At 39.4% G+C, this 144,179-nt stretch overlaps 1 protein-coding gene across 1 annotated transcript; it reads right to left on the reverse strand.

Annotated features, from left to right (window-relative positions):
- Positions 1-10,676: 10,676 nt before the first annotated feature.
- valopa (vertebrate ancient long opsin a) lies at positions 10,677-94,303 on the reverse strand. The gene is made up of 5 exons (XM_020941995.2): positions 93,927-94,303; positions 71,627-71,837; positions 43,577-43,694; positions 38,312-38,545; positions 10,677-10,901 (listed from the first exon to the last, which is right to left on the reverse strand). Exons 1-5 carry the CDS (start codon positions 94,288-94,290, stop codon positions 10,677-10,679), a joined length of 1,152 nt encoding a protein of 383 aa, XP_020797654.1. The 5' UTR covers positions 94,291-94,303.
- Between the last annotated feature and the right edge of the window lie 49,876 nt (positions 94,304-144,179).

Below are 144,179 nucleotides of genomic sequence, written 5' to 3' on the forward strand. Positions count from 1 at the left end.
TGTGTTTAAATGAATAATGGGAAAAAACGGATAACAGCTGTTTCCTGTTTCCGTGACTTAAACTGTGATGTTGGACTTTTGCACCGGACTGAACCAGGACTGAACCAGGACTGAACCAGGACTGAGTGTCAGGACAGGCCAGGAGGAGCGTCCACGTAGACTGTTGGGTGATCAGGACTGAGACCAGGACCAGACCGGGACTCAGATCGAGACCAGTACCAAACCAGGACTAAATCAGGTCTAAACCGGTCTTAGTCCTGGTCTGGTCCCAATCTGGTCCCTGTCTCAATCCTGGTCTGGTCCTGGTCTCAGTTCTGGTCTGGTTCCAGCCTCAGTCCTGATTTCAGTTCCGGTCTGGTCCTGGTCTAGTCCTGGTCCCAGTCCCGGCCTCAGTTCTGGTCTCAATCCCGGTCTCAATCCTAGTCTGGTCCTGGTCTGGTCCCGGTCTCAGTTCTAAACCAGAACTAAAGCAGGACTGAACCAGGAGTGTCGGGACGGGCCCGGAGATGTGCCCGCGTAGACTGTCGGGTGATCAGGACTGAGAACGGGACTCAGACTCGGACCAGACTGTGACTCAGACCAGGACTGAGACCTGTTTTATTTCGAGTTCAGTCCTGTTTTAGTCCTTTTTTAGACCTGGTTCAGTCCGACATCACAGTTTAAGTCACGTAAACGGGAAACGGCCTTCATCCGTTTTTTCCATTATTCATTTGAACACAAAATCGAAAACTGAAAAAAACTAATTGTTATCCATTTTTTTCATTTTGGTTTTGGAGACAAATAAAGAAGAAAATAGTTGTTTTGTCGTTTTCTTATTTTGGGTTTTTGTTAGAGAATTCTATTATATAAATGTATTTCTTTGATTAAAGTCTCATTAAAGTGTTACTCATTTATATATGTAATTCTTTCACTAAAGTATTAATCATTTAAAGGGTGAATCATTTAAATATTAATCATGGTGTAATCAACATTGCTTTGGGTCTGTTTTGGTTCAGGAAGTACAGGACATGATACCAGCAGCAGATATGAATGAATGACATGTCAACTGACAGATTAAGCTAATCTACTATGGGCGCCAACAATTCTGGGTTTGTCCCATCTTATGTTAAAACTGAAGGCCTTGGGGAACTACTAAATTGTCTATCTTTGGGATATGTAATCAAATGTGAAATGGGAGGGTGGTTCAGTTGACGATTGTTAGTTATAAGATAACATGTGAAATGTATTGTGATGTCATCAAGTATGTTTATCTGTGACATGATTTTCAATAAAAGTGTGACTTGGAGAGTTGTTGAGCAGAGTCGGTCAGGGAGCTGACAGACAGTGTGCACGACTCTCCTTGCGCAAGTATAAATTTTAACCGTCTCTTTCTGGTGTGTCTTTATTTAATGTAATCTGATGTCTTAGGGTAGAATTCCCTGACAGTTTTATATTGAAAAATGAATGAACGAATGACACATGGATTGGTATGTGAGCATAGGGTTAGGGAGTTTGTTTGGTGAACTTTGATTATTTTGTTTGACCTTTGATAAGAGCGCACAGAACTTCAGGCCCCTCTACATAAAGAAAACTTGAGTAATACCAAGGTTCTACTCTGGACCTGTTCATCCAGTTCATCGCGCATCCATCACTCCCCCTTCAGGCGCACACGGGCACTGCAGCGTCAAACCACGAGCCACACAGCCACGTCAAAAATATCCTTTTAATGCAGACAGCAGCATGCATTTACAAACGCTTATAAATAAGACAGTACCCAGGACACATGCCATTGGAGAACACTTAATGGTAAAGTGGAAATAATAAACCTCCACATTATTAAAAACACTTGAATTCATAATATTTTAAAATGTACCATGTCACTCTTTTTTGGTGAAGGATTTGCCATTTGCTTGTCTCTATGGAGATCATATTGCTGTCCTGAAAATGTTCCACAGTTTAGCATTAAACTTGTATCTCTGCAGAAACAGGTAGCTCCACTTTAGGTCATGTTACAGATCAGATCAGTGGAGAGGTGTACCCGCTCACTGTATATATATTTTTCAATGTACTTTTGAGTCATAAAATCACCTGTACTTAAGTAAATGCAAATTAGTTTACTGTATTTTTCGGACTATAAGTTGTACTTTTTTCATGGTTTTGGTGTTTCCTGTGACTTATATTCCAGTGCGACTTATATATTAAAATTTTCACACTGACAGCCACGAGAGGGCGCTCTAGTCTTGTGTGTCAGTATCTGCTGCTCCTGTTAATCCTGTACCACTGTCACTTCGCTCTACTGCGCATGTCTCCTGCAGAAAGCCTCTGTCTTGTCTGTATCATGTCAGTCGATCGCACTATTACTTCTGTACCAATGAAAATTTAAATAAACTTATAAAGACGACTGAGAAGACTGAACACAGATGCCCCCAAAAAGAAAATCATATTTTGCAGATTACAAGCTGCAAGTAGAAAAATATGCAGCTGAAAACTGTAATCGAGCAGCAGAAAGAAAGTTTGGAGTGAGCGAGAAACTTGTGACACTGGGAGGACGCAACATGAACATTTCCTGAAGTCATTAGATGGATCGACAAAGCCTGGACTTCAGTGACACTGAAACCATCCTGTTGGAATTCAGAAAGGTGAATAATTCTAACTGGAACTGATGCTGAGTCTGACGACAGCGACACAGAAGAGGAAGTGGCGCTCTGTTTACCTCCAGGAGGTCGTGGAGTTGCTCAGAAGTGACACCGAGGATGAAGAATTGAATGGATTTAGTGATTTGGAGTGAGATGGAGAGTTTGTTAAACTTGTTCTGTTCTGTTGTTTATGTTATAATTATCTGAAGAACTGTTCATATGTGACGTTAACAGTCTGTTGTTCTCTCTTCTATTGTTTTTACTAGAACTTGACTTTAAAGATGAAATGTTGGTTCCTGGTCTCTGATTTTATAAAATTAATTTCCCCAAAAAAGTGCTTATATAAGTTTTCTCCTCTTCATTACGCACTTTTCGCTGGTGCGACATATAGTCCGAAAAATACAGTAATGCCATACTGTGGAACATTCCAGGCAAAAGCATTAACATCTCCATGGAGACAAGCCGGCGGTGACCCCATCTACACAAAGGCTTCATACTGCAGCTTTAACCGAATTTGAGTCATTTAATATTGTGAATTCAAGATGTTTTAATAAAATGTTTGCGTAGAAAAATGTGTGGGTACATTAAGAACACAGACCATTCTTTGTGGACGTTATTACATAAGGTCCTAAACTTTGACAACTTGTATCTATGGGTGTAAACTTTGTAAATTGGCAAGTTAAAGGTCTACTTTTCATCCAAGCAATATTTGTACAATACATTTTTATAAACCAAGAGTGACCGCCCAACGTAGAAGATCAACTTCAGATCCATTTTCCCTAATTGACCAATCAGATATTAGCTAACGTATGTACATCCTGTGATTTAGTTTGATCATCTGAAGTTACAAAAGTTTCTGTTTGATCAAATTTTACATTTAATTTCCAAAAGCATTCATGGAAAGATTAGGTGCAACGACATTTACTCCGAGTCATTTCATATTTTTAGGTGGTCACTCTTGATTAGAAAATACAGTACATGATTTTATGCACCAAAACAGGACACCAAATCCCGACTTAGTTTGTATCCCCTAAAACATTTTTCATAGCGTAACAGTGGTTTAAAAAGTCCCAATACCACTGTTTTGTGTGTGTTTGTGTGTGAGAGATTTAAGGCTGGTTTGGAAATATCAAATTAGGACAAAGTGGTCAGTACAACTCTTCAATAATGTGAAAATGTAAACAAGAGAATAAACCAGGCCAGACTCAGACCATTATAGAGACATTAACATAAACTTATAGTGAAATACTCCAATCATATTTAACATTTTGGTAGCTGTGTACATTTTCCAAGGATTCCAAGCAACTTTACTGAAGCCATATTATCGTTTTTTTTTTTATATTTTGTGATTACATTTTTAGAAAACTACTCGCTGTTATCAGGAGTTTTGAAAATATAACTAATGCAAAAATAATGAGCATAGTCTCTCAGTTTTTTTTTTTTTTACATTTTTTCTTTTTCTTCAAGCACCAGTTTTAACTATGGATACAATAGTGGTCTTTCAGTGTCTTATAAGAAAAAATATTGTCTGGTTAGTAAAGATGCTATAGAACACAAATGATTATAATGTAATATTGTCAAAAAATGTACTCTGACCAACGTACCATTTCATTTGAATGAAATCCTCCTTGAATAAAATTTCTCAATAATTGACAGTGCGTCTTAAAATCCAGTGTGCCTCATGTATTAATTCTGGTTGTGCTTACTGACCTCGAACCCACATAAATGTGGTACACAACACTTAAAAATCTGTCAAAAAGTTTTAGTACGACTTTGGTAAGCTACAAAGCCACACCAGTTGATGTAGTGTCGGAGCATTACAGCTACCATAGTCAGGAGTTTTGTGAAGTAAGTGAGTCGTGTCCTTTCGACAGAAGTTGAACGCATCAGCGCACAAGGACTTCGCAGTTTTTTCAGCGTTTATAGTTTACGCAAATGAGCCACGTGGTTTTAAGATTTGTTTCTGTAAAACATAAATAAATGAGCACAAAGCTGCATTAAACACATTTTTACTCAGTGTATATTTGAGTCCTCTTTGTAGGAAATAAAAAAAACAAATGTAAATTATCCACCCACATTCATAAAAGACGAAGACAATACCAGGCAAATTACAACATGATCTGCCAATGGATCGTGGATGCCTGGGCTAAGGGATCAAGTGTCGTTCATTTGTTTTGCTTAATGTGCCTTATAATCCGGTGCACCTTATTGTACGGAAAATATGGTAATCATTTTGGTCCATGTAAACAGCTTTCGAGGTTTATGTTAATATCTATTATAGCTACAAAGTTGTGACATTTTATGACTTTTTCACAAAGACAGATGCAGAAAATTCATCGTCTAATAACATTGTGTAGTTATGCATTTAAAGTTACCATCTGTAAGGCAAAGGGAAAGTTCAATTTGTCAACTGGACAAAGTTTATTTTGGTCGAATATGTTTCACAGCTCATCCAAGCTGCTTCTTCAATTCTGGTCAGACGCTGGTGGACACTTCTTATATCTGCCTGAAGGGAGGAGCTAACTACGATGAAACTACTCTGAAACTAACACATCTACTTGTTTACAGTTCCTGTTATTTAGCTGGGTCTACTGATCTTCCACTGAGTGTGGGGTCATATTAACATAATCATTCAGGGCCATAATGGAGCTTTTATACTTCTGGACCTGACCTGACTATCCCTATTGTTATTGTTTTGATTTAGGTTTGAGGATGGAGTTGTAAATAGGAGACAACTCCATCCTCAAACCTAAATCTGAGGGATTTTACACACCTCTGTAACATAACTTGCCCTCCCATCCCTCTTGTATTCTTACATATCACCACTAGATGGTATCTACGTTACTGCAGTCTGATAGTTTGCACTGGCGAAAAAAAACAAACAAACAAAATAAAACAACTTGCAGATAGTAGTTTTAAATGTGCACTGTCACTTTTCTGACGTATCTCGTAACCTCAGAAAAAGTTGCGTAGTGCACTTTTAAGTAAACGTCCGTTGGTTTATTCTCTTGTCGTGACTCTCTGGCCTTGTTATGAGCCTAGATGTGCAGAGGTGAATGAAGCTGACCTGAACATGACTTAAACTGTACAGCACAGAGACAGCACTGCCACTGTAACGATGCCACCACTGTGTTAGACCGACACCCCACGACACACATGCACCACGCACAACACATGTACAGGCTAACGGCTAGTCAGATTTAGCTTCAATATTGCTGTCGACCTGTGCTTACGGTAACGGAGACTCATTGCTTTTGTACATGGCTACTGGGCTAAGCCACTTGTGCTGGGTTAAAGGAGCTGTTGGTGCGTTGACTTCACAGTGCCTAAAGGAGAGCGACACAGAGCGAGGTGCGCAGTGTTGTACTCAAGACCACCATCTGGAAAGTAGAATATTGTAAAAACCTTTAAAAAGATACGGCTTGTTCCATTAGTTTTGCATTAGAAATAGTCATTAGTAGCATTTTTATAATACATTAGATTACATTCAAGGCGCATTTTCAAATTTGGTGCATGCTGCTTTTTTTGGCAGTGGTAGATTTGCTTCCCAAATACGACAAACTGCATGTCTCGAGATCAACCGATACGCATTTTTTCATGGCCCATTGTTTATAATCCAGAGAGACCCATGATCTATGACCTTTGCTGATATTTTTTGGCCGATATGTAGAGCCAGTTTAGGTATTTCTTCCAAATTATCAAATTAAACTTCAGTACAAACTCAGTGTCCAGTATCGTCACATTTTTGCAGTACCCTCGTTGGACTAAAGTGTTCAAATAAAGCTTTATGCGTATATTTTCAACCATATTAAAGCAGCTGGTTGGGCTTCCTCTGCAGGAGATTTATGGTCGATAACCAATGCTCTAAAATACTGCTTCTCAAAGACTGGATTTTAACCCTCAGGTGAGTCGCAAGAGATTTTTTTGGGTCACCTTGTCACGATCTAGCCTGATTCATCAACCGGTTTCACTTCGTAGAAACCGTCTGACCTCACAGCGAATGAATGAATGACAGTTCGCGGGTACTTTTTTAATTTAATCAATCGCTGCTATTTGGTTGTGTCATATGTAAAGCACCGCTAACGGGGCTAACTGGTACACTGAGCTTTTCCCAAACCCCGTAGGAAGAAGGGCAATAACGTCTTTCCCCTTGATAAAATTCACCAAACATTCTCTTTTTTCCAGCTTTAAATCCTTGATCTCGGGAAACGTTGTCAACACAAAATGTATGACTCTTCGCTGATTGGCTGGTGCCCGAACTTGCACTCCCGGGGTTTTTGCAAACCGTCTATTGTAATTTGATTCCTGACCTAGTCACTGGAGAGAAATTAAATTGAGCGGAAGCACAAGGTGACGCCAGACATGTAGTCATGATCTACATGTAGGCTGAAATGTTAAAAGATGCTTTGTATAATTTCTAATCTTTTTGTAACTATTTTATTGTGTTGTTCCAATATTGCTGGTTCAATTAAATGTTGAAAAGAAAAATGGGCTACATTTAATGCTACATGTCCAAATAACCGACTTATGGATCCTTTTATTGTTGGTTCAATTACTGTTTTTCATTGTTTAAAACTAACACTAATTGTTCAGAGAAACACAGTCACTCAGTCAACAATAAAATATCCTCAGTAATGTTCAATAATGGTCAAATCCATCTTTATTTTGTGATTTACGAATATTGACTTGGATCGTGAAGGTTTGTGTCTTTTAAAATATGGTTCCCCAGAAGAAAACTGTTCGAAAAAGTGTAACTATTGGCCCAATATATCGGCCAAGTCATATATTGACATATTTCTAGTCCTGTCCAATAAAGCAGCATGCGGCCCGCGATCTGATCCGGTCCATCTCCCAAAAATCCAAAATTATTTCTTTCTCTTGTTTATTAGTGTTGTCCTGGTTTAGACTTTGGCTTAATACTGGGTTTAGTCCTGGTTTAGACCTGGTTGTTGACCCAGTATTGGTTTGGCAACTTGGCAGAGCGATGTTGGTAAAGCTTATCAAATATAGCAGTCGTAATATTATCAAAACAGATCTACTCCACATTGTGTTAAAAGTGATGGTACGTTTTGCAACCATGGCTATTTGAAAACGAAGTTGAATAGCCCTGCAATAAAGCCTTTGGACTATAGAAAACAGAATAAAAAAGAATATAAAAAATATTCTAAAAAGGATATGGTTAAGGCTTTTTCTACATTAAACAGCCACTAGAAAAGTTTTGCAATACAACTTCTAATCTTAATTTTTTTTTCTTAATTTGCCCTGAGATTTTATAATAATTTTAAAGCATTTTCAAGCCATTTGCATCAAATCTCAATTGTAAACCGTGACATTTAAACCTCAGTTTGAAGCAGAAATGTGTTTTTTTTTTGCATCTTAAACTATGGCAGGTCATAGAAATACAGTGAAGTGTAATATAGAGGTTACAATGGTCGTTCTGTGGTCTTGAGTACAGCACTGCTCCACCAGACAGTATATGAAAGTATGTTTTGTGTGTTTGTGTTATGGACCCCTGCTGACTCCTTATAAATATATTGTCCTTCTCTTTCCCAGCGGAGGAACCGGGATCTTCACATCTCCGAGTCCCTGTGACGGTCCGTGCCCCAAATCAAAGCATCGCACAGGGCTCAGAAAGTCAATATTTCCCATACTGAGATCTCGTCTCCGCTGGACCAATGAGTAAAACAGCATAGAAAAACACCGGCCTTCTTCTAGATCCATGGACTTTCAAAGGAGAACGGGTGAAAGCTTAGACACATTGTAGATTTGAAGAAAAAAAACTCACGACTAGTCCAAGTGTAACGCATGGCAAGGCTATGGGAGTCCTGTCTCTTTACGGTTTCCACATGAACGCACAGGGCGGGCAGGTGCGGTCCTGTCGAGCGGCAGGTGCACAAAACAAACGCCCCGCTCTGGTGATATTTACACTTGTAACCAAAGGGCAAAGTTCAGATCCTCCTTTCTCCTTCGGTTTATATCAAGGTGCAGATGCATGCGCTTGCACTAAAGTTTTGAATGTGTTTAGAGACCATTGTTCAAATGTGTGTCGTCTGTCATGCCCTTGAACGCGAACCATCTCCAAACAGACATGTCCATGAAGCTCCTTCCACAGACAATGAAAATGGATGGCTATTTTCTGCTTTATTTTATCTAAAACTACCATTATTTTTCCCATAGACTTTTCAAAATAAGTCAGAAGTATAATCAGGACTTTGAGGAATTTTTTGTTTCAGATTTTGATTCAAGGTGCACTGTGGAACTTGTCTGGTAGAGCGTCTGTCTCCAGTTAGATGTTATCTCTTTGCCTGGAATGCTTCATAGTTTTGGCAGCACCACCAAGTTACTGGTCAGATCTATGGAGAAGTGACTCCACGGGCAGTAAGTATTGAATAAATGCAAAATAGATCAGTTCAGTGCCATAATGTGGAACATTTCAGGCAAAGCAATAACATTCCCACAGTGGCGTACAACAAATCAGATAAGATACAAAGTGTGATTTTAAAGGGACAGTTCGGAATTTTGGACATAGGACCTCATTTCCTAGTGAGCCAGAGTGTTGGAGACGTGTGTAAATATTCCATCCAGTCCTTGTATTTGCAGAGGTCGCTGGTGCTAGACTAGTGCATGTCAATGGCCATAGTTATCCTGCCACTAAAAACAGTCTTACCCACTCCACAAAACACCCTAAGCAAATCTATTATTACACCAGACTGTCCATATAAATGTCTGTGTTGATAATTGTATCAACACAGACATTTATATGGACAATGTTTGAAATAAAACTAACCTCGCATCGCATGAATCGCCGCATGTTGAGGGACTATTTTCTCAGCAGCATTTTACTTTGCCTGTAAGATACGTGCTAGGTGATATCAGTTCGCCGCTGCCGAGCTTTCTATCATAGGGTGACCATATTTCCGTTTGTCAAAACCAGGACACCTTAGCAAGGGCGGGGGCGGTGGTCATGAAATAAATGATACTCAAAGTTACTTACTGAATGGAAGAAATAATGTCTGGTCTGTATTAGAAAAATAAATAAATGATAAATAATGAAAAAATACCTCGCCTATATTAACAATAACCCTTTAACAATAACTCTCAACTCTCAATAACAATATAAACTACTCAGAGTTAGTTAAGCAATGTACTGCTGCGGTCCAGCATCTCCAGCAACCAGCATTTATTTATTTGTGATCCATGCCCAATGAAAGGTAATGAAAACCTGGACATTTCCATCAATTTATAAAAAAAAAAAGAAAACCCGGACGGCCACTACAGGACGTGAAAAATGTACATGTCTGGGGAAAACGGACGTTTGGTCGCCCTATTCTGTCAGGAAGTACAACTCGCTGCTGCTGCTCAGACATAAATCCTTCAAACACAAGATTGGTTTTACTTCTAAAATGATTCTATCAACACAGACATTTACATCGACAGTCTGGTGTAATAATAGTTTTGCTTCGGGTGTTTTGTGGAGTGGGTAAGACTGTTTTTAGTGGCAGGATAACTATGGCCATTGACATGCACTAGCCTAGCACCAGCGACCTCTGCAAATACAAGTCTCCAACATTCTGGCTAACTAGAAAATGAGCTCCTATGTCCAAAATTCCGGACTGTCCCTTTAAAGTCACAATAGCTGATCATACCCAATCAAGTGTTCAAGAGTTTTTCCAAAAGGTCTGTGGGAAAAATGTATACATACTTTTTACATCCAAAACTAAGAGCCCAATGCCCCCGCTGAGCTCCAGTCAGAATAAACAAGACGGTGACACTTTATTAACTGCACTTATTCATGCCTCAGTCACATAAACAAAACCTCAATTCACAAAACAGTTTATTAAAAATGATTCAGACTTATTAACTACTTAATTACAACTTTGATCCTCACATCTAACCCCTTAAGTAAGAACTACACACGAATCATTATTAATAAACTATTCATGAATTAAGTCTTTGTTTGTGTTTTATTAAGGCTATTTAAGGTGTAGTTATTATAAAGTGTTACCGACAACATGAACACGGGGACCACACTGGAGCAGACGGATCAGAAGAGCTTGGCCGTTACATGGGGCACACTTTGTTTTCGGGGATGGGCAGCTGAGCGAATGAGCCGCACTCAGTCGGGGAGTCGTCAGATTTCTGGGAGTTGGTTCCCACTGGGATGCGAGCAGCGATGGCGGACATTTCTCCCGTCTGGCTCTCCGCGGTGATGCCCGGCCGCTCCGAGGTTTGTCCGAAGTTGTCCGAAATGTTGCCGGTGAAGAGCTGAATGAGGCACTTCCTGAACTGAAGACAAGAGAGAAAAGATGGATGAAGATTAGAGACAAAATAATGATTATCTATAGGCTGGGTTCACACTTGCCCTGGTGGCCTGTAGATAACGAATGCTGGAATTCAGACAACATCGCACATATCCATAGGCCAATCTTATTTAATTGACATCATGCTGGGGCTGCTCTACATGTATGCCTATGGCTAGAATACGTCCAGCATCATGACGCAATGCAGACATTAGAAAACACAGTTCTCAGACACAGTGTGAGAACTCAAAAATACAAAAATACCAAATGGATTTAAGCAACACATTCTCAGGAGCCTGCGATCAATACGAGTTTTCCTGGTTCTGTTTATGTGTTTTTCATTTTTCATCATTTTCAACAAAAAGGTGAGAATGTCTCACTGAAACACTATTTCTAATGTTGGATTGTGACTGTAATATTATTGAGAGGGACTTGTTTAACAGCACTAATCAACTTGCCTCTATGGTCTCTATGGTCAGATTGTGTTAAAATAAAGCTCAGATTAGTCTGATTTAGTAACAGAGCTTCAGGCAGAGCAGCGCCTATACTTAGAATCACACCACGAGGGAATGTTGATCACATCAGATGCAAAGTATCAATGCAGATGGGGGAATCGAAATTAAGTATTTCTGTTGTTGTAATACAGTGAGTTCTTGGGTCTAGTTCCTAATAGAACTCATCAGGTTCTACTAGGGGTATAACAGTACGGTACGGGACGTTCAGTTCGGTACAGGGCTGTGCTTGAGTGAATTTGCACAATTGTGTTTGTGTGTGTTTACATTCGGCCCCTACATGTGCAGCTACACAGAAGGCTCGGCTCTTTAATATTCACGAAGGAACTAGTCCGCGTTTGAGGTGGCAGTGTTTCCCGCAGTGCTTTATAGTTAGGGCGGACACCTTGACAACAATTGCCCCCCGCCTTGACTATGTCCCTCCAAACCACGTGATTCCCCCCATACCCTCCACCTCTGTTTCTAGAGAAAGGGTATTTTCAGTCACTGGGGACATTGTAACTGCAGCAGATCTGCACTTACTGCAGTCAATGTGGACAAGTTGTTTTTTCTGGGCAAAAATATGAAGGGTGTGTGTGTATGTGAATATTTTATTTAACTTATTAGTATTACCAAGCAGCACTTTGCATTTATTTTATTTTCTCGTTTGTATAATGTTAAAACATATACCAGTATAATAAACACACAAATAAACAACATCAAATGGTTTTGCATTTTGTTCCCATACTGAAAATGAACCAAACCATGACCTCAAAACCGAGGAACCGAACCGTGATTTTTGTGTAAACCCATAAGTTCAACATATAAGAATTTACCTTTTGGATATTTTCACGGCAAAGTACATTGTAATGAAAAGGAAAATCTTTTAGCCTCCATCAGAGAGTAAGACACAATCACAGTTTAGAATCTGAAAAGTATTAATGGAAAAATGACTGGCCAACCTGTCCTTGTAGTATTCTCACATATCAACACTAGATGCTGTCTACGTTACTGCAGTCGGAGAGAGTATCAGCTTTGGCCTGACAGAAGAAGACGAGAGACACAGGTGAGCACATCTGACATCTACTGGTGAAAAGAAAATCAAATAAACTTGCAGATGGTCGCTTTAAAATGCTGTATATTCTTAATGGCAGCTATATAAACACCTTAATGTTATTGTCTGCACTGACCTCCGCCGCTAAAGCAAAGGAGGCGTGAATGGGCCTATTTTTCCTGGAAAGTTATTTTAGCGTCTTTTAACAACAACAACAACAACACAATCATTGTTTTTCACATTAAAGCCTCTAATTAACCTCTTTTTGGCTCGGTAGCGCCTTGTCTTTTAAACCCCGAGGACAGATCCTGCATAGCTCTTGACCTTTACTGACCTGTGCAGACCGTTAACTCACGCCGCTAATGCTCTGTAAGTGTGCCAATAGCCAATAACGTCATAACAAATCCGCTCACAGTAAATAGCGACGTCTGTAATGGTTGTAGTAGCACTTGTGTAACACCTACCGTAAGAAACGAAATAAACAAAAACGAAAACAAAGCTGTGGAGCAGAGAAATAGTTTACAAAATGTCAATGTTAATGACATCGAGAGCAGCGTTTTAGCCTCAGATGTGTTTTTGTAAAAGAGCGAGACTGGATCGTACTGTTTCATGATTCGGTCACAGAGATGTTGTAGCATGAGATACTGGGTAGAGTAATTAAACAAGAAAAGGACAGTGTAAAAATAGACCGCAGTGAAATTCATTTTGACTCGTTTTGGTAAATTAAAGGGACTGGTTTATCCAAATCCAAATCATTTTATAAACAAAGCAGTTTCCAAAGTGCTGCACAGAGATCAGAAAATTGCTAAAAATTTCATCATCATACCAGTCCTAAAACAATAAAATCAGTAAAATCAACTAAAAGCAAAGCCATAAAAATCATAAAATAGCAGTAAATAAGTAAATAAATAAAAGACGCAGAGGACCACACAACTGATGAGGTGTTAAAAGCCAGAGAATTAAAGTGGGTTTTAAGACGAGACTCTGCGGGGGCTGTTTGGATTTGGGGGGGACAGAGTGTTCCAGAGTTTGGGTCCGACCACAGAGAAGGTCTTGCCCTCCTGGTTTTAAGTCTTGTTTTAGGCACCACGAGCTGGAGCTGGACCTCAGACCTCAGAACGCGTGCGAGGGAGTAAATTTGGATGAGGTCCGAGACGTAACATGGGGCCAGTCCATTCAGAGCTTTAAAAACAAACAATAAAATCTCAAAATCAACTCGAAAACAAACTGGAAGGAAGTGCAACAACGCTAAAATCGGGGCAATGTGCTCACGTTTTTTGGCTCCAAGTTAAAAGACGTGCGTTTATCACTTTGAACTGTTGAAAATTAGGTTAATAATAACACTTTTAACCAGTTACAGATTGCAAACGGGCAACTGTGGAGTTTTTAAAGATGGACCGTGTCACCTGATTTCTTTGCTTACAGTTCCACAGTATGACATTACATTTTACATATCTCAGTCAACTACGTTTACAGTAAAAATAAAGGTTTTTCAAGCGTTTCAGTTGTATAAATGCATGCTCAGTTATATCATTTGAGGTTTTTTATTTTCTTACTGGATATTTACATGCAAATTGTTCAGCAAAAACATCAGATCACAGGTTATTATTACTATTTATTATCAGGTTATTGTTTTGAAATGCTTTACCTGATTCTTACTGTCTAAAAATGTGAAAACGAGTTCATTTTACAGGGTTCCCACTCTTTTTCACTGACAACATTTCTAAAGTTTTCCATGACTTTTTCATGACCTAAAGTGAATTTTCCATGACTTTACGGCACCTACATGTGTAGAATTGATCAGACTTTTAGGGCTAAATATGAAATGTTAACCCTTTCCACTCACCTTATGGTTTGGGATTATAGTTTTTTAACATTCAAAATTCTGTCAGTGCATTTATTGTCGTCTCTTTTAAAAAAAAAAAAGGCGCAGACGTTCTGAAATAATCATAAAAGCCTAATAAGAACTTAAAGGTTGTATGGAGGATTTTTTTTTTTGTTTAAAATTGTCATTGAAAGTTTAAAATACCATTACAGAGATGCAGCAGCCTTTTAATTATGATGACTGAAAAAAAAAGAAAGAATGAAAATCTATCCGTTGTGGACGTAGTGAGGCCAGATAAACATCAGCCAATAGAAAATGAGGCTCCCTCTTTTTCTATTGGCTGTTAGGTTGTCAGTCAAACTTAGTACATTTTTAGTGTAACTGACTCGTCGGCGCTCGGGGATTGTGTGGTTTATGCAGCAGTTCTTAGAGGCTTTTTCAAACTGTCGCTTCCTCGCAATTCGCACAAAGTTTGTTGCGATGGCGGACGAGAATCCAAGACCAGTTCGCCGCAAAAGAAAGTCCGAAGGGTCTAAAAACTGACGCGTCGGTCGCTAAAATATTTCTAGGCAGGTCACTTCAACGGTAATTCTGAACATGCACTGGATGTAAACAAATGTGATTTCTAGAGTAAAGAGGCGGGAGGAGGAGATGTTTCTACTGAGGAAGGTGGTGTCACACATGCACAACATTTGTAAAAGGACTGTCGCTGTATTTCACTTCCCTTAAAAAATCCTCTATACAACCTTTAACAGAACACTGGAAAGAAAGAAATACTTAAATTCCATGACTTTTCCAAAACTTTCATTGAATTTACAAGTTTCCATGACTTTTCCAGGATTTCCATGATCGTGGGAACACTGATTTTAAATGGTTTGCAATGGTTTAAAGTTATTCCTCTTTCCTAATGCATTTAGAGCATCCTAATTATTCACCATGATGAGTTTATAAGCGGTTTTCTCAGTTTTCATAAACCAGAGAAGTTTTTCTGTAAAGCCGAAAAACAACTAGTATGCAACTGTGTATTTCCTGACTCTCAAACAATAAAGACACTGAATTGAACTGATTGAAACACTGCAAAATGATTATACAGTATGACAAATTTTGCTCAAAGATATTCCAGCCAAAGCAATAATATCTCCATGGAAACAGGAGCAAGATCCCCCTCCAGGAAAGTCACACAGTGCACCTTTAACTGGGCAGGCTGTTTGAACTAAAGACAATCATATATATTGTGAGATAAGGGGCCTAAATATCGACCATTTTCCAGGTCATTTACCCTTGACACAGAAAAAAGGTCTAATATGTGTCAAGATGTAATACTAAAAATGCGAGATAGGGTCAAAAGCCATGGTGGAGGGTTGGACTCTTGATACTTTTTGATTCTTACAGGAAATGTGAGGCTGAATACAGTTGAACATTAAGCACCATCAGAGGAGCGTTACACCAGGAGCAGAGAGACGTCCAGAGACTCTGACCTCCGCTCCCGATGCAGAGGCTCCTACAGAGGAAACACTGGAAATCCTAAAAAAATATGCTAAAATAAATAAATATACTAAAATGTGTAGAATAGAAACAAGTGGAATTTTCAAAAGCTAACTAAAAAAGTGGGTCTGAGCCTGCTCTTAAAACATGAACGTTCTCTGCAGCCCTGAGTCCTCCGGCAGGCAGTTCCATAGACGGGGCCATTACTGAAAAGACGCCTTCCGTGAGTGTGTGTCCTGACTTTGGGAATGAGCAGGAGCCTGCTGCCGGAGAGCGCAGGGTCCGCGAGGGTTCGTAGGGTAAAAGCAGTTCTGAAAGATAAGAAGGCCCAAGACCATTAAGACATTTAAAAACCAGTAAAAGAACTTTAAAATCGATCCTGAAACTCACAGGGAGCCAATGCAGATTTTAAAAATGTGGTCCCGCCCTCTGGTCCTTCAGACACGTGCTGCTGAATTTTGTTAATTGCAAACCCGAATACTCTTTGGGAGACCAGAAGCAGGGCATTACAGTAGTCTATTCGACTAGTGATAAAAGCATGATCAGCGTTCTGTGGCCAGAGAGAAATGGCGGACTCTGGCTATGTTTTTTGGTGATAGAAACAATTTTTGTAATGTTCTTAATGTGTGCAATAAAAGTCAGCTCAGAGTCAAAAATGACGCCCAGGTTTTTCACTTGAGGTGAAGGGTTAAAAACTGTGCTTGTAGTTTGGGTAAAAGCTTCTCTCTCTGGCCTCAGGACCAATGACTAAAACCTCAGTTTTGTCCTGGTTAAGCTGGAGAAAGTTTTCTGCCCCAGGTTGATTTCTAGAATGCAGTTAAAAAGAGCATCCATTGGTCTGGTGTCATCAGGAGACATGGAGATGTAAAGCTGCGTATCATCTGCGTAGCTGTGGAAGTTAATTCCATGTCTCCTGATGACACCACCAAGGGAGCATGTACAAATAAAAAGCACAGGGCCTAAAATGGAGCCCTGGGGCACACCACATTGATTTATGGACCCTGGAGGAGCATGTGTCTACACTCACCAAATGTTCTGTCTGTGAGGTAGGATTGAACCATTTGTGAACAGCACCGGAGAGGCCGAGGTCTTTTAGGCGAGTTAAAAGAAAGTGTGGTCTACTGTGTCAAAGGCAGCGCTCAGATCCAGTAGAACCAAACACGGTCACCTTCTGTGAATCAATTTATTCTAAAATCATTTAAAATCTTGCCAAGCGGTCTCGGTGCTGTGGTTCACCCTAAAACCAGACTGAAATTTTTCCAACATGTTATGATCATCTAAAAAATTATTTACTGGATAAAAACAAGTTTTTCTAAAATTTGCTTAAAAATGGTTAGAACTGGTCGGTAGTTGTTAATCATTAAAATCTAAATTGCTCTTCTTCAGGGGCCTCAACTGCAGTTTTGAAGGCAGCGGGAAAGACTGAGCAATTCATCATGGTTAAAAGCTCATCCCTAAAAATCCATAAATGACTTAAAAAATGGGGTAGGAATTGGATCTAAAAGACATGTGGTGGGCCTCACTGAGGAGAAAACTTTGTCAAGCATCTCAGCATTAACCAGGACAAAACTGTCCAGTGTTTCCTCTGGTCCAGACAAACACTCAGATGTACTAAAAACAGAGCTTTGACAAGATAAAATATCACATCTGATAGTGTTTATCTTACCCGTGAAGTGGTCTGCAAACTGCTCACAGAGAGAGTCAGTGGGTGTTAAGTAAAACGTGCTAAAATGAGGGTTTAAAATGTTGTCATGGTTGAGAAGAGGACCTTAGGATTATTTTTGTGATTGGTAATTATTGTAGAAAAGTAATGGTTTCTTGCATTTCTTATTGCTTCGTTGTATATCCGTTGTTGATTTCTGAATAATTGGTGGTTTATTGTAATTTTGTTTTTCCTCCATCGTCGTTCTGCCCTCCTGCACTCTCTTTTGGATTCTTTTAGCTCTTCAGTTCTCCATGGAGGTTTTAGTTTAGTTTTGATGTTTTTGGTTTTGAGTGGAGCAACCAGGTCTAGAGCTGACTGTAGTTTACTGTTAAAATTGTCAGTAATAAAATCACAAGGGGCAGGTAAAACCATGGGGATTTTATCTAAAACTTCGATAAAATTTGCAGCCACTTCAGGGGTCAGACGGCGGTTCTCAAAAGCCATTGAGTGGATAGGTGGACCTTGGACTCTTGATACTTGACACATTACAATGGTCACTGAACACGCTGGAGGGTCCTTACTCCATACTCCAAACAGCATTCTACTTGGAGTCAGGCCAAACCCATATCGACAAGAACCATCTGTATTTGTTTCAAAACACTAGAAATTGGTTAGAGTTACGTTAAGAAGTACAAATCTCGAAAACGCAACGGCATAACGAATCCGTTCATTCGTTTTTCAGTATAAAACCAAAAATAAGAAAATGAAACAACAAAAGTTCTCTTCATTATTTGTCTCCAAAACCAAATTGGAAAAAAACAGATAATGATTCGTTTTTTTTTCAGTTTTTGATTTTGTGTTTAAATGAAGAATGGAAAAAACCAATAAAGGCTGTTTCCCATTTACGTGACTTCCGTGACTGCGATGTTGGACATTTGCACCGCATACAGACTGAACCAGGACTGAGACCGGGACTGAGACCGGGACCAGACCAGGACCAGAGCGGGACCAGACCGGCACTGAGACCGGGACCAGACCAGGACCAGACCAGGACTGAGACCGGGACCAGACCAGGACCAGAGCGGGACTGAGACCGGGACCAGACTGGGACCAGACCGGGACTGAGACCGGGACTGAGACTGAGACCAAACTGGGACCAGACCGGAGGCTCAGAGCCCACGGCAGGGCCGAAGCTCGAAGCTGTGGCTCGGACCCTGCGGAGGCTCGGAGTCAAACCTCGGAGTCCGCTCTGGTCCCGCTCTGGTCCCGGTCTCAGTCCCGGTTTGGTTCCAGTCTGGTCATGGTCTGGGCCCCGTCTCAGTCCCGGTCTGGCCCAAGTCTGGTTTCGGTCTGGTCCTGGTCTCAGACCTGGTCTCAGTCTCGGTCTGGTCCCGGTCTGGTACCGGACCTGGATCAGTCCTGGTTCAGTTCGTACGCGGGGCAAAAGTCCGACATCGCAGTCCCGGAAGTCACGTAAACGGGAAACGGCCGTTATCCGTTTCTTCCATTTTTCATTTAAACACAAAATCGTAAACTGAAAAAACAAATCTTTATCTGTTTTTTCATTTTGGTTTTGGAAAAAAATAATGAAAAAAACTTTAGTTATTTCGTTTTCTTACTTTTGGTTTTATTTTGAAAAACGAATGAACGAATGATACACGGATTCATAAGACGAGTGTTAAATTACATATTTCTTAAGGACGAAAGCGGTGACCGTTCCAAGATGACAAATTGTGCTTTGACAAGAGCAAATGCTAGATTATTGATTACCTGTACCCTGGAAATAAACAAGCTTCAGGCTAAGAAAGCTACATGCTATTAGCTACAGTTATTGATTTCTTGAGATATTATTACAGAGTGTATATTTTGGCGACACACGAGATGCTTCTTTAAAACCTCACATCACTACAAGTAAAATCACTCCTAAGATAATACTTCTGGAGTAATTTTAAAAGCTTGGATGTCAGTGCCTGTTTATGTGCTCACCAGAAATCTGATCGTTATCTGATTTCTGGAGTTATCAGATTATTGAAATGTCATGCAATCAGTGAAATCTGATGTGAGTAATCTGATTTCTTTCTGATTGTTCACACGTGTGCAGGTTTTGACAAGGACGATTATGCAAAAAGGGCAAACTAATGTGGCGGAGGAAATGAAAGGGAAAATGTTTAAGACTGGAAGTTGAATTTGTTGTACTTTTTCTTCCAAACAGGCCGCGGTTTGCTCGAGATCTCCTCAAAAGTTTACGAAAATTTGCATCTGGTCACAAGTGAATCCCCCGTTTTCAAATGGGCATGATTGACAGGTGGATTAGCCAATCAGGGACAAGCATAACCCATCCATATCAGATAAAAAAAAATATCACAGGGGACTGAAAAATATTGTGGATTTCTGCAGAATCAGTGATTGAAGCACTAAACTCTGTTAATCTGAGGTGAGAGAAATTATATTTAATCTGTGATCTTGATCTGAGTACAGCTGTAGTGAAGTACAAGGCCTATAATATAATAATATACTAGTCTGCTCCCTCCTTGTATACAGGAGTTATTGGAGCAAAGAGTCAGTATAACCTCAGGACAATTAAGACTCGAACAAAAAAAAAGCTACTGTATTTCTAACCCCTCTAGGGTTAGTATATGAAACAATGATAGATGATAAATGACAGATGATAGATGAATGATAGATTTAAAAGAAAGACAAAGAGGTATAAAGCATTATTTTTTGAAAGCTACAGAGCTCTGGAATGATCCATTCTGATTTATTGGTTTTGTCTTAATTTTTTCTCTTATATATAGTAAATCTTGCTGTGAAACTGTAAAAGCAAACTTGATGTGCTCCTTTTCTTTCTTCGAATAGTTTTTATTAATTTATTAATCTTTACATTTATATACAAGATGTCCAAAGTGCTTTACAGGACCTTATTCGTTCACTCAACACTCAGTGGCTGTAAGCTACTACTGTAGCCACAGCTGCCCTGGGACAGACTGACAGAAGCGACACGGCCAATCTGCGTCATCAGCCCCTCCGACCATCACCATCACTCATGAACACACCACTTTCATACTAGGCAATGTGGGTGAAGTGTCTTGCCTAAGGACACAATGTCTCTGTGGTGCTCCACTGTGGCACCTGGAATTCCCAGTGGTCTCTCATCCGAGAACTAACCGGCTCCGGTCTTGCTTATCTTCTGAGATCTGACAAGATCAGACTTTGACAAGCCTGTATGGTCACAGTTCTGTCAGTGTTTAACAGGGTTTAACATTATCAGTACTTTTACTTCAACCTGAACCTTTTTGGTCATGTCATGATCCAAATGGGGTTGTTGTCTATATCCTGTGCTGCAAAAAGCTGCTAAAATTACTTATACTGAAAAAAAAGATGATGAGCTCCTTCGTTTCACACGCATCACTGAAAAAAAAAAAAACGAATCTGATTTGCACAATCACGTTTGGCTGGACTTGAGTTGCAGAGGAGGACGTGGTAACCAGACTGACATCAGTCTGTATAAAAATACACAGAGAGATTGTTCTGGATTTGGTCTGGGCTGTGGGTGCACGTGCACTCAAAATCCAATTATTATCAGAATTTTGCTTTATTATAAATCTGTCAAAATGTTAACAGCAAAATATTACATTTCTTTCTGATCATGGTCCTTCTGATTATTCACATCATAATTTGCAGTTTACATGTCATTTAAATAAAATTCTCTTGAGCTGTAAACACATTATCTGATTATTCTAGTTATCAGATTTTTTTTCTGGGCATGTAAATGTAACACTGTAGTCAAATACATTACACCATACAAATGCAAATTACACTTAGCACACACACAAATGTACCTGGGAGGCTTTAAAACTACAAGGTTATAGCTGTTGGCATAGTTGCTGTTAGCGTGACCCACTTGCCAACATAGATTAAGTATGTTGCATAAAGAAAGCATTTGCATGCTATTACACTATATACAACTTGTCTTTATGAATAGAAAACACCAGTGGTACTTTGGCCACACAGGCATTTGTCATTTTAAATCAGGTCAAGGTACTTATACTAAGTTACACAGGATTCATGTAAGACATGAAGTCATTCCATTTCTGGCTCAGGTAAAAAATATAACTTCTATGATAAAGAGGATACAAGTCTGGTAATGGAACAGCAATTAGATTATAATATAGACACATTTTTCAGACTATAAGTCGCTCCGGAGTATAAATCGCACTTTTTGGGGGAAATTTATTTTTATAAAATCAGAGAACAGGAACCAACATGTCATCTTGAAAGTCAAGTTATAGTAATAAAAATAGAACAGAGAAGAACAGACTGTTAACGTCACATATGAACAGTTCTTCAGATAATTATAACATAAACAACAGAACAAGTTTACCAAACTCTCCATCTCACTCCAAATCACTAAATCAATTGAATTCTTCATCCTCTGTGTCACTTCTGAGCAACTCCACGACCTCTGGAGGTAAACAGGGCGCCGCTTCCTCTTCTGTGTAGCTGTCGTCAGACTCAGCATAAGTTCCAGTTAGAAATATTCCGGCCTTTCTGAATCCCGACAGGAAGTCTGAAGTCCAGGCTTTGTCCATCCATCCAGTGACTTCCAGAAAAGTTGCACGGTGCATCCTCCCAGTTGACACAAATTTCTTGCTCACTCCAAACTTTCTATTTCTGCTGCTTAATGACTGTTTTCGGCTGCATATTTCACTACTTGCAGCAGGAGGAGGCTTTTTCTGCAGGAGACATGCGCAGTAGAACCAAGTGACAGTGGTACAGGAATAACAGGAGTAGCAGATACTGACACACAAGCGTAGAGCGCCCTCTGGCGGCCGTCAGTGTGAAAACGTAATAAATAAGTCGCACCGGAGTATAAGTCGCAGGATCACCCAAACCATGAAAAAAAAAATAAAATCTGTTTTGTAGTCCAAAAAATATGATAATAGATTTGATGAGGGCAAGGGCCTATATAACTCTATGGAAGATTCACTGTTTTTAGAAGATATATTCAAACTTATGATCTACATATACATACATAAACACATATACACATATACACATTATAGTGACTGGGTTTACAAAGTCGCCATATTCATTTTACAGTTTAATTTTCGCTTTGACAGCAATCACGTCTTTGGGGCTGAATAATGGCACCTTCCGAAGTTTTAGTGAAAAAATAATACACTTTTGTTTATTTATAGTGACAGAAAATACAAACTTTGTGCCATTTTTCTTTCTTGTGAACAGGTCAAGTAATTACAGAGTTATTAACTTCAAAACCAGCTCAACAAATCTGCCATGTGACAGTTAAATAGCAAATTCTACTAAGGGATTCTGACCTGTCTGCACTGATTCTTGAATGTTGTGAGGTCTTGTTAATGCAGCCTCTTCACGACCTTAACTTTGTATGTAAAAGTTGAGAGTCAGTGAGGTCATGTCTTTCAATTCTGATCAACAGCGCCCCCTGTCCTCTCGCTCCGGTGGGAACAGCACTTATCACAGTGTTCAGTAAAGCTTGTAGACTTCATTTCATTACGGTTTATTTTTAGCCGACGCACTCACCTCTTCACCATTGATTTCTTCGGTGTGACTTTGACATGAAAGAAGTCCTGCTCTTGTCCAAATGAGATTTAAAAGATACAAGTCTGATGTGTTTCTCTTCCTTTCGCTCTGTGGTTTAGAGATGTTTTTGTAAAGAAGAGGAAAACGGGAGAAAGGGTCACCCACCTGCTTGTCTCCGAGGAGATGTTATTGCTTTGCCTTGAATGTTACATAGTTTAGCATCTATCTCCATGGAAGCAGGTGGAGCCACAAGGCCAAGTTACAGATCAGTGCAGAGGCGTGTTGTATTTTGTATGTATTTTTTTTCTTTTCCCATAAAAAAAAAGAAACACTTGTATCTGAATAAAGGCAGTGAGATAAGTTCAATGTCATTCTGTGGAACAATAAGTCGGAAAAGACAAATATGGCGTTTACTGTTTAATTCATCACATCAAGTCCCCTTAATACCTGAATTTATATAGATGTATATAAAAAAAAGTTTTGTGTGTCTTTTTCCCTTCAAGTAGATGGCAAATTAAGTTAAGATTATTAATTTGACTATAGAAAAAATATATATAGAGAGAAATTTGGGTATATTGCAAATTTGCGACAACTAAACAAGTGCTTGCCAAAGGTTCCTCTCGTATTTTTGTGACAGTTGATGTTATAAGCGGTTATAGGTCCTATATTATGAAACATTTAAGCCATGTTATAATGTTTCCTCGTCACAAACATACCTGGAGTTGTGTTTTGTTTCATTCACACATGTTTGAATGCAGGTTTAAGTTTCCGTTTATTTCATCTCCTCAGACTGGCGCCACCTAGTGCCTCCACTCAATTTCATTTCTCTCCAGCGACTAGGTCAGGAATCAAAATACACTAGACCTTTTGCAAGAACCCCTGAAGTTGTAGACCGCACATCGGCCAATCAGTGAAGAGCTGTGAAGTCATGACATCAAACTCAAGCGCCTGTCTGGGTCCCTTTTGTGGTACAACACAACAGTAAACAAAGAGGTTGAGATGGAAGTAGATGAAGACATACGTTCTGTGTTGGCAACAATTCCTGAGATCGAGGATTTAAAGCTGGAACAAAGAAAATGTTCGGTGAATTTTATCAAGGGGAAAGACGTTATTGCCCTTCTTCCTACGGGATTTGGTGCATTGCATATGTCACGACCAAATAGCAGCGATTGGTTAAATTAAAAAGTACCCGCCTACCGTCGAGCGAACAAATCCTAATGCTGTGAGGTCAGATGGTTTCCACAAATTGAATCAGGCTAGAGGTCAGTACCATTAACATACAGACATGACATAACAAAAAACTAAAGAAAAACATGAGTAACCTTTATTATCAGTCTGTCTACATCCTCAAAGCTCAAAATGCTCTGCTCCACCTTGTCATGTCATGTAGTGGTAGTTTTCAAGTTAACAGCTCCTTTTACCTTTAGTTTAGTTTACCTGGAGTTCAGTGGGTCATTTCTGGGCTGAAATTCTCCAAATGATTCTAGTGAAGGTGTATGGAGCTTAAAAACAAAGTGGAGCACTTCCTGTTTCCACCACATGACATCAGAAGGTGGAACTGAATGTTTTCTGTTTGAGAGAAGAACTCAGCCTCAATACGCAGGGTTTGTGTGTTAAAGATGATGATGATGTGTAAATGTTAAGGCTGCAAGATTAATTGAAATCAAATCGAAATAGAAATTTGAATGGACACAATTGGCAAATGGTACCAAAATTTCCTCCCCAAACAATAAAATTTCCTTTCTAATTATGCATAAAATCAGCTACACCCTGTACAAACACAATCTGAAATAAACACGATTTTTGTAATTGTTAAAGAGTTCATTTTTCTTTTTGTGTATTCTCCTGGACACGTCAAAAATGTAAACTATGAACAAAATTCTATTATTAAAACAAATCACAAATCTAGATACTATACTTGTTTAAAAAAAAAAAAAGCACTATTAGATATTTTCCACAAATCATTCATGCATAGTACGGAATAAAATAAACAAAAACCAGTGTATAAAAATGACAAATAGTGTTTCCTGTCTCTCCCTTGACCTTTTAAATCCAGAGGCTGTTTTCATTTGAATTACAAACAGCAGTAGCCAGCTGGAAATCCCCCGGAGAGCCTCTACTATTCTATTATGCAACATGGATCAAATGCGTGTACAGTGCTCTTAGTAAACCCGCTGCTTATGGACGTCAGCTGACCAAGTCCCTAATTACTTCCCACCCACATCCCAGTCTATTGACACTGGCTTGACCCGCTTTAACATGTCAAGGAGAGGAGAGGAAAGAGAGTGAGAGAGATGGAAATGGCCACCCGCTGTGCAAACATGGACTAAAACAACAGGGGCAAAAGGGAAGACTGATGTTATTTCAATGAAGATGTCATATTCTGGGTGAAATATACAGTAAAATTCAAATTGTGGTGTAAAAAGCAATCCCATATACATTTGTGCAACTGATAAATAAAACCTAGGACTTAAAAAAATACAAGGACAAAAAAGTAAAGGGTTACAATATATAATATATATTATAATAGCTACACTAGAAAAACTGAATTAATAATGAACAAATATTTCCTTAAAGTGAGAGTATTATGCTTTTTTTTTTTTTTGCTTTCTACCATGTTATAATGTTGTTCCCTCATCAAAAACAGGCCTGAAGAGGTTTTAAATATAATTTGTGTACATTTGCCCTATTCAAACTCTCCTTATGGTTAGTGTTAAAGGGACAGGTCAGAATTTTGGACATTGGCTCACTAGGAAATGAGGCCCTGAGTGTTGAAGACGTGTGGAGACACTTTTTAAAATTTTCCATCCAGTCCTTGTATTTGCAGAGGTTGTCGGTGCTAGACTAGTGCATGTCAATGGCCATAGTTATCCTGCCACTAAAAACAGTCTTACTCACTCCACAAAACACCAGAAGCAAAACAATTATTACACCAGACTATCGATGTGAATGTCTGTGTTGATAGAATAATTTTAGAAGTAAAACCAACCTTGCATTTGAAGGATTTATGTCTGAGCAGCAGCAGCAAAAGTTTGGCAGCGGCGGACTGATATACGAGAAAATAGTCCCTCAACATGTGACGATCCATGCAATGCAAGGTTAGTTTTATTTCACACATTATTCTATCAACACAGACATTTACATCAACAGTCTGGTGTAATAATAAATTTGCTTTGGGTGTTTTGTGGAGTGGGTAAGACTGTTTTTAGTGGCAGGATAACTATGGCCATTGACATGCACTAGCCTAGCACCAGCGACCTCTGCAAATACAAGGACTGGATGGAATATTTTTAAAAAGTGTCTCCACACGTCTCCAACACTCTGGTGAACTAGGAAATGAGGTCCTATTTACAAAATTCCGATCTGTCCCTCTAATATTCCAATGCTTCCCTCAATAGTGCTGGAGACAGTGTGGTGATTGAAGTGCCAATCATTCTCATGTGTTTTTGAAAGGTATTAAAATTAAATCCTTTTGGGAAAATATTGTAATTGTAATGGAAGAGGTATTTGGCTATAAAATACCCAATGACCCACAGGTTATGTACTTGGGCTTGTTGCATGAAAACAATATTCGAACTGAGGACTTCTGTTAGTTTAAAGTGATGCTCTTGGCTACCAAGAAAGTAATAACAAGGAACTGACTGAAGGACGACCCTTTGAAATTGCAACAATGACAGATATAATGGAGGAAATTTATGTGATGGAAAAAATAAGTTATTATTTGAGACTGAAAGCTGCTAAACTGTAGCTTGATTCATCAGACGGATTCATGGAAACCGTCTGACCTCGCAGTATTAGGATTCGTTCGCTCGACGGTATGCGGGTACTTTTTTTAATTGATTTTTTTATTGATTTAACCAATCGTTGCTATTTGGTTGAGACGTATGTAATGCGCCAGAAAGCTCAGTGGTGTCCAAGTAATTGCAGCTTTACAGCTCTTCGCTGATTGGCCGGTGCACGGTCTACAACTTCTGTGATTCTTGCAAACCGTTTAGTGTATTCTGATTCCTGACCTAGTCGCTGGAGAATTTAATGAAATTGAGCAGAGGCACTAGGTGGCACCAGCCTGGCTAGGTAAATTTGAGAAGCGATGGTAAAATTTTCGATTTACAAAACTCACTCCAATGTATAGGGTATTTTATTTTTTCAATTTTTTTTTTAATTATTATTATTTTTTGTAGAACCCCACAGACTGTTTGTGTTCCTTTGTGTACATTTGTTAAAACTTTGAAAAAGCACAAATAAAAGGTAAATGATGTCACCGTTGCTCCAACAGATCAAGTCTCCATAAATATACAAAACCAGGACACAAAAGTGTACAGGAAAAACCTGATGCGATATGTAGTAGTTAATTAATCATTGTATTTATATAGCACCTTTCAAGACACTCAAAGCACTTTACATTGCATCATTCACTACTCACTCAGTGGTGATAAACCACAATTGGAGTCACGACCGACGAAAGCGAGGCTGCCGATCTGCTCAATCAGCACCTCCGACCACCACCACCATCATTCACGCACACACCAATTTCTTACTAGGCAATGCGGGTGAAGTGTCTTGCCTAAAGACACAATGCCCCACTGTGGCACTTATTCCCAGTGTCTCCCATTCAAGTATTAATCAGACCTGGTCCTGCTGAGCTTCTGAGATCTGACGAAATCAGACTTTTACAACTGGTTTGGCCATAAGTTAAACTTATAAAACCTGTTAATATGTTCTTTTTAGATGAATATGGCATCAAAACAATAATGATCTAAATCTAAATATGCTATGTGTTAGCAGTTAATACCCCCTCTTTCATAGTTTATTAAGAATGATTTAGGCTTAGTAACTAAACTCATTTAGGGGTTAGGGCTTAGGAGGTGGAATTAATGTATGACCTAAGCCTGACTCAGTCTAAGTATAAAGGAAAAGGCTAATTTTGATATAACAACATATTTAAAATGATTATGATGAATGATTAACCATTTATGACACATGACCAACAAATGTACGAATAAATAGTTAAAATACAAAGAGGCACTGAAATAAAATTGATCCAAAAGTAGGTCATTACTTATAGAAAATATCAGTACAAGATGTGAGATGCGTAATAAAACTAATTTACTGTTGAATGTAATACAAATGGCAATGTTCAAAAAATTACTGATGTAAATATCAAAGTACCTGTACCTCATTTCTGCCCACTTCTGCAGCACTTGAAAATCCACGGGCCTATGCATATGCGTGGGTGGACTTACAGGGCTGTCTGCGGCAATAGGCCATGGCAGAATGAGTGTCTTATAGGAGAGGAACATGGTGTTTTAGTTCAAAGCAGGGACAGAGAGTGGGCACATAATGCACAGAAAACACAAGAAAGGCTTTTAAAGGACAATGGAGAGGAAATCAGGCCAGGACGCAGTCAAGAAGACACGCATCTTTAAACTATGCTTCTATTGTAGGTAGAGCTGAGCCATTAATCACATTTTAATAGAGATTAAAATTCAGTCAACTGTAACCTAAGCATTATTTCAATTATTATTAAGGTGCTATACCTGATTTGGCACGTAAAACCTAGATAATTTACACTCTGTGCATTCAGAGAAACCTCATTATTCACAATGGTGGGTTTACAATCTCTTTCCATCTAACACTATCATACTAACAAAGTATTTCCTGACAACAAAATGCAAATAAACAGAAGGGGATTTTAAGTTTTAACTTCTTGGGTTCTTTTTAAAGACAATACAGTAAAATGTATTTACCGCGTCGCTCAGACTGACCACACCTCGAGTCGCGACGGGAGGCGTGGTCAGTCTGAGCGACCTGCCAGGTCCATCAGGCTGACTACGAGTACAGGAAGTAACAACAGCTGATATACGACACGTCACCACCAACACCGGTGACAGTTCTGAAGATGCAGCAGCAGCCCAAAGATGTCAACAAGGTAAATACAGTTTGGTGGTAATACAGTATTACGGTATCCCGTGGTATCAAAAAGTAGCAAGGGTATCAGTTTCATCACCGTCATTAAAAAATCTGCAGAGCATAAGGACGTAATATAATACTGTAATTTACTGATACCTAAATTAGTTTGCTCAGCACAAATTAATGTGTGGTTGTATTTTCAATTTAATGCTATCACAATTTAAAACTAATAGTATTTATAATGTTTCTTTAACTGCGTGGGGAGATGACGTTCAAATAGTTTCGTTCCGTTGTCACGTGACGCTCATAAGGGAGACCAAGACAAGATGGAAAGTCCGACCGCAAGCGAGTTGGTACCCCCCATAAAATGTTAGTACTTCTGCCATTTGCAGCATTTTAGTGCACATTTGTTTATATTTTACAGAAACTAAACTTAAAACCATATGGCTCATTTGCATAAACTATTAGCGCTCTTTGTGTCGCTGATGCAGTTCATCTTCTGTCAGACTAAAGGACAAGACTCAGTGGATTATATGCGTTCTTTCTGCGACAGAGGGTGTGCAGCTGATGGTGAGTCTGTTCTGTGAGTGTATCGCGTTGGAGATGGTTCGTGTGAAACTTTTCAGAGATTATGTCTCTTATACGTTTGCAGGTTGTAGCATAGACTGTATAACGGTGTGGCTTCGTAGCTTACCAAAGTCATACTAAAACATTTTGGTAATACAGTAATACTGTATATCAAGGTAAAATCTTGAAAAGGTTTAACGGTATCAAAATCTGGATACGGCCCAACCCTAACCCTACTGTGTTGTCTTTAAAACGAACCCAAGAAGTTAAAGCACATGAGAAGACAAAATGAAAATCTTTGGGATTTTAAGCTTCTTTGTTTCAGAAATTATGACTCTGAGTGTGGATCAAATCGAGCTGAAAGATTACCAGTGGCATTGTGTTTGAGTCTATTGTTCAGAAGCAGATTTGTGTGTTAACAAGTCTACAAAGAATTCATTATTGGTCTACGTGGCAGCAAAGTACGCAGCTGAATATGTATGAACAAATGGCCAGACAAAACAAAACAAAACACTACAGTAGTAAAGGCACATGTGGCAGGACAGTGCCACAGAACATGGTGTTAAATTAAATATGTGTGACTATCAACTGGAGAAGTGCTGAGAGCTGCACTTGTTTTAAGTGGAGCTGCTGAACCTGTTAACCCCAAACCATTATCAGCGCAGTCCCTCCGAGCACAGGCCCAGCATGCTTCAGTTTGAAGGCCTTGAACTCGATTTGAGCTAAATGTGTCTTGGACCAGTACAGACATACATATTGTATAAGAAGCTCTTGAGGAGAGTAAGTCAGCAATGTGCCGTCTGCATCTGATTAGAAAATATCTTGGTGTCCGATAATCAGGAAGTGTGTGTTAGCATGCTTGTTGTTTTTGTTTTTGTGAAAAGAGCTTCTGAACATATAAATTGCAGTGAATAATTGGCATAAGAGTAATTTCACCTCAATTCACCCAAAAAATGCAGTTTGAACCCTCATATTGTCGAATTGCAAAGAAAATTGGTGTAGGCAAGAAAGCCCAAATCTCAAATTTTACCATGATTGGACCAACGTTTTCCAAGATATTGCAATTTAATTTTTTCACTTTTTCTGCGTGGTCACCGAATTTCAGATTGCATTTACTCAGCAACTACTGGTCCGATTACCTTGATTCATCAGTCGGTTTCACATCGTACAAACGATAGGCAGGTACTTTTTTATCATTTAACCAAACGCTGCTATTTGGTAGTCAGGTATGTAATGCGCCGCTAACAGGGCTAACTGGTATATTAAGCTTTTCCCAGATCCCGTAGGAAGAAGGGCAATAATGTCTTCCCCTTTATAAAATTCATCAAACATTCTCTTTAGTCTGGATTTAAATCCTCGATCTTGGGAATCGTTGCCAAAACTGAATGTTTGGCTCTTCGCTGATTGGCTGGTGACCGAACTTGCACTTCCGGGTTTTTTGCGAACCGTCTAGTGTATTTTGATTCCTGACCTAGTCGCTAGAGAGAAATGAAATTGAGCAGAGGCACTAGGTGGTCCCAGCCTGGCTATGGTCTGATATAAAAAGCCAAGGTATCTCTGGAAAAGAAAAATCAGTGAAAAAAGGGAAGGGAAAATTATTTTTGCATTTGAGTACTTTTGAGATGAATTACCTTTTGACCTATATTTTGACCTTGAAATTGACAATAAGGGACATGCCTGACCTCAATGACACAAATAGAAAAATTGTAGCCCTATACGTCTACTACAACATATAAAAAATCTGGAGAGGTTTTCCTTTTTATTTTCACTCAAATTTACCTAGAAGTTGACTTACCCTCATCTTAAGACATGTCAAATATCCATTCAGTGTATACGGCTGACACTCAAAGGAACATTATACACTCTGTGATAAACACTCCTTTCTTGGAATCATCTTTGACAAGAAACTACAGCATTTTGCATCATGACATGTCCAGAATTTCTAACCAATGTTTGAACTGGCCTGCAGATAAGGAGTAAATATCCTGATTTCATAAAACAAAAACAGTTGTGAAATTTTCAGTGACTTTTGGTACTGTGTGATTGACAAGTTTTCTTAGAGTATATCAACTTGGACTCTGTGTGTATAAATGTATAGCTGTAAACACTGAATGGATATTTGGCACGTCTTAAGATGGGAGTAAGTCAACTTCCAAGTTTCATCAAAATTTGACAAAGTAGGGTTTAACTCATTGGGTGAACTAAGGTCTGACTCATTAAAGGTTGTATAGAGGAGTTTTTAAGGGAAGAGAAATACAGCGACCGTCTTTGTGCATGCATGACACCACCTTCCTCCACAGCTCCCTCAGTAGAAACACCTTCTTCCGCCTCCTTACTCTAGAAATCGCGCTTGTTTACAGCCAGTGCATGTTCAGAATTACTGTTGAAGTGACCTGTCTAGAAGTAATTTAGCGACCGACACATCAGTTTTTAGACCCTTCGTCTGCTTCAGTCGCTCCATCGCTGGAAGGAATCTCCAAGAATCACCTCAGTTTGGCTTCGCTCCTTTTCCCCGACCTCAAAAACTGACTTTCTTTGGCGGTGAAATGGTCGTGGATTCTTGTCCGCCATCGCAACAAACTTTGTGCGAAATGCGAGGAAGCTACAGTTTAAAAAAGCCTCTAAGAACCGCTGCATAAACCAAGTAATCCCTGCACGCCGGCGAGTCAGTTACACTAGGGAGTTTGATTGACAACCTAACAACCAACAGAAAATGAAGGAGCCTCATAGTCCAATGAGATTCATTTGGTCTTCCAATACTTTATGTCGCCATCTACAGTCCGACTTCCTCAGGACTGTATCCCAGGTGTGAGAGTGCAAAAGCCCCTTCTTCCCGGTTTATAGTCCTGTGGGCACTTTTTCGTATTTCGATTGCTTCTTTAATCCAGCGGCAATGTTTGTTTTCCTCTGTCTGACTGCAGATGCCGCTGTCGTCCTGCCTCCACAGGAAGACAGCGCCAAAAACCAGTTTAAATCAGTTGACCAGACACGTCACAGCAACATCACGTGACCACTGTGAGGAAGACCACTAGTGAGCAGTCGAAACTGTCAGGTATGAAACAAAACTCTAGGTCTGCAAAAAGAACCTAATAACATGAGGGAGCATCGTTATCTATTGGCTGATGTTTATCTGGCCTCACTATGTCCACAGTTGATAGATTTTCATTCTTTTTTTTTTTGGTCATCATAATTACAAGGCTGCTGCGCCTCTGTAATGGTATTTTAAACTTTCAATGACAATTTGAAACTAAAAAAAGTCTTCTATACAACCTTTAAGTAAATGAGGAACAAATTTGGACCACTACAAACCGTTTAAAATTATCTCTTTTTCACATTTTTTAAGAAGTGTACCTGTTTTAAAAATCCAGTACATCACCTTTACATAATCCTGTATTACTTTTACTTAGCCACCAATACATGATTTCTTGTATTTTGTATCTTTGAACAGAAATGTTAAACAAACAATACTATCGAAAACTACTTTACGCCACTGATAGAATAAACCTAAAGCCGAAGAATTCTAGTAAACTCAAGAAAAAATAACAAAAAGATTCCTAGTAGAAAGGAACAGATGATAAACTACGAGCCAAAAATTCAATAAAGTAATTATTGTGACACGCCTGGTTTGCGCAGTCTGAACATGTATCAAGTTTGTGGTTTTTTTTGCATTGGCTCTAGTCCCTCATTCAAAACAAAGTGAACAGGCTCACATGAGTTTGTGCACATCTGCTTTCGATTCAATTATATTTTAACGAGGACCCAGGAATACTTATTTACACCAGCGTTTTTGCCTTGTTAGGGCCATATGTGATCTGGTTCCCCAACAGCATGCACTTTAACTTTCAGGTTGTTAAAAAAAAATCTACACCCTTAAGTTTAAACTATATTATTTGAACAAGTATCATTGCTATTTTTCCTCGCCATATTTGTATAGGTACGGATAGACTATGGGTGTCCTTGATTGGATAATCCACCTGTCAATTACAGCCATTTGAACTTTAGAAAATAAAACTACGTCCAAACTCACATATTTGTAAAGTACTGGAGTTTGTATTCTTGGCTGGCTTGAAATAGGGCTAATCCAGATCTATTTATATATTTATTTTGGGCAAGTTTTATAACATTAGTCAAATCATAACGTAAATTAAAACAAAAAAATTGCCCAAAAAGGAGTGAAAAGAAGAAAATGTATTTAATCCCACCCCCACTCTTCTAATCTAACACAATGAGCTTTCTATCACATTTTTCAGATATTTTATATTCAACAATATGAACTACTGTATTTTTCTGACAATAACTGGCACTTTTTTTCATGGTTTGGGTGTTTCCTGCGACTTATACTCAAGTGAGATTTATATATAGTCTCACCGGGAGGATACACTTAGAGGACGCTCTAGTCTTGTGTGTCACTATCTGCTGCTCCTATTACTCTTGTACCACTGTCACTTGGTTCTACTGCGCATGTCTCCTGCAGAAAGAGCCTCTGTCCTGTCTGTGTCATGTCGGTCGATCGCACCATTACTTCTGCACCACTGGATATTTTAAATTTAAACAAACTTATAAGGACGACTGAGAAGACTGAACACAAATGCCCCCCAAAAAGAAAATCATATTTTTCAGATTACACGATGCAGCTGAAAATGGTAATCAAGCAGCAGAAAGAAAGTTTGGAGTGAGTGAGAAACTTATGACAAACGGGAGGATGCACCATGCAATTTTGCTGGAAGTCATTAGATGGAAACCGAACCGAAACCGAAACCATCCTGTCGGAATAATTCTAACTGGAACTGATGCTGAGTCTGACGACAGCTACGCAGAAGAGGAAGCGGCGCTCTGTTTACCTCCGGAGGTCGCGGAGTTGCTCAGACGTGACACAGAGGATGAAGAATTGAATGGATTTAGTGATTTGGAGTGAGATGGAGAGTTTGGTAAACTTGTTCTGTTGTTTATGTTATAGTTTATCTGAAGAACTGTTCATATGTGACATTAACAGTCTGTTGTTCTCTGTTCTATTGTTATTACTACAACTTGACTTTCAAGATAAAATGTCGGTCCCTGTTCTCTGATTATATAAAATAAATTTCCCCCAAAAAGTGCGACTTATAGTCCGGTGTGACTTATATATGTTTTTTTTCATCTACATTACACATTTTTTAGCTGGACGACTGATACTCCGGAGCGACTTATAATCTGAAAAATATGGTAAGTACTAAAATTTCCCAGGCCTCACATGCCAACTGAGGCAGCCTATGTACCACAGTTTGAGAAACACTAGTATAAAGTAAAAATATATTCCTTTAGTATTGATATTACATGTGAACTTTAACTGCTTCCATTTTGTATTATAACCGTAGTGCAGTCTCCTCGGGTAGAAGAAAAGGTTCAAATATGCGTTACTGAAGTTAAAATAACACACATGACGACTGGACAACCCAAAGTAAATACCAAGTCATTCCCAGTTTCCCACACAAAGTTACACAAGTGGAGACAGGAGACACGACCTGGATGTAAGATTAAACAAAGTCAATCTCATGTCTGAATGTCATGTGGCTGTACGCGTCTATACCGTCCTCCTGATGTATTTTTTAACAGACAATTGTGCATAGCCGATCCACATTTCATTTATTTATACCACATGCATTATTGAGGCACATGCTAACATCCAACAACAACACTGAACAATGTGCTGGAGTCTCACACCAGTTCAAACGGAGGACAATATTGTTTCCCCCAAGAAGCTCCAAGGTAATTTCATAATTCTTAAGATTGTAAAAATGAGATACTTATCGATACTGAAATTATTAATGAGAATAGATACTCATTTGAGCAAGTATTGATACAAAAATATAGTCACAGGACAGAAATGAACCTTTCCTGAGCTTTAAAATGATCTTGAGCGATAAAGATACACAAATATAAGACCATTCAGACTAGTACTCCGATGGAAAACTATGGAACCTACCAGAACGACTGAGGGGTTACACAGATATAAGGCCACAAGATAATTTAAAAGAAAGTACTACAGTTTAATGATGAAAATGGCCTTCTATTATCTAAATAAAGAGTCAAAACCTGTATTAAGGCTATTTCTTAGTATTAAAATTGAGTTTTAGTGTAATGACAACGCTAACTTCTTGTCAATTTTAAGTACGGAAGCTGTTTGTATCAAGCAAAAACTAAAACTAACTACAGGGTATCCCCAGGTTTGACTACTCTAAATGTAAGACTTTCTAAAGACCTTTTTGAGACCACTTAAATGAAAATTAAGACCAACATCGCACCCATTATACAGACAAAAAACACCAGATCCAATACACGCATCAAGAATGTCGGACCTCCGGTCATTGCGCAATGCATACCAAGAAGTATTCTCAGAAAAAGTGATCATCAAATCGCCATGTTTGATTTCCCAGTGGGATGCGTTTATTGACAAAGCTGATCTTTTCAAGTCTTTTGAACCATATCGCTTTTGTTTCTGGTTCTGACATTGTCATATTTTGGTTTTGGGATTCGGACATTGTAATTGTGTCGTTGCTGGATCCTAACAGTGGAAAACGTCCTGAGAAATTTGTTTGCGAACTCCATAGATGCAAAAGGGAATCAGATGTGTGTGACTGCAAACCTCTGTTCAAACTGTTTCCCTTCCCAACGAAATTGAAAAATAGTGAAAGACGAAGGCGATGAGCAGGATGACCATCCAACCATCCATAATGACCAACCAACCACAAGTACTATATCTAGAATCTAAGAGCCACTGTAAACCTACAATTCCCCATGATCCATCCAAGATCTTCCTCCACTCTACTGACTGTTTACTCACTGCAGCTGGTTCCAGAAACCAAAGTATTGTCTGCGTGTACTCCAGAATATGTGAGATGTGTGAAGAATCCAAATTAGACATTCAGTCACGTTACATGATTTCACGTTTTTTTTTTCCCCCCTCCCTCCATTTAACATTGCACTCTAACCCGATTGATTATACAAAGAAATTTAAGCCCTTTGTGAAAAAATAAGACTTGGACAACATAATTTAAGACTTTTTAAGGCCTTAATTTAGGAACATAAAATGTAAGACCTTTTTAAGACGTTTAAGACCCCGTGGCTCCCCTGTAACTTAGTAACTAACTAAAGCTAAAAAGTTTAAGCTTTCAAGCCAGAATAACCAACTTTACTTCTTTAAATGAGTAGATTTTGTGTTTTCCCCCAGAGTATGTTGTAAATCCAAGACTATGTGACAAAATAATTAAAGTATTTTATCTTTCGTAAATCTGGAAGAAAGAGCCAAAAGCAACACTTTGATTGACTGCACCGAGGTAGAGGTTAACCCAAGTTTCACTTCTGAAAAAAGCTGTTCCAAAGCCACACAAAAGTCAAATTATTGTTTTTTTTTTGCTGCTAAACTGTGTATATTGTTCTTCTTCTTCTGTCATTTTTTAGCATTGTGAATTAGGTAAATTTGCAGCTTTCTGGTCAAAAAAAGTCAACAACTGAGCTGTGTACTGCCTTTAGTGGCTGCTGCAATTTCAAGTACTACGTGACATCACATATGACTGCCCTGATTACAGCCAGATGTTTCCAAACACAAACATCTGGCTGCAGGGGCGGAGTTAAGTGTGGATACCTGTTAGACCAATCACACTTTTCCTCATATGTCCAGACCTCTTTTCTCTAGTAAAAACTGCTAAACTCTCTCATTAAAATCAGAATCTTCTTATTAAAAAATAAATCGCAAATCTAATTGAAAGGCTTCTCAGAAAAATGGCGTTTAGGCTACGTTCAGACTGAAGCCCGAAGTGACCCAAATCTGATTTTTTCGCCTCTGTGCAACCTGTATCTGATCTTTTAATGACAGCCTGAACGACACAGATCCAATTTTTTTTCAAATGTGACCCAGGGCACTTGGATATGTGCTCCTAAAACCGATACATATCTGATCTTTTGAAATGCGACTTCAGTCTGAACGGCCAGGTCACATTCATCCCACCTACGCGTCAGGCTCGGAGTCTAGTCAATGGAGAGAAAGCGAGGTTAGTGAGTTAATTAATATTTAGGGGGATCACTGTATTCAAGTCAAATTGGAGGAGTCTTATTGGAATCGGGCAGTTTTTGAAATGATTGCCAAAGAAATGGCCGAGCACGACTACAGGCGGTTCTGGCTCCATTGTCAACGAAAAATAAAGAGCCTGCGAGCCAAATACATGGAGGCTAAAGACTCAAACAAACAAAGCGGACATGGACGTGTAACCTGTCCATTTTACGAAGAACTGGACCGTATTTTGGGAGACAAGCCCAGCATTTAGACTTGACGTCGTTGTGTCCTCCAGTGCACATGCGGGACACTTTTGAGGTGTCTGAAGTTCACACTGGAGAGCACATACAAGTCACATTTAATTGGAAAAGTGAACAACCTTGCAAAAAAACTCGGATTTCACAAAAAATCCCAACTGAGCCCTGCAGTCTGAACGTAGCCTTAGATATACTTCCCGAATCATTCAGCCCTATCTGCCGCCCAAAAAGTATTGACTGAGAAACAGATTTTTCGTTAATTTGATATATGTACACAACCAATTTGATATACACTTTTTTTTCTAGATGTTTGATACTTTCTACATTTTATATACATTCAGAAGACATCAAATATATTAAGAAAGATATATGGAATTATGTAGCAAAGAGAAAAAAGTAAAATAACTCGACAAAGCAAAGGGTTCCATACATCTTACTTCATATATTTGATGTTTTCTGTATATATATCAAATATAAAAAGCAGTATACATATAGAAAAAACATTTGACGGGTTGTGTAGTAATTATTGGGACAGTTCTGAAAGCGTAAATGTATTCTGCTGCATGACTCTGACCTGTTTGTTCATGAAGACGTAGATGATGGGGTTGTAGACAGCTGCGGTTTTGGAGAAGAACGCTGGGATGGAGGCGAGGCGTGGGTCCAGCTCGATGGTGGGGTGGATGGTGACCAGGATGGAGAAGACCGCATACGGAGTCCATCCCACCATGAACGCCACGATCATCACAATCACCATCCGGGTCACCTGACGCTCGGGCTTCCTCGCTGTGGCCAGACGCCCGTGGGACACCTGGGGCAGAGGAGAGGGTTAGGAATCCAACGTGTGGACAGAAAGTCGTAAATATCATAAACTATTAACAGGAGAGGGAGAGGGAGATACTGACAAATGAAACTGGATGGCAGCTGTAACACTTTTGCAAACCATCAGAAATGTGCTGAAAAGTAAAAGAAATAAATGACGTTGAGATTAAAACTGGACATATGTGATAACAAAAAATATTATGCTGTAGTTTACCGTATTTTCCGGGCTACTAGACGCGCTCTTAAGCCTCCAACCCCATCAAAAAATGTTTGCGTGCCCTGCAATCCAGAGTGCCCTGTACATGACATGGGGTGTCCCAGTACGACTTCAGTAAACTATAAAGCCGCAACCACCCGCAGCGCACGCAAACACGTGAGCAGACAGCAACTGCGCAGCGAAACACACCCACAGCCACACTAATCACTCCACGCCGACGAGGAACGGAACGGAGGAACGAATTGAAAAAGCGAGTGCAATGTGCCACTTCTAGACACGACTGAACAACTGAGTCACTGCGAACACGCCGACAATCCAGCGGTCCCAGACAGCACCCTCCCTACACACCACAACTGAACAAAGCCCAGAGTCACCGTGAACGAACAAACAAAGTCCCACTAACCCATCCAACTGTTGTGTTTCGTTTAAAGTCCGGTGAAGTTTATTAGTGAAAAAAGTTAGAAAATAGACCATTTAATGACAGTGCGCCTTATAATCCAGAGCGCCTAATAGCCCAGAAAATACGGTAATATTCAGAAATTTATTTGGGATTTTTAAAAATATACTAATACTATATAACAGCCTGATTGATTAGCTGGTTTTGCTTTGTTTCACTTCGTACAAACGGTCTGACCTCGAAGCCTTAGATTTTGTTCGCTCAGTGGTAGGCGGGTACATTTTATCATTTAACCAATCGCTGCTATTTGGTCCTTGTCGCCAATGGGGCTAACTAGTATAATAAGCTTTTCCCAAATCCTGCAGGAAGAAGGGCAATAACATCTTTCCCCTTAATAAAACTCACCAAACATTCTCTTTATTCTGGCTTTAAATCATCAATCTTGGCAATTGTTGACAACACAGAATGTATGGATCTTTGCTGATTGGCTGGTATCTAGATTCTTATTTCCAGGGATTTTGCGAACCATCTAGTGTATTCAGATTCCTGACCTGGAGAGAAATTAAATTGAGCGGAGGCACTAGGTGGTGTCAGCTTGGTTATTACAGTGGTGCTTCCTCTGCTATAAGTAAACTGTGTGATGTGCTGTCATTAGTGCGCACGTGTTTGATATTTTCTGACATCAATAGGTCATTTTTGGTTTATCTAACACGACACATTACGTTGTAGTTGTGGTTATGAACAGATGGCAGTTTTTTGTGGCTCTGGGAAGGAGAATAACTTGACTGACACTGATTGCTGTGCATTTGATGATTTTAGGCCAAATAAGGCTTATCTTGAACCCAAACAAGCAGCAGACTGTATTTTGGCTGAGAGGTTTTCAGTTATTTTGTCTGGAAGCTTAACTTTGCTAATTTGACACTTGATGAAAACCAAGAGGTGCAGATTGAAGCACATATCAATTGTGTCAAATCGGTACAATATGTGACTTTACGGTAGTTTATAACCTCTGTAGGCTCGTCTCCCTTTTCTCCTCACGTTTGGGCTCCATCTTCCTCGTGTTCGCTCGTCTGTGTGTGAACGAACGCGTGTTACTTCCCTGGATTTGGTCCAAAAGTTCGCATTCACACTGCACTGGACCAGACCTAGATCCGGAATGAGATCGGTACTTTTTCACGGACCAAAGGGCAAGCTGTTTGGCCAACAAAGCAAGAAAGTCCAGACCAAAAGGGATAAGTGTGAAAGCAGATTTACAGTGAAGGAAACAAAAATAGTACAGTAAAGGTAAGGTAACTCTAAATTGCATGTCAAATCATTCCTTTCAGTTTTATCAGTAAAATGTGCATAAATCTAAAATATAAATTATGTTTTGTTTTCAAATCTGTTGAATGGCATTACACTGCATCACAGATTGTCTCCCACATAAACAGAAGCGCAGACTTGTTCCTTGGACGTGCAGCTTCCAGTCTTGGACACAATGATCTGAATCATTTCTACTGAGACTGTTTTATTAGGAACTTGGATTTTACCACCACTATTCTCCTCATTTCATTTTATAAGTTAACTTTTTATAGATTTAATACTGTTTTCTCAACAAAAAATCATCATAAATACAGTATATTTAATTATTTCATGTTATTATTTTCCATGTTTTGAATAGATTTGGTATTTTATGTAAATGTGTTCTGCTTTTTGTCAGTTCTTGTCATTTCTTCACTATAAATCAAACTGTTAACTCAGTCTTTTGTGAACACTTCCACATGTACACTATTGCTTTGTTAAAATCGTCCAATCACATTAGTCGTTTCACCATTGACAGGTTTGATTGACAGCTCTGAGCCTGCAGCAGCATATTCCAGTGTTTATTTAAAGTGCCGTAGAGAAGTGCTGTCTGATTACAGGTCTCTGCTGTGATTGAGGACTGGTTATTTTTACACTAAAGGTTCATGAACTATAAACTCGCCTCTCCCCCACTCTAACCTTTGTTAAATATCACTGAAGTCTTAAAGGACACCTATTATGCAAAATCCACTTTTCGACGTTTTTCTTTTCTCATTTACCTTCCTGGCAGTCGTATTTGGAGTGATTCATACATGTCTGAGTAATCTTTAATTGCTTATTTTCAAGACGCCATATGGGCTCTGTTCACGCTTATGTCACAAAACCAGAAGACGTTTGGAAACATGCTGATGACGACTTCTGGCGGGCGCTGTTGGCGGTAGTCAATCTGGGAAAACCATAGGGAAAACAGAGAGAAAATGGCCTGATTTTTTTCATCTAGACATCACTGTATGCTTTCTTTTTTCCTTTTATAAACTGCCTATTAATTTGTGTATTATAATTTGTCTAACTTAATAAAAAAAACAAAAAAAAGATGTCATCATAGCTTTCCGTTATGTTTGGCAGATCAGCAGTGACAATAAATGCAATTAGAGTCACATCCCTCATGAAAAGCTTTGGCAGGTTGTGAAGACATTGCTGTTTAATCCATGGTTTTATCACATGCCCAGTGTTGGTAACTACACCAGAAGTTGTCATCCACATGTTTCCAAACGTCTTCTGGTTAAGCGTGAATAGAATCGATTGCTGATCATGCCCTGTGTTCACCGCCACCGTCATACGCACACTGCTCCCTACTAACTTCGTTCTACAATTTTATTTTCTCAATCAGTGATAGGTGCAGCATTCAGCAGCATAGCACAATCATTTTGATACAAAAAAAAAATAAAAAATCACTGCTTGCTAGTGTGATGTGCATCTATAGGAGTTGCTGGTGTTAAGGATCTGTTGGTGCTGATGTGTCAACATGGGGCAATGTAGGAGTGACCCAGCTTTAATAAACCTAATATTTCATTTTAAATGTGGTATCCATGTTGAGTGTGTATTGTTTTATTAAATCATCCCAGTCATATCTATGAAGCAAAGCGGTCTATCTGCACAGATGCCCTTGTGTCTGTCTGCGCAGATGCCAGTGCGTGTGTCTGCGCAGATGCCTGTGCGTGTGTCTGCGCAGATGCCTGTGCATGTGCCTGTGCATGTGCCTGCAAAGTTTAAACTGGATGGGTTTCCCTGGTGTGCACAGTATAAGCCATTTACACATCGGCTCAAACAAATCTATAACACTGACTCGACTTCGTGATGATGTTTGCGACGACTTCACTTCCCATTGGCCCTGCACTTTTCTAAAGCAGTAATGTGTGGACGATTTCTTTAATTAACTGGTTGTAAACTATTGTGATTTAAAATGTGTAAATAATAACATAATGATCCACACAGTCGTACATTTTAACTGCATAACAAGCTCAAGGGGGAGTAAATAAGAAAAAATTCAACTGTAAAATATAATGGTCATTTTCCAAAGTAACAAAAGCACAAATAGTAAGGGCTTGTTGTGTCTTAGATTTAGAAAACCTATCTGTGTCCTGAGATTTGAGAAGTGTACGGAAACAATTGCATAACACTATCCCAGACTGTTGTTTCCGTGTCATGGTGCAATATTACAGCAGCAGGAAGGTTTAAGTGGGCAAAGCTAAAAGTTCAAACTGAAACATGTTCCTAACTTAACTTGAAATCAGGTAGAGGCTCTTTAAAAATCAAAATACATAATAATTCAAGCAGCCACCTCTGGCATGAGACTGTACACAACTGATCCCATAAACCATAAAATGTATTATTTACCAATGCAATAACATCATGTAATCAAAACTAATCAAAAACTTCAAAGGATCCAGGTGACTTTTTGCAGAGTAGTTAGGTTCCAACTTATATCACGTCTTTTGTTAAGAGATTAAAAGATTATAAAAATAAATATATGAAGAGTAGCAAATCCAAATTGTCAGCAAATGTTGAATCTTATCATTATTTGTCAGGGACTGGGTCAAAAAATTGCCATATTAATCTTAACAGTTTAAGTAATTTCAACTGAGAGCAATCACATCTTCCAGTTTGAATAAGGGTACCAATTCTTGTAGTAATTAAACTTTATGGCAGTTTTTGTTTCATGCGGATAGGCCCAGTAATTACAATAAATCAGGTCAACAAATCTGCAATCTGACCATTAAAGAGCATTTTCTTCCATAGGATTCTGACAACTAATCAAGGGTTTTTGGCAAATGATTCCTCTGTGATTTGAAGGATTTTTTGAGGATCTTTCTGCATTCAAAAGCTAAATAATATTTTAAAATGTGAACTGTTTAATGGTAGAACAGTGGATGATTTTTACCGTGTTACATCATTGAAATCAGGAAGGAATCATGATGCCTGAAAACCATAAACAGAGATTCAAGGATGTGTCAATTTTGCATTTTCATTCATAAAATACAGAGTTTCATATATGTGAGAAGTGTCTTAGGGGTGTAGTCTGTGGAGCTCGTACAAATGTGTTGTGAATGAAAATTGGCGCTGACCTTACGCAGTTTGCGCAGCAGTTTGCCGTAGCAGAAGAAGATGACTCCGAGGGGCAGGATGAAGCAGGTGGCGAAGAACGTGATGATGTAGCTGTGGTCTTTGTTTGTCGTGGAGTACCTGTAAATATAAAATAATCAGTCATTAGTAAGGTTATTATTCAGGATTCAAGGAGTGTTTAAGATTTAAAGGGACAGATAATCCTGTATGTGTCGCCAGATACAAGGAAGACATGCTCAAGTAGAGCTTTTATGATAATAAATGCAACGCTGATTTAATCTTAATTACACAAACATTGGACATGATGGCTAAGTTGTTTATGTTATAGTTTGGTATTTTGGTTCATTCATTATCAGGATGGATCAGAATTAGAGGGGTGCAAAAATATCAAGTACATCGTATCGTAGTTTTTTATACTATATACTACATTTTACTCAGTTATTTTGTTACAGCGCTACAGTTTTGTCGCTTGTTTAGTGGAAGGAAACTCATTTATGCAACACATTTGACATTTTCACCATTTTGAGGATAAAAATGTTTGTTTCATATTAACTTTGCACAAGAAATGGTTTAACAAAGACTTTTAGTATCACAGCCATGATTTAGCCTTTATTTTTTATTGAATCGTATCAAATCGAATCCAGCTGAAACTGTATCGGGATATGCATCGTATCATGGCCAATGTATCGAGGTATGTATTGTATTGGCAACTTCTTAATGATACCCAGCCTTAAACAGAATGAGCCTCATATGAGTCTCTCATTTGAGTTGCCAGTTTCAGTGCTGAAATCCAGTTGGTTTAAACCTAAAATGCCTCTATCTGATCTGAATGGTCACTACCTAAACCCCAGCACATGCAGCTAATCATTATCAGTGCTCAGTGAGTGAATTCTGGAGGTTCTTTTGTAATACTTTTTGTTTTTTTACAGCAAAAGCTACATACACTACCGGTCAAAAGTATACGAACACCACACTTTTTCCGTTTTATTTTTTCTTCAGTTTACTCTTGACCAAAACGTATTCTAAACTTTTGATTCATGAAAGTGTCCACCTTTGGCAGATATAACAGCTGAACACACTCGTGGTTCGTTCTTTTTACGATAGAAATCAAATATTCTTCAAAAAAGTTCTTCCCAAGTCTGTTGCAGAAGTTCCCATAAATGTGTGGCACTTGTAGGTTGTTTGACTTTCACTCTTCTGTCCAGTTCATCTCAAACCAGCTCGATGGGGTTTAAGTCTGGACACTCTATGTTTTCAAGCTTCACCGTCTTGTTCTTTTTTCCTGAGGTAGTTTTGGCAGAGCTTGGACTTGTGTTTTGTATTTTTTATCTTTTTTTTAACCTCTGGCTGTTCAGTTCTTACCTTTGTACCATTTCAAGCTCTTCATTGGACTTGCACGACTTGAATTGCAATAAATAACAGGAAAAATTAGGGTGTTTTAAAACTTTTGACCCGTAATGTATACCATACCTTTAACCTGATACAGAGGCAATGGACTTATTTGCCTTGCTTTTTATGCTACTTAAGTTACATTACAAAACTCTGAAGTCTTCCTGGCTCTACTCTGATACATGATTCAACCAAACAACCCGACCTGCAGCCTGGATCTAAAACTGAAGTAGCGATTAAAAGTAATGAACAGGTTACTGCGAGTATGCCCTCTAAATGTCATGTTGACTCTGCGGTGGAGTGTTGGACGGTCTGGGTCAGGTTCACAAACTCTGATAAAGCGCCGCAGCTGAGGCTCTGACACAGGGCTGCACCCCGGGACCCTGGTCTGCCCGTGATGTCACTCCCATCAGACCAACAGACCACCCAAAAGTGAAGAGAGAGGGGAGGGCAGGGGCTGAACAAAACTCCTTTAGTTTGCAAACTCCTGCCTTGACTTCTACTTGTATCTCTGTTTGTGTTCTAAATTTAAATGGCTTGATATTACATTTTAACAATACGAAAGTTGAAATATGCTGACTGAAGGCTTCTGGATACAGTATACTTATGAATAAAGTGAAAGTATGAAATTGTTTACACTTTCTTTGGACATTTTGGTTTAATAATGTCACCAGATTTATTGACAAAATGCTGCAGCCCTGTAGCTTTCTCCCTTTTGCACATTTTCATTCCCGTATCTTGTTTGAATTAAAGTTTTACAACACACAAATACAGCCTAGTCGTGGTCTGGATGTTGCATGTTTCTAGTGTAAGTGTAAGGTTTATGTCGAGAAAAGTCAGAGTCTGAGAAAAGTAGAATCGAAGAAAGCTCCTTATTGAGTTGAGACCAAAAAACCCACAAAATACAGCAACATAAAGACTCAAACAATATATAATGACTAAGTTAATATCACACAAACAGGTCTGATGGATATAAGGTATGATTATGTACTATTATTGTATATTGCAATAGTGATTAGCAGAGTTTGCATAACACTGGTCTTGATATTTGACCAACACTGCTCGGTGGAAGAAGATTGTCGGCCAAAGGCATTATTCATTACACTGATTAATGCTGCTTTGCATGTTACAGATTTAAACCTAGAGGCTAAGGCATAAAGGCTGGATTAGTCAGAGAGCTCACGTCACTGATCTCATGCGTCACACTAATCATTAAATATGATATTGAGTGCGTTTACATGCATCAGTATTCCGGTTATTTGCCATATCCCGGTTATGGCAGTGTTTGGGATATGCTGTTTACATGCGAGCTGAGAAACTGTGATACTCATATCCCTGTGTACATGATCAGATGTAGTATCCCGGTTTCTTCAAATACTCTTACAAATGTGCAAAAATACAAACAACTATAAGCTCCTTTAGCGTAGGAAGCTTCCTAACCAGCGGTAAGGAACTATAAAGTATCCCACAATCCACTGTGCAGATCAAACTGAAAATTTCCAAACACTACTGTAAAAGTTATACACTGCGGCAAATTATTAATCAAAATCTTCTACATAAATAAACTCAACTTTACAACATATAAACCATAACTCCTATAGAGCCACATCAGCCCCTTTGATAATACTAGAAAAGCACTCAGAGAGCGCAGATAAATTGCAATAAAATCAGACTTCTGGATCAGATCCAGATCAGCCTTTGGAATATGAAAGAGGATCCCATTGTCCATCCCTGAGTCAAATTTCATGGGGTTTGGTCAATAATTAACCAAGATATTGAGAAACAAAATTTTTGGCCCCATTTACCACAATGTTAACTAAAATTTCAAAGTGATCCAGAATCCAGGATTTCTTCCGGATCCCCCCCAAAATGAAATCAGTTCTTCCTTTTCACATTTCCAACAAATCCTGAAAATTTCATCAAAATCGGTCCATAACTTTTTGAGTTATGTTGCTAACAGACAAACAAACAAACAAACAAACAAACAGACAGACAAACGCCGGCAAAAACATAACCTCCTTGGCGAAGGTAATAATGGTTTTAATTCAACTTTGTGCACATTTGTTTACGTTTTGGCTCATTTGCACAAACTGTAAGCGCTGAAAAAAACCAGCTCATTCCTTGTGCCCTGATGTGGTTCAGCTTCTGTTGGACGAAAGGACAGGACTCAGTAGAATATGTGTGTTCTTTCTGAGACAGAGGGGTGTCCTGCTGATGGTCTGTTCTGTGCATTTATCGCTTTGGAGATAGTTCATGTTTAACCATTCATAGATTGTATCTGTGCAGGTCATACAAGTGCAGATTGTACATGTACTGCTCTTTAGTTAACAGCAGTCATTTCACTCATGTACATTCACTTTATTTATGTCAGCTACTGCTGTGATGAAAAGACAGAAATCTGTAAATAATTCTCATAAGATTCAACACTGTCATGGAGGATGGTGCGCTTGTTGTAGTCCGTTTTCTGGGAGTTGTAGTTTTGACTGTAATTCCCGCCACTGATTTAGAGGATCTGGTTCCACCTAAAGCAACGACAGCTCCTTCTCAACTGCTCCTTCTTCCTCCTTGGTGCTTATATTTGACCTCATGACGCAGCTCTCAAAGGTCAGCGATAAGAAGGAAGGAGAAGGAAAGAGTTTTTTCTGCCCATTTTCGGATAGAGCCCGAGCTTCTCTTCAAACTTGCTGCAGCCAAGTGTGTTTGTGTTATGAACGCATGTACACTAAATTTTATGTTGCGTTAACTATGTCCAGCTTGCATTTGTTCATTTACAGCTTTTTATTGTATTTTTCTCTCTCTCTTTTTTTTTTTTAAACCAATTCTGATTGAAGTCACCACTCCATAGATTTGATCTGTAACATGGCCATGTTGCACCACTTGAAGAGTTATGGTGTATGACATAAAAATTTGTGGTTTTCCCACATGGAGGAAAAGGGTCAGAGTTCCTTATTGATCACATTGAACTTTGTCATCACAGTCAAGTGCTTTGAAATGTTGCTGTTCTATCGTTGTAGACAGCAGTTTTGGTATAAAAATTTGGGCTGAACTGTCATTTTTTGATTTTGAATGACAAACATAAAATAAAAGTAAAGCTGAAGTTTTAATCTTGATGTATTTTGCACTAAGTATCACCAGACCATCTGCATTAATTAATACTGGCTTACAGAACGCTGTGATGTCCTCAAACACCATATTGCTTGCATGATGAAAGTATTATCCATATTAAAGAATACCTAAAAGATAAAATGAGAGAATTTAGACTTTTCTGACAGCTGGAAAGGGCAATATAAAGTTAATCCAATGCAATAACCAAGTTTAAAGTAGAAAAAACTTGGGTTTTTTTATACGTGATGTAAAAATGAACACCCGCCCATTGCATGTCTCTACCCCATGTGTGCTCCTCCCTCACCCTCTAACGGACAGACTTGCCCCGGGGCAGGATGTGGTTGTGATTTTCTCTCTCATTGCACCCTTCTGGACGCCTGAACACCCTTGGGTCCTCCTCATGTCAGCAGCCGCAGTGCCACATGCGCCCCGTGAGATTCGGTGAATCTGCTCAGATAAATAGATACCGTCTATTCACTGTAAAGGAGAGTCATGGGACATAGAGACGTGGATATCGAGCTAAAGAGGCTAATGAGGCTCTGTACGGACAGCACCAGGACTTAGATCTATAAAGGACGGACAAGAGGAAGAGGAGATTGTCACGATCAAAGACAGCAGCAGAGATCAATGCTACAGGTCTATGAAACTTAACTACACTGAACTCTTATCATCTTAAAATGTTCAACAACATTTACTTTGATGTGTAAGTACAATAATACAGAGCGAAGAATCTTTTGATAGCGCTGCTCTTGCGTTTTATCTCTATTGATTTATGGATACTTTGCAGCTGATGACATCAACAAAACATGGGGTGTGAAGCTGACTGAAAGCACTACTTTGTTCTTTTACTCAAATTAGACTTAATCTTAGCTTTCTCTGACAAGAAAAAGTAGACCTGGTTGGAACTACAACAGGTGAGGCGATGCCATTGCAAGGTATCAATAATAACAGAACTAGATTTGAACAATTATCCATATTGGGGGAAAAGACTAAATAGGACAGAATGAAAGTAAGTAAGTCTTTATTTACATAGCGTTTTTCACAGACATTTTTGGCACAAAGACGCTTCACAGAGCATTATTCAGCATTATTCATTCACTCTATACCTGGTGATGGTAAACTACTATTGTAGCCACAGCTGCCCTGGGGCAGACTGACAGAAGCGTGGCTGCCATGCCAATCGGCGCCATCGGTCCCTCCGACCACCACCAACACTCATGCACACACCACTTTCATACTAGGCAATGTGGGTGAAGTGTCTTGCCTAAGGACACAATGACAGTTATTCCCACTGGCGTCCAGCTGTGGCACCTGATTTTCCCAGTGGTCTCCCATCCAAGTACTAACCAAGCCCGACTTTGCTCCTGAGATCTGACGGGATCAAGCTAGTATGACCATATACTGTGGAACATTTTAGACTCATGCAATAAGGTCTCCATGGAAATAAAACCAGTGGCACACCCCTACACCAGTGCTTCTCAATTATTCAATTATTTTTCTGCTCCCATGACCTCATCGTCTTTAAAGATGATGTCCGTGTTATAGTTCGAGGCACTTGCGGCATCCAGCGTGACAGAAACCATGTCTAATGCTGCAGCAGGATCAGCTCCTCTGCCATTTGGTTCTCCACCTTATGTGATGCTCGCTGGCTTACTGAAGTAACATTCATAAAGTGGAATGACTGTTGGCAATATTCAGCACGTTTTCTCTGAAAAAACTCAAGCGGCTTATCAAAGTGTTTGGGGTGTAGCCTAATGTCTTTAAGCGATGCCATAATTTATTTGGCTTCATGCTGTCCGCTGCCAACATTTTTAGACCCAGTAAACACAGCGGTCTTTAGATGTGTTAGAGATGCGCGGATGGGCTATTTTTTCATCCGCAACCGCGGCACAAAACTCATCATCCGCCCGCTGTCCATTTTGCACCGAAGGTTTTCAAAACCGCACCCGCCCGCGATCCGCCGATTGATTTTAGATTTTAGAACAATCATACAGCAAACAAACTAAGGAGCCTCGATAAAAATGCAAACTCTATAGCTCATTCATTCCAAAATTCGCTCAGCGTGTATGTTCGCATTCTTAATTGTCCGTAACAACCCCAGACTTACCTGGTTTTCTTGCGCAGCTAATTAATTGACAACGTTTTCCGACTAGACTATTTTTGAACCTTTTTGCCTTTGTGTTGGATGTTGTTACATTCTGAACATTCTGCCATCGCCCGATGTTATTTCAAAGTCATAGCCTCACTCCATCGGTCTTTCTTTAAGTTTTAAATACCCCGAGTGGCAGTCTACGCTATAATGTCTGCGTGTTTTAAAATATATCTGATATCGAAACAAAAAAAAAAAAGCATAACTAAATAAATATGGCCCTATAGAGCCACTTACGTGTTGGCAAACAGCTGAAATAAATTAGAAATAATAAAATAAACTGCATATAATATGTGCCTCGTAAACCTTAGGCATCAATAACCCGACACAACCTTAACCTTCAGAACATAAAAACGAGGTCAAATGGGCTAATTAAGGACATGACGTACACTTCATACTACAAGCATAGACAATGACACTTGTCTTTTCAGATGTAGGTAACAATACTAACAATAACTTTTTTTTTTAGTAGTTAAACTGCCACCCGCCCGAATTTAATTAAAATATAATTTTTCGTCACGTCATCCGCCCGACCCGCGGATTAACCGCGGATACCGCGGTTGTAACCGCAATCCGCGCATCTCTAGTGTGTGTGTGTTTGCTCGGTGCAAAAAACCCGACACTATAGCGCTAAAACTTCCTGTGCACAGTCTGACAATGAGAACTGCCCTAGAGTAGTATGTTATGTTAAAGTTATGTAAAGCCCTAACCTGTTTTTAAATTTCCCATACAAGTACTGTACTCAGTAGTGCCACAATAACAAGCATTTCCCACTCCTCAGCTTTTACTCAAACTCCATTCACACATTTCTTTTAAACATCTGTCTGTGGGTTGTCAGTGATGTGGGGCTGTGGGCTGACAGTGGAGCATGAGACTGGAGAATGTGACTCGTCTTTGAACTAATGAGATTTTGGGGACAGTTCTGGACACCTGTCTGCGCTCATACAAGACTCTGCCCTTTTCACGAATGAAAACTTGCAAGCAACATAAAAACATGCTGTGCTGCAGATGAGGGCTGTGGGGACTATTTTGGAGCACCATTCACACAGAGAGCAGAATATTGGTCTAATGAAATGTGACGATGGTGGTTTTAAGTGGAGTGCCTGGGTCACATGTGATTATAGTCAATTTAGTCATCAGTAGTATTATTGGAATCTAGTGTGAGTCATGGCAACAACCGAGAGGCCAATCACATTATGCTGGTTAATTCTAGTCACCGACATAGTGCTGCGGTGCATGCACTAACACAAAGACGACACCTGCATAACATAAACCATATACAATGGATTTTTATCTTGTGCATAACACTGAATATATACACATAATACAATGGAATACACTAATTGGAAGTTTATCTTGGCCAATCAGTGAAGAGCTCTGAAGCCATGATGTCAAACTCAAGCATCTGTCTGTGTCCCTTTTGTGGTAAAACACAACAGTAAACAAAGCAGGATGTAGACGAAGACAGACATTCTCTGTTGGCAACAATTTCCAGGATCGAGGATTAAAAGTCGGAACAAAGAGAATGTTTGGTGAATTTTATCAAGGGGAAAGATGTTATTGCCCTTCTTCCTACAGGATTTGGGAAAAGCTTAATATACCAGTTAGCCCCATTAGCGGTGCATTACATACATCACGATCAAATAGTAGCGATTGGTTAATAAAAAAAGTACATGCGTACCGTTGAGTGAACGAGTCCTTATGCTGTGAGGTCAGACAGTTTCTATGAAGTGAATCAGGCGATGACAACACTAGGCCAAGTTACAGTTCAGCTCTATGGAGAGGTGAACATACAGCAAGAACACGTTTTTTAAGCAATAAAAGGAATACCCTATTTTTCGGACTACAAGGCGTGATTAAAATCCTTTTATTTTCTCAAAAACAGTGCACCTTATAATCCGGTGTGCCTTATGTATTAATTCTGGTTGTGCTTACTGACCCCGAACCAATTTTATGTGGTATACGGCGCACAAAAATCTGTGAAAATATTTTAGTATGACTTTGGTAAACTACGAAGCCGCAGTCAGGAGCCTCGCGGAGTAACACACATTCACCAAGACAGGGAGGCAACACCGGGCGAGTTACGCCGCGATCTGCCAATGAATCATGGACGCCTGTGCTAAGGGATCAGTTTCAATTGTCATCCGAGCTTTCACAAAGAATGTAATCATCACTGAACAGCTAAGTAACAGCAACAAGACTGACTCGGATAATGACGTGAGGAATCTGGACACTGAGCATGAAGAATTTGATGGATTTGTGGAAGAGGAATGAACTGAAAACGTGGGTGTATTGTTTTGTGTTTTATGTGTTACAGCTGAACAATGTTGAAAGTTATTGTGAATGAGTTGAATAAAGTTTGATTTGTTTCCCTTAATGCGCCTTACAATGTATGAAAACAGATGAGAGAATTAGTCCGAAAGTAGTCCGAAGAAAAATATGGTACGTAAAACACCTGTAATTGTAGGATATGTTTAACGCCCATATTGTCATGGTTCATGTTTTGTAGTGGTTGTAGTTTGTGTTTTATTTTGACATTTGTCCTGTCACCTTGTATTTTTGAGTTTTACTTCCTGTCTTGATTGTTTGCCCCGCCCTAATGTGTTTCACCTGTGTCTATGTGTGTGCATTTATACCCTGTGTTCTCCTCTGCCCTTTGTTGGTCCATTGTCTCTGTCCGAGTGTCTCCGTGCCTCTTGTCATGGCAATTTAGTCTTGAGTTTTGGATTTTTTGATTTGTCATTAAATATTTTTGAAGCAGTCCTGCGTTTTGGGTCCTCCCTCTGTTTCCCCGTGACACATATTGCAGAATGCTATTCCAGAAAAAGCAATAAAAATCGAGCAGGTGGCTGGCCCTCTACAAGAAAATTTACACAGAACATCTTTAAATCTGCCATCTGTAATTAGAGGTTGCATTCTCACATATCACCACTAGATGCTGTCTATGTTACTGCAGTCAGACAGAGCGCCTGTTTTGACCTGATAGAAGAAAACCAGAGAGCACAGGTGAGGAGAGGGGGAGACAGGTTTAATATCTAACATCTACTGGTAGAAGAAAATCGAATAAACTTACGGACAGTAGCGTTAAGTATGAAAAAATACCAAGCTTAGGTATCAGTAAATAGTTTAAAACATTTGAAAAACATAATATGGTTAAAGAGAGCCAGGCTTATTTGCTAAAGTAAACATTGCATAGTAATAGATCAGACTTTTTTTTTTATTGGATTAAGCGGACAGCTGTGCTTTGGCTTAATATCCCGAATGAGAGTAGCAGGAACGCCGTTTGCTGTGTCATACCAGAGAGTCGGAGGCTGGAAATGTCTGAGGAACAAATGTAAATGTGATTCTATTTAAAGGTCATTGTGCTTCATTATCTCGTGCGATGTGAATGTTACACAAGAACAAGCTCCGCGCGGGGATGACGAAACACGGGCCATTACGCTGACATTTACAGCAACCATCAGGGAAGACGCTGTCGGAGGCTCAGCACAGTCGTTGGTCATTTAAAGGTGGATTTTGTATCATTTCTGAAGGAGGGTCTGACACCTGCTTGTTAATGGCGATGCTGTTGTTGTTGTTGTTACCTGCATGGGATGTTCCACAGTATGGGATTAAACTAGACGAGCAGGTGACATCAGCAGGTCAGATACAGGTCAGATCTGTAAAAAGGTGACTCCTGCTCATAGTAAGAATGTATTTTTTAAGTTATTTTCAGCCATAAAAACGAAAGATTTATAATTGTAATGCCATACTAGGAACATGCAGGGAACGGAAACAAAAAGTACAATTCTAAAGAAGCAATGTGCAAATATGAAATTCAAAGTTCAAATAATGTTTTAAGACTTTGTTTAGTGTTTGTTGTCATTTTTTGTTCAATTTGGTAAGATTTGGGGGTTTGGCCATGTCATATACAGTATATCAGAGGTCTTCAACAGGGAGGTCGAAAATCTTTGGTTGATTAGACTTTTTTTTTTAAATATATATGTTTCTTAATTTTTAAAGGATGAGTATGAAGTGGTTTTCAGTGGGTTTTGTCTGTTCGCTCCTTCATCACGTCTCTCACTCCCTGTCAAACTGCAAACACCTTGGCCCAGATTTTATTGTTTCTTCTAGGCTACATGTGAAGAGTTGCGTTACAGCTTCACTTTTACACACACCGGAACTTAAGCTCTGCACGTACTACCAGGCATCGGGAAGGGGTGAGGTAACGTCCGTGCCCAGGTGTATTAACTAGGCTCTGGAGTCTGCACTACGCAGCCAGCCTCCTCTCTCTCTGTAGAGACCGGGAGAGGAGGGGAGTTATGTCTTTCCTCTTGCTCCTCAGATCACAATGTCTGGAAAAATTCAGTGTCCCAAATCAAACTCTTGTCCGTGCGAGCTGTGACTTCTCTCTTGTTTAACCAGATCATTAAAAAAGTCACTCTTTAAGCCCATTTTCCGCGATGTTGTTGCTCAATTGATTATCAGAGTCACTGCGAGCACATAAAGCGAATTAGCTTTGGTCAGACTCATGCTTATTATCTGGTCCCTGGAGGGTTGACCAGGTTTTGTATTCACCTTGTGTGTGTGTGTCTGTCCACCTGCAATAATTCCTCCATTTATGGACTGATTGTCACCAAATTTGGTACGTGGGTCAAGCCCCCGTGTCCGATGCCGCAAAAAACTTTGGTGACGTCCGACAGACCGCATCAGCACACAAGGAGCACGCTGTTTTTTAAGGTTATAGTTTATGCAAATGAGCCATGTGGTTTTAAGTTTCCTTTCTGTAAAACATAAACAAATGTGAAAAACTGCATTAAACACCTTATTATTCAATGTATATTTGAGTCCTCCTCGTAGGAAATAAAAATCCAAACTTACATTATCCACTCGGAGCAAAACAAAAATGTATAAATATTAAAAACATTTTACTTGAATGTTACAAGATTACCATTATCTACAAACTGGAGATGGAGCTAGTTTAAAGGTTGTATGGAGGATTTTTTTTTTGTTTCAAATTGTCAGTGAAAGATTAAAATACCATTACAGAGATGCAGCAGCCTTATAATTATGATGACCAAAAAAAAAAAGAATGAAAATCTATCAACTGTGGACGTAGTGAGGCCAGATAAACATCAGCCAATAGAAAACGAGGCTGCCTCATTTTCTATTGGCTGTTAGGCTGTCAATCAAACTCCCTACGTTTCTAGTGTAACTGACTGGGGATTACGTGGTTTATACAGCGGTTTTTAGAGTCTTTTTTAAACTGTCGCTTCCTCACAGTTTGCACAAAGTTTGTTGCGATGGCGGACGAGAATCCACGACCAGTTCGCCGCAAAAGAAATCCATTTTTGAGGTCGCTGAAAGAAGAAGAGAAGGAGAAAAGGAGCAAAGACAAACTGAGGTGATTCTTGGAGATTCCTTCCAGCGATGGCGCGAATGAAGCTGACGAAGGGTCTAAAAACTGACGCTTCGGTTGCTAAATTACTTCTAGACGGGTCACTTCAACAGTAATTCTGAACACTCACTGGCTGTAAACAAGTGTGATTTCTAGAGTAAGGAGGCGGGAGGAGGTGTTTCTACTGAGGGAGCTGTGGATGAGGAAGGTGGTGTCACGCATGCACAACATTTGAAAAAGGACTGTCGATGTATTTCTTTTCCCTTAAAAAAATCCTCTATACAACCTTTAAGCTCAGGATTTCAGGATAAGCCTGGACTTGTTAAGCAACTTTGATGAAATACCCCCCTAGTATCGAATGTATAATAACAAAGTAGCGGTTTGTACAGGCACACGGGGCCCAGTTTAATATAAAACACAACTGAATTTCCCTGCTCCAGATCGTCATCAGTTTGGGGGTCCCTGGCCTGAAAAACTTTGAAGTCCTCTGATATATTTCATATATTTGGGTGACAATAGCTCAATAGTTGGAGCATTGGTCTGTCAACTCGAAGGTCAGAGTTTCAATTCCAGCTCGGTTCTTGCTACTGATGTTATGTCCTTGGGCAAGACACTTAACTCAGCGTCTCAATGTGTGAACGTGCTGCGTAAACGAGTGTAAGTGGTCAGAGGGGCTGCACTTTCATTAGTTTACCCAAGGACAATAGCTCACCATCCCCAACTGTGGAATGAATGAATAATGGGATGCAAAGCGCTTTGAGTGTCCAGTAAAGTGCGATATAAATCACGCAAGGCTGTAGGTGCGACGTTAGGGGGAAAAAACGGACAAATGGACCTAATTCGTTTTGACTTAAGTATCATTATTGTAAACACGTCCCAGTAAATTGGAAGCGTATTTGAGTTGAGCCACGACTGGGACTCTCAGACCACAGTGTAATTCTGCTTTTGCCAAAATGCAGGTCACAGCTAAAGACAGTGGGACCATTAAAGTCTGGAATGATTTACAAAACCCGTCGGCCCACAGGAACATCTACATGAAATCATTCACCCGCACCTGCAATAACTGTCCTGTTTTATTATGAACATCTAATTTTATAATGTTCTTTTTATTGTGACTATTAAGGGATTTTTTAATCAATATAGGCTTAGACAAAGTTTATTGATCCAAAAGGGAAATTACTTGGACACAGTGGCTCACACATCACAATAGAAAAGATAATAATAATAAATTCTAAATAAGTAACAAAATAGAAAGAGACTAGTGTCAAATAAGGCATAATTATATTTGTATTTAGTTAAATGTGCAGCTTCTCCATAATTGTTAAACCGACAGATGAATGGGTCTGATCATATTCTGTCTGCTTTTGTTTTGTGCCATCACATTGAAACTTTTACCAGAAGTACTCAGTGTTGGGGAGTAACAGATTACATGTACCGGGATTACGTAATCAGAGTACAAATTATGAGTAACTGTATTCAGTTACAGTTACTGTTTCAGTGAGTGGTATTTAGATTACAGTTACTTTGTTGAAATAAATGGATTACATGGTGGTATTTTCCTGTTTTCACATTTTGGGCTGAACCAGGACTAAAACTAGGACTAAAACCAGGACTAAATTAGAACTAAACCAGGTCTAAAAGCAGGACTAAAGCAGGACAAAACTAAAACTAAACTAGGACTAAAACTAGGACTAAAACCAGGTCTAAAACCAGGACTAAATCAGGACTAAACCAGGTCTAAACAATATGACACCTAACAGTAGAGTGGACATAATTTAAGGCAGCAGTGATCTCATATATAAATCATTTCTCTATCAATAATATTTTTTATATGCTTAAATAAAGACTGGGCTTTTTATTGTCTTTTTGCAGACAAAACAAAACATCTTATGTTAAGATTTCCTGGTCTTTGCTTCTCTACAGCAAACAGTTGCTTATTCATGGAGACTTGGGCTCAACAGAGAATTTAAAGAGAACAAACAAGAATTTTCAGGATGTGGTTGTTACATTCATGTCGTTTTAAAAAGCATGACAATATCAAGTCATCCAAAGTATTCAGATTACGTTACTCACTTTGAGTAACTTCATGGATTACGTTACAAACTACATTCTTGGGTATGTAATCTGTAATCTGTAGGGGAATACATTTTAAAAGTAACCTTCCCAACACTGGAAGTACTTTAACCTTTAATCGTGGCCTGCACCCAAATGCGTGTCCTGTAAATGACTGTACAGCTGCTGCCTTTGTCTTTACCGCTTTGGGGAGGGCCGTAGTCTCCAGACATATGTTTATCTGATCATTTAGAGTTTAACCGCAGGCTCCGTCCCTAAAACGGTAAAAACTCTTTAATGAGGCCAGAGGAGTGACTTTTTCATCAGATATGATTTTACTGCAAAACCCTGGTCCCGCAAGCAGTGACCTCCAGGAGAATATGGAACGATTTATGGGGGGTATCAAATGGCGTGGGCTAAATTTGTTTTACGATATTAGAGGGACGGACTATAAAATCAGCAGCCAGTAAAGGACGATGTTCTTCTTGACAAAGTTTACATTAATAATAATTCATTGGATTTACATAGTGACTTTTAAAGACAATCAAAGAAGAAAAGCCCTTTATATTGCATTATTGTAGCCATTAGTGATGTTGATGGTGAGATGAAGCCCCATGAAGCACTGAAGCGTTCCGTCCATTTGCTCGACTCTTGAGCCGATGCGTCAAGGTGCTTCATTTGCTCCACTGCGCCATCAAGTGGCCAAAAAATGTATAACAGGCAGAGTGAAAATAAAACAACATCAACATGATCATCGAGGTTCGGATGGAAAGATTTATACTGAATAAATGAACGATTAAATATTTGAATGTCTGTGATTTCAACATAAAGTGTGAATTTATTAACCTGGAGTCTGAGTTCATGATATAACGGTCGAGTTAAAAGAAAAAGTAGGAAGAAATTGGAGATCAGGATGTAATGTGACTGTGCTTGTGTTACATCTTTATGTCTGTGCTTAAGCCACAATAAGGACGGCAAAATGGGGTCAATTTATTCATTTTTATTTAAAACTATCAATTTCTCCACAATATTTGGACTCAGACGGTTTCTTTTTTTTTACAGAGAATTTCCCCTGCTTTTGAAAAAAATAAAAAACTTTCACAGCGCACAGACAAAGCAGGTGTGCTTGCTGGCTCCATCGCAAAAAAAAAAAAAAAAAAAAGAATCTCAAGTAGAATGTACCAAACTCGCAATAACCCAAAACCACAAAATGTTTTGGGGGAATCTGTTGCGTTTCTTTGGCCCTTATGTTTCGAATCGTGCCAAATCCACGAACCACTTCCTGAAGCAGTCACATGGTACAGCCGGGCAGCGAGGCTTTGGACGTCATCATTTTTGGCTCCTCCCCCAAATGAAGCAAGCCTCGATACGCGCTTCACGGAAACACCCCCTTCATTACTCGACACATGCTTCGAAGCCTCGGCACATCTCGTAACATCACTAGTAGCCATGGCTGTAGACTGACGGAAGTGAGGCCACCAATCTGAGCTATCGGCCCCTTAGACCAGTGTTTCCCAAACTTTTTTTATGGGGACCCATATTTTAAAAATCACAAATCTTCACGACACAAGTTAATAGGCATTATTCATAAATCACAAAACAAATCTGTGACCATTACTGAACATTAAAGGATATTTTATTGTCGACTAAGTGATCGTGTCTCTCTGAACAATTAGTATTACTCAAGTTTTAAACAATGAAAAACAGTATTTCATCAGTGTTTCCCACAGAAAACTGGTTAGGCAAGGCAGTGCTGAAAAAGCGTGGAGTGGGGTGGAGGGATCCGAGGAGATTCTGTGCATGGAGAAGAAGTGAGGAGCAGGGATGTATGTGAAGATTCATGCTACGAAGCTAGAAGAAGTGAGGAGCAGGGATGTATGTAATGTATATTTCAGACCAGTTAAGATGGGTTGGTTGGGACTTTGTTTGTGGCGTTCACGGTGACTCTGGGCTTTGTTCAGTTGTGGCGTGTAGGGAGGGTGCTGTCTGGGACCGCTGGATTGTCGGCGTGTTCACAGTGACTCAGTTGTTCAGTTGTGTCTCAGAAGTGGCACATTGCATTCGCTTTTTCGGTTCGTTCCTCCGTTCCGTTCCTCGTTGGCGTGGAGTGATGAGTGTGTCTGTGGGTGTTTTTCGCTGTGCGGTCGCTGTCTGCTCCGTGTGTGTTTGCGTGCGCTGCAGGTGGTGCGCATTTGTAGTTTACTGAAGTCGTCCTGGGACACCCGAGTGGATTTGTGTACAGGCCGCTCTGGATTGCGGTGCACGCAGTTGTTTTTTGATGGGGTTAGAGGCTTAAGAGCGCGGCTAATAGCCCGGAAAATACGGTACATGCAGATCGTGACAAGGCGACCCAAAAAAATCTCTTGCGACCCACCTAACGGTCGTGACCCAGTTTTGGGAAACAATATTTTAGACCACCCCCAATACTCACACATTCACAGACAAGGTTGGTGAAGAGTCTTGCTTAAGAACCTAACAATTTGCACTAGTCTACTACTGCTTGAAAGGCTCTATTCACACTTATGTCACAAACCAGGAAGACGTTTGGAAACATGAGATTGCAACTTCCAGCGGGCACTATTTGCATTAATAAGTCTGATAAAATCCCAGAAAAAATGAGAAAATGTCCCAGTTTTCTTCATCTCCATATTATTTTAGTGTTCCGTTATAATCGGCTAAACAACAATTCCAACCGTACCTCAAGTTTTCAGAGTCTAGTCTCAGGTCTGATCTGATTCTGGTCTGGTTCCTGTGTTGTCCAGTTCATTAAATATACTAAGTTACACATTCCAAGACCAGACTGTGGTAAAAGTAAAGATTTTCAACAATGATGGTTCATGGTTAGAAAAGTTGATAAAATTAAAGTTTTGGACATTTGATTTCACACTAAGTTCAGCCCAAATACTACAGACTGAAATCAGTACACATCCTGCATCTTATTCTTTGCTCTTAGTTAATTTCATACTTTTTATAGAAGTATCAGATCGGGACTCGGTATCGGCAGATACTCAAAATCTAATGACTCGGACTCGGGGGCAAAAAAATGTGATCAGGACATCCCTACTAAACATCAATAAAAGATGGCTCAATGATTAAAAAACAAACAAACAGTAGCTAGTAAGTAAAAAGTACTCAAAAAGAAAAGAAAATTTACTACTGACTGTTCAGATTTTAATTACACTACTACTAATTGCACTACATAAAAACACAGTACAGTACAGTAATAATACAGTACAAAAATAAAGAGTTTACATAAAATAAAAAATAAACATATTGCAGTTTGTCCTTCCCTGACAGAGAGCACAATTCTCGTTAAGTAAAGCAGGAAAACAACTCCAGCTGTACCCGGGACTGACCAAGGACGCATCCACCACCACCGACTGACACCAACCTTAAAACATTCAAACGGGCTGCGGTGATAAATATCCATGTGCAGTTTGCGATAAGAAAGCACAAATGAGCCTTTTAAAATGCACCGTGGCCCTCACCGTCCAGACCCCGCTGTTCGCCAAATGCTTCCTGACAGGTGGGGGAGCATGGGGTCATCTCTGCGTGTATCTACAAGGTGCTCTTTTAATTGTATTGTCGACTCCATTGGTTACCCCCCTCACAGTGTATTGTGAGAAATGCATAGTAAACTGAAGAGGAGAGTTCAAACCCCCTTTTGCACATGCAGTGGATCAAAGCTTCTAAACAGCGTTACCCAGATGGTCGCCCCAGAGCCAAGGTCAATCCAACCTGTGTCTTTGCCATTTTGAGGCGGATTCAGAGAAAGCAGAGAAAATAATGAACTTAAAGGTTGTATGGAGGATTTTTTTTTTTGTTTCAAACTGTCAGTCAAAGATTAAAATACCATTACAGAGACGCAGCAGCCTTGTAATTATGATGACCAAAAAAAAAAGAATAAAAATCTATCAACTCTGGACGTGGTGGGCCAGATAAACATTCAGCCAATGGAAAACGAGGCTCCCTCGTTTTTTATTGAGCTGACAGGTTGTCAATCAAACTCCCTAGTGTAACTGACTCGTCGGAGCGCGGGGATTACGTGGTTTACGCAGCGGTTCTTAGACGGCTTTTTTCGAACTGTCGCTTCCTCGCATTTCGCACAAAGTTTGTTCGCAACGGCGGACGAGAATCCACGAGCAGTTCGCCGCAAAAGAAAGTCCGTTTTTGAGGTCGCTGAAAGAAGAAGAGAAGAGGAAAAGGAGCAAAGCCAAACTGAGGTGATTCTTGGAGATCTCGTCCAGCGATGGCGCGACCGAAGCAGACGACAGGGTCGGTCGCTGAATTACTTCTAGACAGGTCACTTCAACATTAATTCTGAATGCGCACAAGGACTGTCGCTGTATTTCTCTTCCCTTAAAAAAATCCTCTATACAACCTTTAAGAAGCGACATACTTGTACATGCAGTATACTGTGGACATTAGGGTTGGGCGGTAATACGGTATTACAGTATCCCGCGATATCAAAAATAAGCATTGGTATCCGTTTTGTTACTGTCATTAAAAAAAAAGGACCTAATATATTACAATTTATTGATACCTGAATTTGTTTTCTCAGCACAAATGAACATGTGGTTGTATTTTCAATTTAATGCTACCACAATTTAAAACTAATAGTATTTATAATGTTTCTTTTAACTGCGTGGGGAGACGACGTTTGATTAGTTTTGTTCCGTTGTCACATGACGCTCATAAGGAAGACCAAGACAAGATGGAAAGTCTGGCCACAAGCGAGTTGGTCCCTAAAAAAAAAAAAAAATACTTGTACTTCTGCGATTTGGCAGCATTTTGGCTTCAGGCGCACATTTGTTTATGTTTTACAGAAACCAAACTTAAAACCACATGGTTCATTTGCATAAACTATAAAGCGCTGATAAAAACACCTCTTTCCTTTTGTGCTGATGCAGTTCAGCTTCTGTCGGACTAAAGGACACGACTCAGTGGAATATGTGTGTTCTTTCTGCGACAGAGGATGTGCGGCTGTGAGTCTGTTTGAGTATGTATCGCTTTTGGAGATGGTTCATGTGAAACTTTTCAGACATTATAAGTCTGCAAGTCATACACATAGACAGTATAGCAGTGTGGATTCGTAGTTTACTAAAGTCATACTAAAACATTTTGGTAATATGGTAATACCATAAATCCCAGTAAAATCCTGAGAAAGTTTAACGGTATCAAAATCTGGATACCACCCAACTCTAGTGGACATGCTGTAAATATCATGCTATTTTATGATCATATTCACTGATTCATGTTGTTTCTTCATCAAAAACAAACCTGGAGTTGTGTTTGGTTTAATTCACACACACCTTTGCATATTTAGTTCTTCTCTCAAACTGAAAACACTCTTTTCCCCCTTGTGATGTCATGTGGTAATACAGGAAGTGCCCCAGTGTGTTTTTAAAATCCATCCACCTTCACTAGAATCATCTGGATGATGTCAGCCTTGAAATGCCAATCTCTACTGAACTAAAGGTAAAAGGTAGCTGCTAAATCCACAACTACATGACATCACAAGGTGAAACAGAGCATATTGAGCTTTGGAAACAGACTAATAATAAATGATTAACTCAAACATGTGTGAATAAAACAAAACAGAACTCGAGGATGGTTTTAGACAGTATTATAACATGGTAATATGTAACGTAATTTCTGGACTATAAACTTCTACTTTTTTCTCACACTTTGAACTAATAAAACGATGCAGTAAATATATGGATGGATTATTTCTTTGGCACATTGTCCATTCATATATACGGTCTATGGTTTGGCAGCACTGTGGATGCTCACGCAGCCTGAGTGCAGAAAGCAACGCTGTCTGTGTGGTTCACATGAAGTTGCAACGTTAGCGCTGTTGTCAGCACTAAAAAGTTTATCGCCGTGTGATGAAATAAGTTATGATGCTAAATTAACATTAGTGAGTGTGATACATCTTAATGACCCGTATGCATAAATGCAGGTCGGTGCATAAATGACGAGAGGAAAAGTCTCAAACTTCAGTAGACAGACATCCACTCATACCTGATCGATACATCTAACCCCATCCCCCTGAGGACCTGAAATCTGCTGAAACAGGGGAGCAACAGTGACAGAGACAGGTGGAAGAGATGATGCGCTGAGGAAGATGCCAGTTTGATTGTTTCTTGAACAGTTATTTTGAGCTTAATGCACACACCAATGCACACACCCTCCTCATGGAAAAAACACACAAAGAAATGCATATGTTAAAGGTTAAAGGCAATTGATCTGGCTGTCGAAGAAGGAAAGAGAGCTCCTGCATGTGAGCACGTAAAAATAATTAGTCCGCCTTATAATGCACCTTATGTGTTAATTCTGGTTGTGCTTACTGACTTTGAACCAATTGTATGTGGTACACACTGCTCAGAAATCTGTCAGAATGTTTTAGTATGACTTTGGTAAACTATAAAGCCGCACTGCTTGATGGATTGGTAGAGCATTACGGCTCCCTTAATCAGGAGCCTCATGGAGTAAAGCCCAACAGAAGCTGGCCGCATCAGCGCATAAGGAGCGAGCTGTTTTTTTCAGTGCTTATAGTTTATGCAAATTAGCCATGTAGTTTTAAGTTTTGTTTCTGTAAAATGTAAACAAATGTGCATATAGGTGCATTAAACATTATTACTCAATGTATATTTGGAAGCGTCCTCATAGGAAATAAAAAAACAAACTTAAATTATCCACCCACATAAAGCATCACCGGGGGAATTACACCACGATCTGCCAATAGACGTGGACGCCTGGGCTAAGGGATCAGTCTCAAGTGTCGTTCGTTTGTTTTGCTTAATGCACCTTATAATCCGGTGCACCTTAATAATCCAAAAAATACGATTTTCAACGTATGTTTTCAACTACAAAACATCTATACTTGAATACGTGTTTAATGCCATACTGTGGAACCTCCCAGGCAGGCAAAGCAATAACAACAAGTAGAAGACCGCCCCTCATCACCAGAAATAGAAAGTATCTCTAGACAATACTGAAAGTTTTACGTGATTTGTCAACTATAACTACATTAAACTTGTCTGAGAAAATTGAGATGTCTTCTGAAAGCTCCAAATCCAGCGGGAGCAGGCTCATATTATGTTTTCTTATCTCTTAACCAACTCGTTCAACTTTTATTCTGACAATGTGTCTCCAAAGAGGAACTCTGAGTCAAATGTCAAATTAAGTAATAAAAGAGATGGGCCTATCAAAGTGTTTAGAGACAGTCGCTCTCAGAAGAAGAAACTTAAATTGAAGTCATTACAACTTTTTATTTTAACTTTTGAAAGAAACCACTAATAAACCAATCCACTGATATTGGCAGCTTTGACATACCCGCAAAAAAACAAAACAAAAAAAACTTTCCTCAAAAGTGAAACAAAATACAACTGTAACTTCAACAGTATTCTTGATTGGTATTCTCTTTTTTTTAATCTATGTATTTTGTGGCATGTGGCAATTTTTACTGAAAAAGGAGGATATGAAACGCTCTTCATACAGATTTATAAAATATTTACATTGCTTTCTCTGGTTTTGAAAATTCTATGTGCAGAAAACAACTTTAAGTAGTTTCAGTTTTGTTTTTGACGCACGAGACGGTCCTCCCTTTGCTCCTCACAATCAGCATGCACCCGGCTAATAAATCTGCTGCACATCAAATCAGGTTTGTGAAGTGGCAGTGTACAGTTTTTTATCGTGCTTTTGATTACTAGTGCAGGAGCTTGTGGGCTTAATTGTACTGCTAAACATAAGGGGAGTTTGAATAGGGCCTAGGATAGATTGGAGGATTATTGAAACTTGTATGGATGATGTATAAAACCACTTCAGGCATATTTTTGATGAGGGGAAACTCAATGGGTAATTGAGGTAATTGAATCGGTGAAAATTGGCTATACCAACATGTCAAAGCCTGATCCCGTCAAATCTCAGAAGCTAAGCAAGGCCGGGCCTGGTCAGTACTTGGATGGGAGACCACTGGGAAATTCAGGTGCCACAGGGGGGAGTCAATGGCAAAAACTCTTGTTGTGTCCTTAGGCAAGACACTTCACCCACATTGCTTAGTACGAAAGTGGTGTGTGCGTGAGAGATGGTGGTGGTCGGAGAGGCTGATGGTGCAGATTGTCAGTCTGTCCCAGGGCAGCTGTGGCTACAAAGGTATTTTACCACCACTGAGCGTGTAATGAATGAATAATGCTCTATAAAGTGTCTTTGAGAGTCCAGAAAAGAGCAGTAATAATTGATGCATTATAATTATTAATAAATGAAACAGAAAATGCACACCAAAGTTTTTGTAGAGGTACAAATGCAAGGATGTGAAAAAAAAAAAAAAAAAAAAAAACACAGTGCACACAACACACTCAGATGGCGGATATCCAAAAGGTTTCTGGGAAAAAAAAAAAAAAGCTATTAAACAAAAAGTTATTTGAGTCTTGTGGTCTGACGGTCTCTAAATCTGCAATCAAAATGTACCAAAACTTACTAACAAAAACTGGCTGCTTATAAATGTGACTGGCAATGGCTGATTGATAAGCAAACCATTTATCTGTCTCCACCACTAACCACAAACTGACAGCTTCACACACACAGCCACACCCTGAGAGAACATACAAGTACATTTCAGTTAACACAGTCGACTCTGCGCACAACAGCACTCGGCAAACACACTGCGAGCGTCACTACTTCCTGTCCAAATTTATCTCTATGGGTTTTGGAATTAATAAAGACTGAATTAAAGATAAAGCCATAATGTCAACATGTTAAAGCTTCATAAATCAAATGAACACTTCTGCTTTTAGAAAGGTGGAGGTTTGTGTCTCAATGTTAAGTTCAGTGCTAATTTTGAAGCATAATAAATATCAAAACGATGCCACAAACTGAATAAGTGTGTAGTCTTTACTTTAATTAATTAGTATTTTAATAGGTTGTTTATTTTAGTGACTGTTGTTTTCAGATAGTGAGCGTGCTGTTACCTAGCAACTGTACTATAAACAAGTGGCAAAGCTTGTCTAATATAATTCAGGATATGATGAATAAAAATGTGTTCTCTGTGTGCATTCTGGATGGAATTTTGGGCATAGATTAGACTAGACTAGACGTCCCTATTTACCCAGGACAGTCTCAGTTTTGAGCCATATATCCCCTGTCCCAGCAGATTTATCCAAAACCAGTGATTTGTCCCAGTTTTATACAAGAAATGTCTCAGATGTCTCAATTTTTGACTAATCTGATACTTGCCAACAGTAAATAGAGGGCATGCATTGTCATTTGTTGAGGTAAAATACAGAAAAGCTGCTTAAAAATGACCAAAACACAAAGAAAATGTGACTATACTCACATAGTCACATTAGTGCCCAGTGCAGAACAATTCTCCTTAATTACGCACTTGTTTCACAGTTTTATTATTACCAACCGACACAAACCAGGGAAGCCGCAATTTTTTATTTTGAAAATTTGGTCACCCTAGCATAGATGACAAAGATTAGACAGCTTTACTTTTTTATACCAGCACTACTTCACATTTTTCTTCACAAATGTTCATTTCACTGATGATAAACTATGATAATGTTTACCACAGGGACTATCTCACCAAATAAAGTAATAATTCCAAAAACATGTAACCTGTTATATCAGACCTGGGCATTGTAAAGCTCCCAGGCCACATACAGCCCTTTCGTTGACTCTGACTGGCCCGTTTAAGCAAATCTGGAATTGCAAAATAAACCTACCATATTTTTCAGACTATATATCGCACACTTAAAATCCTTTAATTTTCTCAGAACTCAACAGTGCGCCTTATGTATGAATTCTGGTTGTGCTTACTGATCTCGAACTGATTTTATGTGGTACACAGCGCAAAAAAATCCATCCATTTTTTTTTTGTACGACTTTGGTAAACTACGAAGCCACACCACTTGATGGATTATCGGAGCATTACGGCTACTCCGACAGAAGTCCAACAGAAGCTGACCGCATCAGTGCACAAGGAGTGAGTTGTTTTTTCAGCGCTTATAGTTTATTCAAATGAGCCATGTGGTTTTAAGTTTTGTTTTTATAAAACGTAAACAAATACGCATAAAGCTGCATTAAACACATTATTACTCAATGTATATTTGACTCCTCCTCGTAGGAAAAAACAATACAAACTTAAATTATCCACCCACATTCACATTCATAATACACATTCATCAAGACAGGGAGGCAACAACAGGGGAATTACACCACGATCTGCCAATGAATCATGGACGTCTGGGTTAAGGGATCAGTCTCAAGTGTCGTCCGTTTGTTTCGCTTAATGCGCCTTATAATCCGGTGCACCTTATGTATGAAAATAGAGGAGACAATTCAACATTATTGATATTGCACCTGATAATGCGGTGTGCCTTATAGTCGAAAAATATAGTATTTTATATCTTTACCTCATGCATGGACTAAAGCTGCAATGCTTTTACTTTAGAGTTTTATAATAGTATTTTTTTATAAGGCAACCTTCACTTTTTCATTGCTTAGTCATAACATAAACTCTTACCAGTCTTACCAGCTCATCAAAAACAATGATATTTACTGCTTTTTATAAAGATATACAATTAATATTATGCAGAACTGAGCTGTCCACCCCTTGTGTTATATGCACTTTAACTACTTTATACAGCTGGTCCTCATTGACAGAGCAGAGGCCTCCAGACTATACCACCCCTCCAGCTGAAGAGGTCTCCCAGTATCAGCCTCTCCTGGCAGCTTCAGTAATGGAGTTGAGACCAAAGATTTATGTGTACTGCCCCTCTCCAGAGACTTTCTCACTTGTCAGCTCAGCGGGACCCACTTTTACAATGTGACAAAAAGTAGAGATGTTTTGCCTTGCTGTCAGCGCCCAAAATGAAGATGGATGAAGGATCAAAACAGTGTAATACAAAAACAAACAATTCTTCAAGACTTGAAGTTCCAGACTTACGGGCTGTACTGACCTAAGGTGCATTTAAGGTGTATGTGATAGGTCGGACTACTCATTTCACCAAAGCATACTTAAAATAATTAGATTTTTTTTAAACTTCCTGATTGGATATGAGTAGCAGGCCTTAACCTTTACATACCAACATAATGTAAAGACAATTTCATGCACAATACATAGCAAACTTACTGTAAACAATGGCCAGAAATTGTCTACATTGTACAGTTTTTATAATTATACTAATAAGGATCAATAACAACACTCTATTTTATTAAATCATCGTTTAAGCTTAAAAAAATGCCTTCCTTCCATGTATGTTTTCTCTATTGAATTTTCTGTGTTGATGAAATAGACAGAGTTTAGTTTTAGTTCATTCAGTTTTAAAACTCATCATAACTTCCTGTATTTTTGTAATTTTTCAACTATATAAACCTTTTTCACAATGTCTGGAAGTGCCACGATGTAGGGTAAACGTCACTTCTGGTTAAGGCTTTTCTATGGCAAAATTACGGAAGCCAAGAGGGGTCACAACAAACGCAAACGCCACAACAAATACAAATACGACAACACAACAAAAAGCCACAACAAACCAAAAAAGCCACAATACACCAAAAAAAATAAACACAACGGAAATGACCGCGGGACTCTATTTTAATGCAAACGCCGTAACAAATACAAACGCCACAACACAAACGCAAATGCCGCAACACATGAAAAAGCCACAACACATCAAAAAGCAACAACAGAAGTGACCGCGGGACTCTATTTTCCGACGGACCGATCAAGCGGCAAGTGAAGAAGAAGAACTACAACATGAAAAGTAAAGGAACGGAGAAGTAAAAGTAATTTATTGCTTTATCATTATTCGTTTCACGTTGTAGTTCTCCTTCTTCATTTGCCACTTGATCGGTCCGTTGGAAAATAGAGTCCCGCGGTCACTTCTGTTGTGGCTTTTTAATGTGTTGTGGCTTTTTAATGTGTTGCGGCATTTGCGTTTGTGTTGTGGCATTTGTATTTGTTGCAGCGTTTGCATTAAAATAGAGTCCCGCGGTCATTTCCGTTGTGGCTTTTTTTGGTTTGTTGTGGCTTTTTTTTGTGTTGTCGCGTTTGTATTTGTTGCAGCGTTTGCGTTTGTTGTGACCCCTCTCAGCTTCCGTACAAATATTTGTGGGAAAGTCTCACGTATTTTCCACCAGCTTCATAAATCTGCCCCATCACCAACAATCAACAAAGGACATAATCTGTCCATGAAGAATTTATCCTGAACTATCAAGGTAAGAAAGACGGAAACTTAAAGGCGAACAACGACGACGCATTAATGAACTATTGAGCAAAACTAATGTTATGGTCATGAATAAAACATAAGTAACTTGTGAACTCAGACTGATTCTACAATTAAAATTAAAAATCGATTTCAGGATGTAAATATTAACATAGACAGAGAGATTTGTGCAGTTCGCATGCCACAGATATTTGCATATTACACGTCTAGCATTTAAAGTTTTAGCGTGACTAACTGAGACACTATTTGTCCAACGGCTTATGATGCTGTAGAGTTGTTAAGTGTGATGTCTCTTCTGGGTTCAACTGGTTCAACCCTTATGTAACAGCTAATACTCCCTACAACTGTACAACAACTCACACTTATGTCCCAAATAATACTCCCTACAACTGTACAACAACTCGCCCTTATGTGACAGATAATACTCCCTACAACTGTACAACAACTCACACTTATGTCCCAAATAATACTCCCTACAACTGTACAACAACTCACACTTATGTCCCAAATAATACTCCCTACAACTGTACAACAACTCACACTTATGTCCCAAATAATACTCCCTACAACTGTACAACAACTCGCCCTTATGTGACAGATAATACTCCCTACAACTGTACAACAACTTGCCCTTATGTAACAGATAATACTCCCTACAACTGTACACCAACTCATCCTTATGTAACGGATAATGCTCCCTACAACTGTACAAGAACTCACCCTTATGTAACAGATAATACTCCCTACAACTGTACAACAACTCACCCTTATGTAACGGATAATGCTCCCTACAACTGTACAACAACTTCCCTTATGTAAACAGATAATACTCCCTACAACTGTACAACAACTCACCTTTATGTAACAGATAATGCTCCCTACAACTGTACAAGAACTCACCTTTATGTAACAGATAATACTCCCTACAACTGTACAACAACTCACCCTTATGTAACAGATAATACTCCCTACAACTGTACAACAAACTCACCCTGATGTAACAAATAATACTCCCTACAACTGTACAACAACTCACCTTTATGTAACAGATAATACTCCCTACAACTGTACAACAACTCACCCTTATGTAACAGATAATACTCCCTACAACTGTACAACAACTCACCCTGATGTAACAAATAATACTCCCTACAACTGTACACCAACTCACCCTTATGTAACAGATAATACTCCCTATAACCCTATGTCCTGTCAATCATATCATTGTTGCACTGTCTTCCTGTGACCTCTTGTATAAAGCTGTGATTTTTTATTTTATTACTTAATTTTACATTTTATTTTTACTTGTACAATTAGATTTATATAATTATGTCTGATTTCACACTTGTCTCTTGCTCTTTTTTACTACTTATTTAGAATTTATTATTACCATTTATATTTGTTTATGTGTGAGCTACTGTGTCCATATAATTTCCCTTCTTGATAAATAATAAATAAAGTTTGTCTAAGTCTAAGTCTAAGTGCTGTGTCCTTTTTTGACCAAACAAGACTTTTCGAAAACATATGTTAAGCAAATTCACACATATATGGATTACCAGAGTGTCTATCTCACTATCTGGTCACTGTTAATTCTATTTTAAACCTGCTCCTCACCTCAACCTCAAACACTTTCTGCCACATTTTGTTATGGTAACATGTCACAACATTGTTTTTTAGACCCAGAAGTGAGATCAAACTTCTAACAATATCACAATAATCGTATGTCAAAGATGTGTGGACGTGCCCTCACCAGTCGGGCTCGCAGGTGGTCCCGATCTTGCTGACGGTGTAGCGGTTCCAGCCCAGCACCGGGGGGAAGGTCCAGACGAAGGAGAAGGTCCAGACGAAGAGCAGGCCCAGGATGGCGTGTTTGGCCTGGAGACGAATGTTCCCGAGCGGCCGACAGATCACGAAGAAGCGCTCGAAGGACAGCACTGCCAGAGACCACAGGGCCACGATGCCTGAAACACACGAGGATCAATCTGGGTCACCTCATTTAGTTTCTGTGTTCATTAGACTGTGTAACTTTTCTGGTGGAAATATTAAATCTATATCTCCATGGAGACATCAGGTGAGTGACAGGTCAGATCTGTGACGGGGTGAGCACTTTCACGATAAGAGTTCATGTTTTTTTTTTAGCAATGGAAAGACAGGTACATTCAAAGCCGTACGAAACATTCGAGGTCAATCAATGGTAAACGGTCACATTTTTATATCACGCTTTTCCACCTTCAAGGTACTCAAAGCTCTTCACAACAAGGAATCACTCACACATTCACACAGCATTCATCTATGGGAGCTGGAATTGCACCGCCAACCTGTGGGTCAGTGGATCTGACCTCTAAACCGATTATGTTTTTATGTTGAGAGCAGGATTCGAACGCTCTCACCAACTGAGCTACTGCTGCCCAATAACATCTGCGTGGAGACAACTACATGGTGGACGTTCCAAAAGAAAAGTTACATAGAGCCGCTTTAATCTATATAATTACCATATTTTTTGGACTATAAGTCACACTTTTTTTTTAATGGTTTGGGTGGTCCTGCGACTTATACTCCGGTGCAATTTTTATATTAAAATTCAAAGTGTCTATTTGCTCCCTGGGTGTTAATAGTTCAGTGGACACGATTTTTCTATTTATACCCATCTGAAGAAAAAAGGGAATGGTGATGTGTCTACTTATGCTGCAGCCACGAGAGGCTCTAGGCTTGTGTGTCAGTTTTCTGTGCATGTCTCCAGCAGAAAAAGCCACTATCATGCTGCAAGTAGTGAAATATTCAGCCGAAAACGGTAACTTGTGAGAACCTGGGAAAAGGTGGGGATGGAGAACACAGCTTCACAGTAACCAGGAGGGTGCAACACGCAACTTTCCTGCAAGTCACTGGATGGATCGACTTCAGTGACAACTAAAACCATCCTGTTGGGATTCAGAAAGGCCAGAATAATTGTAGCTAGAACTGATGTTGAGTCTGACGACAGCTACACAGAAGAGGAAGTAGCACTCCGTTTTGCTCTGAAGTGACACCAAGATCGAAGAATTCAGTGGATTTAGTGATTTGGAGTGAGATTGTGAGTTTGGTAAACTTATGTTCTGTTGTTTATGCTACAGTTATCTGAATAACTCTTCATATGTTATGTTAACAAACCAGACACCCATTCAGAAAATAAACCATATAATTTCCCAGTTGTTTGACAAACATGCATAGATGTATGTACATGCTCGTAACAAATGTTGTAGACTTTATCATGCACATATTAGCAGGACTCTAAACTATAGGTCTGGAGTCAGGATATTTTTTCATGCAGAGAAGATTACATAATTGCTAATGACTAATTGAACCCATTCTAAAGCTTTACAAACATTGCGTTGTATTGTATTTCAGTTACTCACGCATTTCAATTTACTATAATTTACTTTTCTCTCTGTGAATAAGTTACACCCTGCTTTTATTTGTACCTGGATTGTCAACACTCACACCTGTAAGTTGACACTAGTCATCAACCATAGACAACACACAACTATTATCATTATTTTTATATTTGATTAAGTTATTATTATAATAATAGGTTACATTCTGGCACCAGCTTGTCTCCGTGGAGATGTTACTTTGCCTGGAATGTCTCACACTCCAGACTTACCTTTACGTTCTTCATGGAAACCATCGCATTACAGGTCTGATCTGTGGTGAGGTGAACCCACTCACAGTAAGAATGCATGTTTTTCACTGTATTTTCAGCAATATAAACAATGGATTAACAATGCAGATGTTTTGACCTGGTTTATCTTTGTATGTAGAGGGCATGTCTACAATAAATAAAAACAGGGAACAAACTCAAACATCTTAGTACAATATGACTATGCTGAATCAGTTTTGTGGGTCAGAGAAAAAGTGGAGTCATTTTCAGTCACAAAAGAAGAACTGTTAGTTGAACGGAGCAAATTTATGGACCTGGTGGCTATCAAATAATGATTTAGGTGAACGTAGGTGGAGATTTGGATTGGATGTTTCATTCAAAAACCTTTCCATTTCCATAGAGTTTCATTGGATCTTGCCCATGTAAAGTAGGTTTACTTGACGAGGAGAAAATTCAGTTTGTCGACTGGACAAAAGTTAGTTTGGTTGAAGACGTTTCACAGCTCATCCAAGCTGCTTCTTCAGTTCTGGTCAGACGCTGGTGGACACTTCCTTATATCTGCAGGGAAGAGCTAACTAACTGAAACTAACACACCTACTTGTTAACAGTTTCTGTTAGTTAGTTAGGTAGGTAATTTTCTCCTCACCATGGATTCTACCTGGACGACTGAGGGATTCTTCACACATCTTAAGTTTACTTGATGAAATTGTAATCTGTATTTTGTTGGGTATTTTAGAAGTCAACAGTCTTTGTCTATACATCAACTACGTACAATAATATGACAATGCTAAAGGTGCACAAAATAACTTTTTTGATGGAGGATCCGGTTTGCCTGGAAATGTCCCACAGTACAGTTGTCCCTCGCTGTATCGCGGTTCACCTTTCGCGGACTCGTTGTTTCGTGGGTTTTTTTAGTACAATTTTTCATGCTTTTTTTTACAGCATATGAGTGCGTATAGAGCTCCGGACCCCACGTGACTCACGGTGGGCGGGCCGCCATTTTGGCAGTAAAATGGATAGCGCCACCGCTGAATTTTTCAAGCCATCGGAGTACTCACTTTAATTCACAAGACATTGAGCTTCAGATCAAAATTTAAATGGTAAACATTGACCGATAATGCCCCGGGGTGTTTTTTTTTTAAATTTCCGCTGAAGAAGACGTCCCAGATCCGCAGTACATCGCCAAATGAACCAAAATTGGTCCGATTGACATGCCTCTGTTCCTTAGAACAGCAATACCTCCAATTATCAACACCGATGTTCCCTGTTAAGACCACGGGACATCCTCATCAAGAGTCATCATGAACTCGTAAAACACAAAAGCACGGGTAACAGCAGCAGCAACAGCGATAAAGAGGAGCATCACCGCAGCTCAGATCCTCAGGACGGGGTCTGCGGTCTGGTCCTTGGTCCGGAGGCTCCGTCCTCCATGTGCTGGTTCCAGACGGTAGCGAGCAAGACCAGTGCTTGATGGACTGGGTCTGAGCTGTTCCGTGTCATCGTCTGACGCTGGTTCCGTGCGGGAAAAGCGAGAATGCACTGTGGACTACAGGTCTGGACAGTTCGCTCCGGCGGTCAAGAACTGCGGCTGGTTCCGAGGTGATGCAAAGCATCCGGACAGAAGCGTGAATAGTTTGGTGGGTTATATGTTGTTCTGAGCGTCCGACCTCCGCGCTCTTTGTTCCTGGGAACGTTCTTGTCAGGCCATGGCTCCTGACACCACTCCCCGCTGTAGCTCCTCTGAGCCCGGCCTGAACCGGAGCTTCTCCCGCTGGTTCAGGACTCTGGTTTTGTGTAGCATTTCTCACACTAGGCTAAAAGCAGGACATTTTTAAAGTTGAATCAATTGAATAAGCTATTGCCTATTTCCATAAAATTATTTGGTTAATTATAAGCCAAAATAACAATTGCTGATTGCTACTTTGGAGCCACACGTTCGCACATTGGTTTTGCTCTGATCTTTGTGTATTACATTATCTGTATTGGAAAATTGTTGGCAAAATTTCGGAAATGAATCGCGGCTGCGTCTGGAGAACAATCTGTTTTGCGCTGGAGTTACAGCGCGAGTCAGCCGATCTGCCGATTACTGCCAAAATGGCGACACCTTGTGCCTGACGAGCCGGTGACGTCAGCTCCCGGAGCTCTATTGTGTTCCTCTCCCTGCGTTCTGATTGGCTGTAGACCACTGTCAATCAGTCTCCTCCGTGCCGTGTCTCCTGTGCAGTACAGAATGCGTTCAGCTGCCAAATTTACATAAATGTTCGATCACTATCAGTGTGATTCTGAAGCGCAGCGTGATCGGGCAATTGCTGCGCTTACCGTGAGGTGCGGAGCTCTCCGTCGGTCCTTTCTCCTGCGGTCACCTCTGAGCCTGTCCCCACAGTGAGTCCTGGTTCAGTTCTGGTTTAGTCCTCCTTGTTCAGTCCTGGAATCAGTCCTAGGTTAGTCCTGGGTTAGTCCTGGTTTAGTCCTTGGTTCAGTCCGGGGTGTATGCAGCGCAAAAGTTTGATATAATCTCGAGTTAACGTGCGGGTGCGGTGTTGTACTGTGCGGGTGCATGTCTCCAAAAATGGACCTGTGCAGGACTCTGTGCTGTAGGGCTCCATTACAGAATAAATGAATCTTCGGTTCGTTACATAAAGAAGGAGGAAAATAACAAAAGGACAACAATAGCAATACGTTTTAAGAAGGATGCAAAAAGGGTTAGGTAACTGTCCTGCCTGAGAAAAGTGTATAAACAGCCTTTTACAGCCTTAAAACATGTATAATAATTGTAAAATATAAAGTTGACTATTTTGCGGATTTCACCCATCGAGGGTTAATTTTAGAACGTAAATCCCGCGATAAACAAGCGACCACAGTGTAGCATTAAAGTTATTTATCCACACGGAGTCAAGCAGACAACGCAACCAGGGTATGTTACAGTTCAGATCCGTGGAGAGATAAGTCCGCTCACAGTAAGAACACATATTATCTGGGTATTTTGTTAGCAATAAAATAACTGTACTTCAATAGATTCGTCAAATGCCATATTGCGGAACATTCCAGGAGAAGCAATAACATTTTGAACCCCCCACCGGAAAAGTTACATCCCTGTTATGAGTTGTACATTCTTTGTTATATGTCATTGCTTATTGTTTAAGGTTGACGTGTGTTCTTCAATAAAATCTTCAAAATGAGCTACAGTACAGCCGCAGACCAGACGGACTAGATCCTTATATCTCCCATAGGCACCGGGGTTTCAGACAGAGGGGGACAGCGGGAGATCAGGGGAGAGGGCTGGAGGAAAACACACCCATTTATGCAGCACTACAGTGGGAACATGGGACTCAGCGCAGACAGGGCTCAACACAGTGACTCCAATAAAATGTATGTATGCTGTAAACTACTTAAACATAGAGTACTGTATCTCATTTGAGCAACTTACACAACTGAGTGAGTCATAGAAACAACACGACAGCTGAAAAGGACAGTGAGATTGATCATGAAAGGGCAATAGACAGTGATTTCATTTTGATTATTTTTATATATGTGATGTTTCAAAAAGGCTGCACTGCAAAAGTATTTATCTGTTAGGGCTGTACGCCTTTAGTCGTTTGGGTGATTACTCAGTAGCTGGTGTCTTATGTTGCGTTCATGTGGTCTTCTGGAACTCAGGAATATGTTTTTCGGAGTTGAAATGCACCTGAATACAGTACAAGTAGGAAAAACAACTCGGGAACTTCCTCTTCTCAGGAGATTCACATCTGACTCACTGCTCAGACGAGATGAACAAAAATCAGCTGATATGTTCATTTATCTAACACATTCAAGCTCTTTGACTAAAGTGATTACGTCTGTGGGCTAATCCAGATCATAAGAGCAACAGATCTGCACAAAAATACACGAGACAACAACTGTTTCATTAAATACAGATGTAACGTTAACTGGCAAAAACGTTTAAAAGGCCAGTAATAATAAGTAATAATGGATCAGCGTTTGGACTCAAAGACGCTAGAAGCAACAACAACTGTGTGAACACTAAAACTTTTATTGTATTTTTGTAATCTTATTGTACATTTGTGTAATTTTTGATGTGTATTTTCTTTTAGGATGCCTTTTTGACATCTGGCAAAGGGACTACCGATGCAAATTAGCTCTTATCAGCTAACTCGGGCACATTTACATTGTTTTGATGTTGATTAATGTGCATTGTCCCTTTTCAAATAAATAAACAAATAAACTCTTAGCCTACTGAGTAGCTCTTTTAAACACTGTAAATGAGTGAGTGATTTTATGGTTGGTGACATCAAAATCCTGATTTTCTGAAATAAAAGCACATGAGCGCAAAGTTCCCGAGGACCACATGAGTGCAGCATTTGTCGACCAATATTTATATTAGTTGACTATTAATTTAATTTAGATTATAAGGATTTATATGGGATAAATGTAGAAATGAGAAGTGGGTGAGTGAATTAGCTGAAGATTTGGTATTTATATGTAAAAACGCAGATTAAACTCCTAATTACAAGTTTAATCTTTCTTTAGTCTTTCTATAAACACTTTATTTCCTAGTACAGCATATACACAGTTCTTTTAGCATGAGTCTTGTGACTTTTTTTTGAGTTGACTTCAATCAGTAGGAGACGTCTTTAGTTGACTGCCATACCAGGTAGCCAGGCTGGCACCGCCTAGTGCCTCTGCTCAATTTCATTTCTCTCCAGCAACAAGGTCAGGAATCGGAATACACTACATGATTTGCAAGAACCCTGGAAGTTGTAGAACACGCACCGGCCAATCAGCGAAGAGCTGCGAAGCCAGCAATTCCTTGGACACCACTGAGCGTTCCGGTGCATTACATACATCACGACCAAACAGCAGCAATTGGTTAGTACCCGCCTACCATCGAGTGAACTAATCCTAATGCTGCGAGGTCAGACAGTTTCCACAAAGTGAAACCGGCTGATGAATCAAGTCCCTGTATCTATCTTGTGCCTTTGTGTTGGATTTCAAAGTACAAAAGTAAACCCCTTTATCTACTGATAAAAGAACTATAAACACATTACTAAAAATATTCCAAGCTATTAACTGTTGTAATAAGAGTCAAAAACAATTAAAAGTTTTCTGAGGGTAAATATGCTCTTACTGTAACACACAAACAGCATTTATACATTTTTAAAAGCCAGAAAAGTTACGCAGTGCATCTTTAAAGTGTGTTGGTAATCTTGTTGTGTTAGCAGAGACCAAACACACAAGAGTTAAAAGCTAATAGACTAATACATTCTAATTTTGCTTGCTTTTGTTTAGTTGAAGATACTTTGGACACTCTTGTTTTGGGCCCTAACTTTGAATGTGAACACAGGTTTAAAAGAGTCCCCCACTGTGCAGATCGGTTTGAAAAATGACCCCAGCGCGGTACATTGTGATAGTGGGGCTCTGCTGTTCCTGAAATAGTCTAATGAAGCAGTACGGGGACATTAGGCCACCTCCTCAAGTCCAAAAATATTAATTATGGCGATAAGTCATTTTCACTGAGAGCCTAATTACCACCCTTCATATTAGTACAGGTACGGGAACGTCTCTCTCCTCTCACCAGGGAGGAAACAAGATTAGGGATTAGTTTAAAACAACAGAAGCAGAAAATAAGTAACTTTACACTGTATCTTGAGGGTTCATATGGTATATATTAATATTTAATACAGATGAGGGGCAAATAAAATGAATATTGTTACGCTTTTGTTGTAAATTAGAGTGTTCTGGAGACTCTAGTCATTAATAGAAATAAATTCATTCAAATTCATTCAGGTTCAATAATTCAGTGAGTTGACCTTTTCATTATTTTGTGGCACAAGTACAGTCTTATAATTAGGAAAAATTGGCTCTTGTACCACATCTCTTGAAGTATGATATCATCACATTGTACAATCTGAAAACCGCCAATAAATTAAAGACCTACAGATAATAATTATGTGAGAGATGTCTCAGAGATTCTTTTATATCCATAGAGAATGTTGGAAAGTTTGGTTTTAACTTTCTATTGCCATAGAATCATGTAGGTGATGTAGCCTGATTCATCAGCCGGTTTCACTTCGTGGAAACCGTCTGACCTCACAGCATTAAGATTTGTTCGCTCTACTTTTTTTATGTAACCAATCGCTGCTATTTGATCGTGACGTATGTAATGCACCGCTAACAGGGCTAACTGCTATCCCATAGGAAGAAGGGCAATAACGTCTTTCCCCTTGATAAAATTTACCAAACTTTCTCTTGGTTCAGGCTTTAAATCCTCAATCTCGGGAATCATTGCCAACACAGAATATATCGCTCTTCGCTGACTGGCTGGTGCCTGAACTTGCACTTCCGGGGTTCTTGCAAACCGTCTAGTGTATTCCGATTCCTGACCTAGTCGCTGGATAGAAATGAAATTGAGTGGAGGCACTAGGTGGTGCCAGCTTGGCTACAGGTGATGTGCCACCTCCAGAAAGTTACAAGGTGTGGCTTTAAGATAGAGAAAACTGCTTAAATGAATAGAAGGAAAAACAAGTGATGCATTTATTGTCCTATTGACCAACCTTAATTAAAAATACAGTTTTCAAAGTCTGCCCCACTTCACTTAAGTATGAGGCTGGGGTACCAAATGTTAAACCTTACATTCAGTTTCAAGATATGATCTTAGAGCTACTGGAATGATCCGACGTGCTCCAGAGGGTGTAGAGAAAGTCCTTTGCCAGCCTAGAGGTCAGTCCCACGATCTCACTGTTCTGACCAACTGTGCATCTGGTCCACATTTAGACACTGTGGATTCTGCTTTGGTATTTTGTGAATGGAAACAACATCAAAAACAGAAAAAGGATGTTCAAGCTGAGAGCAAGTCCCTTTGGTAGGCATAAGGTTGAGGCTAAAGCCCGGCGGCGACAGGAGCCCATTACGTCCCAAAACGCACTTTGATCTACAGACGAGATCAAATGGTTTCAAGATGACAGTGGAATTAACACAGATGTGAAGATCTAAAGCAATTTTAGTGCCGGTTAGTATTCATTGATCTAACAAAGGGAACAAAAAGCTGAGTGTTCACTAAACTGCTGTGACACTGCAGGTAAAGAAAGCTTTGTTTGTTAATTGGCTTTGTTTACGTTTTCCTGGACCTCCATGGTAGATTTTCATTTTAAAAAAATTATGTTATCGATCTAACCTTAACCGTGACCCCATAGTCTAGAATTGTCCCTCAAAAGTCTAAAACACAAATAGGCAATTTTTCTTGTGTCTAAATAAATACAACAAAGAAATGCCAATTGCTGTTTGCTTTGACGTGATGAGAAATCTCCACTCTGGCCCTTAAAAGTTGTGAAAATCGCTTACATTTATCATATACTGTACAATATATCATTATGCTGAAAAATTAAGATGCTCAGAATGCATAAGGTGAAAGAAGAATAACTTTGGACCACTACAAAATGTTTAAAATTAACTATTTCTGTTTTTAAGAGAGGAAAAATCAGTTACAGCACCTTTAAACTTTATTGTGTAAAAAAAAGAAAAATGAGTCTCAAGCCTATTTCTTATTATTGAATTTGAGTTAAAGATTTTAGTAACGTGACGACTGGACTGTAGGACATTAGATTGATTTGTCTTTTTTTTTTTTTACATATATAAATCATATTCCGCCTTATAATGTACAGCGAGCCACCATCACCAATGTCATCGTGCAGAGATCATGTTTCACTTTGGCCACTCGGATCCTCAATGTATTGAATCCTCTTGACTGATTTCAGAACAATGCGTGAATTCAAGGACCTCCTGAGCGCTCAAGGATGACGAGTCCTTCGCAAACTTCCCTTTTGGATGATAGTGGCATGGAGGAGTGTTAGAATAATCTTCCAACAGTCATATCACCATGGAATTTTGACATTATAATTGAAAGAACTGTTGTTATAATTCCAATGTTTGTATTTAGTAAAGGGAAATTTTAATTTAATACACTTCTGTTGTTAATTTTGGATGAACTGTACAATTGTAGTGTTGTGAGTGCAGTTTGAGTCAGATATAATCGATCTTCTTTGCCCAACCCCCCACTAATCGATCCCAGGACAGCTCTTTAGTCAATCAAGAATTTCTTCAATTGACAAAACAGACCAAGTAATCTGTCCCAAAAAACGTTTAATGACCCCACAGGTCCCCCTCACTGCCTCTGAACCAGGTGAAGCAGCTTTCACTCACAATCTCACTTCACAAAACTATTGATTAGTCTTCATCACAGCTTCTTCAAAGATAATGAATCAGCTTTTATGGTTATTAGTGCATCTGAATGGGATATTTTGGGTGTTGCCATTGGAAACACATGCCCTTTGACCTCCCGAATCAATATGCATTGCTTGGTCTTAAATCAGATCTAGGGAGGCTGGAGTCATCAAGAACGTCTGAGCACTTTGCATTTTTAGTGTTCTGATAGTCTTGCACTGGAGAAAAAAAAAAAAAAAAAAAAAAACGAAAATATAAAAAATACAAAAAATACAAAACAAAACAAAAAAAAAATATATATATATATATATATATATATATATATACATAAAAATAAAAATAAAAACAACAGAAAAGTAAGAAAAATACAAAAATACAAAAAAAAAAAAAAATAAAATACAAAAATACAAAAAAATACAAAAATAAAAACTTTTCCTGATTTGCGGTGAGTATGTTACATTGAATAAGTATTTATCAATTTATCAATGCTCCAATCACCACAGACACCACTGATGCCTTTACTTTCCAGGCTCTCTCCAGCTCCTCCTTGAGCCCCTGGTATTTCTCTAGCTTCTCGTGTTCCTTTTTCCTGATATTACCATCGCTTGGTATTGCGATGTCAACCACCACGGCTCTGCTCTGTTTCTTATCCACCACCACTATGTCTGGTTGTTTCGCCATCACCATCCTGTCAGTCTGTATCTGGAAGTCCCACAGGATCTTGGCTCGGTCATTCTCCACAACCTTTGGAGGTGTTTCCCACCTTGATCCTGGGGTCTCCAGCCCGTACTCTGCACAGATGTTTCTGTACACTATGACCGTCACTTGGTTATGTCGCTCCATGTATGCTTTCCCTGCAGCATCTTACACCCTGCAGTTATGTGCTGGATTGTCTCAGGAGCCTCTTTGCACAGTCTACACTGTGGGTCTTGTCTGGTGTGGTAAATCTGGGCCTCTATTGCTCTGATCAGTGCCTCTGTGCTGTCCTTCAGACCAGCCCTCTCAAGCCATTGGTAGGATTTCTTGATATCAGCCACTTCAGTTATGTTCCGGTGGTACGCCCCATGTAGAGGTTTGTCCTGCCATGATACCTCTTCCTCTGGACCCCACTGTCTGAGACATATATATATAATTGTAATTCACTAGCCTTTTGCCACAGACAACAGCAATAAAAAACAATATCAAAAATTTTAAACCAAACGCCTACTGTGATTGTAGTAGATGGATAGTAGTAGTAGTAGTGGTAGATAGTAGTAGGAGTAGTAGTGTAGTGGATTGTAGAATAAATTGGTCATTACCTCTGATCGGGACAGGAAAGTGAATGGATACTATACTTTAGTGTAAAGTGATTAAAATAGGGACAGTATAAAATTAAACTCCTCTTTCTTTCACACTGGCATCAGAGACAGTTATTAGATATTGTTGATAGATGAAAACTGAACTTTACACAAAGGCTTACTTTTCTGGACAGCACTGATTGAACTGAAATAACTTTTAATGGCTGCTTTGCTCAGGTTTTTTGCTGTTTTTGTGAAAAAGGGAGAAGTGTGCTTTTGCCTGACGTCTAAAATAGATGTCTGAAGTCTGAAGAAGAGTTTTTTAGAGGATAAATAACAAAATTTCTTGCTGCTCAGCTTCTTGTGTTGCTGTCTGACAAAACAGACCGTGTTTGCTGGTTTTTAAAGGTCAAATAAAAACCCTGGGATGTTTGTATGATATTGCAGACTGATGCTTTTACCTTTAACAAAACATTTTACTCACAACTTGATCATACTATATTATTGCTAAAATAGGGGTAAACTTTAAACTTATAAACTAAAGAAACATTTATTTTAGCCTGTGGTGAAATAACACAGATGAAATTGAGAAAACAGGCTCCTTCTCTACAGTGTGTCTTGAGTAAATATTAATACTGCCCCCTGCAGATGTGGGGTCATATTATTTTCTTCAGTGAGTTCATTCGGTTTAACACAACTCAGTGTGAAAGTGACCCAGTCCTGAGTCGGGCACAGAAATAGAAATATAAAAGCATCACAAACTCAAAGTCATGGAGGAAAATATGTGTAAATGAGCTATAAAAAATGTTAAATATTTGTAACTTTGCTTATTTCTCTAATGTTTTCACTCATTTCAAGCTAAAGTCAATTTGTAATTACAACTTAATGGTGCTGTACTAGATAATTTAACTGTCATTTATAAGTTTGTAAGTGCTTTTCACACCGTTCAGAGGTCAGAGTGGACTTTTGTCATTACTTCCTGCTTAACGGAGGATAAAAATACTTTATAATTAGATGAAAACAACACACAATGGTCTAATTTCAACAGCTGCTTTTACAATATATCTGCACTGGGGCAAAACATTTATGCTTTACTTTATGTACTTTATTAGACTTTATTTCATGAAAAAAATAGCAAATTTGATTCTTGTGAGCTTTAAGCCATTAGAACAAACATGTCAAACTCAGGCCCAGGGGCCAAATTTGGCCCACGATATAATTATATTTGGCCCACGAGATCATATCAAATATGTATTAGAGCTGCCCGCTGGCTACAGATAGACTATAGAGACATTATTTATTTAAAATGTTATTTTATATTATGCTTGTTTTGGATTCAATGTTTAAGCAAAACTATTATTAAACATTTATTTTAATAAGAAAAGGTTTAACACTACATATCTCAAAAGAAGAGAAAACATGCAGGTGTTGTTGAAATTTTTCAATAAATATTAAGTTTGGCCCATGACTTAGTCCAAGTTTTTAATTTTGGCCTCTGTGAATTTGAGTTTGACACCGTTGTGTTAGAATGTTGTTACTTCATCAAAAATATACCTGGAGTTGTTTTGTTTCATTCACACATGTTTAAGTAACACTTTATTAATAGTCTATCTACATCCACAAAGCTCAAAATGCTTTGTTCCACCTTGTGATGTCATGAAGTAAGCAATTTTCAAGGTAACAGCTCCTTTTACCTTTAATTCAGTAGAGATGGGCAATTCTAGGGCTGAAATTATCCAGATGATTCTAGTGAAGGTGTATGGACTTTTTTCTGATTGAGAGAAGAAATGAGCCTAAATATCCAGGGTTTGTGTGTTAAACATGTGAATCCAGGCATGTTTGTGATGAGGAAACAACATTATAACAAAGATCAGAAAATGTGGGTGTTATAAGACTACTATAATGACATGTAAAAACCAATGGTCCCTCTGATTACTCACAAAACAGTTTGAATGTCCAGAAACCAGATAATAATCAGAATTTGCATGTTAACATATCCACTCATTCACAGCAATCAATTACATTTTTTCACATTGCAACAACCACTGTTTGTAAACTAAAAGCTTCCCTCGGTGTAATCCAAAAGCTGTAATATAATTCACTTAAATCTCTCTCTATTTTTACTGTGGGTTAAATCCGATAATCTGTTCATGTGATTTAGTAAGAGCCGGCCATATGAATTCCATCATATTTCCACTGATGGTTATTTGTAATTGAGCATTCATCTGCGTCAGTATCTGCCCGTCCTGTGACTCCTCTAAGTTATCACATGTAAGAAATGAGAAGACCATTTAACAAATCCAATAAGACATCAAGGCTGAGTCAACTTTCTAACCCGGTTTCTCCATCTGGAAGAGCTATCTATACGTCGTTGGGAGATTGCTTTTTACACTGACAGGGCAGCTCGATCCAGAAAAAAATAATCACAATTAATGAAATCCTAATTGAAATCCGGATTATTCACATAATTATTTGCATTGAACGTGCTGCTTATAGGTAGCAGAACAGTTAGCTCAAAACACCCTCTAATCTACTTACTCAAATCTCATACACCAACTTTTACTCAGAGAAACACGTGCACACAAAATGGACTTCGGAATGAGTATATGTATAGACTACTGCTGAAACGAGCCTGATTTTAGACGGTATTGTGTATGTATTGTTTTATGTGTACTGTATATTTTTTTCAATGGATGTAATAATCATGACTAGAGCTGCTCGATTATGGAAAAAATTATTATCACGATTATTTTGGTCAACACTCAAATCAGGATTATTCATACGACTATTTTTTAGTTACATTATTCATTTATTCAGCATTTCTCTCTCAAAAAATACACTTTGGTATTGATAATTTACTTTCAAAACTTTCAAACTGAAGATAAATATAGGCTACAAATATGAACCTTAGAGCAGTTCTGCGATGCATAAAACATAAAATGAATAAAATATACTTTGAACAGGAAATAAGGCATAGAAAAACATAAATGTATCCAAAATAAACTATATATCCAGCTGTTCTACAATCTCTATATTAAAAAAAATAAAATAAATATACTTATTTATATAAACAATATAAAAATAAACTTTGTTAAACTTCATAATAAATCATTTGAACTCAATTATATGAGTTTGGAGATCGTTTGACATACAAATCGAAATCGCGTTCAAAATTCAATTAAATGCACAGCCTTAATTATGACTGATCAGTTAAAGGTACTATATAACTTTTCTGGTGGAGGGTTTGCCACCTGTTTCCATGGCGATGTTATTGCTTTGCCGGGAATGTTCCACAGTGTTATTGGCATTAAACTTTACTATCTCCATGAAGACATCACTAGTCCAACTTACAGGTCAGTCTTGTGGAAAGGCGAGCTCGCTCAAAGTAAGAATGTATTTTTTACAAAGTATTTTTACACAGTGCACCTTTAATCATTGTCGTATAACACAAATACAACTGAATTTACGATCAATCAAAATTGTATTCATTGCACAGCCCTTACACATGACCCTTTGTCACTAGAGTATAACAAGCACTAAGTGACTGACATTCCTTTGGTTGTGGGGAAATTACAACTGGCACCGAAGGGAAATCCTCCAGCTTACTTCTCCTTAGATTGGACATTGCTAACGCACTAGTTGCCACCTTCCAAGTAGGAAGTTCGCCAGGAGGGTCTTCTAGCTCCTTCTGACCCTGGCTTCAATTGACTTACACTGGGATCTTATCACCCCTGCCTCTGTAACTGCTGCTGTGAGCCTTGTCATTTTGGTCTTAAAATGTTCCTATTAACCTGCTCTACATGATTCTGAATTTTTCATTTCACTCCGCTAACCGTTAGTATTGGGAGGTTCATTTGAGCGGTGCTGAACACTATGGGTGACATCACCATCACTTAGTCTACTTCTTTTATACAGTCTGGCGCCACCTAGTTCCTCCGCACAATTTCATTTCTCTCCAGCGACTAGGTCAGGAATTGGAATACACTAGATGGTTCGCAAGAAACCCGGAAGTGCGAGTCTAAGCACCAGCCAATCAGCTAAGAGCCATACATTATGTGTTGGCAACGATTCTCAAGATCGAGGATTTAAAGCCGGAACAAAGAGAATGTTTGGTGAATTTTATCAAGGGGAAAGATGTTATTGCCCTTCTTCCTACGGGATTTGGGAAAGCTTAATATACCAGTTAGCCCCGTTAGCGGTGCTTTACATATGTCACAACCAAATAGCGGCAATTGGTTAAATAAAAAAAAGTACCTGTTTACCATCAAGCGAACGAATCCTAATGCTGTGAGGTCAGACGGTTTCTACGAAGTGAAACCAGCTGATGAATCAGGCTATAAATGCAGGAGTTAAAATTCTCTGCACAGACAACCAGAGCCTAGTCAAATGGAGACTTGGCAATTATTTTTTGTAATCTAACACAAACTTCTGAGGTACTACAATTAGTACAACTACAAAATGTGGTTTACTAAACTGTATATGGTGTTTTAATAGTGGCAAAAGAAGAAATTCAATTCATCAACTGGACTGAAGGGAGGAGTTCACTACACTGAAACACCCTACTTGTTAGTTTGTTTAGTTTCAGAGTAGTTTCAGTGTAGTTAGCTCCTCCCTTCAGACAGATATAAGGCTGTGTTCACCAGTGTCTGACCAGAAGTAAAGAAGCAGCTTGGATGAGCTGTGAAACGTATTCGACCAAAATAAACTTTTGTGTAGTCGACAAACTGAATTTCTCCTTTTGTCATGGATTCTACCTGGGCGACTGAGGGATTGTAAACACAGCACTGTCTACTGTTCTTAGTCCTTATGTGGGTATTTTAGTGTAACCTAAGTAAATGTGCAGCTTTCTGGTCAGCGAACAATGGGATTCCCAGTAGATGGTGACATCACGCATGACTGCCTTGATTATAGCCGGGTGTTTCTGAATACAGACATCCTGCTGCAGGGGCGGAGTTTGAAATGTAGATACCTATTAAACACCCCCGACTCTCCGCTTTAGTCCTCCAGTAATGCCCAGTTTAGCATCTCTTTTTCCCATGTGGTTGTGAGCAGAGTTTTGATGTTCCCGTGGTTTTAATTGCTTTTTAAAGTTGGTCTAACTCACATCACTCACACTCTGGCACAAGACTGAATAAACATATACATATAAGTCTCATTGCCGCTACTTACTTCTTGCCTGTTTTAGTGTTTTTTTTTCTGCAGATGGGCCCTATATGGCGACTTAGCTGAAGGATATTGCCGGTCACGATGCGAGTGGGTTGTTTATGAAGCATCATGCCTGGAGATACGCTCGGAGCTCATGTCTGGAAACAAAGAGGAGCGCAGACTTGAATAGGGTTTATAGACTACTGTTGAGACGCGCCTGATCTTAGACGGGCTTTATAAAGAGGTCAGACACACACAGCATCGACGTGAGGGCTAGAAACATTGTGATTCAGGAACATGGAGAGCTAGTAAAGCAGATCAAACTAGACAGAGGAAACTCATGCATTTAATAGGCTTCTGAATCAGGGAATTAAAAAAAAAAACTTCTGGTAACATTTTATAATAACTACACTTGCCCATGTCTTAGTAAAGCATGAGTAAACACTTAAGATTTGTACAAAGAATAAAATATGAATGCTTAAGATTTAGTGACTACCCTAAATCGAAGTGGGCTAACGGAGTTTGACGTCACCCATAGAGTTCGGTTGAAACCAAATGAAGCTCATCAAGGCTGGCAGTTATAGCAGCTGATCTACACCCAGGAATCATATTTGGAAATGGAAACCAAAGATCCAATAAGGAGCGAAGTGCTGAATTTACATGGCCCCTCCCACTGGTTTAGCAGGGAGCGGGCGCTTAGGTCAATCAACCTGTTGCTAACGTTGGCAGGAGTGAGCTCTGGGAAAATGAGCACCGGTATTGAGCTGTGCCTGCACACAACCCCAAGTTCTGTTACAGTTTAAATGCCGTTGATTTAAGCTATACAAGGCACACATTTCCCTCCATGGATTGTGTGTATATATTTTTGAAAAAAAATTTTGTTATAATGTTTCTTCCGTCATGACTAAAAGACAAGTCCATTGTTATTGGCACTATATACAGTATTTTTGGACTATAGGGTGCACTTAAAACCCTTACATTTTCTCAAAAATTGACAGTGCACCTTATGTATTAATACTGATTGTGCATATTGACCTCGAACCAATTTTACATGGTACACTTCGCTCAAAAATCTGTCATAATGTTTTAGTACAACTTTGGTAAACTATGAAGCCGCACCGCTTGATGGATGCATTACGACTCCCCTAGTCAGGAGCCTATCAGAGTCATGTCCTTTAGTCTGACAGAAGGTGACCGCACCAGTGCACAAGGAGCGAGCTGTTTTTTCAGTGCTTATAGTTTATGCAAATGAGTCATATGGTTTTAAGTTTTGTTTCTGTAAAATGTAAACAAATGTGCACAAATCTGCATTAAACACATTATTACTCAATGTATATTTAAATCCTCCTCGTAGGAAATTAAAAAAAAAAAAAATTTTCCACCAACATTCACATTCATTATAAACATTCACCAAGACAGGGAGGCAACCCCGGGCGAATTACACCACGATCTGCCGATGGATCGTGGACGCCTGAACTAAGGATCAGTCTCAAGTGTCGTCCGTTTGTTTTCGCTTAATGTGCCTTATAATCTGATGCGCCTTATGTATGAAAATAAACGAGAGAATTCAACATTACTGATATTGCGCCTTATAATCATGTGCACCTTATAGTCTGAAAATTACGGTACATAAAATTGAATTGCATGAAATTGTCCCATTTGTAATGTCCCCAGTATCACAAAGGTGAGGTGTGCGCCCTCTTGAGGTGCATTATTTGGGAGAAGATATAGTCTAGATTTGCGACCTCTACCCATATTCATATAAATTATTGAATAAAGGTGATCCTACAGTGGGAGCATTATTCGATGGATCAAGTGGGCTGTCAGAATCTGCTACCTTTAGTGGGAGCCTTACTTGATAGAAGATATAGGCTTGTCGGAATGAGCTACACCTACCCAAATTCATATAGAAGAGTGAATAATGGTGATTATACAGTGGAAGCATTATTCAGTGGCTAAAACGGCCTGTCGATATGTGCTCCCTTTAGTCGGAGACCTATTTACGACTGTCGAAATGAACTACCTACGCATATACATATAAACGAGTTGAAGTTTTACATAACTAAGGTATAAGGTGTGATCACTGTGTGCAAACTGCATCAAACCCGCTGTCTCTAATCCAAAGAAATGCATTATAAAACTGGAGAGGTTAGAGTTTGGCTTTAATGGATCTATACAACTATAAATGGAAAAACATAACGTTGCTTATTTCGACGGAGCAACCCATTTCGACAGAACACCAGATTGGTCTGTTATTAATGTTCCTATCTTGATTTATGGACAAAATAGTCAAATAATAACCCCACGATCACGTAAAGTGGGTTAAGTGGGATTTTAAGACCAAAAATGACGAGTGTAATGGCAGCAGCAGTTACAGAGAAAGAGGTGAAGATTTTTCAAAAGAAGTCTATTGCAACCAGCGCTCAAAAGAACCACTTCACGCCAAATGTGCACTTCATATCTGGAACGTGGCGGCTAACACATTATCTATGTCTATTTATACAGTCTATGCCCTAAATATGAATCCTAAATTAAATAGTTTCTAAGCCTGAATTATTCTTACTTGTTCTAAATAAAAAAATGTGTTAATTATGAACTAAGTCTTTTGTTCGTGCTCTAATCTGCTGCTCGTCTTTATTTTTTTAAGCAGTTGTGAGGACTGTAATCATTTCAAATTCTTTTCTCACATTGATGGGCACTCAAAGCACTTCATGTCAAGGAACCATTCATCTTTTCACTCAGATGTAAAGGAGCAGGGTTTATAAGATTTATCTTCTTCTTGTTCCTTTTGTTCATGCAGCAAAGACAAGGCAGATAATGGTTGGAATATGTATTTATGTTACTTGTCAGATTTTTGTTGTTGTTGTTGCTCTCTTTAAATTGAAGCCAATGAAATAACAGCATGAGCAATAAATAAATAAACAAATAAATTAGATGTATTCATGAAAGGTGCAGTGTTGTCTTGCTCAAGGGCAAACAGCGGTATTTATCGCCAGGAGCCAAATGTCAGGTTTGGTGCAGAACATCACGACACACTGAGAAACTGCAGCGCCGCTTTGTGCAGGAGGCGGGTTTGGGCAAAGAGAAGTAACCTGCTGAGGTATATTCACTCATGCGTACTCAGAATTTGTGAATTTGACCAGTTTTTCAAGGCCACTGTCAGGAGCTGAGATCTTTAGCAAGCTTTGGAGAAGTAGTTTATGTTTCAGGTTCATGGAGGAAACAGATTACCGAGAGGAAGCCCACAGAGAAAATACGCAAAATCTGAACAGAAAGCTGACATCCAACCAACCAAACCCAAGACAATCTCACTGAGGCAAGAAGAGCAACCACTGTGAAAGTATAAATTAGAGCGTATAGTGGCTTCTAAAGGCTTCTTAGTCAAGTCTTTAGTCTTTCGTCAGCAGTGTTGGGAAGGTTACTTTTTAAATGTATTCCCCTACAGATTACAGATTACATACCCCAAAATGTAGTTTGTGACATTATCCATTAAATTAGTTAAGGTGAGTAACGTAATCTGAATACTTTGGATTACTTGATTTTCTGTAGAGAAGCAAAGATGAGGAAATCTTCACATAAGATGTTTTATCTGCTAAAAGAAAATAAAAAAGCTCAGTCTTTACTTAACCGTATTAAAATATTATTGATAGAAGAGGAGGAGACAGAGTCCGTGCAACATGATTTAGTCCTGTTAAATCCTGGTTTAGTCCTGGTTTAGACCTGGTTTTAGTCCTGGTTTAGTCCAGGTTTAGTCCTGGTTTAGACCTGGTTTGGACCTGTTTGGACCTGGTTTAGACCTGGTTTACTCCTGGTTTAGTCTTGGTTTAGACCTAGTTTAGACCTGATTTAGTCCTGGTTTAGACCTGGTTTTAGTCCTGGTTTAGTCCTGGTTTAGACCTGGTTTAGACCTAGTTTAGACCTGGTTTTAGACCTGGTTTTAGACCTGATTCAGACCTGGTTTAGACTAGTTTAGACCTGGTTTGAACCTGGTTTAGTGTCCAATGGCAATGGATATAGCCCGAAATGTGAAAACAGGAAAATACCGCCGTGTAATCCATTTATTTCAACAAAGTAACTGTAATCCTATTACCACTCACTGAAACAGTAACTGTAACCGAATACAGTTACTCATAATTTGTACTCTGATTACGTAACTCCGGTGCATGTAATCTGTTACTCCCCAACACTGTTCGTCAGATAGAAATGATTTTGACAAGACAAGGCTTTAAATGTAATTACAAACATGGCCGTTACATGCTGATGGTCTCTGATAACTCTGCTCCTCCTGCTCGTGTCCGACCAACCGCCAGCTACAAGTTCGTCTTTTCACACAAGACTTGTAATTGATAGAGACTCACTAATCATTTTAGCATTTACACGACCATCTGTAATTATGGGCTGTGCATTTGTTAGAGAAAAGAACCTGTTTTTAATTATGATGTTCCCTGGTATGCAACTAGAAATCACAATCTGTTCTCGACAGATTCACATTAGGCGTTACATGCAGTTTATATAGCTGCAAGACTAAATGACTAACTTGTATTATTACAAGTCAGAATCATTTTCATCTATCAATATATAATAAAGATTGATAAAGATTGTACTATCCTTTTGAAAGCAACATTAACAACAGTAAACAAGAGCCGATTACATGCAGTGGAATATGTAAAGAACTCACACTCTGCTTCCCTTTTCACTTCATTTTAAGTTTTCAACAGAATCATAAACACAATATTTGCGATATGACTGAGCAGAAAAAGCAGTTTACACAAGGAAGTGTACTTTGTGAATGCAATCATTGTCCCTCACAGTGCTCATATACGTATAATAAAACAGGCGCAAAGATGAATTCAGAGGTATGAGACAAACTAATCCACATTTTAACAAGTTTGCCAAGTGCTTTTCTCTTTCTCAAGACCCACTCCTGCAGCCCCAATGAAAGCCTGGAGGCGGGACACATTTCTGAATTTCAAGTGTACTTTATGTTCGACCAACACTAAACCTAGAGACGTCTGAGCAGCCAACATACTCTTACTCTAACCTTCACCTTCAGTTAATGCACTCTGATCCTTTTACATTTGTTGCTATGAATTGTTTATACTGAATCCATCATTAACCCAAAATATGCTCTGTTCAGTTCACCCCAAACCCAGTTCTTTCACTGATATGTAAACACTTGTAAATGCAAATAAGTCAGGTTTGGTTTGATTGGCAAAAGTGCATTTGTTTAAATAAAATAGAACTGTGTGCATAAAAGAATGCTGACTGCAGTAATCCAACACTGTGCCTGTCCCGTGAGTAAAAGCATCACACAAAGAAGATCACTAATGGAGGCGGGGTGGGCTACATTGTTTAAGAATCTAATATTGATCTCAGAGTAACTGGTTTAAATACAATTATCTATAGATCTAATGGATGTTGTCATGCTGCTTATTCATTAAACTGTTAGCGCTGCAGGTCGCGCTGCACAAGAATACATTTAATAGGTCTATGCTAAAGGTAACAAAGAGTTGGCAATGTGTATGAAACATGTACATTCTAACCAGAGACTGTACAGCCCGTCACTGAAACGCTTCACAAACTCATCATGCAGCATGAATGAGTCTGATGGGCTGATCTCGTCCCGTAGTAAAATCGAGTTTTCTCACGCACCTGCGCTTCATTCATGCTTTTTTGTTTCTCCAGAGCAGAAGAGTGAAACCTGGACTGCACTGACACCTAGAGTCTCCGCTGGTACAGACTCACTCTAAACTCCGTAAAGAACTGCCACTCACCGAAGAAAGTGACGGCGAAGCCCTCGAGGACGCACGCCCAGCGCCCGAGGAAGAAGTAGCCGCGGGAGTTGGTGAGGAAGCTGATGAGCCCCCCCGTGAGGGACACGAGGAAGTCCGCGATGGCCAGGTTCACGATGATGTAGTTGAGCGGCTGCCGCAGCTGTTTGAAGCGAAAAGTAACGAACATCACGAGGAAGTTCTCACTGAGGGACAGCGCCGTGACCACGAACATGAGCACCGCGAGCACCGTGAAGTTCCACGGCTCCACGTTCGGGATGGGCTTGTTGAACGGGTCCCATAGCTCCGTGTGCGGCGTGGGCTCCGCATGGGACACCGCGTTCACCGAGAGGCTTAAAGTATCCATTGTCCATGCCTCCGCGCGCTTCACTCCGGCATGTCGGTCTCAGTTCACGCGCACTCGGACATAGTGCAATAAGCGGCGGAACGCGCCTTTAATGAGTGCCCACATCGGCTCGAGCGCTTTTTATAGACCCGCGCGCCTCCACGTCACCGCTGCCCTACGACACGCACAGTGAGATGCTCCACACTCATGGATACAGACTATGTCCACACTGCGCGCGACAAGTGTCCAATGCGCACCTCGCGCACAGACTACTCTGAGCGCGCTCCGCTCGGTCTGTGAGGCGGGATCACACAGGTCCTCCCCTGTCCTCACCTCTGAGCACCTGCTTGTTGTTATTGACTTTAAATTTGGCCACTTTTCAAAGCGGGTTCACTCCATACAAATACAGAGGGCTCACCGAGGTGTTCAGTCTAATTCTAACGCACTGTTAATCATGAAGCATATGGCATATTTAAAGAAAATCATGGACTAACGTAAAGACAAAGTGAGAGGCTCTAGACCAGGGGTGTCAAACTCATTTTGTTCCGGGGGCCGTATCCAACCTATTTTGATCCCAAAGGAGCCGGATCAGAAAACTCATGACATATAAACCCCAAAAAATAACAATAAGTTCAAATATTTGTGCAGAGAAACGCAAATCTATTACAGAAATCTTTTTTAATTGATGAACTCTTTCTTATTATAATATTATAAGATTATGAACAACCTGAAACTTTAAGAAAAATTCAATTTCAACACAAAGTTTTAACATTAACTTGTATGTAAACAGGAATACGTCCATTTTTCATGGAAAATCCTGCACTCGGCTCCACTTTTCTCATTTTGGACATTTTGCTGATGAGGGTGTCATGGTCAACAGTCAAAACGATCGTCCTTTTGGAAAGAGACAAGTCTTCATTTGTGCTGCTCTGGTGGGAGGGGCCATGTACAGAGACGATGGAGACACTGCTATGCTCAGCACCGCAAAAAATTACCTATATTTTAATAGAAAATATAATTAAAATATTTTAGTAGAAAATCACCCAAGGGCCACGTTAAAGGTCTTGGAGGGCCGGATCTGGCCCCCGGGCCTTATGTTTGACACCTGTGCTCTAGAGACAGTTCAGTATATTAGTCGAGTGTTTAAGTCTTTTGCCACTGGAACATGCAAAACACATGGGACATCACATATAAAGTTAGTAATGTGCTTCAGACTGATCTTATCAATAAAGAGTGAAATGAAGTGTTAGTTCAGATTAAGACAAGCCCCTGAAGTACGTCCACAACAATAATGCACATTTGTATTGTTTGGATACACTACAACGCTCTATAATATTCAATAGTTCATCTAATAATTGGTTTAATTCTGACTTATGAATTATGTTTTTACTTCAATTCCTTTTTTTCTGATTCTGTTTGAAATGAATGACTGTCCAACAAATGAAATGTTCTGTGTTGTGTAAATTCTAAACTGAAATTACAATATTTTTTATTATAAACAGGTCAGGTAACTCCTATAATAGACAATGACTAAACACGTGTGGTCATGGCTTCTTTTAAATGACTCAGGTCTTATGTCTTTCACACATGACTGAAACGTCGGCTTTGGTGTTAAGTCAAGCCTTAAATCCACCCCAACACGTCTGCCCTCTGCGCACTCTATGTTTTCAGGACTCAGATAGTGGGTATTGCAAATAGTGGGCTCTCCTGCAGAGCGTTAATTACAATCAATATCTCACACAGCTGTAGCTCAGTCAGATGAAACAATCCTAAACACAGAATTATTAAGCCTTTCAGACCAACAGCAACAGAGTGGGCCCCGGTATAATGGCGCTGTACTGGATTTTTAGTGTCTGAAAAACCTGACAAACACAATTAGTTCATTTTAAACATTTTGTAGGGGTCCAAAGTTATTCCTCACTTACCTTATGCATTCTGAGCATCCTAATCCATCACTGTGAAGAGTTTATAAGCATTTTTTTATGGACGCCGGGAGTGCTCATAACAAACACAAACGCCCTAACAAATACAAGCGTGACAACAACAAATGCAAACTCCACAACAAACCAAAAAGCCACAATGGAAGTGACTCCGATAATTTTCCAATGAACCAAGCGACAGTGAGACAGTGACATCGATCCTGGCTACAAAACAATAAATGACTTTTACGTACATTTCCAACTTTGTTCACTTCTCCATTCCTTTATTTTTCACCTTCTTGTTCTTCTTCAACTTTTCCCATTCACTTCTCGCTTGATCCTTTTAACACTTCGCTTGGTCCATCGGAAAATAGAGTCCCGCGGTCACTTCCGTTGTGGTGTTTTGGTGTGTTGTGGCTTTTTTTGGTTTGTTGTGGTGTTTGTATTTGTGTTGTGGCATTTGTATTTGTTGCAGGGTTTGCATTAAAATGTAGTCCCGCGATCACTTCTGTTGTGGCTTTTTTGGTTTGTTGTGACGTTTTGATTTGTTGTGGCATTGGCATTTGTGTTGTGGCGTTTGTATTTGTGTTGTGGCATTTGTATTTGTGTTGTGGCGTTTGTATTTGTGTTGTGGTGTTTGTATTTGTTGCAGCGTTTGCATGAAAATAGAGTTCCATGGTCACTTCCATTGTGGCTTTTTTTGGTTTATTGTGGCTTTTCGTTGTGCTGTCGCATTTGTATTTGTTGTTATAAGCCCTCCGAGCTTCCGTAATTTTTCGATGACAGTAACGCTAACATCAACTTGCAAATGTTCCTGATTATCGGGCAATAAAATGCTTTCTAATTAAACGCAAACAGCACGCAGCACACCTGTTTTGCCTCAAGAGCTGCTTATACAATATAACTATACTGGTGTAAGACAAATTTTGCTCAAATACATGGAAAAATCTGGTACAGATCCTTTAAAACTGGGAATAAATCATTACCATCACTCATTATTCATCCACTCCATATTCTGTGTTGGTAAACTGCCCTGGGGTAGAGTCACGAAAGCGAGGCTGATAATCTGGCACTCAGATTTGTATTATTATAAACAGAACTACTGTACAGACATAATAGGCCTAAACAATGACAACCCACTATGTCTATACCAGGTCTGAAGCATATCAAAGTAATGGTCAATATAAGCTCTCAACAAGTGCTGACTCTGATGGTCCTAACTCCACAATCTTTCCATCTCATCGAAGTATCAAAGTATCAAATGCAACTGTTCATTAATTTGAGAGTTTAAAATCTGAAGATGATTTCAACCTTCTTCTCCATTATAATGCCAAAAAGAAAGCTGGACTGTCATTTAGAACAATGACAAACCAATGAGTCAGTCATGAGATAAACGTTTAGTGCAGAAAATTACTGCTGCTCTTTTGATCAATTTGATGACTAACTGTAAATAGTCACAATTTTCCAAGATTAGTCACCGGTGACGGCCAAGGCATCACTTTAACTTTCCATTAAACTTGTTAAAATTCCTGTTTTAACCTACCTCTCACACCCACACGTGTCCAGCAGTGCAGCACTTTGTTGTGACGTTTATGGTGATATACGGTAAAGGAGAATGCGGACGTTTTAGAGCAATATTGCGATTAAAATGTCCAAAATATAAAATAAAGAACCAAGTATGTTACAGATTATAACTGGACAAAAGAGAATGTCTTCTTCAAACAGTAAGTACAACTATCTCTGCCGTCTTAAGAGTTTAGTCGATGAATTAGTCAACAAAAAACTGCCGTGATAAAAGCTCTCAAAAGTACCTCAATGTACACTACAGGTCAAAAGTTTTAGGACACCCTCATTTTTCCAGTTATTTATCGCAGTTCAAGTCGTGCAAGTCCAATGAAGAGCTTGAAATGGAACAAAGGTAAGAACTGAACAAACAGAGGTTAAAAAAAAAATAAAAGATACAAAACACAAGTCCAAGCTCTGCCAAAACTACCTCAAGAAAAAAGAACAAGATGGTAAAGCTTGAAAACATGGAGTGTCCAGCACAGTCTCCAGACTTAAACCTCATCGAGCTGGTTTGGGATGAACTGGACAGAAGAGTGAAGCAACCTACAAGTGCCACACATTTATGGGAACTTCTGTAACAGACTTGGGAAGAACTTTATGATGAATATTTGCTTTCTATTGTAAAAAAAACGAGCCACGAGTGTGTTCAGCTGTTATATCTGCCAAAGGTGGACACTTTCATGTATCAAAAGTTTAGAATACGTTTTGGTCAACTGTAAAAAATGGAAAAAAGTGTGGTGTTCTAAAACTAAAACTTTTGACTGGAAGTGTATCTGACCCCAGCTGCACTCACAAGACTACACCTGCACAGGAGTTCATGCAACAACAAAAAAAATAAAAAAACACTATCTCTGCAGAAAAAAGTACAGGGGAACAATGTATATTTACATAAAGACGGATTCAATGTGTGACTCATTATTTAAAACTGCTGACTTTTTCTCACTCACTAACTTCACCTACTTGCAGTTGTCCCATATAAATCTTTATACCGTATTTTTCGGACAATTACTTGCTCTAGAGTATAAGTCATCCCAGCCAAAAAATGCGTAATGAAGAAGAAAAAAACATATGTAGGTCGCACAGGACTATAAGTCGCACTTTTTGGGGGAAATTTATTTTATGAAATCAGAGACCAGGAACCGATATTTCTTCTTGAAAGGCAAGTTCTAGTAATAACAATAGAAGAGAGAACAACAGGCTGAATAGAACAGAACAAGTTTACCAAACTCTCCATCTCACTCCAAATCACTAAATCCATTGAATTCTTTATCCTCGGTGTCACTTCTGAGCAACTCCACGACCTCCAGAGGTAAACAGAGCGCTGCTTCCTCTTCTGTGTAGCCGTTGTCAGACTCAGCATCAGTTCCAGTTACAATTATTCCAGCCTTTCTGAATCCCGACAGGATGGTTTCATTGTCACTGAAGTCCAAGCTTTGTCGATCCATCCAGTAACTTCAAGGAAAGTTGCCTGGTGCATCCTCCCAGTTACCGTGAAGCTGTGTTCTCCATCCGCACTTTCCACCAGTCCCTCATAAGTTTCTCACTCACTCCAAACTCTTTGCTGCTCAATTATCATTTTCGGCTGAATATTTCACTACTTTAAGCAGGACAGCGGCTTTTTCTGCAGGAGACATGCGCAGTAGAGGGCGAAGTGACAGTGGTACAGGAGTAATAGGAGCAGCAGATACTGACACACAAGACTAGAGCCTCTCGTGGCTGACAGTGTGAACATTTTTGTATGTAAGTCGCACTGGAGTGTAAATCCCAGGGCCACCCAAACCATGAAAAAAGCGCGACTTAATGTCCGAAAAATATGGTAATTGAAATAAAACAATGACTCAAATACAAATGCAAACAGCTAATTCTGGTCGACCACGACAGTATTCACCGATGGATCGACTAAAGGACTAGAGCCATAAAAGGAGAAAAGTTGTACCTCACTGTTCATGGTGTACATTACTCTCCGGGTGAGTGGATTGTTAAAGTTTGTAGGAGACACCGACTCTTCCCTCTGTCTTTGATCTGGTGGACTTGGAGGAAGCAGCTTGTCACAGCCCAGTGCCCATCACCAAAATGAGGAAATATCACCGCCGCTCGCTGCTCCAGACCTGAGGAGCTCCACTTTTGTTTGGCAGGTGCTCTCCGATCTCTCCGCCAGCTCCAGCCTTGTGACGGGCTCGGGAACAGCCAAAGGGCCAAGTACAGTTAGTTACACACTGAACCGGATCAAATGGGTGAAGGGTGTTAGAAGTCAAATGAGGCAGCAGGTCCAATGCAGTGAAGAGACTCTCCAGAAGGGTAATGGGCATTTATCATAGAGAGAAAATGTCCCGCCAGGTTTGTACCCAGACTACAAAATGTCCTGCTACACTTTTGAAGTACTATATGCCTTTTACTGAATGTGATTATGTCATACTGCCAGATGGGGGGCTCGAGAAAGTTTTTACTTTTGATCACACTGTACTTTGCCATGAAATATCCAACATAAATTCACAAATGTTAAGCCTGATGCTTTCTATTAATGAAAAGTTTAAAGTTTTTGCATTAAAGTACTCAGTAACAGGCCTAGTGCCTAGATTAGCCAGATGGACAATCCCCATCAGTCAGAAAAACTGTAGAAATGCATAATTATTTAATTTCCTTTATGGGGGATGAAGCTATTGGTCCGGGAATTGTTTTTTGTTTGTTTTTTTGCCAAAACTGATACTACAATACTTGACTTGCTGTTGCGATTGTTATATTATATTTGCTGAGGTCAATATTCATACATTAAATGCTCACAAACATACAGGGTTCCCACTCTTTTCCACTGAAAATTTTCAAAAAATTTCCATGACCTAAAGTGAATTTTCCATGACTTTACGGCACTTACATGTGTAGAATTGCTCAGACTTTTAGGACTAAATCTGAAATGTTAACCCTTTCCACTCACCTTATGATTTGGTTTTTATTGTTTTTTTAACATTCAAAATACTGTCAGTGCATTTATTGTCGTCTCTTTTAAACAAAAGGCGCAGACGTTCAGAAATAATCATAATAGCCTAATGATCTTAACAGAATGATGTAGTTGCATAAAAGATATACTAAAATTCCATGACTTTTCCAAAACTTTCATTGAATTTACAAAACTCCATGACTTTTCCAGGCCTAAAAAATGACATTTTCAATTTCCATGACTTTTCCCGGATTTCCATGACTGTGAATATAATTATAGTTGGAGTAATGTTTCCAAATTAATAATTAAAAAATATGAAATCTACTGTACTTTTTTATGATGACTGTGGAGACATATGCAATTAACGATTATTTTGGTGTTCGATTGGTCACAGATTATTTCTCCGACTAGTCTATAAATTTATTGTATATTTCTATTGTACATTGACACTTTAAACATATTTTAACCAAATAAAGACTGAACTATGGTGACTGGGGGCTTCTAAATTGGGGGTGGGCAAACTACAGCCCGGCGAACTTGAATAATATTAATAAAATGATCAATAATAATAATTTTCAGTGTTTTTAAAGTCATTTCAATTCATAATAAATACCGTGGGACTTGAAAGACTGATATTTCGTTGTACTGTTTGTAATGATTTTCAATTATGGGATATTTCAATAACATAGGATATTTTTTCTATATATCTCATGTTATTTTTTCTTTTATGAGTTGGATTACCAAAAACTCCATCCATCTGCTCCTGGTCCAGCCCTTCCATCAAATTTTAGAACCATTTGTGGCCTACGAGTCAAAACGTTTGCCCACCCCTGGTCTAAATTGAGAATAATGACGAATAAAGTGTGTTCTTGAAGAAAAGCAGAAATTGTCTATTCTTTTTTTGACATTTTGATTCAGTAATGCCACTGATTATTTTTTGTAATCGATTAGTGACAATTACTGGATAGTAGACAGTTTTTGTAGTATGTAGTACACAGGAACTCCTTGTTAATCCCCTGACTGAACAGTAACAGTTGCTTTAGTTTACTGCTCAGTATTGTGCCCAGTGCGATGGAGCTAATGTTGTCCAGCACTGGTCTATTCCAACTGAATCCCATCTCATCTATTACAGGTTTAAGCCTCCAGCCGAGCACTGACCTGTGGAATTGGCTGCTTTGCTGTTTATGAACCAGTGCCGCGGGACTGGGCGAGAATGGAGGTCCTTGGGGAAAATCCTGGTAAAGAGATGGACACAACTGAGATATAGATGGACTGGTGAGGCCAAGGAACAAGTCAGTGTAATCTATCAGCGGGAGTTACGTCAAATCAGAAGAGACACTCAAAGTCACCAAATCAACTCTTCAATTTGGTGGTTCATTAAGAGCCATTTTGCAGAATAAGGAGATCTGGCAAGAAGTGGTTTTGGCAAAGTACCAATTTCGAACACAACAGTCCTGAATACACCTGTGTGGCTGTATACAAAAAAGTGAGCATTAAATGGTCTTTTTTAAACATTTTTTATAATTTAAGATAAAGTCAAAGGTTCTACTGTGAATTCCAGACGATAAGCAGCTACTTTTTTCTCACACTTTGAACCCTGCGGCTAATACATGGAGGTATTCTTTGTTTGGCACATTGTCCATTCATATATACGGTCGATGGTTTGGCAACACAGCGGATACGAGCAGCCTGAGTGCAGAAAACGCCGCTGTCTGTGCGGTTAACATGGATTTAGGTGAAGGTGAAGGAGCTACACTAGCTCCCGATATTGTCAGTGCACTCAAATAGTTTATCGCCGTGTGATCAAATAAGTTATGATGCTAGATTAACATTAGTGAGGAGGATACGTCTTGCCCGAATGCGTAAATGACGAGAAGAAACGTCTCAAAACTTCAGTAGCCGGACATCCACTCATACCGCAACTAGCCCTGCCCCCGAGTGAGTCTGAAATCTGCTGAAATCTTGCAAAACAATGACATGATACAGACAGGACAGAGGCTCTTTCTGCAGGAGACATGCGCAGTAGAGTAACGAGGAGAGACAGGTGTGATGCGCTGAGGAAGATGCTCGTTTGATTGTGTTTTGAACAGTTATTTTGCGCTTCATACACACACCCTCCTCATGGAAAACACACGAAGAAATGCAGATGATGCAGCTTTTAAGTTAACGGCAATTGATGTGGCTGTGGAAGAAGGAAATCGAGCAGGTGCACGTGAGCTCGACATCAATGAGTCGATAGTGAGATTTTGCCGACGGCAGCGCGACAAACTGACTCAATGCAAACAGACGACAAAAGCTTTCAAAGGTGATAAAAGCAGACGGCCTGAACTTGAAAACGTTCTTGAAGACGTGAACACATGTAGCCTGTAGATAGATGCGGCCTGTATATGTAAAATTCTTAAATTTTGTTAATGTGGCTTATATTCAGGTGCGCTCAATAGTCCGGAAATTATGGTACTTTTTGCATTAAGCTTTTATATACCCAAGCACAACTACTACCACTTCCAAATCAGATCTGAGAGGCGACTCTACTCACAGTAGCTTTCAATTCAAGGTGTTATTTAGTAATTACAACAGCTCTAATTAGATAAATGAAAGATAGAAAGGTTTAATACTGTGAAGCATTTCAAGAAAAGCAATTTATACAGCGACAAGCACAGTTACATAGTGCACCAAAGAAAGTAAATGTTCTTAAACTGAAAACAAACTCTTGTAAAATCATGTAATTAAAGTCTGACATGTTTCCAGTGACATGTTTTTGTTGTTTTGGATTTTTTTTTGTTAGTTTTTTTTTTTTGCAGTTAATATTTCGCCATTGCCAAAACAATTTTAATGTTGATAATTACTTTGAGGTGCAAAAATGAATAAATAATTTCCATGTTTGAAACTACAATTGGCTGTTTTTTTTTTTACAAACTTATGGTTTACCACTCACTAAAAGGCTAATTTTAGTGAGCTTGTATTTGGGAAGTAATTTTATACTGTGCAGTTCTTTGTATATCTTCTTTTTTTTTTTTTAACTAGGGACTGCTACTACAGGACCCATGTTGTGGGAGACAGAGCCGTACTGAAATTCTTCTTGGTTGTAAAGATTGTTTTAAATTAATTAGAGATGTCAAAAAGAGCACAGTGAACATGATCTGCGCAGCAAAGGGATAGTGTTTGTTGGATGAAGGACACAAAGGTTTGTAATTACCTGGAGAAAAGCTACTGTCCCAGCGGACTGACTCCAGGAGGAAAAGGACATACGAGGGGGGAGTAAAATGGCCTTGGGATATCATTATAAGAGCTGCAGGAAGTATCTGGGGAGAAGAAGAAGCATCAATACAATATAAATAATACTTTCTGTTTACCTCGACAGAACAGAAGGCTCGTACATTTCTCCACTTTTTCACCAATGCTCAAGAAGAAGTCTATATATTTTGCATGGCTTGATGACAATGTGAATGGCTCCATACGCCTCCTTCAAACCACACGGAGCTTGAAGGAGGCGACGGAGGACTCTTGAAAAGGATGGTGCTTTTGATAGAATGGCCAGACTTTACCTCTTGGGTAATTACAATTTATTAAGTATTATGTGAGAAAGAATGTGTAAAATTAAATATTTATGACTCTGTGGCATACCTGGCAGTATTTTTATATTGTATGAAGCCATCATTTATCAAATAAAATAATATTAACTAATAACTCCTTCTTGGAAAGGCTCAGGGCCACTGAGGCAGCACAGAGGTCTGTTAGCCTTGTAATATAGTCTGTTATTTAAAGTAAAAATAACAAACATACACATGGAATTATATCAGCTTACCTGAACAGATAAAAACACAAGAGCAGCAAAACTCAAGTAGCATCAGTCCTACGCGGCTCCAGCCACAAAATCACCTGAAACAAAATGGTAGTAAAATTAGATCTCTTTTCCCCACTTGAAGAACATTTTTATGCGGTGCAACACTTTGCTGTGAGGTGTGCACCATCTCTGCAGGTAGCCCAGCTTGGAAATTAGAAATTGTGAAGAATGGTTTTCTCTGAACAGTCAACCATATAGAAACAGCTGGGGATATTTAGGAATAAAGAGTAACATGCACGTCCCACTGTGTGACTTTTACAGCTCCTCATGAAACTTTGGAGCGGTAAATATCACTGGAACATTTAAACGAGTGGTCCTGCAATGCACACTGACTTTCATTATACAGTTCAGAATAAATCTACAAGCTACCCTAAGCATGAGAAGGAGCCAATCAGTCATTCGCTTAAAGTGGGACTAAACACCTAAACTTCGCCCACAACCACATCTCAGATAGAACACTGGGCAATATCTGGAGGACTGAAGCAATTTTAATCAGTTGTCTGTAAAGTCCATGTGTCGATCTCAGCTCTTGTGTTCAGCGGAAATTCAACGCGTAGTAACTTTGTGGCTGAAGTGCACGTTAGAGCCTTGCACTTCCGCGGGTCCCGACGCAAAACAGTGCGGCGCGGGACACATTTTGAAAACTCATTGCGGGCGGGAGCGGACGTGTGGGATGATAAACTGTAATCCCGCAAACTAAATATGAGTGTAACGTAAAATATACAAAAGATGAATGTAGGCATATCATACATAATTTGTGCTGGATATTTTATTTGGCATTAATAAAAACATTTTAAGCAGTAGACCGTCCCTCCTCCCCTACACCACACGGACCATCCCCGTCCCGTACACCGCGCGAGCTGTACCACTAAACAAGACCAAACCAGGACTAAAAACAGGTCTGAATCCAGGACTAAAACAGGATTTAGCCAGGACTTAACAATGCCGTTGGACCACCCACCACGTCTCCTCCCATACGCAGCCCCCCCGGTCCGTGGTGCAAAAAAGGATGGGGACCACAGTAAACTACAGCTACTTTGAGTCAGCGACAAAAATCTGTAACACCTTTTGCACAACATATAGTAAAGACGGCTTAAGCGATTTCTCCAGAGCCTTTGCTTTCTTGGAAACTTATCAACACTTGCAGGAGTCCCCCCTTACAAATTCAGTTAAATAATTGAGCTGAACAGCGAGTGTGCCCCCCACCGCGCCTCCTCCCATATGCGGCCTCCCCCGGTTCGTGGTACAAAAACTGTTGGGGACCACTGTTTTAGGCAATTCCTTTCAGCTTCTCCGTGTTTGATGGAGCTTAAGAAAGCGAACGTCTCCATCTTGCGGGACTTGCGGGCGGGATAAAATATCGCAGATGCGGGTGGAAGCGGAACTGCACCGTGCGGGTGTGTGGACGGGACTGAATATTTTGTCCCGCGCCAGACCTCTAGTGCACGTCCACTGCACGAAAAACACCGCAAGCTTTCTGACTGGCTTTCATGTGCGTTCCATGTACATTTGAAACAAAACTATAAACCAACCAAGAAAAGAGTGAGAGTGAGAGGGGTCTGGAAGTATAAGGAACAGTAAACTCTGCCCTTGACCAGTCTCTTGTGATTAGAGATGTGCAAAACTATGGAAACATCGACATATCGTATTGTTTAATGTGATGATACAGTATCGATATCAGGGGCTGCTGTATCGATATATCACCAAGAGTATTTTTTTTTTTGTATATTTTACTTAATTAGTTTGTTACAGTGCTACAGTTTTGTTGCTTGTTTAGTGGAAGGAAACTTGTTTATGCGACACATTTGACATTTCACTGTTTTGAGGATTAAAATGTTTGTGTTTCATATGAACTTTGCTCAAGAAGTGGTTTAACAGAGACTTTTAGTATCACAGCCATGCGTTAGCCTTTAATTTTTATTGAACCGAACTGAATCGATTTGAAATATATCGTATCGAACTGAAAGCTTACTGTATCGAGATATGTATCGTATCGTGGCCTATGGATCGAGATATATATCGTATCGGCAACTTCTTAATGATACCCAGCCCTACTTGTGATGTCACCAACTACTAGAAACTGCATAGGCCTTTGAAGGCAGCACAAACTTAGATTTTGACGATTTTAACAAAAAAAAAAGCTGCAAATTTACCTAGAGTGCACTAAAGCTGTCATAAAATTACTAGGACACGCCATATACACAGTTTAGTAGTGAAAGTAGATTTAGTATTTGGTTCCACATTGTCTATAAAACCTGAAAAAACACAATAAACTACAGTTACTTTGAGTCAGCGACAAAAATCTGTAACACCTTTTGCACAACATATAGTAAAGACGGCTTAAGTGATTTCTCATGAGCCTTTGCTTTCTTGGAAACTTGTCAACACTTGCAGGAGTCCCCCCCCCCCCCCTTACAAATTCAGTTAAACAATTGAGCCGAACATCTCGTGTGTTTGAAAAAGAAACGTGTGTCCCTCTTAGTGATCCTGAAGGTGGTTTATTCCGAACACTAATCCAATCACGCCACAGGGCAGGAAATGTAGCAGATTTCATTCAATTCGCAAAGTGTCCCATGGCAAACACTCGTATTCATTACACAACAAAGTCCTCAGCAGAAACTCTGATGCGGTTATTTCTTGTTGACATTGACCAAAACTAATTAAAACCACACAAAGACTTCATTGTCAGGTAATGTGGTGAGGCATTCCTCTGTGGTATGCAACATGTGCTAAACTGAGAACAAGGCAATTTACTTAGGAGAGGTTTTGGCGATCTTTAAATCTCTTTTATGAAACGATAAGCGAATGATAATCTAACTACAATACATGAGTAATAACTTGGTACACAGAACACTCATAACAACATGTGAGTAATAAAGGCTTCATAAAATGTGTCCAATTTATGGCCTCAGGGTTAGTTTGACAATATGATGGATGTGTCTTTCTACTCTTCACCTCATTTTACACTGTACTGTCACATCCGAGGACACATACTGCTCAAAAATTATGTATCTTCATTCATTAGACGTGTTATGTTTTCCATAGTGAATTTGTCCCCCGTCATTTAATGCTGCTGGGGAATAACGGGAAAACATCGTAAAGCCCAGGGACCTATCTCCAGATCTTGAGCTTGATCGATACATACTACATTCACAGGAGGAGTGTGTTTTGGATGGAGTAGCTGGAGGAAAGGCCCCACGCAGCCTCACAGTCAAACCTCTTGCCATAAAGTGAGAGTGCTAGCCATCATGTTGATAAATGCACTCGTTTAACTGTATGCAAATGTCTTGTTACTTTTGCTATTTGCTGATTTAGAGATGCAATTGGTAATTTTCAGAAACAACAACAGTCTATAGGCCTATATTATTTAATGATGGTGGGCAGCTAAAATTAATATTGTTGAAATTTTAGTTGTAATAGTTGTAATAGTGAGTTCTGGGGTCTAGTCAATAATAGAAATGGTCCAACATTTGTACCTTTACCTTTTATATATTTAATGACAAAGCACAATTGAAAAAACTGATGCTTATCCCCATCTGGGACTATGATATCATCACGTTCATAGTCCTGGATGGGCACAAGAGCTATTTTTTCCTACTGATTACATTGTACTTTGCCCAATGATTGTTTAAAGAAGAAGACTAAGGCCCCGTTTAAGGGTATTTTTTAAAATGACAAGACAAAGACATTTCCTTTCATTTGTACCCAATTCACCCCTGAAAACAAATCTTTCTAAAAACTCCCGCTAGAGTGGAGATTCTACAGTTTTGTGTTTGCATGTAAAGTGAGATAAACTGAGTTTTAGGAGCTGACTCGTCAAAAGTGCAACCAATGTTTATCTTTTACTCTGATGATGATCATGGAGCATTCAGAGCAGCAGTCACAGTTTCTTGTGGTGCAAACACTTTTCATGTGTTTGCATTTGCACACACAGCTGATGTATCATACCCATGACCAGAGATGAATGAGCTCGGACGTGAGCAGTTTTGCCACTTTTCTAACATATCTGTGGAGTAATGCACATTTTTTCAAGGTATTTTTGAGTAATACTTATGACTGTAATGAAATAAATGCTACAGTTTTGAATCTAATCCAGGCGCCGCTCAGAGGCTTGGTGTAGTTATGACGGCGCTCGATGGTGTATTTATGCAGGTTGATGTAAACGAAAACTTTTTTGAAAATTATGCTATGTGCACAATGTTATTTTGGAAAATGGAGGGAGGGAAATATTCATTTCTCAACATAGGCTCTAGTCAAATGAAGCTCATGAGGCGAGCAGTTATAGGGTTGAAATTGGAGCCGAGTTCCACATCAGGAATAGGAATTTATTTACATACAAAATCGCAAAATAAACACACCTGGATCATGTAGAGCGGGTTAAAACAAACATTTTAAGACCAAAATGACGAGGCTCACTGCAGAAGTTACAGAGAGAGGGATGACGATCTTTCAATGTAAAGTCAAGTGGAATCGATGGAGCCGAAAGCGACCCCATGTTCACTTCATCTTTGTTGAACCTGGTCAAGCCTATTAAACCCTAAGACTTGCAATATTATAAGAAAAATCTGCACTTTAACAATATTGATTTTAGCTTCCTCCCATCTATATTACATTCTTATTGTACTTATTGGACAAGGCAAGACAGCAAAAGTTGTATAACAAAACTAAATATTAGATGAGTGATTACTCATCGTGTCCCTCGTGGTGTCCTGTGGGGGGTGCTCTGGGAGTATGGGGTCCGGGGCCCTTTGCTAAGGGCTGTCCGGTCCCTGTATGACCGGAGCAGGAGCTGTGTTCGCATTGCCGGCAGTAAGTCAGACCTGTTCCCGGTGCATGTTGGACTCCGCCAGGGCTGCCCTTTGTCACCGGTTCTGTTCATTGTGTTTATGGACAGAATTTCTAGGCGCAGTCAGGGGCCGGAGGGGGTCCGGTTTGGGGACCACAGGATCTCATCTCTGCTGTTTGCAGATGATGTTGTCCTGTTGGCTTCATCGAACCAGGACCTGCAATGTGCACTGGGGCGGTTTGCAGCCGAGTGTGAAGCGGCTGGGATGAAGATCAGCTCCTCCAAATCCGAGGCCATGGTTCTCAACCGGAAAAAGGTGTCCTGCCCTCTCCGGGTGGGTGGAGAGTCCTTGCCTCAAGTGGAGGAGTTCAAGTATCTCAGGGTCTTGTTCACGAGTGAGGGAAGGACGGAACGTGAGATTGACAGGTGGATCGGTGCAGCGTCGGCAGTGATGCGGTCGCTGTATCGGACCGTTGTGGTGAAGAGGGAGCTGAGTCGAAAGGCGAAGCTCTCGATTTACCGGTCAATCTACGTTCCTACCCTCACCTATGGTCATGAGCTCTGGGTAGTGACCGAAAGGACGAGATCGCGGATACAAGCGGCCGAAATGAGTTTCCTCCGCAGGGTGGCTGGGCGCTCTCTTAGAGATAGGGTGAGGAGCTCAGCCACACGGGAGGAGCTCGGAGTAGAGCTGCTGCTCCTCCACGTCGAGAGGAGCCAGTTGAGGTGGCTCGGGCATCTGTTCCGGATGCCTCCTGGACGCCTCCCTCGGGAGGTGTTCTGGGCATGTCCCACCGGGAGGAGGCCACGGGGAAGACCCAGGACACGCTGGAGGGACTATGTCTCTCGGCTGGCCTGGGAACGTCTCGGGATCCCCCTGGAAGAGCTGGAGGACGTGTGTGTGGAGAGGGAAGTCTGGGAGGCCCTCCTCAGACTGTTGCCCCCGCGACCCGACCTTGGATAAGCGGAAGAAAATGGATGGATGGATGATTACTTTTGACCGGTTGTGGATATGAGTGCCACTACTAACAAAATGGTGGATGAAGGAGAAACTTGAGCACAAAAAGGCTCCAAAAATAAAATAACCCTGAAAGCAAACCTGGGACCTTCTTGCTGTGAGGTGAGAGTGAAGTGTTTAGGTTCGACTGACCGACGCAACCTTCTCTATTATCTATCTATATCTATAATTATATTTATTATTTCTTATCTCTGCCTTTTTGTGGTGTTACCCATCGTCAAACAGTGGAAATAAATTAGACTTTGGTTAACTTTGAACTCTAAAGACATCTTTCTTGATTTTTTTGATTTATTAAATTGGTTTGAACCAAAGAGGTAAACAAATTCCTCCAGCTGTCCCTGCAGTCTTTTGAAAGCTACCTGACCCTTCAACTTTTGCTGAGGCTCATATTCAGCGACTACCATGAGATGCAAACCTTAGAAATCACAGCTTAGACGTTTATTTACAGAATAAAAATAAAAGTTCTTTGCCTGGTCATAGGTAAAACTAAATCTTATATGAACCTTGCAATGTTCACACAGCGCACATTCGCTATACCATACAGTTTTTATAGCCCATATATCTTGACATATAGTGGCACAATGTTATTGAGCAGACTATTGTAGCTCTTTCCCTGAATTTGCTGACAACATTAAACAAACAGGGGAAGTCAGGCTTTTGCAGATTCATTACAGCAACAGAGAGCATGTGGCTGAACTGTACACGGTGACAAAACACACATGCCAAGATAAACAATAATGGAAACTGCCTTCTGTGCAAACTGATGAAAAGGAAGGTTATGTGGAGCTCTAATCTGAGATGATTTGTTTTTACTAAAGAATTCAAACATACACTGGTTGATAATTTGTTTTCATCTGTGTATGTTCACACAAGAGATCAAACTAAGCTGGTTGAATATTAAAAATAGATAAGCCTTTATTGTCTTTTTTATGGAGATATTTACGTTAGATAAGCAATAAGCACAAAAGCATAGACCAAAATAATAGAGCAGTACTTCAAAGAACAGGTGTGGTTTTCATTCACATGCATGGCTTCGCTGGCGTTGGTTAACAATAAACTGTGCTTCCGTGATACAGAAAAAAATAGATATTGAAACATGGCATTAAAAAATCCTGGTGGATCCTAATGCTTATAGAAAGATCCAAGGCAGTCCAAAAAATAATAATAAAAACTATGGTAGTTATAAACATTGTAGTTCAGTGTTATGGTTTTAGATAAAAACAGAACTTGTAACTTGTATTTATGTGTGAGAAAAAAATTACTTTGAAAAACATGCATTCTCACTGTGAGTTGGCTTGCCTCTCCACAGGTGTGACCAACAACTACTTACGCCTACCGTATTTTTCGGACTTCAAGTCGCTCCGGAATATAAGTCACACCAACCAAAAAATGTGTAATCAAGAAGAAAAAAACATATATAAGTCACACCAGACTATAAGTCACACTGTTTGGGGGAGATTTTTTTTGTACAAAATCAGAGACCAGGAATTGACATTTCATCTTGAAAGTTCTAGTAATAACAATAGAACAGAGAACAACAGACTGTTAACGTCACATATGAACAGTTCTTCAGATAAACTATAACATAAACAACAGAACAGAACAAGTTTATCAAACTCTCCATCTCACTCCAAATCACTAAATCCATTGAATTCTTCATCCTCTGTGTCATTTCTGAGCAACTCCGCGACCTCCGGAGGTAAACAGAGCGCAGCTCACTCTTCTGCGTTGAAACCCATCCTCACGGAAAACTGTATAATAGAAACATTGGTCCACCTGAAAAATGTATGTATTTCACAATTTGGCCTCTTAAATTGTGACATTGTCACAGTTTTCTGTGCCATTCATTTCTATAGGAATCACGTGACTTTCAATTTTCTTGCAACGTCACTAAAAAATGACCGACCTTCTCAATTTTTTTAGCTAAAAAACCTTTTAACAATCGATTTAGAAACTAAATAAAAAATGTTATAATTTTTCTAGCGAGAAATGTGGTATTCTGTTTCGATATCTGTAGACACTGTCATTACACAAGCTGTAAATTCATGAGTTTGATCGATGATTTCTGAAACGCCGAAACAAATCTGTTTGATTGATACAGTTTACTCCGCACCGTTCACGTTGCTATAACAACGCCTAGCAAAAAGCATTCACAAATTAAAACTTTTAAATAGGTCTGCTAAATTACTAGAATACTCAATTAACACACCAAAAAACAAAGAGACATGGATGAACTGAAAACCTGTATTAAATTCAAATTTTTTTAACTGTTTGAAATTAATTCACAATAGATGTCACAATATCAAATTGTAGAGCCAGTGATCAGTATGATTCATACTCCTGTTTACATCTTAGATTTTCAACAAAAAAAGCTCTGAGTGACTAAGTGAAAAATTAAAGTAAAGTAAATTGTATCAATAACACAGATTATTTTTTTCCGGCGTTCCAGAAATCACAGATCAAACTCAATGATTACAGCTTGTGTAATGACAATGTGTACAGATATTGAAACATAATACCACATATATCTCTCTATAAACGTTACAAAATGTTTTATTTACTTTCCAAATCACCTGTACAATAGCTGTTAGCTACCGGTGCGAAGAAAACTGTATCAATAACACAGATTTCTTTCAACGTTTCAGAAATCATCGATCAAACTCATTAATTATAACAGGTATAATGACAATGTCTACAGACATAGAAACATAATCCCACATTTGTTGGTAGAAAATGATAAAATGTTTTATTTAGTTTCTAAATCAGCTATAATATAGCTTTTTAGCTAGGCGTTGTTATAGCAACGTGAACGGTGCGGAGTAAACTGTATCAATAAAACAGATTTGTGTCGGCTTTTCAGAAATCATCGATCAAACTCATGAATTACAGCTTGTGTAATGACAGTGTCTACAGATATCGAAACAGAATACCACATTTCTCGCTAGAAAAACGATAAAAAATTTATTCAGTTTCTAAATCGGTTGTTAAAAGGTTTTTTAGCTAAAAAAAAATTGAGAAAGGTCGGCCATTTTTTTTTCCTGACGTTGCAAGAAAATTGAAAGTCACGTGATTCCTATAGAAATGAATGGCACAGAAAACTGTGACAATGTCACAATTTAAGAGGCCAAATTGTGAAATACATACATTTTTCAGGTGGACCAATGTTTCTATTATACAGTTTTCCGTGAGGATGGGTTGGTGTGACTTACAGTCTGAAAAATATGGCACTTGTCTCTATAGAAAGAGATAAGATAAAACCATACTAAGTTAGATAACTTTTCAGGTTGGGGTCCGTGGAGACGCTATTGCTTTGTCTGTAATGTTCTAAAATGTGCTATTAAACTTATATAAGACACCTTTATTCCCTTACGGGTGTTTTTATTGATCAAAAATGAGTGGGTCACCTCTTCACAGAGCTCTCCTTTAAATTGGTCTGAAAGTGTCTCCTGCTTGTTTTTATGGAGATCGTTAAAGCAGTACTTTGGAATTTAAGAGCTAAAGCAATGACAATGACATCTCCATGGACACAAGTAACTGGCGGGCTGTCTACCAGAAAAGTTACTTAATGGACTTAAGTTGAATAATGGAGTAAATGGAAAATACCTGATAATTTTGAACCTTTGAGGGCAACCTTCGACTACCCAACATTCAAGTTAAACCAGAAACAACTCAAGTGTATCAAACACAACTGATCATCGATACACTGTACAACAACATGTGAGGACGACGGGCTTTACTTCCCCCTGCAGAAGTGATAAACCCAAAACAATTATGTGACAAGGTGTTTGTAGATGCTCTATGTGCACTGCTGTCTTCCACAAACATGCTCCTGACTGCAATTTTAAAAAGGCAGCAATATGTGAATGTGAGTCAGATTAATCCCACGTGAAAAAGACCATGCCTCGCTCCGTCTCCTGCTCCAGCTGTCAAAACGAAGGTCACTCTAATTCTCTCTTTGACAATCCACTACGATCAATAGTTCATCACTGGCCATGAAAATAACTTGTAACACCCCCCCTTTTTTTATCAATTTATAAAAAGATCTAAATTTATGTAAAAATGTAGTGGTACTTAGCCTAATTTCTCCAAAGCTTCTTGTTGGTTGGTTTGTAAAGTAAAAATGATATAGACAGTAGTATGCTCGTCACAAGGGAATTGCTTTGCACAAGACAGAGGAGAATCTAACTGATTATATGTAATCCTAGAATGAGTGACTTCGATGTGCAGCTTTTGAGGCACAAACAATGTGATGTGACAAGATTAATAAATGGGTTTCACTATATATACATGCTGGATTAATGTGTTTACCGTGAAAGAGGCTTAATGTCGCAATAAACTACACTATAGTGGGGTGATTACAGTTTTCCAACAGATATTGATTTTTGAAATGTGATTTCTTTGATTTAAATGTGCTAAGAGTAATGAGATACATGTGTCCTTTGAGATGTAATCGTTATGCCATTAGCTTCAAAATATGGCATTTGAACTTTGACCTCGGTGTAAATGAGAATGTTGTACACGTAAAGTGAATGTAGAAATTTCTATTCAGCATTTAAAGCAAAGCCATAGCAGACAGAACACACAATCTATTCAGAAGCTAGGACTAGGACTGTAAAGAAGTGCAATTATGCACCCGTCTCTTCATCACCTCCCAGACGCCCAGTCCACACCTCACCACAGACCACTCAGATGGTCATTCATCAGCACATCATCTCTGCTAACACCCTTACCCCCACCCATACGGAGGAACCCAGTCCAGTGTTTGTGTCACCTGCCCAGGTGAGAAGGCAGCTGGAGAAAGTTCTCCTGGACCAGACCGAGTCAACCCCTGCGTGCTGAGGGCGTGTGCAGCACAGCTCACTGGGATCCTGCTCTTTCTCTTCACCCTGAGTTTGAAGCTTGAAAGGACCCCGGTGCTATGGAAGACCTCCTGCATTGTGCCAGTGGAAGCCTATTCCATCTGGAATTCAGACCAGTTGCTTTGACCTCTCATGTCTTGAAATGTCTGACAGACTTGTTCTGGTTCAGCTCAGACTCCTGGTGGTACCATCCCTGGATCCTCTACAGTTTGCCTATCAGTGCCATTTAGGCGTAGAAGATGCTGCAATCTATGTCCTTCCCCAGGCACACTCACACCTGGACAGTATTAAGGGCTCTGTGAGCATATTGTTTTCGATTTCTCCAGTGCCTTTAACACACTGGAGCCCTTTCTGATGAATGAGCAGCTGCTCAGGATGGTTGTCAGATGCTCCATTGTCTCATGGATTACTGACTACCTGTCAGACAGGCCTCAGTACGCGTGACTGAGAAGCACCCTGTCTGATAATGAGATCAGTAATGAAGGTTCTCCCCAGGGTACAGTCCTGTCTCCATTTCTGTTCACTCTGTACACCTCTGATTTCCAGTACAGCTCTGAGTCCTGCAACCTGCTGAAGTTCTCTGATGACTCTGCAGTGGTTGGGAGTATCAGACATGGACAGGAGGAGCTATAGTACAGGACACTGATTGCTAATTTTGTGGAACAACTCACCCTTATGTAACAGATAAGCCTGTGTTTCTGTCAATCATCATATCATCTTTGCACTGTTTCCATATGACAATAATACAATATTTGTTTTTTACTTACTGTACATACATTTATATAAAGTTTTTTACTCTTTACTTTCCTCTACTATTTTAATTTTTACTTTGTGTTATTGTAATATAATGTGATGTGTGAGCTGCTGTGTCCAATTAATTTTCCTTGTGGATCAATAAAGTCAGTCTAAGTCTAAGTTTAATGAAAGGTCATAGTACGTAATGAACCCATTAGAAATTTAGCATGGCCTTTAACCCTCACATCAGAAAAGATTAAAATGATTTATGAGGACCTGTGTATAAAATCAAATTGCCCACATAAACAGTTTGTCATGTCGCTTAAGATCATTACTTGGATCCAAGAGTAAATGTAATTGGAACTAAATAAGATATTGGGAGGGCTCTATTGTATCACCACATATTTCATCTCCAAAAATGGGAGATCGTCAAGGTCCTGGGGGACAAACATTGAAAGTTGGATTAATCACGCTTTAGCTTAGTGTTTGAACATTTGTTAAACATTTACTTCAAATCTTCGGCACCTCATCATTGAGCGGAGGTGTGTTTATTAATTTAGTTTCCAAAAATGTGCATCAGATTTGGTGAGCTGCCATTGGTTACTGATAGATTTGACTCCCATTTGGTTGCGTGTGTGTGATTACTCCATTCACCACTTTTTAACTGATTGGATTTGAGTGTGATGTAGTGTGTAATAAAAGACCACATCTCCTGAAGCAGCCCTGCTCTGCTGTGGTTTTAATTACTTTTGGACAGCCAAATGAAATCTGTGCCACGAACAGGGAAGATGTGTCTTTTTTTTGTTTCCCTTAACAATGGGCTGTTCTATAGACGTGTTACACAGAATTACAAATAATCGACTGAATGGTTTGCCCTTTCAACATGAATTAGTTCAGGAGTTGCGGTTTCATAACTGATACAATGCATTTTTGCTAGGCAGCTGAAAGAGTTTCTTCCTATGGTTTGATACTTTAATAATGTATGTTTTAATTTTTTTACTCTCCCCATGTGTTGTATAACTGTTGTATAATTGCACTGTTTTTTTTTTTTTTTTTACTCTTCTCATTATATTTTTAGGGTGAACATGTCCAAGGACTGCAGATAGATTTAACAAAGTCTTGATTAATGTACACTATCCCTGTTAAATAAACCAAGTAAATAAATAAAATTAATACTGAGCCCAAAACTGCAACTGGTTTGAAAAAAATAATTTAGGGTGTAATTTGTAATATTCATTTGATTGCCAAAAATGCACTTACACAATTAAAATACTTAAAGGTGCTGTAAATGATTTTTACAGTCTCAAAAAAGAACAGTTTAGGTTGCACTGGTCCAAATGTATTTATCACTTTCCTAAGGCATTCGTAGCGTCGTAATTATTCATCGCAATTTGTTTCTAAGCACTTTTCACAACTTTCAGAGGCAAGAGCAGAGTTTTGCACTTACTGGTTTGCGGATAAAACTTTAAAAAAATATATTATTACATGCAGATCGCACACAACAGTCTCAGAGATTCTTTCATAATATATCTGTACTGGGCAAAACACATTTTATGATATGAAAAGCAACAGGTATTGTACAATGAACAGTGTTTGAAAACGTTGTAAGCTGGTCCAGTGAGGTTCATTTTCAGACCAAGATTTTGTTTTCATACCTGAAAGTTTCAACTACTCCCTGCGGTCTTCCTCAGTCACGTGATGTTGTTGTGTCCGGTCAACTAATTTATACAGGTTTTTGCACTGTCTTCCTACCGGTGGAGGCAGGACGACAGCGCCATCTGCAGTCCGACTTCCTCAGGACAGTATCCCAGGTGTGTGAGAGTAAAAAAGTCCCCTCGTCCCAGTTTATAGTCTTGTGGGCAGGTTTCCGTATTTCGATTGCCTCTTTAATCCAGCGACGGTGTACTGTCCTGAGGAGGTCTGAAGAAGAAACTGCCAGGTATGAAAACAACCTCTTGGTCTGAAAAAAGAAACTAATAACATAACACTGTAAGCTGTTGGGCTTCAGTAAGTTTTCCCCTGGACATTATCCATCAATTGAGTTTTGAGCTGCCAATTTCACAGATTGATTGGTTGATTGGAGTAATTATAGTTCTCTTAATCAAAATTGATTTCTAATTTCGCTTAAATTAGATTAAGTGAAATTGCCCTATTCAACATAAAAATCCTGAACTCACAAATCTGAAGTCCCTTGAAACTGGAAGCTTTAAAGTCGGCGCTGAGTCAGTCTAAATCATCCGCCTTCTCCCTGTGATAGACGAGTTCAAATCAAATATGTGCTGAGGCCACTGAGGCTTATTGACTTTGCAGGTTTCCATGTTGTGAAGCGTAGATGACCTATGGCAGTGTCAACATTATTTACGCACCTTTCGGACCTCCGCTTATTTGCCCATTGCACCGCGGACCTTTGCGACTTCAAACAGTCTTGGTCGTGAACTCTGGCAAAGCTCTCTATAAGATTTTGGTGACTTTGTTTTGATGACTTGGCTCCTGGACCTTTCTGCATATGCCAGTCAAGCGAATGACATTACACGTCGCCAGTTCATTTGCCTAGTCTCTTATCTCGCACATGAGAGGCCCAGACACCCCCCACCCCCCCTTAAAGAGACAGATGATTATTGTCAGCGCTTTCCACGAATCCACAGTATAGGAAATGGACTGGCATTTAGCTGCACATTAGTTTATTGGTTGAACGGAAGACGAAAGCCGGGTTTCTGATAGAGACGCTATTACAGGGGTAAAGGGGCACAAGGAACTATGGACACTTTCATTTTCTTCTCATTCTCTCGATGAATCTGTTGCATTAAGAGTTATATAATAATGGTACAGGTCAGTCAGTCATGCTTCAATCATTCAATCGTCAGTCTTCGTTTTTGTCCGTAGTGGTGATTATCTTGATATACCTTCTAACAAGATGTAGTTAGAAGTGTTTAGGAATTCTCAACTCATAAAAAAAGGTCCTGGGTTAAATATAAAAGTGTTCTATGTGAGGTCTGCACGTTCTCTCCATGGTTCTCTATCAAGAACATGAACAGAGCATGGAAAGGAATGGCAAAAAAAAAAAAAATGCAATGGAAAACCACCATGTTTGACGCAACAATGCAGAATATCCGTACAAACATAATGGTAAAAACAACGTAATAAAAGTAAACAAAAGAGATGTGGAACAACACAATAAGCTGCTGGGTCGCTACTGGTAAATATATTTAGCAAACTGCTGTATAATGCCAGAATAGTTTTGAATTACTGCTAAATTTGGTGTTTAAAATGTCCTTTGGTTTCACCTCAGGCCAGAGGTTTTCAATAGGTGAGACGCGACACACGAAGAAATAATAACAGTCCACATCTGTACACATATGCAGCAGTACTGATATCGGTATTTGTGCGTGTATCAGCTGTAAAATTATGTCGACATTCTGACAAGGCACTCGTAGTTTGGAGCTTCACCTTTTTTGCCTTGTATATGCAACACCTCTAAACTAGAACTAAAACCAGGTCTAAACCAGGTCTAAACAAAGACTAAATTAAGACTAAAACCAGGACTAAAATCAGGACAAAATTCAGGTCTAAACCAGGTCTAAACAAGGACTAAATTAGGACTAAAACCAGGACTGAAATCAGGACTAAAATCAGGTCTAAACCAGGACTAAACCAGAACTGAACCAGGATTAAACCAGGACTGAAATCAGGACTAAAACCAGGTCTAAACCAGGACTAAACAGGACTAAACCAGGACTAATCCAGAACTAAACCAGGACAAAAATCAGGACTAAACTCAGGGCTAAACCAGGTCTAAACCTGGACTAAAACCAGGACTAAAATCAGGATTAAAACCAGGACTAAAACCAGGTCTAAATCAGGACTAAACCAGCACTAAAATCAGGACAAAATTCAGGTCTAAACCAGAACTAAACCAGGACTAAACCAGAACTAAACCAGAACTAAAACCAGGTCTAAACCAGGACTAAAATCACGACTAAATCAGGACTGAAATCAGCACTAAAACCAGGTATAAACCAGGACTAAACCAGAACTAAACCAGGATTAAACCAGGACTAAAACCAGGTCTAAACCAAGTCAAAATCAGGATTTAACCAGGACTAAACCAGTTCTAAATCTAGGACTAAACCATGCCACGTGGGGGGCATTAGGCTAAATTAAAATTCAATGAGGTGTGACGACACAACCCCGAGCTCCACAGGTTTATGCTCCAGCCTGCAGCCATGCACTTTTGACACCACAGGTCACAGTTTACTACAGGAACAATAAAGAATAACCTCAAGCAGTCACCCAGAAATCTAATAAGCACCAATAAGAAGAAATATTGTTTTTTTTTATTTCTTACTGTTGGAATATCCATGTTAATTATTATTCAACCTCAATATGAACCACTAATGGATCCAAAGGCATTTAGCCCACTGAACCTGGCCTGTGCCACACTCAAGGCAGACACGCCACATCTAAATGGGGTCAGTGTTTCTTTCATGAATTATGGATGAATTGATGAAAAGTTCAAATTCTTGCTCCCATTCATTTCCACAGAACGGCGGTGAACAGATGTTAATTGGCCTGCAGAGGTTTAATTGAACTATCTCATTAAGTCAGGAGTCAGTATCAAACCTCAACCTCAGCGAAATAATCTCTGTCACCCTTCGTCTACCGCGCCTTGTATAAATGCTAATTGGGCTTTTGTAATTGTACACAAAGCCCCATGTTCTCCAGCACATGGTAATAATGCGCAATGGTCCCGTGAAGCAGGAGCAACCTTTAGCGAGCGTTCACGTAAATGACTTTGGTGTTAAATAGTTCATTTGTTGTAACCTTTTAGCGGAGGATTGAATCATAGCGCGTGTTGCTCTAGTTTGATGTGACGTGTGAGCCGCCTGGACTCCTCTGGTGTCTCTGTGGCCTGACCTTTACAAACTACACTCCAGGGGCAGCGCAGTAAAAGTCGGATCACTTTCCATTATAAAGACAAAGTTATCTGTTATCTTCATTATAGTTTCATTGTCTTTGAGCAGGACAGGAGTGTCACAGATGAAGAAATGCCAGAAGAAGAATTTTCAGAAGGATCTTAATTAGGTGGAGGGATTTGTAATGATTTCCAAGAAGCTAGACACAATTTCTTCCGTTATCTTCTATGGCAAAAAGAAAAGTAGCTGAACATATGTAATAGTGTCGGTCTTGGTCTTGAGACTGGCCTTAAGACTGCTTTTTTACAGTCTTGGTTTCGTCTCAGATTCAAGCGCATTTGGTCTCGGTCTTGTTTCGGTCTTGTCGGCGCTTAGTCTTGGTCTTGTTGGTGCTTGGTATCGGTCTTGTCTCGGTCTTGAAGGTGCTTGGTCTTGGTCTTGTCGTGTATTCGAGCACATTTGGACTCGGTCTTGTCTCGGTTTTGATCGTGCTTGGTCTCGGTCTTGTCTTGGTCTTGAAGGCACTTGGTCTTGGTCTTGTCTTGGAATCGAGAGCATTTGGACTCGGTCTTGTCTTGGTCTTGATGGCGCTTGCTCTCGGTCTTGTCTCGGTCTTGATGCCGCTTGGTCTCGGTCTTGTCTCGGTCTTGTTGGCGCTTGGTCTCGGTCTTGTCTCGGTCTTGTCGGCACTTGGTCTCGGTCTTGTCTCGGTCTTGATGGCGCTTGGTCTTAGTCTTGTCTTGGATTCGAGCGCATTTGGACTCGGTTTTGTCTTGGTCTTGATGGTGCTTAGTCTCGGTCTTGTCTCAGTCTTGATGGCACTTGGTCTTGGTCTTGTCTCGGTCTTGATGGTACTTGGTCTCAGTCTTGTCTCGGTCTTGATGACACTTGGTCTCAGTCTTGTCTCGGTCTTGATGGCACTTGGTCTTGGTCTTGTCTTGGATTCGAGCGCATTTGCTCTCAGTCTTGTCTCAGTCTTGATGACACTTGGTCTCAGTCTTGTCTCGGTCTTGATGGCACTTGGTCTCAGTCTTGTCTCGGTCTTGATGGTACTTGGTCTCAGTCTTGTCTCGGTCTTGATGGCGCTTGGTCTTAGTCTTGTCTTGGAATCGAGAGCATTTGGACTCGGTCTTGTCTTGGTCTTGATGGCGCTTGCTCTCGGTCTTGTCTCGGTCTTGATGCCGCTTGGTCTCGGTCTTGTCTCGGTCTTGTTGGCGCTTGGTCTCGGTCTTGTCTCGGTCTTGTCGGCACTTGGTCTCGGTCTTGTCTCGGTCTTGATGGCGCTTGGTCTTAGTCTTGTCTTGGATTCGAGCGCATTTGGACTCGGTTTTGTCTTGGTCTTGATGGTGCTTAGTCTCGGTCTTGTCTCAGTCTTGATGGCACTTGGTCTTGGTCTTGTCTTGGATTCGAGCGCATTTGCTCTCAGTCTTGTCTCAGTCTTGATGACACTTGGTCTCAGTCTTGTCTCGGTCTTGATGGCACTTGGTCTCAGTCTTGTCTCGGTCTTGATGGCACTTGGTCTCAGTCTTGTCTCGGTCTTGATGGCACTTGGTCTCAGTCTTGTCTCGGTCTTGATGGCACTTGGTCTCAGTCTTGTCTCGGTCTTGATGGCACTTGGTCTCAGTCTTGTCTCGGTCTTGATGGCACTTGGTCTCAGTCTTGTCTCGGTCTTGATGACTCTTGGTCTGTAAAGTGACAGTGGAAGCGGGATTAAAGAAGAGGTTCTCAAACTGTGGGTGAGACTCCAAAAAGGAGAACAGAGTGTTTCAGTGCAGCACAGTTTGCTTGGCTAATTTTAAGCCTAAATGAACATTAATCAGATAAAATAAGGATAGATTTAAAAGAAAAAGCACTGATAAATGTGATAAAATAACTGTAAAATATAAATAAATGGAGATAATGACAAAGATGGTCTCGATGGGCCGTGGTCTTGGTCTTGTCTTGATCTCGACCTTTAAAAATCTTATTCTTGTCTCAGTCTTGGCTCTCAGAGGTCTTTTTCTTGCCCTCATCTTGGGACCCTTCGGTCTCTAACAAGTCTTGGTCTCAATTAGTGCAGTCTTGACTACAACACTATAATGTAGTACCTACTTCATGTAAACACATTTTTAAGAAAACCAAAGGTAAATTGTTTGCCTTTGGACTTCAAGGACTCGCTCAGGAGAGTTCAGTCACATTATGTGGTTTGTACCAACAATGGGGCAGTTTCAGCATCCATCAACATTGAATCATTAGTGTTTTAGAAGTTAATATGTTTTACTTAAAAGCAGCATACATTTATAGTCATTTGATTTTAAAATTAATCATAAATAACTTTCGTGCAAACCTGGTAAATTTGTAGCTTTCTGGTGAAAAACATGTAAATGGATATGTTTTGGACTGGGGTGGACAATTATTTTTTTCACACGGCCACATGAGAAACAGAAAATATTGTGGAGGGTCGAGCAAAAATGCTTTACTCAATTCTGCATAATATTAATTGTATTTCTTGATAAACAGCAGTAAATATCATTGTTTTGACGAGCTGGTAAGACTGGTAAGAGTTTATGTTATGACTAAGCAATGAAAAAGTGAGGCTTCCCTACAAAAATGTCATTTCTAAATTAAAACTGATGCAGCTTTAGTCCATACATGAGATAAAATGCTAAAATATCTTTATTTTGTAATTCCAAACTACTGTATTTTCTGGGCTATTAGATGAGCTCTTAGGCCTCTAACCCTATCAAAAAGCGATCGCACACTCCATAATCCAGAGCGCCCTATACACAAATCCACTCGGGTGTCCCAGCACGACTTCAGTAAACTACAAAGCTGCACCACCCGCAAAACACGCAAAGACACACGGAGCAGACAGCGACCGCGCAGCGAAACACACCCACAGCCACACTCATCACTGCACGCCGACGAGGAACGGAACGGAGGAATGAACTGAAAAAGTGAGTCCAATGTGCCACTTCTAGACACAACTGAACAACTGAGTCACTGCGAACACGCCGACAATCCAGCGGTCCCAGACAGCACCCTCCCTACACGCCACAACTGAACAAACCCAGAGTCACCGTGAACGCCACAAACAAAGTCCGACTGACCCATTGAACTGTTGTGTTTCGTTTAAAGTCCGGTGCAGTTTATTTGTGAAAAAAGTAAAACAAAATAGACCATTGCATCTTATAATCCAGAGCGCCTAATAGCCCGGAAAATACGGTATCTTAAACAGGCTGGTCAGAGTCAACTAAAGGACCGTATGTCGCCCAGGATCTTTACAATGCGCAGGTCTGAGTTAGACAAATCACACTCTTCTTTATACCCCCAGACCGACCCTGCACCACCACTACCTCCCTCACTCTCTTCTTTAGGTGTAAATTGATGCTTTTAAATAAACGCAGCGGCTTTGCTATGAGTTGCCCGAGCTCCACGTAAATCCCAGGTTTTAGTCTGCACTCTGCACCAAGAACATTCATTTTACACACATCACTACACATGGTTCGTGTGAAGTTTGACTTTGGATAAGCTTATCAGAATGTTTGTGTTTACTCAGATCCATGCCAGTTTTCTTATTCTTAATTTGCTTATCATTACGAGACATGTTTCCTGATTAACTGATAAAAATTTTAACCCCAAAGCTTTTCTATTTTTACATTAAACTTTTAGATTAGTAAATACACCAGAAACGGCAACAACCTCCCCAGAGTAAATACATTGCAACTGTACATTTATCTAGCGTTCCCATGCAGTTATTGTGGGACTATTTCTTGGCAGAGTTCAGTGGTTTTAGCTTTGTACAAATCATCACCATCTCAACATTTCCCATTTCAAAAGAACAGATATGGCAATGAATGTTTTCCCCTAATCTCACGAGTTATTTTCAAATCAGTGAAGTCGAACTTTTTCACTACATGCGTGTGATGAATGAGAAATGTTCCAGTTTTAAGTAAAGGTGAAAGAGGCGATTAGTGCAGTGGATGTTGTGTATACAGTGGCCTGAGGAGGGCTGTGGAGGAGCAGCTGTCCCTCTCCTGGAGCCTAGAGCCCTTCTGAAAAATCCCCTCCTCCCCCTTTACCCTCCTCCACGTGTGATTAGAGCGAGAGTGTTGGTTCGTGCTTATAGATTTCTCCGTAATGCCCTTTCATGGCAACATATGGACAGATTCAGCTGATGGATGGGTGATGAGATCTGCCTCTAGCAATTTTAGGATATTTTACATGAATAAATTACACAGGCATGAGAAAATAAAAATGACTGATGAACGATAATATTTTGATCATACAGAGATTGAATCATGGTTTAGTTGTAGACATACGCAGCTTCATGTTTGGAATATTTGCATTTGTGAGTCCATATATGAGTTTGAGATCCATCACTTGACAGCGAAGTTGGCCAGAAACAAAATGACAAAAGAACTGAGGTGCTCAATCTGACCCTCATGGTTTAAAAAATGTCATTCATTCACATACTGCGTACTACACATTCAACAGTCCCTCCACAGTAACCAGGTTGAAGATAATCACGTCGAGGGGTCCCATTTGGAAATAAGAATGGAGTAGAGAAGTTCTACTGTGGCATATTCAGGGGTGTAGTGGGTGTGGTACGCGAGGGTACACTGTCCACCCACTTCTCCCAACATGAGATATATAAAAAATAACAAATATAAAATAGCTACAACTTAAATATGAAACCGGAGTTATTGGCAATGGTGAAAACAACCTGCATAGGCTCATGATATCTGCACTAGATGTACTGTAATGTATGTACTGTCCTATAGTGACCTGAGACATGAGGGACCAGGACTGAACCAGGACTAAAACAGCACTAAACCAGAACTGAACCAGAACTGAACCAGGACTCAGTGTTGGGACGGGCACTTAAATAGACCGTCGAGTGACCACAGGACCACAGACAAGGGACGGGCAGAGCTCCACGCCCCATGGGGGTAAGCACAGCCGTCGCTTGGGTTGCTATCTCTCACTCTCAAGTCCAAGATTAGTCCTAGTTTAGTCCTGGTTTAGACCTGGTTTAGTCCTGGTTTAGACCTGGTTTAGACCTGGTTTAGTCTGGTTTAAACCTGGTTTAGACCTGGTTTAGTCTGGTTTAAACCTGGTTTAGTTTATTTATTTAATGAGACACGGACAGCGCACAATATGCATTAACCATAACAGGAGAGATGCATTGTACCAGGTTGTAGCCCCAGTGTAGTCCTGGTTTAGTCCTGTTATAGACCTGGTTTAGTCCTGGTTTAGTCCTGTTATAGACCTGGTTTAGTCCTGGTTTAGTCCTGGTTTAGACCTGGTTTAGTCCTGGTTTAGTCCTGGTTTAGTCCTGGTTTAGACCTGGTTCAGTCCTGGTATAGTCCTGGGCACGTGTTGTAGTCTATGATTTAAGTTCTGTAGGTGAATATGAACGGTGTTAATGTTAATAAGATGATTCCGCATCATTTTGAGCAAAAAAAAAAACATCAAATATGACTTTTACTGGGCTAGCGCCTTTATGTTTGCACTGAAAGTGATTTTTATTTATTTTTTAAAATAAACAATCTATATGACACCTGTGCATATTTCAGCATGTCAGGTTGAGTATATGGCTTTTGAGGTGGAGGTGAATGGGGGTGGGGGTGGGTTCATCACATCGACGACATAACGAATCAAGTACCGCCACTTTAAACATCCTCACTACACCACTGGACATATTGGAGTGGTTTCCTTGGAGTAAAATACTTATTTCTTATTAGAGTTGTCATGATACTAAAAAAGACTGCATTTCAGTACTAAGGATTACACTCCATACTCGATACTACAAAGAGAACAAAAAAATAATAATACTATCTTTTGTATCACCGTGTAGTATTATATGTATATGTAATCCCTCAGTTATCCAAGTGTGTTGCATTGTGGTCCGTGGGCTTATACTATTCTGTGCAGTCTTGTACTAGTTCTGATACAGCTCAAAATCATTCTAAAGCTATTCAGAAAAGGTTCACTTCTGTCCTGTGAATTTGAATGTGAGTATGTAGTTTTGATTCTAGTTTTAGTATCAATTAGTATCTGAGTTAAGATACTTGACAACCCTATTTTATCCATACAAACAGCCATGTTCAAACTAGGGGTGGGCATGATTAATCGATTAATCGATAATTGATCATTAAGAATTTCATCGATTACGTTAATTTTAATTGACAAACCGAATGTAGGTTGCTGTGCGGGGCGTGACCAAACAGGGGTCCGTACATGTGTCTCTCTGCACTCAGAAGGAGCGAGACACAAACAGTCGGTCTGCAGCGTACCGAAGCACAAATGCATATTTAACGATGATTTGTACAAGAAATTCCACGCTTTCCGTTGCGTTCGGGACAAGTGGGAGTCCATGTGCACAGTGTACAAAGCAAGAACATATGTTTCGGTGTCCAGTGGGAAAAAAGCTTTACCAGGTGAGAGTCGCGCAATGTCAATGACGAGTCCCCACCTCCCTGTAACATGTCTTTTAATCCCTGTAGTTTTATCTTCGCTGGTTTATGTCCTAAGGTTTTGACAAACTAATGCAAAATACGGTCACATAAGCTGACTATAACATTACTGAGTGTATTCCACGGGTTTTTTGAATCATGTGTATTTTAATCCCCAGTACTTATTAGAAAAGAGCTGTAGTTTTATCTTCGTTACTGAGTTTATGCAACATTAGTGACGAGTGCAAACTGAAATTTTAAGTTTTCGTTTCTGTGAGATGTGATGCAACAAAACCTATGAATTAAACACAGATTATTTATAATGTCAAGAAACGGCTGATGTGGCTCTAGAGTGTTATGTGTCATGGTTATATCAGTTGTGCAGTGTAAAGTGTGAATTTATGCTATGCAGATTAACTGCAGATATAGAATAATAATGATGATCATTTTTAATATAAAAACATTAATGTGATGTATACGCACTCACTGATTAATCGATAATCGATCGTTAATTCTTCCGACGATCGATTAAGAAAATTTCATCGAATGCCCATCCCTAGTTCAAACATCATTGAATGTAAAGATCTTCTGGCTAAAAAGGCATAAAAAATAGAACTAATCTATGTTTCCCATTTGTGAGTGGCATATAGAGGGCAACGCCAGGGTGAACTCCAAAAACGAGGCCAGTCTCAGCTGTTCGCCCCGAGACTTGTGAAGGCCACACACATGTTGATCCGCTCACATCGAAGGAAAAATAAATATAAAAACATGTGTCACCTCCAAATCACAGTCCCCTCCCCCCACGGGACCACATGGGACCCCCACACATGATGCGCCTCACTTCCTGTCTATTACAGAAGATGACCCACTTCACAAGGTCAGACCAAAAATAGATACGGTCATAAAAGCAACAGGTTCAATAAGACTTGTCGGAAAAATCCATCATTTAGACTGAGACACGTGGTGGCTTTGTTGCAATGGACTCCAAAGGCCAAGACCAGCTAAATCAATATCTTGCAAATATGTCTATAAACTATCACAGTCCAATTGTCATGTTCTTCAAGCAGATTCAGAAATCACCATAATAAAAATGTTGTCTTAATTTTATGCTGTTAGTCCAAGAGGTGTACCGTATTTTTCGGACTATAAGTTGCACTTTTTTTCATCGTTTGGGTGGTCCTGCGACTTATACTCCGGTGCGATTTATATATTAAAATTTTCAGACTGACAGCCACGAGAGGCTCTAGGCTTGTGTGTCAGTATCTGCTACTCCTATTACTCCTGTGCCACTGTCACTTCACTCTCTACTGCGCGTGTCTCCTGTAGAAAAAGCCACTGTCTTGCTGCAAATAGTGAAATATTCAGCCGAAAACAGTAATCGAGCAGCAGAAAGAAAGTTTGGAGTGAGAGAGAAACTTGTGAGGGAAAGCAAAGATGGAGAACACAGCTTCACGGTAACCGGGAGGGAGCGCCATGCAACTTTCCTGGAAGTCACTGGATGAATCGACAAAGCCTGAACTTCAATGACAATCGAAACCATCCTGTCGGGATTCAGAAAGGCCGGAATAATTCTAACTGGAACTGATGCTGAGTCTGATGACAGCGACACAGAAGAGGAAGCGGCGCTCTGTTTACATCATGGATCTATGGTTTATCTCTGGAGATCGCGCAGAAGTGACTCAGAGGATGAAGAATTCAACGGATTTAGTGATTTGTAGTGAGATCGTGAGTTTGGTAAACTTATGTTCTGCTGTTTATGCTATAGTTATCTGAATAACTGTTAATATGTTAATATTAATATTGACATACTGCATTCTGTTGTTATTACTATAATTTGCCTTTCAAGATGAAATGTCCGTTCCTGGTCTCTGATTTTACAAAATACATTTCCCCAAAAAGTGCGACTTATAGTCCAGTGTGACTTATATATGTTTTTTTCTTCTTGATTACGCATTTTTTGGCTGGTGCGACTTATACTCCAGAGCAATTTATAGTCCGGAAAATACGATAGTCATGACCATGCGTAGCCCAGGATCTGTGGATTAATGACTTTGTACTGTTTTGTAGTCACCCACTGCTCTTGACAGTTTATCTCAATAGTAATAAATGATGGGTCAAAACAAATTCAGATGAAAATATTCCTTAAATGTGTTTTTAATCAAGATAATAAAAAACACATATATAGAGGTTTTGCTTTGTGCATATTGTATCAGGTTTAAAGACTTGGAAAAGCCACTAAATGCGCAGATATATGTGATACAGGTAAGCAAACATTTGGAGTGTGCTTGAAGGCTAACGAGGCAGTGAAGTGGACATCCGTCTGAGAAATATGTGTGACTCGTGGAGCTGCTCAGCTGAAGTAAAGCTTATATCCTCTTTGGACTCGGCCTCTTCTCAGAAAGTGTGCAAACAGAGCAGAAGAAAGACTTTTAGATTGACGCAGACGCAAAAAAGACAACAAACCAAAAAACAGACCCTCTGCAAAGTGTAGGCTGCTCCAAGAAACCACTAATGTCATAGGAAGATGTGGAATTATGTGGAATTATAATTATAATCAGTTAGCAGAATTTGTATTAGTTTTCATTTCCCTGAGAGTGAAGCAGAGCAGTTACATCTTACAAATAACATATTTATTCAGTCTTTTAACTTAGCTTTGGAATTGCATGTAAAACAATTTGCTTACAATCTGTCTACTCCACAATGGGGCAAAGAACTGCAGACTGAAAGAAATGGGGACTAACTAAGCCATTTTCCTTCTGTGAGCTACTTTTTATAAAACAAAAATGCCAGAGAGCTAGTCATTTAGCAGTTGCCAGAAATTTTGTAAATATAAGAACCATGGTAAGCCAAAGATGAGGTACAGTTAGATGTCCAGTTTTCAGTGCACAAAATTAGGCATAAATTTACATTTACAAAGGAAATAGGCATTTAATCAATCAAATTTGAGTTATTCAGCACATATACATAATTCATAAATACCTGGGTGAGCTTCTTGGAACGGGGTGGGGAGCTACTGGAAGTTCCCAGGCTACAGGTTGGAGATGAATGATAACTCAAAGATGCATGAATCAAAAAAAAGACAAAACACTGAGTGGTGTCAAAATACTTTAAAGCGTAAACATGGTTATGCATCCTTATCTAAATGGTAGACTCCAGTGAAATGTGTGGCTAATTAATCATGTCAGTCTAGTCCAGTTTGAAAAAATAGAACAGTCACTAATAATTAATAAAAAAAAAAAAAATCTCTCTTTCAGTTAATCGAGTTATTTAGGAAGCAAAAGGCCTGTCAATATATTTCTTTTTCATTTGAACCAAATGATGCCACTCAAGGTGTAATTTTAATCAAATTCTTCCCTAGTCTGAGACATGGTGTTTGGAGTCTGTGTATAGTCTAAGACAGACATGTCAAAATCAGGCCCGGGGGCCAAATTTCATCCGCGATATAATTATATTTGGCCCGCAAGATCATATCAAATATATATTAGAGCTGACCCGCCAGCTACAGATAGTCTATAGAGACATAATTTATTTAAAATGTTGTTGTTATTTAATATTCTGCTTGTTCTGGATTCAGTGTTTTAGCAAAACTATTATTAAACATTTATTTTAATAATAAAAAGGTTTAACATTACATATCTTGAAAGAAGAAAAAACATGCAGATGTTGTAGAAAATTTTCAATAAATATTTAGTTTGGCCCAAAACTTAGGTCCCAGTTTTTAATTTTGGCCCTCTGTGACTTTAAGTTAGACACCCCTGGTCTAAGAGAACAGTTGCTTGATTACTAGTCACTAAATTAGTCTGGATCATTGATTAGTTGCAGTTTCTAGTTCAGCCCTGTTAAATCAATAGAATTGTATGAGAAACCCTGAACTGAACATTTTCATGGTCCCGACTGAACTATAGTATTTGCCAATGCAATTAAGCACAATAAACCCATATTTGCACAGTGAACCTACCCATAGTTCCTTAGCTACTTCCAGAGCGCCTCATCCGAGCACTCAGCAGAAGCTCTGAACACGTCAACAGGAAGTCAAGCAATTTGACTGACAGACGGCAGTTCACTTAGAGGTACCCTTTACTTAAGAACATGTACTGTCTGTATATGCGCATATGTGTCTAAATACATTAGTCACACTTCACATACTCAGCAGCACTAAGCCTTACGCGGCACAACGTTTTCACATATGAATAATGTAGAAAAATAATGCCCCAATGCTGAGATGAAATTGCACTTCACTCACAAATAGCCCCAATTTAAAACAATCAATCAAAATCAAATGCCGTACAGTTTTATTCTTTATAAAGTAGAAAATCACATAAATGGAAGCTTTTATGAGCTGAATATATTTACTGATTTCTAAAGGGCCATAGCGCTTACAGTTAACGGTTACCAAAGAGTCTGAGGTTCAATTCCCACTTTGACCAAAGGTATTGTCCCCAATTCTTCAGCCCATTGCACTATTGACTGCGTAAAATGTTTGCGATTTTGCTTATGATTTCAACCTGTCCGCTTCAAATGCAAATACAGCTTTCCATGTCTATTTTAAGCTACAGACATATTGTTCATTCACGGGGCTTGCCTATAGTTTATCAGGTGCAGAATAACAGGCTCTTGTGAAAAGTTGGAGCGGAGTGGATCTCCTCAGCCATCGCTCGGTGTGATAAACCCAGGCAGCGGCAGCCTCATGTGAATTCATAAGACCCTGTGCCTCCCCGGCTGACAGCTCGCGGGACACAGGCACTAAATGGGCCTAGCATCTGCTCCACACACGGGGAAACACGCCCCATCCGAGCAGAGGGTCACCTGGCCAATCTACATCCTGACAGGAGCAGAGATAACAGGCTGTGTGTAAGACAGAGGTGGGTGTAGACAGAATGCCCAGAGCGCGACACTGAGGAAAACTATAGGGACTAATTGAAGTTCTGAAAAACTACGGTTTGACTTTTTAACTGACAGTTTCTTCTACATCAGACGGTAACTACAGACATGATGCTGGAATACTGCATCGTGATCCAGAAACAGAAATGATTGAATGAAATTGAACATTTTTTCAGCTACTATAAATCTTTTAGTTACTAGGGGTGTCACAATATCCAAGTCTCACGATCACGGTATGAACCTCACGGTACGATGTTTATTGCGATATCGTAGGGAGGCTCACGAGTAGAGATGTAATAATATCCAAATCTCTCGGTACGATATTTTCACGATATACATCTCATGGTTCGATATTTATTGCGATATTTTGTGGAGGTTAACAAAACTGTTAATATGCAACTTTTTCCTTTTAAAATACTTTGACAAGACTTAATCCAAAGAACTAAAAAATTGCTTAGAACTGTTGTTTCTTCATGTAGTCTGCACTAAAATGGAGCAAAGGATCATGGTGTATGTAGTTCTCTATGACAGATTTCATTTTGTAATAACCAGCCTATTATCTTTTATAAAGAATCATTTTATGGAGCTAAGTTGTTCCCTGATTGTGGGAAAGATGGACTGGCGTGGGTAGTATTGTGTTTTAGATTTTGTTTTTCCTCGAGTGAAGCAGCAAGAGGTAGCCACTGTCTGTGTGAATGTTCATGTATGTCGCGGAAGTGCCGCGATGTAGGGTAAACGTCACTTTCAGTTAATGCTTTTATATGGCAAAATATCTATGGAAATGTCTCATGGATTTTCAACCAGCTTCATAAATCCAACAAGGTCGACAAAGAACATATTCTGTTCATGAAGAATTTATCCACAACTATCAAGGTAAGAAAGACAAAAACTTAAAGGTGAATAATGACGACACATTACAGAACTACTCCTGAGCAAAACTAACATTACGGTCATAAATAAAACATAATAAGTAATTCATTCATTGTGAACTGAGAACTGTCTAACATTTAAACTGCACAAATCTCTCTGTCTATGCTAATATCTACATCATGAAATAGATTTTTAATTTTAATTGTAGAATCAGTCTGAGATAACACGTTACTCAAGTTTTATTCATGACCATAATGTTAGTTTTGCTCAGGAATATTTCACTAATGCGTCGTCGTTGTTCGCCTTTTGTCTTTCTTACCTTGATAGTTTTGGATAAATTCTTCATGGACAGAATTTGTCCTTTGTCGACCTTGTTGGGTGAAGATTTGGTGATGGGGCAGATTTACGAAGTTGGTGGAAAATACGCGAGACATTTCCACAGATATTTTGCCATAGAAAAAATCATTAACCGAAAGTCACGTTTACCCTCCATCTCAGCACTTCCGGCCGATGTTTAAAAGGTCTATAAAGTGTTGAAAGAAGTTAACAGTGGCTTCAAAACAGCCTACAATAAATTTTAGTGAGATTTTATGAATGTTTCTTCACAATAAAAAGTGGAGGTCTGAAGATGAACTATCACCAGCGTGGAATAACATATTGTTGTGGTTCCAGGAACTCTACCTTACATTGCTTTAAATGTGAGTCGCGTTGTTTCTCTGTAAAGACCTCTTCAATATTTGCAGCACTTGACACCAAGGCTTATCGTAAATACCACTTTATGAGTCTGTGTCTAACTCTAGACAGTCTAATCCCTCATTCGTTCTGGAGTGGACAATGTATTCTGGTACTTCAGGTACAGGTGCTAAAATGGTTCTTAACAGCTTCGAGGGAGAGAAAGGAAAAATATAGTAAGACACAACACTCGTAAACAAGGTCAGAACAAGTTACATGTTATAACTCCCCCTGGATATCATTAAGAAGTTGCCGATACAATGAATACCTGGATAAATAGGCCATGATATGATACAGATCTCGATACAGTGCACTCTTGATTTTATATATTTCAAAACGATTCAAAACAGTTCAAGAAAAAATAAAGGCTAAATCATAGCTGTGATACTAAAAGTCTTTGTTAAACCACTTTTTGCGCAAAGTTAATATGAAAAACACAGATTTTAATAATCAAAACAGTGAAGATGTCTATTGTAGTACTGCATAAAAGAGTTTCCGTCCTCTACACAAGCAACAAAACTGTAGCACGGTAACAAAATAATTTAGCAAAATACACCAAAAAATTCTCTTGGTGATATGTCGATACAGCAGCCCACAATATCGATACTGTATCATCACATTTAATGGTACGATATATCGATGTTTCAATATTTTTGCACGCCCCTACACTTTAGGACAGTATACATTTCAGCTCCTCAGTGCAATACTTTCAGATTGAAAATGTTTCTTCCGGATGTCAGTCAGAAGATCTCTTTTTCAAAAACATTGTCCAGATGACTACCATTAAAACCTTTTCTACCATCTCTCCATACTATCGGCCTCCAACACAGAATTTCTCTAAACAGTTTGTCAAACATGTCATGGTTCATGTTTGTAGTGGTTGTATTTGCTCATTTTGGTGTTTTATTTTGACATTTGTCGTGTCTGCTTGTAGTTTTGAGTTTAACTTCCTGTTTTGATGTTTGCCCCGCCCTGATGTGTTTCACCTGTGTCTGTGTGCTTTCATTCCCTGAGTTCGCCTCTGCCCTTTGTTGGTCCATTGTCACTGTCAGAGTCTCATCTTGTCTCATGTCATGGCAGTTTAGTTTTGAGTTTTGGTTTTTTTGGAAATCATGGATTTGTTATTAAATAGTTTGAAGCAGTCCTGCATTTTGGGTCCTCCCTCTGTTTCTACATGACAAAACAACTGCAACTCTGACTTCTTATACAATGCAGTCTCATCTAACTGTACAAATCAATATGCAATATAAGAGGATTTTTATTGTTGGGGTCCTCCAAGCAATAGTTGGGGTCCTGACCTGATCAAAAACTAAAAAATAAAGTAAAAACCAGGGGTGTAACGATATCCAAGTCTCACGATACAATGTTGTCACAGTATGAACCTCACAGTACGATATTTATTGCACTCATGATATGGTGGGGAGGCTCATTTATTGTCATGTTCTAGGGATGTAACAATATCCAAATCTCACGGTACAATATTATCACAATATACATCTCACGGTACGATATATTAAGATATTTTGAAGAGGCTAATAATTAAAGATGGGACAATTTTTTGCTTTTGAAATACCTTGACAAGATTTTGTTGTGAATTTTTTCCATCATAATCCCATTTCTTAATGTTGTCTGCACTGAAATGAATCATGGGATATGTAGTTCCCAATGTTTATAAGCAGTTGCTACAAAAAAAACATGGATTTAAGCAAAGAAACATGTGATTCAATATATTGTGACAGCCCACGATATTATTGTGAGACTTTTGATGATACAAAACACGGTAAATTTTGGTTACTGTTACATCCCTAGTAAAAGTATTTCTAACAAAATGTGGTATGTATCGCTCCTGCAGAGACATCGAACAATACAACAACACACTCTCAATCATTTCTTCCATTTCTTTTCTTCAGGAACAGCATTACAAGCTAATTAGCACGTTTAAAAACTGAATGCAGTAATTACCAGTAAAAATACATACGTAGATAATTACATTAATTATATAAAAATAGTAAAAAGCTTTGAAAGTAAGAGAATCAAGCCTCAAGACAGTAGTCAATCAAGGAAAACAGTGTACCATATATAATTAATTACAAGAACAGAACATGATAGAGTAATTGCCAACATAGGAAAGATATAGAAATGTTAATTAAAGTAGCTTTTAATTAGGGAGAAGCTGTTACAGTGGAGAGGAATGGGCATGTATGGTAGGTAAATATTTAGCAACAAATTAACTATGAGTATATTCTTAGCATACAGTACACCGGGCATCTCTCGAGATCACTTCATTCAGAGACTAAACTTTTCATTCCTTTTAAAGGCTGAAGGAGCAGAATCTTCTCTTTTCTTGGGTTTAGTGGGTCTGAGTGTAAGATACAGTCTACTGTATTTTTTGGACTATAAGTCAGGCTTTTTTTCATGGTTTGTGTGGTCCTGTGACTTATACTCCGGTGCAACTTATATATTAAAATTCTCACACTGACAGCCAGGAGAGGGCGCTCTAGGCTTGTGTGTCAGTATCTGCTGCTCCTATTACTCCTGTACCACTGTCACTTCGCTCTGCTGCACATGTCTCCAGCAGAAAGAGCCTCCGTCCTGCTGCAAGTAGTGAAAAATACAGCCGAAAACGATAACTGAGCATCAGAAAGAAAGCTTGGAGTGAGCGAGAAACTTGTGAGGGATTATCGTAAAGCGGGGATGGAGAACACAGCTTCACAGGAACTGGGAGGGTGCACCATATAACTTTCCTGGGGTTACTGGATGGATCAACAAAGCCTGGACTTCAGTGACAACGAAACCACTCTGTCAGGATTCAGACAGGCCGGAATAATTCTAACTGGAACTGAAGCTGAGTCGACAGCTACACAGAAGAGGAAGCGGCGCTCTGTTTACCTCTGGAGGCCACAGAGTCGCTCAGAAGTGACACCGAAGAGGTGAAGAAATCAATGCATTAAGTGATGTGGGATGAGATCAAGAGTTTGGTAAACTTATGTTATGTTGATTATTCTGTAGTTATCTGAATAACTGTTTATATGTTACATTAACATATTAACACCTATTCAGCCTGTTGTTCTCTATTCTGTTGTTATTACTATAACTTGCCTTTCAAGAGGATATGGTTTCTGGTCTCTGATTTTATAAAATACATTTCCCTCAAAAAGCGTGACTTATATATATATTTTTCTTCAATACGCATTTTTTGGCTGGTGCGACTCATAGTCCAGAAAATACGGTTCTAATAATAACAGTCTAACACATTGTCATTTGTACATTGTCAATCTGTAAACACATATATCTACTCATATCTGCTCCTAGCCCACCAAGAATCCCAAGCTTATGGTCTATATTAAGAATTATGCACTGATTGAATACTTTATATTTTATGTCTTCTGATTTCTAATGGGTCACGCTGCTCATTAACTCTTATGAATAATTGTGGGTTGAATGTCTCTGGTGATTTTTGTTCTCACATCTCAGTGTTTAGCAGTCTTCAACAATGATTAGTCAAATTAAATTATTTCAGCGTAATCCTCCCTCTCTCATCTTTCTACTCACAGCCTTCAATGCTTCGAGGATAAATAGTAACAGAAATATCACACTGGTCTTTTGTGCTTTTATGTGCGACTGGGTCTTCTAACCATACAGTACTGGTAACGAAAACAATGAACATTAATAGTGCTCTTATGTAATATTGATATGTATGGCATTGTGGGCTTTTAATAACTAAGACAGAGATGCCGGTTCATGTCCTGTCACATATACTGTTGTGTCTGGACCACACGGACACACCCACTTCCAAAAGGATCCGGTCAATGGTGCTGCTGCCTGACGTAAACTGTGGCCTTTGCTGTCCCGCTTGACATGTTCATGTTCATATGGGACACATGTGACCCACCCGTGTGTCAGATGTGCACAGCGGGTCAGCAGGAGCAGACAGGAGCAGGGCAAATGGAGCGAAAGTAGGTCGAACTATTACAAAAAGGTGTATGTTACACTTGGTAAAGCTTTGTTGCACCATGAACAATGAGAATTCTAATGCTATTGTACATTATTTTTGTATACAGGTACAGGTAATCACTGTCTTATAGCCACTAAGCCACAGGTAAAAAAATGAACTACTGTCAGGAGAGACTATTTTTAACTAAAACAAAAATAATAAATACATTGGAGGTTTAATGCCCTATGCTGTGTGTCAAGGTTGCAACTGACGATAATATCAGTATATTTGTTTTCATGGTAATAAGTGAGAAAATTATTATTTTATTTGTTCAAATATTTAAGATGTGTCAGAATACCACAGTTATTAATTTAATATTTTTTATTCGTAAAAATATTTACCTTTTGATGTGACTTTTTACCTTGCCCCCGGAAGTAAACAAAGAGAGAGAAAAATAGTAGCCGCAAAAAAGAGAGAAAAAGACGATAGAGAGAAACACACAAAAAATGTGTAAAGAAACAGACATCAAAATGAAAGACACGCTACTACTACCGCTGGTGATGTATAGGCGAACACGGTAATTATTGTTTTCAGTTCTGCATTTATTTAAAGGTATTTATGTAAAGCCGAGACATTTTCTGTGTCTGTCTTTATTTTAGTTTTCACGGTGTTTCAATGTGTTGATGAAGTTGAAGATTACTAAGAATAAATATTGACACACATGATCATCAGTACGAAGCGTGAAGTCCTTTCTTGCGAAGAAAACCAGGGTAGCTACAAAGGTGTTTTAGATTCTTCGCCAGTGCGTTAAAACGGTATAATGCACTGGTCCCTGTTGTTTAATCCTTACATAATCCATTACAATTCACCTTTTGTAATCCATGTTTTTATATATATATATATCATTCCTTTGACACTTTAAATAGGTGTGTTTTTTCTCTTTGTGTGATTTTTTTCCTGTTTGGTGTGGGCCAATGGTCATGCAATTAGCAGCTGGAAAGGGGAGGTGCTTATTGTTTAAAAACCCTCTGAACCTTCCCCCTCACTGTCCCTCACACCCTATTGTCTCTCTGTCCAGGTTAGTAAGAAGCAGCTCACAACTGCACTTATAATACTCATTGTAAATGTTATGATAGATTGAATGTTGACTGGATTTGATTTTGATGTTTTAACTGAATGTCTTTTACACTCTGTCTTCACACCCTGCTTGTCTCTCTGTCCAGCCGAGGTCTTCTGGGCAGTTTTAAGACTTGTCAGCTGCACTGTGGGTGAAACTGGGGCGCGCTGGGTACAAGGCGCCACCCAGTTGTGCCAGCTGCCCATTGTCCACCACGAAGCCACACTAGCCTGACCAAACACCCAGAGCAAACTTTTTAACAAACGTTTTAACCAACCCCCTCACCCCTGGACATGCCGATTCCCCATTTATACTGAAACAACTTTTGGATTATTGTAAATAAAACCCTTAAAACTAACTAACTCTCTGCTGTGCATAGTTCTCTGGTGATCCACAATACCTGCATGTGGGGCGGTGAATTTCCAGTACAATGTGTAACTTTTCATATGTTAGATCCATATCCTGCTTGTCTTGATATTTTATTGCTTTGCCAGGACTTTTCAACAATGTAGTATTAAACATCTGTCAAAGCTGGCACACTATTACACTGCAGAAACAAAGATAGCATTTAGTGGTAGTATGTGAGAGCACAACAGGGCCAGGTCGGCTTTAATGGACCTGTAACTTGGTGTAGTGATGAGTCTGCTTGTCTCTACGGAGATAAGTTAAAGGAACATGCCGAGCAAAGCAGTAACATGCCCATCAAGACTGGAAGGTGGCGGACGCTTCACCAGAAAAGCTACACGGTGCACCTTCCATAATCTGTAATTAAGATCGTACCAGCTTGGTCTTGTTGAAGTCATAACATTTTCAAGTGGGATGACATAAGATCACAGACTATTTTCTTCTGATTACAGCAAGGTCAGATGGACAAACTTGTCAACATGAAAAAGCGTATTTTGTAGCCTTTGTATCAAGAAAAATGCTAGACTGGATGTATATCAACAACAGTTAAAGGCTGCAACATAAAACTGCTCAAGAAACTGGAAAAGATGCCAACTACACAAAGTTATTGGGAAGACAATTTTGAAAAACTTACTTGAATGACATTCAAGACGATTACATTTACTCCCACAAAAACACATCCCTACTTGGAGAAGACTTAATTAAATCCCTGTCATCTAGGTCACTGCTGTCCCCAAATAAAACATACACGACATTGGCAACTTATTAACAATAGCCATGAATCATAACAGCAAATTTACCAACTTTACTATAATGCTTAGAGAGCCAGGAAGAACTGGATACCTCATTTTGCACATTTTGACAAGGTAAACTATTGATCGAGCAACGATCTATTCATTGGGTATCATCATTTGAATTCTCGATCACACCTCTTCATTCACAGAGCCCCACAGCAGCATCAACACCTAATTAATTATAGCCATGATCCTGGACATATCTGTAACAGGTTTCCTTCCGTTCATTCAGACCAGCAGCCGCTTCCCTGCCACAGTCCCCAGTTCGTCTTTATTAGAGCACAAATGAGCTGCCCTGCTGCCTGCTTGCTCCAGCTCTGGGAGGAGGGATGGGTACTTTAGCCCCGGGAGGCGTCTCCGAGCCAGAATGGACATCCACCTTCCTCTTCACACTCTCCGCGCGGCCAATCGATCAATAACACTGACACTAATTGCGTCCTTAAAGAAAAACTAAGACTTTATAAGCCATTTAGATCAGGGATTAAAAAGCTTGTCGCGCAAACTTGCTCATTAGAGATGGCTTTTGTAATACGACTGGGCATTGTTGGTGAAGTGTGCCATGGTGGGTGCAGCTCCTGACCCAGAAACGGTTCGGACCAGGCTCAGCGCTGGCAGCCCCTGAGGCTCATTTGTCTTAATCTGGATAAACGCGCATCTCTCATCTACCTATAATACTCTTGGCTGCTTATTTGCTCCATCATTATTTCAGCAATAGCCAAAGCTGTGGGCCCTCAGCCAGCAGGCGCGATGCTACTGAGCTCTCCCTGATAAAACGTCCTTCAACAAAAACTAAAAGAAGTGGTGGATTCAAATGTAAGTCATTCGGCCTTGTTCAGAGAGAGGAAACCCCCTGAACATTTAAAGGTGCTCTCCCTGATTTTTACTGTCTTAAAAAGTTAAACAACAGAGATATATTTGTCCATCGCTACCTCCCGGGTCACCTTTCTCGGTCTCGCTGTTTCACCGATTTTTTTTAGTGCAATTGGCTAAGGGCTTGTAGACCATTGTCAATCAAACTCCTCCGTTCTCCTGTACAGTACAGAATGTCTTCAACTTGACAAATTTACATAAATTTTGGATCGCTAGCTGTGAGATTCTGAAGAAGTTTTCTCCCCGACAAAACCCACAGTGTCGACGAAACGTTCTGCACCGACAAAGTTTCCTGCGGTTGCACCCAAAAGGCCGAGGAAGATGCAAACCATCGCACAAAAAGTTGGACTTCTGGACACGCTGGAGAAAGGTAGAAGCACTGTAGCAGAGTCCTGCACCGGGTCGGGTACCTGCGGGCAAATAGTTGCTGAAACGGGCAGGTGTTAACGTTCTGGAATTTTACAGGTGGGTATGTGGGCAGGTAGTGCCAGGTACTGCGCCAGAACACCGGCCCTTTCTCCTGCGGTCACCCCCGAGCTCGTTCCGACAGTGAGTCCTAGTTCAGTCCTGGTTTAGTCCTTATCTGCAGTCCTGAAATCAGTTGTCAGTCTTGGTTCAATCTGTTTATGCAGCGCAAAAGTTTGATATAATCTCAGGTTAATGGGCGGGTGTGGTGCTGTACTGTGCAGGTGCGTGGGTCTCCAAAAATGGACTCATGCAGGACTCTGCGCTATAGGGCTCCATTACGGAATAAATTAATCTTGGGTTTGTTACATAAAGAAGGAGGAAAATAATGACAGGACGACAGCAGCAATAAGTTTTAAGAAGGATGTAAAAAGGTTTGTAACTGTCCTGTCTGAGAAAAGTGTATAAAGTGTGTGGTGAGGGGTTTTACAGCCTTAAAACAGATATAATAATTGTAAAATATAAAGTTGACTACTTCGCAGATTTCACCTATCGTGGGTTATTTTTAGAACGTAACACCTGCGATGAACGAGGGACCAGTGTAGCTCATTTGGAACTGTTTGCAGCAATCCAAAGTTTTTCTTAATTTTACTAACACAATCCTAGCATCCTAATTCTCAATTTTGACAGAAAAAAGTCTGCTTTAACAACAACTAGCATGCCAACTGCACACTTCTTGGTTCACAAAGGAAAAAAAAAAAGCTTTATAATAAGCTGCAAACAGCACACAGCCTTCCCATTTTGACCTTAATAGCTGCACTCGCATTACAATATATCTGTACTGAGGCTTTCTTTTACGGCTTTTGGGGCTTTTGGTGATGACAAATCAGACTTGTCTCTCTATGTACTTGTGATATCTGCTTCACGCCTCTCTCATGGGCAGCAAAAGTTCTCTTAGATTTTTAAAAAGATTGTGTTTTTATTTGATATTTTAAATAGTCGAATTACTTCCAGCCACAGAGGGTTTGAACACTCACCTTTATGTAACAGATAATACTCCCTACAACTATAACAACAACTCACCCTTATGTAACAGATAACCCTATGTCCTGTCAATCATCATTTCATTGCACTGTCTTCCTATGACCTATGAGATTTTATATTTTGTTACTTATTTTTCTATTTTATTTTGACTTGTAGATTTACATTTATATAATTATGTCTTATTTGACATCTGTATCTTGCTATCTTTTTGTTACTTATTTAGAATGTATTATTACCATTTATATGTTTACTCTTTGTTGTTATTTTATATTGTGATGTGTGAGCTACTGTGTCCAAATAATTTCCCTTGTGGATCAATAAAGTTTTTTCTAAGTCTGAGTCTATTGTAACAGTGCCAAGAAAGTTAAATTAGTATAATGGAACATTTCCTGTGGAAGGTGCAACACCTGCCATTCTCCATGATGTTATTGCTTTGTCTCGAATGCCCCACGTGGCAGCAAACTTATCTGTCTCTATTGAAACAAACACCAGGCTAAGTTACAAGTTAGATCTATGGAACAGTGACCCCAAGAAGAAACCCCTAAGAATGCACTGTACATTAATAACCCTGTAACTGAATTATTTGTAATAAGAAAACAAGCAGGTAGTGAACCCCGCCAGAGTTATATTTAACTCAAATTTTTGAGAGAAAGTTGGGAACAAAAGCAGATGGAGCTTGTTTCAAATTTAAATTTGGAATAAAACAGTTGCAGCAGTGCACACTAAGCAAGTCGCTTACCATCTGCAGAGGACTTTTTGTTAAATCAAACTGGGGAATATTATAGTGCAAATTTTTTTGCTGCCAATATAGACCAAATCAATGCTATCAGTTTTGCTTTGGGTCTTTAAAGCTATAATAATGTTAGTTTAGTTATCTATTTTGAACTTAACAACAGCTGTTCAAATAGTAAAAAAGTTTGAATAAGACACTTTCACAGTTAAAATGTTCATCTTGTTAATTCAAATGCACAACAAAAACACAAATGCCAAAGAGGCAGAGAGTTTGAAAGCACCATTAAAAACATAATTGCCTGTAGAATGCAGTCGTGCCGAGTTCTATGTCTCAAATCAATGCAATGATCACACAGAGAGAATGTCTTCCTCCACAGCTTGGTTTGTTCAAACACTGAAAAGGACACAGACATCATTTGCTGAACAGCACTGACAAATGAACTTTCACAATACTCTCATCCTGCTTTTCTCACGCCGTCAACATTTTGGGAAAAGGTTAATGTTTTGTGATGGACAGATCTGTAATTTCGATTGCAAATGGAATCGCCTAGAGTGAACTTACTCTGCAAATCTTTGGTAGAATCAGAGTTCTGTTGTCTCCAGGGATATGCACTTTGCGTTGTGTAATTATTGCAGTAGCTGTTGTCAACCTCCTGGCACAATGATGTAACTCAGTTTAAATAATCTATTCTTCCATTTGCAAATTTCAATCTAATCAATATCTTTATACTATTAAGTTGTCAGCTATTTCATGGGCCATTGTTTTTGTAAGTGGTGTCTGCCTGTTAAACGAATGATAAAAACAATGACTTTTGTAAAGGCTACGGGGTTGCATAAAAGAAGAAAAGAGTGCAATATGCAATTTTGTAAATTCAGTACAAAGAACCAATTCAACTTTTTGTCTTTGTCAAACTAGCAGTATCTGCAAAACATGGGTGGACCGATCAAGCTTTCTTGTTTTTGTAGAACAAAATACAAAGGCAAATCAATCACACTCAAAATTAAAATGAACAAACTTATGCAAAAGTGTAACTTTATGGGAAGATTCATTTTTGTTCACAGGCTTGCAAGAAGTCTCTTCTGCTGCTGTTTTTGCGCCCAAAAGTGGAGTTGA

This window comes from Boleophthalmus pectinirostris, unplaced genomic scaffold, assembly GCF_026225935.1.
Source record: "Boleophthalmus pectinirostris isolate CB_2022bp ecotype Guang Dong unplaced genomic scaffold, ASM2622593v1 HiC_scaffold_5, whole genome shotgun sequence".
NCBI classification, from domain to species: Eukaryota; Metazoa; Chordata; class Actinopteri; order Gobiiformes; family Gobiidae; genus Boleophthalmus; species Boleophthalmus pectinirostris.

What these genes read in the sequence shown, in the direction of transcription:
- valopa (XM_020941995.2), bottom strand. Translation starts at nt 94,290, where the DNA reads ATGGATACTTTAAGCCTCTCGGTGAACGCGGTGTCCCATGCGGAGCCC. An exon ending in CTTCGCCGTCACTTTCTTCG is followed by an intron (nt 71,838 to 93,926) that starts GTGAGTGGCAGT and finishes CGTGTGTTTCAG; the next exon opens with GCATCGTGGCCCTGTGGTCT. An exon ending in TGCTGCGCAAACTGCGTAAG is followed by an intron (nt 38,546 to 43,576) that starts GTCAGCGCCAAT and finishes CCTCTGCCCCAG; the next exon opens with GTGTCCCACGGGCGTCTGGC.